We start from the raw sequence: 121,896 nt of genomic DNA, 5'->3' as shown, positions 1-121,896 counted from the left end.
GTCTAGTTTGAATTCTGATGGGTGTGACTCCTGTTTTTCCTCTAAGAGGCATATTTTTCTTTGCTGACCTCAACAACGAGAGAAAAAGAAGTAGAAAGATAATCCAAAAAATGGAGTGACTGCTCACTTAAGAGGCTGTAACAAGACTGGAGCTTGGTGGCTACTGCTGGAATCTCCAGAACAGGGTCCTTAGGAAGATTCCTAAATTGCTGACCAAGACTCATTCAGTCCTTTCTGTTGCCTGATTTATCATCTGACCCCAGGGCTGTGCTGTCAGTTTGGGATTTTAAAGAAAGCAAAGCTAAGAATCCATGCAGTGCTCACACCTCCCATCTAATGCCTTGATGCCTGAAATCTTTATACACAATAGGGGAAATACATGTGAGGAAATTTGCATTCAGTGATTCAACAGCTCTCCAAATACAGCTTCCTACTCGAGCCAGGATAGATTAATTCCTGTCGACTCAGAGGAGCCTCAGGGACAGGTTTTTGGAAAACTAGACCTTGGGGCTTCTGGAAACTTGGCACTCATGCTACAGAGCATTCCTGTTCCTGCCTCCTTTTTCCTCTGGAAAGACTCCCAGGATTGCTGGTGTTGGGGTCAAATGAGGAGGTCAGTGGTAACACAGGTGACGACATAACCCTTCCACCGCCTAGAGAGCCTCCTTAGCCTTTTCCCAGATGTAGTCACTAGTAAAGAACTTCCACTTGAGCCTGACTGGAGTCCACAGATTTTAAATGAAGATTTTCATGCCACCCTGTCTAAACCCTAGGTTAGGGTTTGTTGCAGACTTGGAGAGCTGGCAGCAGCTCTTCAGAGCAAGAATAGGTAGGATTCCTTGAAAATCTGCAGCATGGAAAGCTCAAAAATGCTTTTGAGATTCAACTTCATCTCTGAGCTCTGAAAGCAACTGCATGATGATGGGGGCTTCTGCTCTCTTTGCAGAACCCAGGCTCCCTTTGAGAATTTGTAAATGTGAATTGAGACAGCTTTTCGATAAGCTGTTACTTCCTCCTCTCTATTGTTTGGGTCAAAGAATTTTCTAATTTCATTCCAGTTCTTTTCACTTTTTATGTTGTGAAAAATAGTCATACCAAGAAAGACTTGACAAATGCACTCTTCATATCACATATTCTCAAAGTATTTTTTTCTGAGAGGAATGAAAGTAATTTTACTTGTTGGGTTTTGGTCAAGTACTTACATATGACATGCTTTTTCTATTAAATACATATTTTCGGACCTACCTGATTACAGTACTTAAAATGTCACGCATCCAGTGGCATCCTGTCTAAAGTAAGATTCATTGTTACTGCTAAAGATGACTTTATAAATATCCCTTCAAGAATTATGCATGGTATTGACAACAGAAAGCACACATAAATTGATTTTTGTTAATTAGAATTTTGTTAGCCTTATGTTTTGGATTAAGAATGAGATGTGGTCAATTAATGGTTTAATTCCATTTTTATTGCAAACAAGAATGAAAAAAGGAACAAATATTTCAACACTGGATTCCTCTTGAATGAATTCATTACTAGTGGTTTTGCATCTGGTGAAGGTGTGAAATTGTGCCCAGAGTGGCATTGATCTGCTCCACTCAAGGGCCCAGTCCTTTAGTGGACAGTGCTGGCCTGAGAGAAGTGATCTCTGCATGTCTGTTAAGTCTCAGGGGCTTCTGGGGTTTGGTGAGAAGCTAGTGCTAAAAATGATTTTTTTCCACCAGATTCTAGGTGGAGAAGATATGTCATCCAGTGTAAATGATGGCTGGATCGTTTCACTCTGACAGTATGAGCCAGGTCTTAGGACTGTGCAGTTTTTCATGACGTTTCCATCCGTGAACAATTTCACACACTTGTGTTTGCCCTTCAGTGTTATTCACACACAGGACCTGCCAACAGTTTTAGCAGTCCTTGCGATTCTATTGACCCTTCACCTCCCCAGGCTCCCGTTTCCTCCCTTGCAAAAGAGGAAAATGGTCTATAACTTCTTCCAACCTCTTCTTCCATCTTTAGAATATTCAATACATTCAGGGAAGGAAAAGGTTAAGAATCATTGCCTTGAAGAAAACTCTCAAGTTTCTACTATCTAAGGGCAAAGATGGCCTGCAAATCATTTTTATTGTCTCAAAAACTTAAGACCTTTTGAAACACACACCTACCATATGACCCAGCCATTCTACTCCTAGCTGCTTACTCAAGAGAAATAAAAGCATGTCCACAGAAGAGTGTTGTATCAGCAACTTTATTCCCAATAACCCCAAGCTGGAAACAACCCAATGCCCATTAACAGGTAAATGAATAAATGAAGAGTTTTCTATCCATACAATGAATTATTATTGACCAATGAAAAGGAACAAACTGGTGCATGTGGTAACATGTATTAAGCTGAATCAAAGAAGCCAGACACAAGATTACATACGATGTATTCTGAAGAACGCAAACGAATCCATTACTGTTACAGAGGGAGGTCAGTGGTTGCTTGTGGACCGTGGAAGGAAGTGTTGTTCTGTAGTTTCACAGGCGGATGCAACTGTCAACGTTAATCAAAATGTACACTTTAAATGACTGCTGCTGCTAAGTCGCTTCAGTCGTGTCCGACTCTGTGCGACCCCATAGACGGCAGCCCATCAGGCTCCTCTGTCCACAGGATCCTCTAGGCAAGAACACTGGAGTGGGTTGCCATTTCCTTCTCCGTTAAATGACTACAACTTATGTAAATTGTTTCTCAAAGTTATCAGGGAAAATTGTTTTGTAAGCTCTTGACTGTTCAACCTGAGACTTAAAACACATAATGGGCACAGATTCGTTTTACATGGCCATATCGTCAAAAAAGGGTCAATGAACCCAAAATTGTTCTTAAACATTCTGGAAAGCCCTTGAGTTACCGAGCAGCATATGTGAATTTGTAGGAAAAGAATTTATCTTCTGTTTTCAGGTAAAGCCCGAAGCAAAGAACTGCCTTAGGAGTGATGCCAGGTGTGCAGGGCCATTGAGCTCTGCTTATTCCCAGCCCTTCTGCAGCCCTCTGAGTCCTGAGAACCAGCTGGTTCCGCAAAGGCAAGTACATGGTGGGGAACCGCTTTTTGTCTTTTTAGCAACACCGATTTCTTCCTTTACTCTGTCCAAGGTGGTGTGTGTCTACTCAGAGGTGGATTCCTTTCTATATTTTGAATGTACACTCAGAAACTAAGAGGGCTTTCCCAGGTAGTGCTAGAGTGGTAAGGAACCCACCTGCCAATGCAGGAGACGTAAGAGCGGTGGGTTCAGTCCCTGCGTCAGGAAGATCCCCTGGAGAATGGCATGGCAACGCACTCCAGTCTTCTTGCTTGGAGACTCCCATGAACAGGGGAGCCTGGTGGGCTACAGTCCATGGGGTCGCAAAGAATTGGACACTGCTGAAGTGACTTAGCACTCGGAAAGCAGAAAGCTGTAGGGCACCTTCTTTATAGGCTACATGGAGTGACCAGTTTTAGTTGGCACCACTTACAGCATCACAAGCTGTGAGATTTGGAAGGAACTTCAGAAATTCTGTCCAAATTCCCAGAGGAGGAAGCTGAGGCCCAGAGAGGGTAAGGGACTGGTCCAAGCACACACAGCACAAGCAGGACTAAAAATCACCGCTCTCCAGGAGTCTCTCCAGTGTAATGCACTGAAAAAAAGTGAAGCCTCAAATCTCTAGCCAGATCCTAAGTCTAAGCTTAATTAGCCTGTTGCACTTTTTTTTTTTTTTTTTTTAATGAAAGCTGTAAAATTGCTGCATTCCAACTGAGAGAAAGACCACAAATTCTCAGCTGTGGCCTACTGTGAGGAAACGTAAGGATCAAACCTCAGCATGGGAGTGAATGCGAGGCATTTAGGATTATTGTGGAACTTGGCCACAATAACAAAAGCCTGTTCCGTGGTGGAAAGGACCATGTTAAATTTCCATTCTTATTGGCATTTGAAAAAAATAGAACAGAAATTATTTCTTGGGTAGAAGCAGTTTCTGTGACTGGGAAAGATTTCTTGCTCATTACTCCTCCCTTTAGTGTTCATATATTTCCCCTTGATGGCTACTGAAACAGCAGATGCTTCATACAGAGAACATTTATCACAGCAGATTCTTGATTAAAGGTTCTTCCAGTGAAGCAGTCACGGCCAAGGGAGTAAATTAGGCTTTTTCCGGAAGCTCCACGAACACTCAGTCTAACATGGCTCTAATTTCCAAACTAGAGTTTGGCAGGCCCAGGTCTCAGCAACGTCCCCAGCTGCCTCCTGTCACACCTGACCTCTTGGTGCCTGGACAGGGGCGGGGTTTCACGGGGCTGAGACCCCTCAGGGGTTGTCACACTGCTTCCCAGTGGCGCCTGGACGGCACCTGGGATGCCCCTGCTGGTTCGGGGAGATGAGCTGTGTGATTTCGCAGGGGCCTTGGCCCTGTGATTGCCTGGTGTGCTGGTAACATGCTCTTCATGTAGATTCCCCAGAAGGTCAGTTGTAGAGTTTGGTAGAATGAGGACGGTAACTTCCACAGGAAGCCTTTGGATTGTTAGAAGCTGAAGAAGCAACATCAGCGGCCCCCACTTCTGGGGCGGGGGCTCCTGGATCACCAAGCAACAGCGCTTTCTGGAACTGTTGGCAGTCGTGGGCCCCACCCTTCTGCATGGTATCGTTTTCTGGGTCCCTTTGTCTCGTCCTGAGGGCCATGTGTACCCTGGCTGCAGCGAACAAATTTTGTGTGTGGGCTTGGAGCTCGGGGTGGTGGGGGGGTTAGGGAGGTGGCAGGGGGGCAGGGGGTGGTGGGCAAAACACTGTGCCCAGCCAGCCCCTCCTCTGAGCACTGTGACATATCGCAGACACCCGTGCATCCACAGGGCATGTTGTCAGCACGCTGAAGGGTTAAATTACTTGTTGAGCGAGTGGACGGCACAAGGACTGACCTTAAATGTGGACTAATCAAACCCGTGTAATAGTGACGCAAGACATCATTGAAAAACTATGGGAGAAGAGTTGGAACTTTCTCTAGAAAAGTTCATTAATGACCATTGACAGGAAAGCCCGGCAGGCTGCATGCAGTCCAGGGAGTCGCAAGGAGTCAGACACGACTGAGCAACTGAACATCATCAATGACGAGAATAGATCATATACAATAGATTATAGATCATATATAATCTATATACAGTCATGGAGAACTGAGATGGATACTTGAGAAAAAAAAAAACAAAAAAGCTTGTTCTCCCCTCGAATTGAAATCACTCCCATCATTGAAGTCAAAGGTGAAGTAGAGAATTAATTTTCTTCTCCATTTTCCATTGATTTATTAATTGTAAAGGTAGGCTTGTGCTTACCTGAACAGGCAAGAATACAATTGGTATTTCAAGTCACTTTTACTCTTTTCATGCCCTAGTCTCTCTCACCTTAAAATATACCCTCTCTCCCCCAGTGTTTAGGACTTGACAGTTCCACTGCCATGGCCCGGGGTTCAAAATCTGTTGGGGGAACTACCCACAAGCCACTTGGCGCAGCCAAAAAATAAAAATAAACATCTACCCTTAATCCTTAGAACTGTCAGTTGATTTATCCCCTTCTCATTGAAAAACCTGTGAAAGAATTGTGGGCTCATGAATTATCTCCATTGCCTAGTTTTGTGTTTGTCCTTCAGATTTCTCCACTGTGGCTTCTATTCCCACGGCTCTGCAAAAAGTGCTCCCTCCACGATAGCCGGTAATCTCCACAGCGTCCACCCCGCGGAGTATTTCTGGGTCCTTGTCTTCCTGGAATGTTCCTTGGAGGACCATCTGAGAATCATTCTATTGCACATGAAAGAAAAACCCACTCAAATTGTGGCAGACAAAACTGTAAGTTTCTTGTATGGTTTCTTTAGTAATTTTCTCCCCTGCACTTCTCTCTTCTAGCATTAATCAGATATTGTTGTTCAGGTGCTAAGTCGTGTCTGACTCTTTGCAACCCCATGGAATTAATCCTCTAACTTTTCTATCTCCCTCTCTATTTATTCAGCTCTGAGAGTTCCTTGCCTCTCTTTTAAACCTGGTATTGCTTTTGTAACGTCTCCTATCATAGTTTTTCTGTCATTTCTTGTTCTCAGATGATTCCTTTCTATTGCAACACATTCTTGTTTCATGGATGCGGTATTTTGCCTTATTTTTTTCTGGCAAAATTAATTAAAATTTTTCCTCCTACTTCCTGAATTCTGTTTTCTGAGTAACGTTGTTTGTTGTGGTCTCTGTCCATTGTGTGGAGACATTCTGAAAATGTCCGTGACTCAAAGCCGTCTGTTCACATTCTATAGGCAGATCCTGGCAGCTCTAAAGGGATAAAGAGGCTGCAGCTGGTGGATTGGTGGCTTTGGGGCTAGGTTGACTGGGTGGGAGGCCAGCTTTGGTCATTTGATAAATCTCCATCTTTCCTCACACCCAAATATCACCACGTGCTGGTCTTTTCCCTGGGGTGATTCTGTTTCTCCAGAAAGGGATCTTCCAGACTCCTCTGGGGAGGGTGGGTGTAGATGCCTAGCTGAGGGCTGTCTCAGGACCAGGTTGAAGAAGGCACCCAGGGGCTTTGTAGTTCTGAATGTAGGTTGTAACTGCCTCCTTCAGTGCTCAGCATTACCTCTGCCCTCCTCTTGGACCTGCTATTTGAGACCACATCTTCTCTGGCTCAGTTTATCCAGGGGATGAGCCTCTAGACTCTTGCTGTGGGGGAGGAGGGCCTCGGAGGTAGGAGGGCTATTTGAGACTCCCACCATGCTCCCCCTTGTCACCTTACACTTCATCCATACCTTTCAGATTGCACAGTGCCTCCCAGTGATGCTGGCCCGTCGGGTGCTGCCAGGCCCCCAGCGTCTCCCCGCACACGTCCAGGTCAGCTTCCTCCACCCCGCTGGTCATTTACCTTCCGTACATCTGTCAAACCCTTACTGACTTTCCTTGTCCATAACTTTCTCCTCTTTTGTTTACTCCTTTGGAACTGCCATGTTAGGGCTTTAGGAGTATCAATAAACACATTTCAAGCCACCATATTTAACTAGAAGTATGTTGGCCTTCTTTATAATTTTGGATTATATTTTGATTCTTTAGGTCTGCCTTTCCACAGAAAGTTGGGAAATAGAAATTCTGACTTTTTCAGCTGCATTACAAAGCATAAACATGAAGGTAAGGATTTTGTTAATTTAAAATGTTGCCTGTTATATAACATTTTGTGTCATGTAAGTGAAATTATGTTCTCTGGAAGAAGGAAATGTATGTGGTTATGGCTGCTGTCTCAGATTATCCAGGAGCATCTGTTCTGCTCTCAGATGTCCTTGCTTCTAAACTACTCCAATCTTTGTAGTTCTTTGTGAAGTGTTTTTGTATCAGATATTCCAAATAATAATAGCCAACATGCATATATGTCAAGCATTCTTCTCTGCACTCATTTGACCCGTACAACAAGCACATGAAGTTCACATCGTTATTGTCTGTTTTGGAGATGAACAAATGGAAGCATAGAATGTAATCTGTCCAGATTCACACATCTAGCAAGTATCTCAGGAATCCTTGCTCTTAACCACGATGCTATGCTCTGTTGCAAAATCTTTTTCTTCTTTTTGATGAAGTTTCAAAAGATTTTCCCCACCTACTTCCCCAGAGGAACCTTACAATACGAAAATACCTAGAGAGATTAAAGGAAAAGCCAATTAAAAGAAGCTGTGTAGATAAGAAGTCTGAGATAAACTGGTTTTTCCACTGGAATACTACATTTGGCTCTGATTTCCTGTCAACTAATGGAAAAAAGTGAAATGTTGGATTATATAGTTCTCATTGTTTTGTAGAGCAAGCATGCAAATTATTTTGCAGAGAGAAGTTTTTGGCAACTGAATTCTAAAAGCAATTTCTAGAATTCTAAGAAAAGAACTCTACACTAGGGTTTTTTAAAACCTTTATTGGAAATATAATACATAATCAGAAAAATACAAAACATAAATGCACAGCTACTGAATTATTATAAAGTGAACCCCCCCCTCACCACTGCTCTGGCCGAAAAGAAAAGCTCAGCCCCTCAGCAGTACTTGTGCTCCTTTCTAGCCACGGAGCTCTCCTCTCCCCCACACACACGGCTCTCATGACCTTTGTGCCAGTCGCCTTTGCTTTTTGGGTTATTGTTTTACCACCTGAATAACATCCTAGACACTATGGTGTTGCTTATTTCTAAAAAACTTTTGATTGGAATCATATACTAGATAGTGTTGCTTTTAGCTCAACTTTTTGTCAGTGAGATTCGTCCAAACTGTTCTGTGAAGCTACCTTCATTTTTCCTCTACAGTACTCCATCGTATGACCATACTACATTTTAGGGGTGTATCCGTCTGTCCATTCATCAGCTGATGAACATTTGGGTTCTTGGCTATTAGGAACAATGCATCCTATAAACATCCTTGCATATGTCCCCTCCCCTGATCCAAGGATACACGCATTTCAACTGGGTCAAAGAGGGACCATCTCTTCCTTACATCCCTTCACATCAAGTTCCCTATATATGTGTCTATGTCTAAATTTCCCCACTTCATAAAGATACCTGTCACAGTGGAATAAGGCCCACCTTAAAGACCTTATTTTTAAGGTCTCCAAAAATGGACACATACTGTAAATCAGGACATAAGAATTTTGAGGGACATAAAGAAGTTGGCCTTACTAAGACAAGGAACATCCTAGGCAGAGGAGAGTTTGGGCATAGGCCCCAAGGTGATGAACAGTGATACACAGTGCTGGAGCTGAGTAAGTCACGAGGCTGATAGGAAGGACCGAATCACATTCGGCCTTGTGTCCATAGGAAGGAGAGTTGAGGTTTTATTCTAAGTCCAATGGAAGGAACAGAGGGTTTGATACAGTGGAGACACATGTCCTCAGCACTTCTGGGTAGAGAACAAGTTGGAAGGAGTAGCCTGGTTGAGAGAGGTGTATGGTCTCGACCAGGAGGGTAAGGGACAGAGAACGCAGTGGGTGAATGCCAGAGTCAGGGTGGCTGGGACTCCAACGTTGGATAAGGAGGCTGAAGGTGAGAAAGGCAGCAAGAGTACCTACAGGTTCTGGATCGCAGAACTGGATGAAGTGTAAAAACAAAAAAAAGGTAAAGCTGGGAAGACTTGTGTACAGCTGATCCTGTTCGTGCCCCCAGTTGTCTTGCTGTATCTGGTGCACAGTGTTCTCTGAACCCAAGGGAGGCAAGGCGCCAGCCAAGAGGCTGCAGGAAAACTCAAGGAGCCGTGGGAGCTGCAGAGGCGCTTCTTCCCTCCTGGTTGGCACAGCAGCCGCAGCAGCAGGCTCACTCTCTCCTCGCTTCTCGTGGCTGAGCCAGCAGGAATGCCACTGCTTTTTAGGTGAGCTCGTACAGGCCTACAGCACAAAGCAGCCATGATGAAGTGAGCCCTGTGACACACACGTGCAGTGCTGTGTGTGAGCTCAGCTGTTACATAATCATGACTTACAAAACGCGGGGCAAGACTGAGAGGCCGTGGGGCAAGAAAACCTGACCACGCCATCTTGGCTAATTTGCTCTTTCCCTACAAGTTGGGTCCAGGTTTTAACAGAGTGGGGGTCACAGGAACCATTTTGGACATGTTATATTTGAAATGTATGAAGCATCCAAGTCAAGAGATCACTGGGCAGTTGAATACACGCAGATCTAGTATTCTGAGAAGAGATGTGGTGGTGGTTGTGGTTTAGTCACTGGTCGTGTCCCGACTCTCACAACCCTCTGGACTGTAGCCCACCAGGCTCCTGTCCATGGGATTTCCCAAGCAAGAATACTGGAGTGGGTTGCCATTCCCTTCTACAGGGGATCTTCCCGACCCAAGGATCAAACACAAATCTCCTGCATTGCAGGTGGATTCTTTACAGCTGAGCAGCCAGGGAAGCCCGAGAAGAGGTATACGGGACAGATAAAATTGGGAATCATTGAGACAAATATCATTTAGAACCATAAGGAAAGGTGAGAATAAGAAGACAGAGAAAGTACTAAGACAATGAATAAAGTCTAGCAATACTGACTCATTGCTTCATCTCAACCATCTGTGAAAACCAAAACATAAAATCAGCCTGCTTATATATAGTGCAGTGAAGGCACTGCTGGAGTTGGGGAGGTAATGCTCTAGGCGTTACCTTCTGATGACTCACCTTACTGTGACACCAAAGCTTAGAATCTCTTTGAAATTCCTAATTGAAATGGAAAAACCTTTTAGCAAGTGCTGCGTCACAGTGAAATTACTGCTGCATCTTCTTATGGCTGTTGGAAGAGTTAATCTTCTGCTTCACAAACTTGGCACTGACCCACACACTTGTAGGGGCAGGCCATCCTATTTTTGAAAAGAAATGGGTCACAAAGTGGCCTATAAGTGAGACCAAAGAATTTTTAAATTGAGATTTGACCCCCTGGAACTCTTCAACATTCACTTAAAGAAGATTCCAGAGCTTTGGGTCTTTAAAGCATGAAAAAGATAATCTTGGCCTAAAACATTTATGGGCTGTTGTTGCCAACTGGACTGCTTCCAGTAGAACCATAGTGTGGCTTCTGCATAATGTAATTTTGAATATGATTGTATCGCGAAATGCCCATGTTGGCTACTTTCCCTCATCTTACTCCTCCCCCAAGTCAATAAGGTTAACTTATTATTCTAGCTTAAATATATACTTACACACTATAGAATATCTGCAAAAAAATTCAGAGGAAGGCTTCTTATTCTAAATCTTTCATAAGAAGTTTTAGGAATAACTGTATGATTGATTCCTGCTAGACTTCATTTTCTCTCCATTGGAAAATGGTTACAAACAATATTTCTTTGTAGTTTGCAAATTTATCATCTTCAATTACACAAAACATCCGTTGGTGGAAGAAGTTCAGTGCCCTTGGGGATAAATAACTTTTTAATTGTTCTTGATAATAAACTATTCTGACAGAAATTGGACAGTAGGTTTAATTGCTTAAGGCTTTTCCTCAAAAACCAGTATTATAGACTTGCAATGACTTGATAAAAGAACTCTGAAATATTATTTCAATATAAAAGGGCTCCAGATGACCATATAAATAGACTAAGACATTTACTCAGGATTGAAACCACTCAAACTGGCTGCAGTCACTGGGAATTTTCTAGCTGTAACAGCACGTTAAGACAGGTAAGTTGCTGAGGCTGAGTCTGAGTTGCTATAGACCAAAGCGTCTACAACTTGGAGACCTCATGGGAACTGAGACATACAGTGGTCTAGGAGTTTTATATATAACCATGTGTGTGTCCCCAGGATGCTCCTCGTGGGAACTACATTCCAGGTAATGAAGTTCCTAAATCCACACAGCGTATTAGCCCTGTGTTGTGCTCAAAGCACTTCAAAGGAATCTGCTCTATAACTCATTTATGTCTTAAAGTAAGTTGCCTCTCAAGAGGTTTGAACTTAATGGTTTTTTTCTGGACTGACTTTATTTGAAGTCACATCTTAATGTCTTTGATACTGTTTTTTTTTTTTTTTTGATACTCTGTTTTTATCCTTGAAATTTTTTAGTGATCAAGAGTTTCTCTAGCGCATCTTGACACAGGGAGACTCAGACCTGGTTTTAACCTAAAATGAAGTACTCTTCTCAGTCTGAACTGAATCCTGAGCACACTGGCACCTAACAGGGTTAGGGTGGAGAGGAAGTTGAAGATGCTGTAGGGAATAACTGAGGGAGTGGGGTTAAAGGAAAGCTCCCTGACACTTAGTAGCTGTCACCCAGACAATACCTAAATCCCTTTGTTATGCCTCAAATGACTTGTGAAGATTAGATTCTGTAGATTAGATTCCTTTTGCATCTTTGCTTTCCAAAAGAACATTTCAGACATGTGTGCAGGTGGAAAGGCATGAGCTGAGCATAAAAATGTAGATACTAGGGGTAGGCTTAGGAGACCTACAGAAAACCTTGCAGCATTGGTAAAGGATTTCCTTAACCAGCATGGAGGCAGTAGGCAAGTCCTGGCCATTGGAATGACAGGGTGGAGATGCTTCCTGGCCTGAGTACATGATGATGAAGTAGTTATCCATAGCAACAGCAAGAGCAGGTGGAAGAGGCAGGAATGAGGGAAAGGAGGAAGTGACCATGACTAGAGACAGACCCGTCTGAACTGTAGAAGAATGAGGGGGGTCAGCCGTCTGTCAGAGGTTAAGAAGTTGACAAATAGCGGAGTTTGGAGAATGAGAGTGTAAAACTGGTGAACTCTTGTGAACAACCAAGATTATTAGTTAAGATCACGAGATGTCAGCAGTGAGGAAGAACTAAGTTCCTGGTGAGCAGCCAAGTTGTGGGTGTCTGTGGAAAGAGTATCCACTTGGCAGAAGGACAGAGTGTTTGGGAAACATGATTAAATCTTCAGTAACTGTCAGAATGTGATGGAATGTCGGTGGTTTTGCATCAAAGAATTTTAAACCTCTTCCACACAGCTTCCTGCAGCAAAGAATTAATGAAGTTTCAACCAGTTTATAGAACTCAGCAAGGTCAGGATGAATGACAGCATTACAAAGGACTAAGGAATTCTATAGGGCCTAGATTTCCAGGAGAGGTTTCCAGCTGTCCAGGTAGGTCACCCAGTAAGCCCATTCCAAACCAGCCACAGCATGATTTTCACAAGGATGGACTGCCATATACTGTGTTGAGACTTGAATTAAGTCCATTCATTTGAGGCTGAATGTGATATTCTATCATTTTGGCTAAAGCACTTCTATTAACTGCATTCTCTAAACTCTCATAGAAAAACCATCTAGTAATCAAAGCCCTCTATTTCGTACACATTTATGGAGGGAATACAAAGGAGTGAGGTCCTTCCTTGGGAGAAATGGCTCCCTTAACCCTAGAGACCGGAAAAAGTGCCATTTCCTACTTGGCCCATCATTTTATAAATGAGGGCTTGGGGAAGGGAGAAGGGAAGGAAAAAAGGATGTAATACAAGAATGTGGATCTTCTCAAGCAGAGACAAGCCCTGATTAAAAATAAACAAAAACAGCCATCTACAAAAAGTCAATTATCCAAGGAGATGAAACTGACTTGGGCTATGTGGGGTAGAGAGAGGGACTGGAGCCCTTACTCAGGCCCTGGGTGGAATCTGAGACCCAAGTCCATTAATGAAGGACCATTTAGACTCGTGCCTCTTGTGTCATGGCTGCAGCAAGGCAGCATCAGCTCAGGGAACCTACTAGGCTCTAGTTCAGAGTCCTGTTACTAAATGTGAAGACAACAATCTTCCCCAACTTCAGTTCAGTCGTGTCCAACTCTGTGCGACCCCATGAATTGCAGCACACCAGGCATCCTTGTCCATCATCAACTCCCAGAGTTCACTCAAACTCACGTCCATCAAGTCAGTGATGCCATCCAGCCATCTCATCCTCTGTCATCCCCTTCTCCTCCTGCCCCTAATCCCTCCCAGCATCAGAGTCTTTTCCATTGAGTCAACTCTTCACATGAGGTGGCCAAAGTATTGGAGTTTCAGCTTTAGCATCATTCCTTCCAAAGAACACCCAGGGCTGATCTCCTTCAGAATGGACTGGTTGGATCTCCTTGCAGTCCAAGGGACTCTCAAGAGTCTTCTCCAACACCACAGTTCAAGAGCATCAATTCTTCGGCACTCAGCTTTCTTCACAGTCCAACTCTCACATCCATACATGACCACTGGAAAAACCATAGCCTTGACTAGACGGACCTTTGTTGGCAAAGTAATGTCTCTGCTTTTCAATATGCTATCTAGGTTGGTCATTAACTTTCCTTCCAAGGAGTAAGCGTCTTTTAATTTCATCCCCAACTTAGATGATCACAAACTGACTGCTAAAAACATTCCTAAACTGTATTTTCTTACAAATAGTGGTCAGGAAGAGGCAGAGATACAGAGGTGGAGAGTCTGAACCCTGCTCATCATGTAAAAACAAATGTATAGCTTGCTCCTTCTTACTAGAAAGGAAGTGACATTATATACCACCACTGTAATTTTAAACAAACAAAATGAGCTTAACTCAATAAATATCTTTTATTAAAGAAAAAAAGAATATTGTTAAGCACCAAAACTGTATGTTGTTACATTGCATGTACAAGAAGAGAAAGGTGATTGCAATACTTGGTGTACAAGTACTTAACTCTGAAGTCATGAGTGTAAAAAACATGAAATACAAAGCAACACAGTCATTACAATGCAGAAAGTTGCACTAAAGAGCAAAAGGCAACAGTCAGAGCATTATCAAAGACCTCGTAGTATTGCTGTAAATGCTTAGTTTTTTCCTCTGTGCTTTTAATACTTTAGAATGTTAACTGAGCATACTTAAGTCCTGTCAATCTGCAGCAGCTGCCATTTACAATACGTTTTGCACAGTGTCCACCTTAGTGTAACGGTGTTAAAGCCGTCCTGAAAGCCAAGCACAAGGTGCTAGTGTTCTGCCTCTGCCGTTGTAATGTTGCACAAAGCTAGTAAGTGGTGAACTGGTTTGCCACTAAAATTTTCATTTAACCGGAATGGCTAAAAGACATGTCAGTTTCATGAGCCCAAATGGGCTTTTTATTCATGCAAAAGGATTGGTAGCCTTCAGTTCTTCATAAATTATATATTATGGTTTCACACTTGGCAAGACATACAGTACAGTAAGAAATTCAATGGCGCAGTGGGGATCCTGTCCAAGTTGAGGAAGTAGCAAGTCACCTGCATGGGTTGTACTGTCTACCCTTCTTTGGTCACAAATGAAGGGATAACGTCATCTTGTGATTATGGACAATTCTTAAAACCAATATTATTAGTATTGGGAAAAGCTAGAATAACTTGTTGATAGTTAACCATAGAACATGCAAGTTTAAAAAACAAAACTTCCCTTCTTAAAACTGAACTCTTTAACCAACACCCATACCTTTTCTATACATCTCAAATCACTTTCCAGAGACTTTCCTGAACTCACCAATTGGAGCCTCTCTTAGTCACACCTGACCAGAAAACCCCAAACTTCCTCCTTACTCTCACAACAAGCTGCTTCAAGAGTCAGTATAGCGTTGGTAACATGTTTAGTGCGTCAGCCCCAGAAGCGCTTTATGCACACGCACCTCACAGTGGTGCGCTTCGTGTGTTTGGACACTTACGGATTTGGAATTCAGTCAATTAAATCCCTCCACTATCAAGCTGTACATTTACTGTGGGTAAAACAGAAATGTTTAGAATGAACATATCTCTGAAATAATTCAATGAACAAACATTAAACACACACACACACACACACTCTCACAATCCAGACTCCCTCTCTCGCCTTTTAAAAAATCCTTTGTTTACATAGATGATAGTTTAGGCGGCAATATAAACTCATTTTGTAGGAAAAACTTTTAAATTAGACTATATTTATAGGATAAAAAATACCATTGCTTCACTTTACAAAGCAATTAAGCAGAGACTCTTTTTATGTGCTTTAAATAAAGAGCACTTTGCAGCAAAGTTCAGAAATCACTACTGAATTGTTCAGTAGCACTAAATGAATGCAACATGCTCCCCAGTAAGGTGCTTCTGCTTTCTTACCGTCTTCCTTCTAAAACCAATCTTGTGATCAACTCTCTAACACTAAGCATTGTTCTATGCTAACCAATAAATGAGAAATAAATTCTGTTTAAAATGCACATTTAACTTAACTTTATATTATTTAAATTCAGTGCAAGAATTAGGTAAAACTTGTTGGGTTTCTGCTTTCACTATCAAGTGGATGTGTGATAACTGCATCTGCCACAGTTTTTAAACATTTTATAGCTGTTCAAAAAGACTTTTTACAAATAATTTGGTATTATGTATATAAATTTCAACTCCCTGATAAGGCCTGTAACCCATGAGCACTTTACAGGTTGATGTCATAGAGGTTTAAAAAAAAATTATAAAGGTTTAAAAAGAAAACCTTGTATTTAGTGAAAGAAAAGGCTTTTCTTATATACACAATGAATGCAATTTAAAAACAGTCTTAGGGAATGTATAAATTTGAATGTATTAACTGTATACTGGTCCCATTTCAAACAGAGAAAGTGCTGCCCATTCATTTTTGTTCCACTGACAGAAGAGTTTTAATTCTTAGTGTCTGCTATGGCCAAAGTATGCTTTTCAAATCTAACACATTTTATGACAGAGAGAGGTCATGCCTTGAGTTAACAAATACTGCTACATATTTCAGCTTTGTAGAAACAAGGCTTCTTTTCCCTCCCTCATTATACAGAGTAATAAATTTTCTGTGTGTCCATATAGTAAGAGAAGCCCCCGTATTTTTCACTGTGGAAATACTCCTCCATACTTACTCCTGATCAACAGTTACAGCTGTGCGTTTATAGAAATGTCTCAGTTCTGCAGTGAAGAACTAAAGAATGATTGTTTCTATGCTGCTCACAGACTCAGTAAGCCTGTAAAATATACATTAAGTGAGCAATTCTCATCTTTTAAAATTCTTTAGCCAAATATTTCTTCCACATACTGCTGCTACACTACAGTACCCTTAGGGTTTTAAATCATTAGGAATACCTTTTCTATACAGGCCTCGTTGATTATATGTACATAATTTTAGTTGTATTAGTAAAAGAAATATTTAAAATTGACAGTCAAGTGAGCAGTAACATTAACCTCCAAACAACTAAGTCACCACCTACTTGTTTCCCTATTTTAAGTATACTGAGTTGAGACTAGATTGGTAAGTTAACTTATACATTGATTCAGTATAAGCAAGCAGCTGTCTGGGGATTTTTGATATGGAAATGATATATTAACAGCAATATAACTGTCAAATAAACCACATTAGTAGTATGGGCAAATTTGGAACTGGAAACATGATCATATATAAGCACCGTCCTACCTAAATATATACAAATTTAATACTAAGGGCAGAGATGTTCATTTTTTTAGGGGCAAAGATAAAAAGGAAACCATACTTGCATTGATATAAATTTTGGGGGGCTCTGAAACTGACTTTTAATTAACATGAGGATTCAACTGGACAAACGGACTGCAGTTATCTGAAACTCTATTATTGGTGAGAACTCCGAAGGTTGATGACCTCCAGTAACATGGAATTTTGTGGAAGGAGGAACCTGAATCTGGAGGAGGGGAAGTAGATGTGTTGGAGAAAGTTGTTACCAGAGAATGGCCATTGGGGGCTGCTAGTGAGATTCTGCTTTAACCTCCTATCTTCAGGTATGAGGACAACCTTCGCAGAGTGCCAGGGTGGCTTGTGCTTACAGCCATGGATTCATTCCTCAAGGATTCACATGGATCTGAACACCCTGCATCATCTGCTAGAGATTTATTACAACATGGCTCAGGAAAACAGGTTACAGGACCCTTTTAAAAGGGAGTACTGCCTCTTGATGGAACCCCAGCTGTAACACTAAGTGGGTAGCAATTCCCTCTAGACATATTAAAGTTCCAGAGCTTCTGCTGTTAATATGACACCAGATCCTTCTGTATTTTTCTAAATGTCAATAAATGAAACAACCCCCCCCCAAACATGATATGAACAAGCATTCAAAGGCATAAAATTGATACATGATTTAAGATTTGCAAATGTGCTAAAATATTTTTTTTTCAAATATATCCATCCAATCAATCATTAGGTTAAAAGGCATGTTTCAATGCATTGCTGAAGGTTTGTTACAAAAATCTATAACCCACCTCCACTGTAATCAGGAGACTGAGTTAACTATATTAAGTCTGTATTTCTAATATTCTCAGACAAGGTGTGAGAATGATGCTAGAATAAAGCCAATATATTGTGACAATGCTCATAGTCTCATCAATAAATATATTTTCAACATTTAAACAGATTTTTTTTTAATATAACCTGTTGACAGAAAATTATCTCCATAATTATTTTAAAAGAAATAGCATTTTCAAGTGACAAAGGTGTGAGTGTAATTTTTCTTCAGGATCACCAACACAGATACGTTGGAGGACTTTTACTCCAGGACTGCTTTCTGGGTCTAGGCTAGAGAACTGCCTCAAAGTTCATTTTGGTACATTAGCCATTCACGTACCAGTGAAGACCTGTCTTATACAGAATCACACTTACAGAGTACTGTAAACTGGGATCCAACATATCTACCTTCATTCAAGCCCACAGCAGTCCTGCTGAGAATTCATGTCGGCTCCATGCATTCTTCAGGACTCCATTACAGCAAAATCGGCACCTAGAGCTACATACATATGTTTAAAATTTTATTGACAATAACGAAGGCTGTCTCCGGAAATTCAACTCAAAGCATGTGAAGAGTGAAATGCCAGTCAAAGAGGCTTTTCTGCCTGTCTACTTTCTGCACATTTGTAGAGCATGTTTTTCTCCCACTGTGGAACATAAAAATAAAAACTTTAATGGTCTGTGTTAGCAGGACTTAAGATCTGCATCCCTACTATTGAATCCTAATTTTTGATTCTCAATAGGAAAGTCATGTTGAGTTACAGTAATCAAGCAATAGTTCAAACGAAAAGGCTAAAAATAATTTGAAATATTATCAAATTACAAAGTATTGCTTCTCATAAACAAAGCTGCACATAAAATTCAAACTATTATAAATTCACAATTATGAAGAGCTATTTAAAAGCATGGAAATTTTTACTTTGAAACTTTACAAACTGTTACATGTGTGGGCTTCTAAAAATATGCCATGTTAAATGTATCACGTTGTGGTAAACACAGTTATAGGTGTATCTCCATGGTCGTGTATCTTTTCAGATGTTGCTAAGCATCTTTATGAAAATCCCTTGGAGATGAATAATGTGGGAACTGTCAGTGCATTTCCATCTGATTCTTCCAATTCCTACCCTATAGCTATCACAATTAACTTCTTTTTCAGAGGGTCACACTATTTAAGCTGATACAGAACAAGCTCTGTATCTTGGGCAGGTGACTATTCAGTGCACTGAACGATAGATTTTAAAGCAGTCTCAACACAGCTCACAGTAGATCCGTCAACCCAGTGTTTCTTCCAACTCACAGCGACCCCGAGCTTTACTGGCCACTACAGGGATGTAAACGGGTGGACAGGTGGGGAAGGTGCTTAAAAACAGGAATCTTCAGAAGGCCGTTTCTTCGTTGCAGTCAGGAACATTGCACATCTAAAACTCATGTTAACCACCATCTACTGGAATGACTGGAAAAGTGGTAACTTGCCCGTTGTGCTTCCTTTTTCACACCACTGAGCCAATGCATTTTGGATCTAATAGAATCCAATCGTGGAACCAAATGTTTACAATTTTTCAAGAGCCAATGTTCAACTGTAGGTGTTTTTTCGTTGAGTTACCTGTGTACAGAGTAATACAGTATATTAAAAAACAATGGCCTACGAAAGACATTGTGTATTATGTTCCCTTGTATCTTTGCAAAACCCAGCATGAACAATGATGGGTTTTTTCTTTTAAATGGCCTTTTTATACCATTTGGCCATTATAAATGACCATTTATACCAGATGATGCATAGAAAACATCAAATAAAAATGAGAAACAAAATAACAGATCTTAATCACTGTTAGAAGGTTGCACATCAAGATTACTATAGTTAACACTGCTGTAATATATAGGCAAGTTGTTAAAAGGGTTCTTATCACAAGGAGAATACTTTTCTTTTTCTTTTAAGATGGAGGTTAGCTAAACTAACTGTGGTAATCATTTCACAATATACGTACATCAAACCATTATGCTGTGTACCTTTAACTTACACAGTGATGTATGCCAGTTACTCTCAATAAAGCTGGGGAACGAGTATTTTTTAAAGACTGTATGTTAGGTTCACTTTCACTTTTCTTCCTTTTACTCTTAACATTTTATGTCAAACTTATACACAAAAAAGAAAAACAAAATTTAACATCTTTACCTCATAAACTGACAGTATAATAAGAACTATCAAAAGCCATCTTTAAGTACATCAGAGAGAGTTTTCATTATGAGATTTAGAAGACAGCGTTAGTATTGGTCTTTAAATGGATGCTTTTAGCAGGACTTTTTGGAGAAGGCAATGGCACCCACTACAGTACTCTTGCCTGGCAAATCCCATGGATGGAGGAGCCTGGTAGGCTGCAGTCCATGGGGTCGCTAGGAGTTGGACACGACTGAGCGACTTCACTTTCACTTTTCACTTTCATGCATTGGAGAAGGAAACGGCAACCCACTCCAGTGTTCTTGCCTGGAGAATCCCAGGGACAGGGGAGCCTGGTGGGCTGCTGTCTCTGGGGTCACACAGAGTCAGACACGACTGAAGCGACTTAGCAGCAGCAGCAGCACTTTTAAAAATTCGAAATAGTTGTGTTTGAAACTCATGCACTGATCCACGACACATGAGAAATATATATATGACCTGTTTGTCAAATAAAAGCTGACACTTTGCTTTTGAGCACTTGAAATGTGTCTAGTATGACTGAGAAACTGATTTTAATTTGGTTTAAATGAAAATCTTGTATAAAATATTTTTCCATTAAGCAAAATGTGGTTGTTTTGGTATGGCAATTTAATTTAACCAATGAATACTTGGCAACCAAACTGAGATGGTGCTATTATTAAAGATGCCATACCAAAAAAAAAAAAGAAAAATCTAAACTACACTGTGGAATTTTATACTGAATATATCATGTAAAATACTACTAAAATCAATTTTGCCCATCATCTTTAACTTTTTAAATCTGACTCACATATTTCTATTGGACAACATTGCTATAGTTATTTCCTAAGTTTAAGAAGGGCCCTACAGGAAACAAAACAAATAATAAAAAATCTATTCACATACATATATTTCCTTATGTTTAGAAATTCCTTTCAAGGATACTATTACCTATGGCTAGAAAGATCTAAGATGAGCTTTTAGAGGAGGCTGAAGCTAAGCATGTCCAGGACCTTAAGTTTTTACTTAATGAAGTTTTAAGAAATTAGTTCTTCAAAAACAAGTACATAATTATATTATTGTAAATCTACAGGAAAGAAACCAATTAATAGGAAATACAAATTACAACCTTTTAGCCATATGTAGAAAAGTACCTAAAAATTCAGAGCCTTTAAAAATGACTAAGACCACCCACAGGCAGTAACACATAGCCCTTTATCAATGGCTGCTCAACTGGAAGGGATTACAACTAGTCTATAGTTTGCTTCTGGCGCAGGATACATTTAGTCTTTAGCTGTTCCAGCTCATGCATTTTCTGGCAGTATTTCAGTGTTCCTCTCAACATTATACTATGTATCAGTCATGAACAATCAACCAAAACAGGAAGATTCTAGGCAACTTTCAAAGGATTATTTACTATTGACAGAAACTTAAGGACCTAGCAGAAGCAGAAGAGATTAAGAAGTGCAAGAATACACAGAAGAACTATTCAACAAAATGGCTTCATGACCTGGATACCACGATGGCGTGGTCACTCACCTAGAGCCAGACATCCTGGAGGTGAAGTCAAGTGGGCCTTAGGAAGCATTACTACGCACAAAGCTAGTGGAGATGGAATTCCAGCTGAGCTATTTAACATCCTAAAAGATGAAGTGCTGCATTCTCAATATGTCAGCAAATTTAGAAAGCTCAGCAGTGGCCACAGGGCTGCAAAAGGTCAGTTTTCATTCCAATCCCAAAAGAAGAGCAGTGCCAAAGAATGTTCAAACTATTGTACAACTGTGCTCATTTCACATGCTAGCAAGGTAATGCTCAAAATCCTTCAAGCCAGGCTGCAAGAGTACATGAACCAAGAACTTTCAGATGTACAAGTTGGATTTACAAAGGCAGAGAAACCAGAGCTCAAATTGCCAACAAGCTAGACAGCCTATTAAAAAAAAGAGACATCACTCTGACGACAAAGGTCTGTAGCCAAAGCTATGTTTTTCCAACAGTCACACAGATGTGAGAGTTGGCCCATAAAGAAGCCTGAGTACTGCAGAACTGATGCTTTCAAATTGTGGTGTTGGAGAAGACTCTTGAGAGTCCCTTGGACTGCAAGATCAAACCAGTCAATCCTAAAGGAAATCAGTCCTGAATATTCATTGGAAGGACTGATGCTGAAGCACCAATACTTTGGCCACCTGATGCAAAGAGCCGACTCATTGGGAAAGACCCTGATGCTGGGAAAGGACTGAAGGCAGAAGGACAAGGGGACGACAAGGATGAGGATGGTTATTAGGTTGGTGTAAAAGTAATTGCAATTTTGCACTGCTGAAGTTTACCATTTGGTATTGGAATACATTCTTAAATGTGGTTATGTTATATATCATTTTAATGTACATTTCTCGGTTTATGTTTTTTGCTAATGACATTACTTGTTGTTTTAAACTAGGGAAATGATGTTAGACAAAAAGCAAATTCAAGTGATTTTCTTATTCAAGTTCAAAATGGGTCATAAAGAAGTGGAGACAACTCGCAACATCAACACCTTTGGCTCAGGAACTGCTAACGAACATACAGTGCAGTGGCGCTTCAACAAGTTTTACAGAGAGGATCGAAGCTGATCCTCTTACAACTGCGTGAGAAGTTGCTGAAGAACTCAACATTAACCATTTTATAGTCATTTGGCATTTGAAGCAAATTGAAGAGGTGAAAGAACTCAAGAAGTGGGTGCCTCGTGAGCTGACCAAAAAAAAACCAAAAAACATTTTGAAGTATTATCTTCTCTTATTCTACACAATAACAACGAACCACTTCTCAGTTGGATTGAGAGTGTAAAGGAAAGTGGATTTTATATGACAACTGGTGACAACCAGCTCAGTGGTTAGACTGACAGGACGCTCCAAAGCACTTTGCGAAGTCATACTTGCACCAAAAAATGTATTTGGTGGTCTGCTGCCTGTCTGGTCCACTACAGCTTTCTGAATCCCACTGAAACCAGTACATCTGAGAAGTGTGCTCAGCAAATCGAAGAGATACACCGAAGACTGCAATACCTGCAGCCAGCAAGGGTCAACAGAAAGGGCCCGATTCTTCTGCACGACACCACCTGGCTGCACATCGCACAACTGACACTTCAGAAGTTAAACGGATTGGGCTACAAAGCCTTGCCTCATCCGCCATATTCACCTGACCTCTCGCGGACCTACTACCACTTCTTCAAGCATCTCAACAACTTTTTGCAGGGAAAAGGCTCCCATAACCAGCAGGAGGCAGAAAATGCTTTCCAAGAGTTCATCGAATCCCAAAGCAAGGATTTTTACACTTTAGGAATAAACAAACGTATTTCTCATTGCCAAAAATGTATTGATTGTAATGGTTCCTATTTTGATTAATAATGTGTCTAAGCCTAGTTATGATTTAAAATTTACAGTCTGAAACCACAATCATGTTTGCACCAGCCTAACAGATAGCATCACTATCTCAATGGATCTGAATCTGAGCAAACTCTGGGAGATAGTGGAGGACAGAGGAGCCTGGTGTGCTGCAGTCTACAGAGTCATAAAGAGTTGGACATGACTTAGCAGCTGAACAACAAATTCATTATGGACATATTCTTAACACCTGATATAAGGTAATTAGCAGCCCAAAGCTGTAAATAACATCCAAGCCACTTGAATATGTGAAATGCGTGCTTATGTGAAGTTCTAACTGTGGGATTATGTCATCAGTGCACCAACACGGTAGTTTCTGGACAGGTTTAGCAGCTTATTGAGAGAGGCTACATGCTAAAAGGGACAAGGGAATGGGTAGCAAGCATTGTGAAGTGGGACACAATTTGTAATCACCCAGTGTGGGGATGGTTCCCAATCAGGCACATATGAGTCTCTAGACACACTCACACAATGAGTGGACATGTTCACATTCCTTTACAAAGCACAGCATACAAGCACAAAGAGCTTAAAATCATTTGGGGATCCAAAAACAGTACATGACTAATAATTAAGGCCTCCACACCTAACAGGGAAAAAAGGATGCCACCAGTCCCAAGACTCATGGCCACAGCAGGACAGTGTTGCTGTCAAATGCTGGTTAGAACACACTCAGATTACACACGGCCACTTGTCAGAGTCTTCATGCTTTTGTCAAGCTGCTGAGTGGGGCAGGTGCTTGTAGGGAGGGCCAGAGTTGGGAGTGGAGAAGCAGAACATTTTTCTGACAGCACAAAAGGATAAAACTGCTTTTAGTAATATTCTGACATATTCAAAATAGTATCTTCCAACATCTAATCAATATATTTTTTAAAGAACTAATGACAGTTTCTGTTTTTTGGGGGTTTCTTTTTTTTTTTGGAGTAAATCTTTAAAATCCAGATGTATGACTACGTATGTACCAGTACTACTCTGACAGGATGTTTGGGAATGAAGGCCATGAATCTACATTTTTAATAAACTCTCTTGGTAATTCTTAGGATTTGGCACCGGGATTTGTAAAATAACTGTGCTACGGATAAGTTTCTCATTCCTCTACCTCACCTACTTCCCCCTTTTTAGTGAAGACTATAGAAACATTCCATCAAGATAACATAATGATTAATAGAATATACGTGCATATTTCATATCTGTACAGGCATTTCAGTTTTGGTCATACCAATTCAATATACTATTTGATTTATAGCATGTGTTATCTTTGTGTGTGTGTACTCAGTCACTCAGTCGTGTCCAACTCTGCGATCCTCTGTCCATGGATTTTTCCAGGCAAGAAATACTGGAGCGTGTTGCCATTTCCTACTCCAGGGGATCTTTCCGACCTGGGGATTGAACCCATGTCTCCTGCATTTCCTGCATGGCAGGTAGATTCTTTGCCACTGTGCCGCCTGGGAAACCCCTGTGTTATCTTTACCAATTCTATATATTTAGCATAATTTGTGCTAAATAACTATACAAATTAGCTTATTAAAATGTACTGGGGAAAACTCTATCACCTTGGGAGAATACCAACAGCCACAGGGGTAGCTCAATAAGATATTCATACAATTTTATATAGATAATGCAGTAATTATGATGTCATAAATGATAAACTTTAAAGGCTTGAAAGTTAAATAATTAGACAATGCAATTAGATTCCTTTGTGGGAAACCAACAAAATATCAAGATTCAATATGCATAACAGTTTGCAACTGAAACATCTAAGTCAGAAAAAGCTTTTCCTATTTTTTTTTTGAAGCTAGAGTAAAACTATCACTTTACTAGAGTAAGACTATCCTTTTTATACTTGCATTATAGCTTATACTGAAAAAATGTTTTAATGAACAGGATATAAAAAAACACAGCATTTACAAAGCAACATCTTTGTAAAGCATTTTTTCTTGTTATGTTTCCGGAAACTACAGAAGTAAAGCCTAAAGTTTACAAATTTATGATCCAGACCTATATAGTAAAAAATGACCCTCAGATGCAATGAAATTTGACAGAGCTCATCATCCAATATAAAAGCTGTATACTGAACACTACTGAAGAAAAGTAAGGCCATTTACTTGTTAGTTTTCCCAGTCTGTGCAAGGCAAAGCCTCCTCTTCGTCCTCTGATTCAGGGGATGCTTCTTTGATTCTTCTAAGAGCTTCATGGATGCTCCGTGTTAGAGGGTCTGTGTCAGGCAGAAGTGTGAAGGATTCTCTCAAGACTTCCTTCTGTACCTTCTTCAATTTTACGCCCTTTCTTATTTGTGCCAAGATGTTATTACTATCATCTTCATCAGGAAAAGGAGGCAGAGTTCGCTGTTCAACCTTTTTCAGATGGAAACTACCACGCTTCAAGGAAGCTAGTACCTCATCCATAGGTGAGCTCACTTTAGAAAATGGAAGAGAACAAACAGCTAGTTAGGACTGCGCTTAAGACTGGCAACTGTACAACTTTTAAGCCTTTAGGACTGTGACAGCCCAGGAAGCTGAAAGCACATCAACAGAAGGGACCACTGAGCATGGACAGAACTTTGTCAGAACACAGGGGACACTATCTAAGTTTGTTTAAAAAAAAGTTCCAAGACTCAAATTCCATGTCAAGCATTACTAGTACTTCTATTGTTTCCTGTGTGAGAGGAGAGAGCCGACGGGGAGCTGTGAGCAGGGTGATCTTTAGTAATATTATGGTTGAGACTCCTAAAGGGTTTCCATAATACAAAAATCCAATCTAAATTCAGACAGTGACTGGACTGTACATTTAATTAAAGAAACTTAAATTCTGGCTCATTATGGTGATTAATTTCTTTTTTTAAATAACTTTCACATATGATATTCTACTTGGGTTATGATAAGAAATATCCTACAGGATGGTCTCTTAGATTAAAATTTAATACACAGATAAAGTAATCTCTCCATGAAAGTTAAAGCTCCTTAAGGGTCAAAATTATTCACTGTTTCAAAAACAGCTTTATGAAGCATATCTGAAATGCCCTTTTCTTCTTTGCTTCTTCATACAACAACATGCCAGGGTCCTCAATAAATATGTAGCCAAATGAATCTTCCAATGTTATTCTGACCAGACAGCTTCCATTTTCTTATTATTTCTGAGATTTAAAATCAGATTCTAACATAAAAGGAACCACCTAAAATATGTTACCAAAGAGATCAAGTCAAAAGATAAAATTTTAAAAACATGCCTAAGAGCTCAAGCAGGCCCACATTTATTCGTGTCTGCACCCATCTGCACACATGGTTTGGTAAGAATTCTGCCAAGGTGAGACCTTGAGAACCTGTTTGCTATCAAATAATGTTCAAAAATGTAATGTTTAAAGCTTTGTAATGTCTGAGGACAATAATGGTCTTTAACTATATGCCTCAGTCAACAGATGAACTGTTTTTAACTCACCTCTCCTCCTCTGCAAGCCTTCAGCCGTCTTTCTGAGCTTCTTCCTGGCACTGACGAGCTGGCTGCTGTCGAAGAGGTGTGCTGAAGGGGCACTGGCTGACTTTGGGATCCTCTTCTCGCTCCCCTCCATCTGGGGCAGGCCTTTCTCCAGGGTCTCGGGGGCGCTGTCCTGACCCACAGGCAAAGGCGGCGGAGGGGGGGCGGGGGGGGTGGGGGAGGCGTGGGAGGCAGAGGAGGTGGGAGCGGCCCCGCTGGGACGGAGCCTGCTTTGCAGTCAACAGTGTTTAACAGTGGACAAGACACAGGGGGAGGCAGGTCAGCGGTAAAGCCGCTGGGAAGTGATGAGGTGGCTTCAAGTTGTGCTGATGGATGACCTTCAGGTAGGGTGAGGCTCTGGGCGTCTGCTGCCTGTGATGACCCGAGCTTGGCCTTTCCTTCGTCCAGTCCCTCCCTTTTCTCTTCGACCTGTAGCACTCCTGGCAGGCTGTCACACTGGTCTTCACAGGACACGGGGCTGGCTGTACTTCTTCTTCTTGCGTGAGCCAGTCGCAATCGAGTCGATTTAAGTATGACCTGGCCTGGGTATCTCTAAGAAATCAGAAGTTATAACTCGTCAGATTAGAATTTATGAACAAATGACTGTTTATTTTCTCCATCTAATGCAAGGTGTTATTTTAGAGCTTTTGTGATTTTTCAGGGAAAAATATACAGAAAAACAAACATCAAAATGTAATACCTTACAAAAAATTATCACTAAACTCTTATTTGCTTATCAAATCCCTATAAAAAGACCTTTAGTAATAAAAGTACTACTTTAATTGGAAAAATATTAGCAATGTAAAATCCAAAACAAATGATGTCAAACATATATATGCTATTTTATTGCTAAAAAACTATTCTTAGTTTCTTACATGTATTTTCCAAATGCTCAGACAAAAATTAAAACATTAATGTTCTTAAATGGTTAAGTGGTATTTTTTTTTAAAGCTCTGAAAACAATATATGCATTTTATGATAAAATTCTGTAAAGCCATTATTCTTCAATAAAATTTAAAAAAATGACAAGAGAATCAGCCTACTAAAAAAAAAAGAAAATGATAAAATTTGTTAGGAGTACTGGTACACAGAGCTCCAATCTTTTTACTATGTAAAACATAGCCATAATGCATTTGGTAAACAACATTTTCTTAATACAAGGCTTATCCCTTTGTTAAGGACCCCATTCCCACCTGACTCTTTCACTTGATCAAAAGCCTCCTTCTCCTGCAAGGAGATCCTTCAGAATAAAGAGGAGAAGTAAGGCTCTTGAGTAGCTGCTAAGAACTAAAACTACTGAGTTTAAGCACATTCCTAGGAAATGCTTGGCTGCGGTAGTGTCCGTGTCTGGAGTCACAGTTAGCTTGGCAACAGAGCTCTAAAGCATTTCTCATGTATGCTGATCCATCTTCTAATTCTCCCACTGGTCAGATTATTACCACAGGCTGATGTGCACAGAATTAATAACAAGTTGATGCTTGAAATGGATGGTTAGTTACTAGCTAACTTTTATTAAACTCAAGAGGAATCCAGACTATTCCTCTTATACCACTGAAATGGTAACCAAGACTGCCATGACTGTAATTGTTTTCTAAATAACAAAAGGAAAATCAAGTTTTTCTCATAAAAGAGACGTTACAATAGGAGTATATATGTAGCTGTTTAAAAAGCAATGAACAATAATAAACTGACCACACTTTTACTACCTGTTTAAAATTTCGAAGTCTATCCAGTGTTTTCTGTCTTTCTTGGCTAACCCAGGCACTTTTTCTTTCTTCTTCATCATGTAATTTATCTCTTTTCTGGTTAAAAAAAAAATAGTAATTCCATTATGATGTGTCCCACTGTATTTTACCATTAATAGAAAAAAAAGGAGAGTTCTCTCAATATAAATGCTGTATTACTCCAAAGAATGCTATGTTAAGCAATGTTTTGTGGCATGAAACACTGTTAGCTTTAATAGAAATGAAACTGTTTCACTTTCTGCATGTAATACCAATTAAAAGATGTTTACTCTGCAAAGTAAAATAATATTTTCTCTGAACTGAAAAATATTTCACATTTGCGGTTCTAGCTTTAGCTGCTATGTTCTGCTAACTCCAATATTAATAGTTGACGTTAAAAATAAAAAATAACTACTTAGTAATTTAGATGTTATATATAGGTTAAGCCTGGTGTTCTGCAGATAATGTCTACTATTACTGAACCTGTTCCTCCTGCTACAAATCTGTGTCTTAGTATCTCATTCATTTTTCCCCCTTCCCATTCCCTAATCCCAAACTGGGGATACACTATCATCCACCCAATGTTGGTCAAGTTAAACATGAATTCCTCTTCCTAGAGGAAAGAAAGTGGAATTCTTGGCAGGAGGTTAAAGACTAGAAGGAGTGTTTCTGACAGCCTCACTACTGAAGGTCAAGTAAGTGACAGATACGTGGCTCTCACTGATGGAATGCACTGAAGAGCGCTACTACAGCCAACCACTTCCCCAGAGGGGCGCATTATCACACATGACAGAGACTGCTTTTATCTCCTGCTTAGGTGGCTTGGATCCTTTGTATAGAAATCAGCCTCTGGACTCATGATTAGGGTGGGGCAAGGGTGAGTAAAGATGAACATTCTTCCATCTCTTCTTATGGCAGGTCAAGAAGACCCTTTCCCTTTAGAGGGCTCTCACTGGGAGAGTTCGCAAAAGCCATTTATTGGTAGGTTAAGTCAGGCAGTCCAGATTGCCATATATAATGCTTAAGGTTTCCAGATTGGAAAATTTGAAAAGATATGACTTGAGTTTATTAAAAGAAATAAAGATCCCATGCAGATTCTCTTCTTTAGAGAGGAAAGCCCAAAGTGACTCAGGGACACAGTGAGACAAGAACTTATTCCAACTCCTCACCCCTACTCTGTATTCAGTTCCATTTACAAACCTAAGCCAGCAGAAGGAAGGAATGAAAAACTCTAATATGCACATGTGGTAACCACCTGGAATGGGAGTGGGCATGTACCTTCCTACACTGGGATACAGGCCACAGAACTCTTGGGGACAAAGGGTCTTCTAAGGCCTTGTCTCAGTGATGAACAGAGTTTTCTGTACTTAGAGGGTACGATCTAATGCATACAGCGCTTAGTACTTGAGAGGTTATCTAAAAGATACTCAGCATTTCAAACTGTGAATCTGCATCTCTAAACATAATAAACAAATAGTTGGAGTTTCAGAAATAGTTGAAATTCAGAAATAATACTGGTCAATCATATTGCTGGTCTGTTAGCAGATATATCGAGTCAGATTTTACTATTATCTAAAAGACCCCAAATGCAAAGTTTCAGACATGTTCAGGTATGAACTAATGGGTTTATATGGACTTTTCATAGAGCACAGTATTACTGCGACTGAAACCAACAGGCCTGGGTTGAATATCACCCCCTATTTCCACCCCTTGCTAGCTACTGGCAAGTCATTTAATGAAGATAATCTACCCTTTGGGCGGGAAGTGGTGTGTATTAATCACTCAGTTGACCCTTTTGGGGGTAGGTAGAGGATACTTATTAGATAGTGACACAAGGAGCTCTGAGTTTCTGTTAACACTGTGTCAACCTGGGTGCTGGTTGCATGCATATGTTCATCTCATGAAAGTTAAAACTTATGAGCTATACACGTGTGTGTGTATGCCTCTGTAGATTGACAAAGGTGGTTTAAAATTAGATTTGATCTAAGCCAACTTTCATTATCCTCTAGCTTTGCATGTTAAAGAAAGGTGGATTCTTTCTCCTACAATGAGGTATTCCACCCAAAGTCAGTAGTAGGCAAAATTACTAACATGAGGCAGATGACATTTATCTTTGAGATTTCCCCAAATATCAATTTCCTCGTTTTTACTCATCTTTGCCACATAAAATTATTTGAGAAAGGATCGGACACTCATTCATTCTAAGAAGCTAATTAGCTACTCCATTCACAGAAGTATTGGCATTTTATCAGAATCCACAATCTTCATGTAATAAGAAACCCATTCTGAGTGTGGAATCTAATAATAAGCAGACAGTGTAGGTGCCAATAGTGATAACAGGAGGCATTCTTATTCACTGAATTCTTTAGCTGGCCCATAGTCTGACTTTCCTTACAAAGCAGCTCTTGACCCATGAAAACAGTAATGAAAAATAAAAATACAATAAATTTTCTGTTAATTTAAGATTATTTTACAGCTTATGGGTAGTTTGGTTACTTTTTATGTTTTAAACTCAAGAGTTTTAGCTGTGTGCCATAATGAGCTTGAGGGATAACATCAAAACCCTACAGCAGCAGCTAACATCATTCAATCACAACAAATTAGAAGCTTTCTTGTTAACAGAGCAGGAAAAGACAAATCTCTCACCACTCCTTTCAATACCACACTGGAAATCCTAGTGAATGCAACAAGAAAAATAAATAAAAGGTATACGGATTGCACTCAAAAGAACTAAATTGCCTTTATTTGCATATGACATGACTGTATATATAGAAAATCTGAAAGAAGAACCAAAAAAAATGTGACTAGAAATAAAAATAGGAAAATTGTAGGATATAGGGTCGACATATTGGGTTGACCACAAATTAGGCTGCTGCTGCTGCTAAGTCACTTCAGTTGTATCCGACTCTGCACGACCCCATAGACGGCAGCCCACCAGGCCCCCCCGTCCCTGGGATTCTCCAGGCAAGAACACTGGAGTGGGTTGCCATTTCCTTCTCCAATGCATGAAAGTAAGTGAAGTCGCTCAGTTATGTCCAATTCTTTGTGACCCCATAGACTGCAGCCTACCAAGCTCCTCCGTCCATGGGATTTTCCAGGCAAGAGTACTGGAGTGGGGTGCCATTGCCTTCTCCACAAATCAGGCTAACCTAGTATAAAAGCCAATTAGCCAACTGCTTTCTAATAAAACAGTAATGAACTGCTGGAATAAAAAACCTTTTCTATTATACCTACAGCACTATTTACATTCAGTTCAGTCGCTCAGTTGTGTCCAACTCTTTGCGACCCCATGGACTGCAGCACGCCAGGCTTCCCCGACCATCACCAACTCCCAGAGCCTACTCAAACTCATGTCCATCGCGTCGGTGATGCCATCCAACCATCTCATCCTCTGTCATCCCTCTCTCCTCCCCACTTCAATCTTTCGCGTATCAGGGTCTTTTCCAATGAGTCAGTTCTTCCCAACAGGTGGCCAAAGTATTGGAGCTTCAGCATGAATCCTTCCAATGAATGTTCAGGACTGATTTCCTTTAGAAATGAATGGTTTGATCTCCTTACAGTCCGAGGGACTCTCAACAGTCTTTTTCAACACCTCAAGGAACTCTCAGGTGTTTTCTCCAACACCTCAGTTTGAAAGGATCAATTCTTTGGCATTCAGCCTTCTTTATGGTCCAGCTCTCACATCCATACATGACTCCTGGGAAAACCATAGCTTTGGCTATATGGACCTTTGTCAGCAAAGTAATGTCTCTGCTTTTTAATATGCTGTCTAGGTTGGTCATAGCTTTTTGTCTAAGGAGCAAGTGTCTTTTAATTACATGGCTACAGTCACCATCTGCAGTGATTTTGGAGCCCAAGAAAATAAAATCTGTCACTGTTTCCATTGTTTTCACATCTATTTGCCATGAAGTGATGGGACTGGATGCCATGATCTTAGTTTTCTGAATGCTGAGTTTTAAGCCAGCTTTTCACTCTCCTCCTTCACTTTCATCAGGAGGCTCTTCAGTTCCTCTTCACTTTCTGCCATAAGGGTGGTGTCATATGCATATCTGAGGTTATTGATATTTCTCCCGGCAATCTTGAGTCCAGCTTACGCTTTATCCAGCCTGGCATTTTGCATGATGTACTCTGCATACAAGTTAAATAAACAGAGTGACAATATACAGCCTTGACGTACTCCTTGTCTAATTTTGAACCAGTCCGTTGTTCCATGTGTTTCTAACTGGTGCTTCTTGACCTGCATACAGGTTTCCCTGGAGGCAGGTAAGGTGGTCTCGTATTCCCATCCCTTTAAGAATTTTCCAGTTTGTTGTGATCCACACAGTCAAAGGCTTTGGTGTAATCAATAAAACAGAAGTAGATGTTTTTCCTGGAACTCTCTCACTTTTTCAATAATCCAATGGATGCTGGCAATTTGATCTCTGATTCCTCTGCCTCTTCTAAATCCACCTGGAACATCTGGAAGTTCACAGTTCACATACTGTTGAAGACTGGCTGGCAGAATTTTGACCATTACTTTGCTAGCATGTGAGATGAGTGTAATTGTGCAGTAGTCTGAACATTCTTTGGCATTGCCTTTCTTTGGAATTGGAATGAAAACTGACCTATCTTTTCCAGTTCTGTGGCCACTGCTGAGTTTTCCAAATTTGCTGGCATATTGAGTGCAGCATCATCTTTAAGGATTTGAAATGGCTCAACTGGAATTCCATCACCTCCACTAGCTTTGTTTGTAGTGATGCTTCCTAAGGCCCACTTGACTTCAGACTCTAGGATGTCTGGCTCTAGGTGAATGATCACACCATCGTGATTATCTGGGTCATGAAGATATTTTTTTGTATAGTTCTTCTGTGCATTCTTGCTACCTCTTCTTAATATCTTCTGCTTCTGTTAGGTCCATACCATTTCTGTTCTTTATTGTGCCCATTTTTGCATGAAATGTTGCCTTGGTATCTCTAATTTTCTTGAAGAGATCTCTGTCTTTCCCATTCTATTGTTTTCTTCTTATTTCTTTGCATTGATCAGGGAGGAAGGCTTTCTTATCTCTCCTTGCTATTCCTTGGAACTCTGCATTCAAATGGGTATATCTTTCTTTTCTTCTTTGCCTTTCGTTTCTCTTCTTTTCTCAGCTATTTGTAAGGCTTCGTCAGACAACCATTTTGCCTTTTTACATTTCTTTTTCTTGGGGACAGTCTTGATCACTGCCTCCTGTACAATGTCACCAACCTCCATCCATAGTGTCTATCAGATCTAATCCCTTGAATCTATTTGTCACTTCCACTGTATAATCGTAAGGGATTTGATTTACATCATACCTGAATAGTCTAGTGGTTTTCCCTACTAGTGATTTTCCTTTCTTTAAGCCCATATATATGTAGTTATATAACTATAACTCTTATAAAAGAAATCAAAGAAAAACTAAATAAAAAGATTCTCTGTTCATGTATAGGAAGACTCTCTACTGTTAATATTTCAACTATTCCCATCTTGAGCTATACATTCAGTGCTATCTTAATCAAAATCTCAGCTCTTAAAGTCTGTTTGGAGGCAAAAAAATCTAGATCAATGGAACAGAATAGAGAGCACAAATAAATATAATCAACATATCCTTAAAGGAGCAAAGAAAATTCCATGGAATAACTGCAGTCTTATCAGCAAATGGTGCTAGAGCAACTAACCATCCACATTTAAAAAAGAAGAAAATGGGGAGGGGGGAGACAATTTAGCCCTACACTCTTCACAAATATTAACTAAAGTATTTTCAATAGATATATCTGAAAGGGGATATTATCCTGAAGAAAACAAATAACCTAATTAAAAATGAAAAAGTAACACTTACTAAAGAAGAGGTACAGATGGCAGATAAGCCATGTGAGAACATGCCCAATATCATACAATTAGGGAAATTCGAACTAAAAGCAGCTATGAGGTATCACTACATAGTCACTACAATGGCTAAAATCCAAAACACTGACAACACTAAATGCTGGTGGGGATGTGGAGTAAAAGGAACTCTATTCACTGCTAGTGAGAATGTAAAATGGGATAGGCACTTTGGAAGACCGTTTGGCAGTTCACTACAAGGTAAGCATACTTTTCCTGTAAGATCCCATCATACTCTTTACGATTTACTCAAAAGAGCTGAAAATTTAATGTACACACATAACCATTCCCCCGTTATCAGCTTTACTCCTGACTGTCAAAATGTGGAAGGAAGGCGTCTTCAGTAGGTGAATGGACAAATACACTGTGGTACATGCAGGCAATGGAGTATTATTCAGTGCTAAGAGATAAGCTGCAGTGCCCTGCAAATAACACAGAGGGACCTTAAGTGCGAATTACAAGTTAAATAAGCAAATATGAAAAGCTACATAAGTGTGTGGTTCCAATTAAATGTTCTGGCAAAAGGCAAAACAAAAAGATCAGTGGTTGCCAGGAGTTTGTGGAAAGAGGGGTATGAAGAGGTGGAGCACAGGGAATTTTTAGGGCAGTGAACACATTCAGTGAATACGTTATTCAATACTGTAATGGTGGATTCATATCATATATTTGGCAAAACCAACAGAATGGACAAGCACTAAGGATAAAGTATGGACTCTGGGTGGTAATGATGTCAATGTTGATTCAGACTGTAACAAATGTAACATTCTTGTGTGGGATTTTACTGGTAGGGGAAACTGTGCTATAATGAAGTATATACATAATTGGCCCTCTGAATCTGTGGGTTCCACATCCTTGGATTCAAACATCCTTGGATTGAAAATATGCAGGCAGGTAAAAAAAAAAAACACACACAGAAGGTTCCAAAAAGCAGATTTCAAAGAATTTGCCCACTGGCAACTAGTTACATCACATTTACACTGTATAAGGTATTATAAGTTATCTAGAGATGAAGAATAGGGGAGGATGTGTGCAGGTTACATGTAACTACTATGCTATCTTAAATAAAGGACTGGAGCATCTAGAGATCTGGGGGACTGAGGGATGCGGGCAGGGCAGGTATCCTGGAACCAATTTTCCCACTAATGCTCCCATCTACCTGTAATATTTTCTTAATCTCTATAGATTTTATTCACTTTGAGATATATAAAATTCAAAGTTTTATTCTAAGTTTTCCAGAATGCAAACTTACTAGTTGTACTGTGTGGTGGGTTCTATATTCATCTTCACTCCGAAGGCGCTGTTGGAATTTTTCATTGTGTTTTGCAATACAAATTTCCTGAAAATACATGAAATGTGTTTTTTAATACAAGTGAATAAATTAAAATTTAATCTTAACATATACCTACACAATAAAATATCAAGTAAGCCACCTCTGGTTTCTCACCTGGAATAATGAAGCAGCATAAACCAGCATAAATTAGTATCTTAAAAGACGTGTTTATTAAACTACAGAATTCCTGATTTCTCCTTTTTTTTTGGAAGAGGAGGAATGGCCATGGTAGAGTGGAAGGGTATGTAGGAATCTTAAAAGCCTCTTTCAAATATGAAGATTTAGGCCATAAGATTCTAAGTATTATTATACTCTTTAAAATAGTCCGAACAAAAATGGATATATAACTCTTAAACTGTTTCTTAAGTGCTCTCTGATGAATTAAATAACATGATTTTGCTTGGATTGGTTTAAACACTATCATGAAATCTGAATCTTCTGGGCATAGGTAGATTTCAAAGCTAAAAAGAGACCTTAAAGATAAGAAAGTATAATACAGATATGCTAAATCTAATCACATGAAAATATATTAAATAAGAGATACGTGCTCTTTACAAAATAATGCACTATCCTATTATCTGGCATCTTTCCAGTAGTACCAGGCTGTCTTCATTTTCTCTGGTCCTATAGAGATACAAAGGTTAACATTAATTTCCAACACTTTCAAAGTTATACCAAAAGATCACTCTTCTAACCTCATTAAGTCATATATGAGTAATCTTTCAAGCCAGGAAGCTATATTTTAAAGCAATTGTTTTATCACTTTCCTATCTTCAACCCACACTGGGTTAACTATATTGCCTAAAAAGTATTGATCATGAAATGAACCTCTCCAAGGCAATCTCCACAGGGGAAAGTGACATGACGTAGTGATACAATGGCTCAGGCTTCCAAGTCACACAGACCTTGGATAGAATTCTATCTCTGAGCCATACTAGCCACTTTCCTTGGGCAGACTTAGTTCCCTTGGTTATAACGAGGATACAAGTCTATAATTCCTTATCTAGAACAGAGCTCAGGTGTGTTTCAAAATTATTTATTTTTATTTTAGAAAGGTGATATGTTGCATATGCCATCGTTTGCCCAGTAACTCCGGCAGGATCCAAAGCAATACCTCATAGTAAGTATCACTAACATTTTTGCAGTGAAATAAATAGTTACAGCAAATAGGATAAGGGAATGTTCAAGTATGAGAATGCTTTTTGGCTACCGGGAGAATTAAGATATAAAAGAACAATGTTGTTTCTATTTATTCTTCCTGAAAAGTTCAATCACAAAGGACAGACCTCAAGTCCTCATGGGACAGCCAGAGATCATCTTTGTTCTTTTAAGAGGACAGGCAGGGTGTGATTTACTTGTAGCAAAAGAACTACCCCTGGGTGTGGAATTCTATCATGGATGCCAGATTGACCGGGGAGCCTGTGACCCTGGGAATGCTGATATGCAGGCAAGGAATGTGGGGTGTTGCTACATAGAGAGTCATCTTGATCTGTTGTACAGTATGTGTGGTTCATCTTTCTTTTCAAAACAGTGTTTCTAATTTCCTCTTTTGCCAGCCTTCTGTCACTCCTCCTTTCCCCTGCAGTTCTGTCACCTCAGCTGTTGAACTTGGGGGTCTGGGGGCAAGGAAAGGGGAGGGCAGGGAACAAGACCGTTTGGAGACCTCTGACTATATGGTGTGATCACTCACAGCAGATAAGAGACTAAGTTTAAATGTGCAGAATCTATACGGCTAAGTTTCCCTACCTCAGATTTAGTTAATATAAGAATGAAAACTATACATTAAATTGGTACACACTTTTATCAGTTCAGTTCAGTCACTTAGTTGTGTCCAACTCTTTGCAACCCCATGGACTGCAGTATGCTATGCTTCCCTGTCCATCACCAACTCCTGGGGCTTATTCAAACTCAAGTTCATAGAGTAGGTGATGCTATCCAACCATCTTATCCTCTGTCATCCCCTTCTCCTCCTGCCTTCAATCTTTCCCAGCATCAGGGTCTTTTCAGATCAGTCAGTTTTTCCCATCAGGTGACCAAAGTGTTGGAGTTTCAGCTTCAGCATCAGTCCTTCCAATGAATATTCAGGACTGATTTCCTTTAGGATGGACTGGTTGGATCTCCTTGCAGTCCCAGGAACTCTCAAGAGTCTTCTCCAACACCACAGCGCAAAAGGATCAATTCTTTGATGCTCAGCTTTCTTTATAGTCCAACTCTCACATCCATACATGACTACTGGAAAAACCACAGCTGTGACTAGATGGACTTTTGTTGGCAAAGTAATATCTCTGCTTTTTAATATGCTGTTTAGGTTGGTCATAGCTTTTCTTTCAAGGAAAAAGCATCTTTTAATTTCATGGCTACAGTCACCATCTGCAGTGATTTTGGAGCCCCAAAAAATAAAGTATGACACTGTTTCTACTGTTTCCCCATCTATTTCCCATGAGGTGATGGGACCAGATGCCATGATCTTGGTTTTCTGAATGCTGAGTTTTAAGCCAACTTTTCCACTCTCCTCTTTCACTCTCATCAAAAGGCTCTTTAGTTCTTCTTCACTTTCTGCCATAAGAGTGGTGTCATATGCATATCTGCGGTTATTGATATTTCTCCCGGCAATCTTGATTCCAGCTTGCACTTCATCCAGCCTGGCATTTCACATGATGTACTCTGCATATAAGTTAAATAAGCAGGGTGACAATATACAGCCTTGATGTACTCCTTTCCCAATTTGGAACCAGTCTGTTGTTCCATGTCCAGTTCTAACTGCTGCTTCTTGACCTGCATACAGGTTTCTCAGGAGGCAGGTAAGGTGGTCTGGTATTTCCCATCTCTTGAAGAATTTTCCAGTTTGTTGTAATCCACACAGTCAAAGGCTTTGGCATAGTCAATAAAGCAGATGTTTTTCTGGAACTCTCTTGCTTTTATGATGATCCAACAGATGTTGGTAATTTATCTCTGGTTCCTCTGCCTTTTCTAAATCCAGCTTGAACATGTGGAATTTCATGGTTCACATACTGTTGAAGACTGGCTTCCAGAACTTTGAGCATTACTTTGCTAGCGTGTGAGATGAGTGTAATTGTGCAGTAGTCTGAACATTCTTCGGCATTGCCTTTCTTTGGAACTGGAATGAAAACTGACCTTTTCCAGTCCTGTGGCCACTGCTGAGTTTTTCAAATTTGCTGGTATATTGAGTGCACCACTTTCACAGCATCATCTTTTAGTATTTGAAATAGCTCCACTGGAATTCCATCACCTCCACTAGCTTTGTTCGTAGTGATGCTTCCTAAGGCCCACTTGACTTCGCATTCCAGGATGTGTGGTTCTAGGTGAGTGATCACACCATCGTGGTTATCTGGGTCATGAAGATCTTTTTTGTATAGTTCTTCTGTGTACTCCTGCCACCTCTTCTTAATATCTTCTGCTTCTGTTAGGTCCATACCATTTCCATTCATTACTGTGCCCATCTTTGCATGAAATGTTCCCTTGTATCTCTAATTTTCTTGAAGAGATCTCTAGTCTTTACTATTCTATTGTTTTCCTCTATTTCTTTGCATTGATCAGGGAGGAAGGCTTTCTTATCTCTCCTTGCTATTCTTTTCTCAGCTATTTGTAAGGCCTCCTCAGACAACCATTTTGCCTTTTTGAATTTCTTTTTTTTTTTTTTTTATTTATTTTTCTCTAATTTTATTTTTAAACTTTACATAATTGTATTAGTTTTGCCAAATATCAAAATGAATCCGCCACAGGTATACATGTGTTCCCCATCCCGAACCCTCCTCCCTCCTCCCTCCCCATACCATCCCTCTGGGCCGTCCCAGTGCACCAGCCCCAAGCATCCAGCATCATGCATCGAACCTGGACTGGCAACTCGTTTCCTACATGATATTTTACATGTTTCATTGCCATTCTCCCAAATCTTCCCACCCTCTCCCTCTCCCACAGAGTCCATAAGACTGTTCTATACATCAGTGTCTCTTTTGCTGTCTCGTACACCGGGTTATTGTTACCATCTTTCTAAATTCCATATATATGCGTTAGTATACTGTATTTATGTTTTTCCTTCTGGCTTACTTCACTCTGTATAATAGGCTCCAGTTTCATCCACCTCATTAGAACTGATTCAAATGTATTCTTTTTAATGGCTGAGTAATACTCCATTGTGTATATGTACCACAGCTTTCTTATCCATTCATCTGCTGATGGACATCTAGGTTGCTTCCATGTCTTGGCTATTATAAACAGTGCTGCGATGAACATTGGGGTACACGTGTCTCTTTCCCTTCTGGTTTTCTCAGTGTGTATGCCCAGCAGTGGGATTGCTGGATCATAAGGCAGTTCTATTTCCAGTTTTTTAAGGAATCTCCACACTGTTCTCCATAGTGGCTGTACTAGTTTGCATTCCCACCAACAGTGTAAGAGGGTTCCCTTTTCTCCACACCCTCTCCAGCATTTATTATTTGTAGACTTTTGGATCGCAGCCATTCTGACTGGTGTGAAATGGTACCTCATAGTGGTTTTGATTTGCATTTCTCTGATAATGAGTGATGTTGAGCATCTTTTCATGTGTTTGTTAGCCATCTGTATGTCTTTTTTGGAGAAATGTCTATTTAGTTCTTTGGCCCATTTTTTGATTGGGTCGTTTACTTTTCTGGAGTTGAGCTGTAGGAGTTGCTTGTATATTTTTGAGATTAGTTGTTTGTCGGTTGCTTCATTTGCTATTATTTTCTCCCATTCTGAAGGCTGTCTTTTCACCTTGCTAATAGTTTCCTTTGATGTGCAGAAGCTTTTAAGGTTAATTAGGTCCCATTTGTTTATTTTTGCTTTTATTTCCAATATTCTGGGAGGTGGGTCATAGAGGATCCTGCTGTGATGTATGTCGGAGAGTGTTTTGCCTATGTTCTCCTCTAGGAGTTTTATAGTTTCTGGTCTTACGTTTAGATCTTTAATCCATTTTGAGTTTATTTTTGTGTATGGTGTTAGAAAGTGGTCCAGTTTCATTCTTTTACAAGTGGTTGACCAGATTTCCCAGCACCACTTGTTAAAGAGATTGTCTTTAATCCATTGTATATTCTTGCCTCCTTTGTCGAAGATAAGGTGTCCATATGTGCGTGGATTTATCTCTGGGCTTTCTATTTTATTCCATTGATCAATATTTCTGTCTTTGTGCCAGTACCATACTGTCTTGATAACTGTGGCTTTGTAGTAGAGCCTGAAGTCAGGTAGGTTGATTCCTCCAGTTCCATTCTTCTTTCTCAAGATCGCTTTGGCTATTCGAGGTTTTTTGTATTTCCATATAAATTGTGAAATTATTTGTTCTAGCTCTGTGAAGAATACTGTTGGTAGCTTGATAGGGATTGCGTTGAATCTATAAATTGCTTTGGGTAGTATACTCATTTTCACTATATTGATTCTTCCAATCCATGAACATGGTATATTTCTCCATCTATTAGTGTCCTCTTTGATTTCTTTCACCAGTGTTTTATAGTTTTCTATATATAGGTCTTTAGTTTCTTTAGGTAGATATATTCCTAAGTATTTTATTCTTTCCGTTGCAATGGTGAATGGAATTGTTTCCTTAATTTCTCTTTCTGTTTTCTCATTATTAGTGTATAGGAATGCAAGGGATTTCTGTGTGTTGATTTTATATCCTGCAACTTTACTGTAGTCATTGATTATTTCTAGTAATTTTCTGATGGACTCTTTAGGGTTTTCTATGTAGAGGATCATGTCATCTGCAAATAGTCAGAGTTTTACTTCTTCTTTTCCAATTTGGATTCCTTTTATTTCTTTTTCTGCTCTGATTGCTGTGGCCAAAACTTCCAATACTATGTTGAATAGTAATGGTGAAAGTGGGCACCCTTGTCTTGTTCCTGACTTTAGAGGAAATGCTTTCAATTTTTCACCATTGAGGATAATGTTCGCTGTGGGTTTGTCATATATAGCTTTTATTATGTTGAGGTATGTTCCTTCTATTCCTGCTTTCTGGAGAGTTTTTATCATAAATGGATGTTGAATTTTGTCAAAGGCTTTCTCTGCATCTATTGAGATAATCATATGGTTTTTATTTTTCAATTTGTTAATGTGGTGTATTACATTGACTGATTTGCGGATATTGAAGAATCCTTGCATCCCTGGGATAAAGCCCACTTGATCATGGTGTATGATCTTTTTAATGTGTTGTTGGATTCTGATTGCTAGAATTTTGTTAAGGATTTTTGCATCTATGTTCATCAGTGATATTGGCCTGTAGTTTTCTTTTTTTGTGGGATCTTTGTCAGGTTTTGGTATTAGGGTGATGGTGGCCTCATAGAATGAGTTTGGAAGTTTACCTTCCTCTGCAATTTTCTGGAAGAGTTTGAGCAGGATAGGTGTTAGCTCTTCTCTAAATTTTTGGTAGAATTCAGCTGTGAAGCCGTCTGGACCGGGGCTTTTGTTTGCTGGAAGATTTTTGATTACAGTTTCAATTTCCATGGTTGTGATGGGTCTGTTAAGATTTTCTATTTCTTCCTGGTCCAGTTTTGGAAAGTTGTACTTTTCTAAGAATTTGTCCATTTCTTCCACGTTGTCCATTTTATTGGCATATAATTGTTGATAGTAGTCTCTTATGATCCTTTGTATTCCTGTGTTGTCTGTTGTGATCTCTCCATTTTCGTTTCTAATTTTGTTGATTTGATTTTTCTCCCTTTGTTTCTTGATGAGTCTGGCTAATGGTTTGTCAATTTTATTTATCCTTTCAAAGAATCAGCTTTTGGTTTTGTTGATTTTTGCTATGGTCTCTTTTGTTTCTTTTGCATTTATTTCTGCTCTAATTTTTAAGATTTCTTTCCTTCTACTAACCCTGGGGTTCTTCATTTCTTCCTTTTCTAGTTGCTTTAGGTGTAGAGTTAGGTTATTTATTTGACTTTTTTCTTGTTTCTTGAGGTGTGCCTGTATTGCTATGAACTTTCCCCTTAGGACTGCTTTTACCGTGTCCCACAGGTTTTGGGTTGTTGTGTTTTCATTTTCATTCGTTTCTATGCAAATTTTGATTTCTTTTTTGATTTCTTCTGTGATTTGTTGGTTATTCAGCAACGTGTTGTTCAGCCTCCATATGTTGGAATTTTTAATAGTTTTTCTCCTGTAATTGAGATCTAATCTTACTGCATTGTGGTCAGAAAAAATGCTTGGAATGATTTCTATTTTTTTGAATTTACCAAGGCTAGCTTTATGGCCCAGGATGTGATCTATCCTGGAGAAGGTTCCATGTGCGCTTGAGAAAAAGGTGAAATTCATTGTTTTGGGATGAAATGACCTATAGATATCAATTAGGTCTAACTGGTCTATTGTATCGTTTAAAGTTTGTGTTTCCTTGTTAATTTTCTGTTTAGTTGATCTATCCATAGGTGTAAGTGGGGTATTAAAGTCTCCCACTATTATTGTGTTATTGTTAATTTCTCCTTTCATACTTGTTAGCATTTGTCTTACGTACTGTGGTGCTCCCGTGTTGGGTGCATATATATTTATAATTGTTATATCTTCTTCTTGGATTGATCCTTTGATCATTATGTAGTGACCTTCTTTGTCTCTTTTCACAGCCTTTGTTTTAAAGTCTGTTTTATCTGATATGAGTATTGCTACTCCTGCTTTCTTTTGGTCCCTATTTGCATGGAAATTGAATTTCTTTTATACATAAATAAAAATTTCCTTGAAGAGTGAGGTTAGAACCAGTCAACTTAATTATAGAGCACCCCTGGCCTCCTTAAATAAAAAGGAGCCAGGATTTGCATTACATAGAGTCCTGTAGTCATGCCCAAGCAGAATCACCTTTGGGTGGCTGAGGCAAACAGCACATCACCACTGGTTGTTCTAACATGTTTAAGAGGGTAATTCTCTAACAACCATATGTCAATATAATGGCTCGAGTATTGAGAAGACATTATTCTTACTCAGTTTTAAAATATATGCAAGTATTAGTGACAAATCAGGTTAGAATTATTAGATATGGGTCAAGGATTAAGTAGTGAATAAAAGCAAGATGTAAATTAAGGTTACAGTCAAGCAATTATACCTTTTTATTTCTGAGGTATGCTTTCTTGGCCGAAACCCGTCCACGTCTTGCCTCCAGCTGGCGTGCTTTCTGCTGAAGTTTCTGTAGTTCTTCTCTCTGAAAATGCATAGACGCTGCCATCTCTTCCTTCTCCAGCATGGCCTCCATGCTTTCATAAGTGTCATAGTATACTACTTCATCTCTCTTTTCTGTTACAAAACAGAAACAAGAGGCAATGGTTAAGAGCATGGGCTATGGAGCCAGACAGAGGAACTCTGATCCACTCACTAATTCTGTAACCTCAAGCAAAGCCATTACCTCTTGACTTTCTCTGTAAAACTGTGATTATTGGGAAATACATCTCAGAGGGGGGATGTGTGTGCCACTATCTGGCACACAGTTAAGTGTTCAATGTAAGAAGCTATGAACCTTGTCTACCAAATTAAAAATTTGAGAGTACAGATTCTGGCTGAAGCAACAAAGCAAGTTAGAAAGTACTTTACAAAGGTAAGATCATAGTTGAACTGCTACCTCTACTAAATCATTGTTTGACTTTGCATTAAGTTTTTTTAGCCTCAACAGAAGAAATAAAGCTAGTATCCATGTACATTTTTCCTAAGCAAGCAAACAAATACATGGGGAAATTCCATCATTCGTTCAGAAGTATTTTTGTGGACTTGTGTTGTTAGATACACATCATACCTGATATAAGTCTTTTGATGCTTTCCAGTTGTGCTGTCAACAGTAACTCTTCACACTTCAAGATTTCAAATTGCACTTCATACAACTGAAGTTGCAGATCATAATAATCACCTTCTAACTGATCCAATCGAGCTATGGCTTCTGTACCACCCTGTAGACTCTGCATCTGCATTGAAAATAAAAATAAGGACATATCTAGTTGGAGAGAACAAAAAATCAAGTTATGTTTGGAAATATATTCTAACTGATCAGACAGGGTAAATCCATGAAGCAACTGAACACCAGCAGACAATCTGGGGTCAATGGCTCAGGTACAGATGACTTAGAAGTGAAGTTGCTCAGTCGTGTCCGACTCTTTGCGACCCCATGGACTGTAGCCTACCAGGCTCTTCCCTCCATGGGATTCTCCAGGCGAGAGTACTGGAGTGGGTTGCCATTTCTTTCTTCAGGGGATCTTCCTGACCCAGGGATCGAACCCAGGTCTCCCACATTCCAGGCAGACGCTTTAACCTCTGAGCCACCAGGGAAGTGACTGGTGACCTAAGTCATCTTAAGTTACAGATGACTTGACAACCTACTAAATTTGTGTACAAAGCTGTGTGTACATGTATTTTTTTCCTCTGAGTACAGTGTTTCTAGCTTTCAAATTTACAAGCAGAAGAGTCTGTGACCTAAAAAGAGGTTATAATCAAGACTCAGTTAAAAAGAAGATAAATTAAAAAGAATAGTACTTATTCTAAAGTGTAGTTAAAATCTTAATCAAATAGGATTTTGCTTCCCCGGGTGATATTTAATATTTCAAAGTTAATTTAAAAGTTATTCGAAGTTCAGCTTTGTATCATGGAATGTACCACTGTCACATTTGGAAGAAGTATTTGTTTTTAAAATAACCTAAGGAGATGTAACATATCAACATTTTTAAAAACATCTCCCCATAATTTATCAGGGCTTCCCTGATAGCTCAGTTGATAAAGAATCTGTCTGCAATGTAGGAGACCCCGGTTCGATTCCTGGGTTGGGAAGATCTACTGGAGAAGGGATAGGCTACCCATTGCAGTATTCTTGGGCTGGTAAAGAATCCGCCTGCAATGTGGGAGACCTGGGTTCGATCCCTGGGTTGGGAAGATCCCCTAGAGAGGCTAAAGTCTACCCACTCCAGTATTCTGGCCTGAATTCCATGGACTGTATTAAGTCCAGTTCAGTTCAGTTCAGTTCAGTCATTCAGTCGTGTCTGACTCTTTGTGACCCCATGAATTGCAGCGCGCCAGGCCTCCCTGTCCATCACCAACTCCCGGGGTTCACTCAAACCCATGTCCATCGAGTCGGTGATGCTATCCAGCCATCTCATCCTCTGTCGTCCCCTTCTCCTCCTGCCCCCAATCCCTCTCAGCATCAGAGTCTCTTCCAATGAGTTAACTCTTCGCACGAGATGGCCAAAGTATTGGAGTTTCAGCATCAGCATCAGTCCTTCCAATGAATATTCAGGAGTGATTTCCTTTAGGATGGACTGATTGGATCTCCTTGCAGGCAATGGACTCTCAAGAGTCTTCTGCAATACCACAGTTCAAAAGCATCAACTCTTTGGCGCTCAGCTTTCTTCACAGTCCAACTCTCACATCCATACATGACCACTGGAAAAACCAAAGCCTTGACTAGACGGACGTTTGTTGGCAAAGTAACATCTCTGCTTTTCAATATGCTATCTAGGTTGGTCATAACCTTTCAAGGAGTAAAAGTTTGGCTGCAATCACCATCTGCAGTGATTCTGGAGCCCCAAAAATAAAGTCTGACACTGTTTCCACTGTTTCCCCATCTATCTGCCATGAAGTGATGGGACCAGATGCCATGATCTTAGTTTTCTGAATGCTAAGCTTTAAGCCAACTTTTTCAGTCTCCTCTTTCACTTTCATGAAGAGGCTTTTTAGTTCCTCTTCACTTTCTGCCATAAGGGTGGTGTCATCTGCATATCTGAGGTTATTGATATTTCTCCTGGCAATCTTGATTCCAGCTTGTGCTTCTTCCAGCCCAGCATTTCTCATGATGTACTCTGCATATAAGTTAAATGCAGGATGACAGGATAAGTTAAAAGCAGGATGACAATATACAACCTTGATGTACTCCTTTTCCTATTTGGAACCAGTCTGTTGTTCCATGTCCAGTTACTGTTGCTTTCTGACCTGCATATAGGTTTCTCAAGAGGCAGGTCAGGTGGTCTGGTATTCCCATCTCTTTCAGAATTTTCCACAGTTTATTGTGATCCACACAGTCCAAGGCTTTGGCATAGTCAATAAAGCAGAAATAGATGTTTTTCTGGAACTCTTTTGGTAAAAACAGTTTTACCAAATCCTTTGAAGAACTCAAACATAATCCAGAACATTCAAAACAGACTATTATGGTACTGGGATGACCCCAGGGAAAATGACCCCACTGATAAATGCCAAACTCCCTGGCCCATTTCAGCCTCGCCCTTCGTCTACCACAAGAGACCAATTCCAGTAAGAAATGTTCTTGCAATGGCAAACAGTTATAAACCTAACTCTCTGCAGCTCTTTTAGGCACCCTATGTTGTTAGTACTATTCATCCTGGTTAGAATAAAGCTAGTCAGTGTGATAAAGAGTAGCACTCTATTTCAGAGTCAATAAAATGCTAGTATTTCAAGTTTTAAAGTTCTAGAACTTGAGAAACATCTAGAAACATAAAGGAGAAAGCTAAATAGAAAAGAAGGTTAGAGTGGAAATGCCTCAGATGAAGAAGAGATGGAGCTAAAATCTGTAAGAGATTCTGAATAGTGTGAAAAAGTTCAGAACAAGTTCTAACTTTTCCTTTAACAATAGTAGCAAAAAAGAAGAGGGAAAAATAAATCCATTAACAAAAGTTCTTTCTAGATCAGAGCCATAATATATTATAGATTACCTCATACAGTCTTTTTTAAACAAGAGTTAGACATGCATAGGCACATTCATAAAGCAATGTGTTTTACATAAAGCTATATTAATAAAAACAGTGATGACATTTTGTTCTTCTCTAGAGTAGAATGTACAACTTTCACAGATACATACTAGAAGCCAATCCAGTCAAGCCACGGAATGGGAGCAAATACTTACAAATCATGTATTTGATAAAAGACTTGTCTCTGGAATATGTAAAGAAATTATGAAGCTTCTTAGCTTTCCAGTAGATCCACAGGCCATGAAAAAAAAAGTTAAATGGGCAAATGATCTGAATCAAAATTTCTCCAAAGATGACATATAAGTGGCCAATTTAGCACACAAAAAGATACTAGACATAAATGCCATCAGAGAAATGCAAATCAAAACCCCAAGACACCACTTCACACCCACCAGGATGGCTAAAACAAAAAAGACAGTATTAGTGATAATGTAAAGAAAGATGTGGAGAAATTCTATCATTTTGTACACTGCTAATGAGGATGGAAATGGTACAGCTGTTTGGAAAACAGTCTGGCAGTTCCTCAATAGGTTAAATAGCATTTCACACCAAGATAAAGGAAAACCTTGTCTAAAATGTTCATAACAGCTTTATTCATAGAGCTCTAAAAATAGAAAGAACCCAAAAGTTCATCAACTGATGAACACATAAAGTGTGGTGTAACTATAGAGTGGTGTATCATTTGAAAAAGAAGTAGACTGAGCAATGAAATATGCCACAATATGGATGAAGTTTGAAAACATTATATTATGTGGGGTGAAAAGCATTAAAAAAAAAATCACATGTCTTATGATTTCATTTACATAAAATGTCCAGAATAGCAAATCTAAAGAGAGAAAATAGTTGCCAAGGTGTGGTGAGAGTTGAAGGGGAGATAGGAAATGAGTGCCCCTTTTTCTTTTAACAATTGTTAACAATTGCTGCCTACAGTCACGCTCAGATGCTGTGAAAATGCAAAAACTCGAATTCTATCATAGGCCCCAATGTGAAAGTTATCATCACCTCATGAAGACAGTGCTGCCAGGAGGGTCAGAAAAATTTAAGTCTTGTACCAAATACAGCACATCTAAATTAAAAATAATTTTAAATATATCTTTCTTATGGTTTTTGTTACCTCTTCTTTTAGAGCATGTTTCTTCTGTTCCAAACAGATCTCTTTAGCTCTCATCATCTGCAAAGTCTCCTTAGAAACTGCATACTGAAGTTTTTCCATACGTTCAGCGGCTGCTGCCCATGACGCTTTACCAAATTTCTTCTGATCTGCTCGCATTCGATCATACACAGCTATTGATAATTTTAAAAAGGACATTGAGACATTAAGACATGAAACAACTTGATACTCAAGAATTTGGAAGTCTTAAGATCACACTGATCACCCACTCAAAGATAAGCACATAAATCCTACCCTCATGATAAATTACCTATACCGGTTCATGACAGATTACCTATAACATGATAAAATACGTATAACCTATATAAATCAATACTATCTTAGATTTTCTCTAATGTCTCCAATAAGAATTTTAAATAATCATCCCGAGAAATAACTTTCTCAAGATGAAACTTAAGTTTTCAGGTTAATTTTAAAACTTACTTAAAAATATTCTTTTCACATTTTCCAGTATTATTAAATTTCACAATTTCTATAAAACTTTATTCTGTGAAGGTTCATACCTTTTCTGAGGTATGTTACTTGAAATCAGAACCATAACTATTAAAGGTTATTTAAAAATTATTTAAATTCATGTACCTTTTTGAGTTCTTCAAATGTATTTCAATGATATGATATAGGGTGAAATAAGTGTCTAGACATTATCATGACACTTATGCCACTAAGGTTACTGTTGGAGTACAGTTAAGCCCCAAGGAAGACACCCAATTTCTGGCCACCATACAAAAAAAGAAAAACTTCCAGTTTGCCACAACAGAGGCCTCATCCAGGAAACATTTCTTGACACTCAAACAGATAATATCTTCCAGTTAAATAAGTTTTAACTGATATCAGTTAACTGTTTAACTGATAACAGTGTGGTGCTGGCTCATCTTGGGTCCTTATACAATGAATCCAACCATTCTATGTCCCTTCTGATTAACAGGTCAGAAACATGTTTTAAGTAACATAAAAGAGGCAGGCAATCTGATTATGAAGTATCTAATATACTCTTTAGGTCAATATACATTCTCTAGTAGTTTCTTATGCTCAGAGGTTAAGTGATTAATACTTTTGTATTTCAATACATCATAACTCTCTTTGCAAAAAGTATCTCAATAACATCTGCCTCAGAAAATTTTTTACAGTAATACTGCTGCTGCTGCGTCACTTCAGTCGTGTCCGACTCTGTGCGACCCCAGAGACAGCAGCCCACCAGGCTCCCCTGTCCCTGGGATTCTCCAGGCAAGACCACTGGAGTGGGTTGCCATTTCCTTCTCCAATGCAGGAAAGTGAAAAGTGAAAGTGAAGTCACTCAGTCGTGTCCGACCCTCAGCGACCCCATGGACTGCAGTCTTCCAGGCTCCTCCGTCCATGGGATTTTCTAGGCAAGATACTAGAACATACTTAAAAATTAAAATTGTACAGAGAAGCTGAAAGTGGAAAGAATAATTTCTTGGGCTCAACTCCCTCCCTCCACCCTTAGTCCCAATGACCAGATGCAACCAACTTGGAACCTGTTCGTGGTAATTATCTGCATTCAAGAACATTACTATTTCTTGACTTAATCTTAAAAATCTATTGAGTTCTTATGACAAATGAGCAATCTACTTACTCAGAATCGTCTCTCAATATAGTTCTTTTGGTTTCTTTTTCTGTGGCCTTTAACTGCTAACATATTTGAACATTAATCTGATCCTTAATTTTAGGGTTTAACAAATAACATCTACTTATGTTGCCTACATATCAAATGATTCTGCCATTTTAAATCTCTGCCTATCTCTTTAAAAAAATGTATGACAATATTTATGCAACCGTAGTATCAATACAGCAGTGCAATGTAGGGGCAAAAACAGCAGCAGTGGGTTAGGAGACAGCTTGGAGTTAAATTCTCACTTGTACCCATCAACATGTAACTTAAGGCAGAAACTTACCTGCTCTTGGGCTAAATTCCCTTGAATGATAAACATAAGGAAATACAGTACCTCCTTGGAAGACTTGTGGAAATTAAATGAGAGGATAATATGTACTCAAGTGTTTCTCTCACTTTACATAGCAATATTAACCAAATACGTGGTCTGTTTTGTTTCTTCTCTCCCTCATGCACACAACCACAATCACTCAGATTAACACAATGCTATGTTTATTTCAAAGTACTTTTTCCATATATTCTATTTATCTGCCTAGCAATCCTACAGAATAGGCATGGTGGCATTATCAACACCTTCAACACAGATATATGAAACTGAAGAGTTTTGGTGACTTAAAAATCAAGGAGAGTTAAACTAGTTACTTAAATACCTAGTCTGCTACTCCCCTGATTTTCACCGGAATCTGTAATCACAACTTAATAAAGCTAAACATTCTGTAAAAGCAAAAATAGTCTGGAGCCTTTTCTCTGCTTTCCACTTAAGGGCTATGTATATAGAGCAGTTTCTGTCCTAATTCAGTCTCATGTTGTTACCTACTATAAGAGCTAGTCAATACTTTGTCTACCAACATCTCTTGACAGATGTATTTTTCCACCTAACTGCTGCTCACTTCACTGGAAATTATTTTCCAACAGCTCAGGAATATGAAGGTAATGCAGAAAATTATGAATGTAGAATGCTCTATATGAATATGAATAATTCAAACTGCTTCTCAGAGAGTGGTGGAGAGTTCTGTGGCCTCCTATGGAAAGGAGTTGGAAGAAATGGACCTAGACAGACAGACCTTGTCATATGTATCTCTTCATTTGGCTTGATTTCTATCTTTTTAAAAGAAGTTTCCTCGTTTATTTTTGGCTATGCTGGGTCTTCGCTGCTGTGCGGGCCTTTCTCCAGCTGCACGAGCAGGCGCTGCTCTCCTGTGTGGTGCACTAGAGGTGCACTCGCTGAGGTGGCTTCTCTTACTGTGGAGCACAGGCTCTCGGGTGTGCGGCCTTCAGTGGCTGCAGCACCCGGGCTCTAGAGCTCAGGCTCGACAGTCATGGCACACGGGGCTAGCTGCTCTGCAGTGTGCAAGATCTTCAAAAATTAGGGATAGAACCTGTGTCCCCTGCATTGGCAGGCGGATTCTTTACCACTGAGTCACAGGGAAACCCTTGATTTCTATCTTTTATAAATTGTAATGGGAACTATGTTTTCCTGAGTTCTCTGAGTCACTGTAGTGAATTTTTCAAACTTAAAAGGGCTGTAGCAGAACCACTAAATTTGTAGTCTACTGTTTAGAAGTACAGATGGCCTGTGGACATCCCAAATTTGCAAGTAGTGTCTGAAGGGAAGGCAGTCTTCTTGGGAATTTTGCCTTTAAGCTGTGAACCCTATAACTGTAAACATTTACTGTCAGAATTGTCATCTGTTATACAAATACCCATTATTTTTAATTATTTTACAGGTGAGTATATGTTAACACATAATGCCTAGAAAAAGACTGGAAGGATATACCTTAACTTAATAGTGATCTTCTTTAACTGCTAGGATTGAAGGGTCTTTATATTCTTTTCTATAACTATTGTGAACAAAAAACATTTAAACGACTCATTAAGAAAAAAAACCTCCACTCACTTTTAAAAATACCTAACAAGGATAACTGTACTGGGAAACTCACCTTTTTGAGCTTTAGCTGTTATTTCAAAGTATTTGACGGTAAGATCCTGAATGGACAGCACGGCCATGTGGGCTTTCCGCTGCCAGTCAGCATCCTCTTTCTGTAGACTTTCAATTCTTCGGGGGCCCAGGTAGTCATTTTCCATAGAAATCTTTACAGAGAAAAAAGAAAAACTGAAAAAATAATTTCTTTCTCTATTCATTCCTTAAACATCTACTGAACTTTGTGTGTCAGGTACTCTTGGTACTAAAAGAATATTTACTTTTCTCTGCTCTTGAGGAAATGCTATCAATTTACAAAACAATTAAATTAACAAGAATGTTGAAGACAGTTAATACAGAAACCTGTTTCCCTTTTCCTCCTCTATTGGATTCTTTAGCCTTCTCTCTTCTATATATATATAAATGAAGAACACAGAACAAAATGTTTGACTAATTATTTTGGGGTGCTGGAAAATTTTTATTTCCTCCTTTATGATAATTATATTTTTAGGTTAAGAATTATTTGTGCCAATAAAGTACTTATTTAATCATCAACATAAATAAATAAGGTTGACAGTATATAAAAAATAAGCCTATCTGCCTACTGAAGGACTCTGCAATAAGTAAGTAACAGAGAAAAACTGGCTACATATTATTTATAAGAGCCACAGCTAAAATGAAAGGACAAAGGAAAAGTTGAAAATCAGGTAATGGACAGAGATATGCCAGGTGAATGTCACAGAAGTAACAATATTAATATCAAAGTACAGAAAAGCACTACACAGGTATGTTAATATGGAGTAAAGGTACAGTTCAGGAAACAGCCACAGACCCTCTGTATACTCTGTAGTGTTTTACCACATACCGAGAAAGAGATTAAAAATTAAACAGTTAAGTTAGTAACACCAATATTAGGATGATCGGGAAAAACTTTATAGTGAAAAATGTTAGTCCATCCCTGGTGCACTTAAAAACTGATCAAGTAAGCAAATTTCTAAAGTAGAAATAATGAGGGTCATACTCTTTAAACAGTACAACTAAAGGAACAGAAATCAAAAGAACAGTCTATAAGATTTCATTTAGTCTTGAAGCAACAATATAGTATATAATATAATACTATATAATATAGTATATAATATACTGCTCCTTAAAGAAACAGTCTTCCAAATAGAGGGAAAAATGATTCCAGGATTACCAAGAAAAAATATGTACATGGAATTGTCAAGAATTTCATTTTATATATGTTAAGTTTAATTCTAAGTACCCTTGGATACCCTTGCTAGGTGCGCCAGTGGTAAAATACCCACCTGCCAATTCAGGGGGCATAAGAACTGTGGGTTTGATCCCTGGGTTGGGACGATCCCCTGGAGGAGGGCATGGCAACCCACTCCAGTATTCTCACCTGGAGAATCCCATGGACAGAGGAGCCTGAAGGGCTCCAGTCCATGGGGTCGCAAAGAGTTGGACACGACTGAAGCGACTTAGCATACACACACCCTTGACACAGTAGAAGACATTTAAAGCAATGACAGTGAATCAGTTCATGTAAGAAATCACAACACATAAGTCGGAAGACTCAATGGAGGAGAAACCAACTCTATCAAGCACTGCTTAGGGGTCAAGTAGATACAACACCAGTATTCATGGACCTAACAGCATGAACTTGGCAACAACAGTTCTGGAGTACAGGCAAACTCCTTCTGCCTATGAATTCCCACCATATCTTCAGATCTCAGCTCAATTACTGGTTCATGGATGTCTTCCCTGGCTCAATGTTATAGCCAGTATAAGCTCTTCAGTGTAACAAATACCTTTTCTTCTTACCTCTTCAGATCAATTCAGTTCAGTTGCTCAGTCGTGTCCGACTCTTTGCCACCCCATGAATCACAGCACATCAGGCTCCCTGTCCATCACCAACTCCTGGAGTTCACCCAAACTCATGTGCATTGAGTCGGTGATGCCATCCAGCCATCTCATCCTCTGTCGTCCCTTTTCCTCCTGCCCCCAATCCCTCCCAGCATCAGAGTCTTTTCCAATGAGTCAACTCTTCGCATGAGGTGGCTCAAGTATTGGAGTTTTGCTTCACCACCAGTCCTTCCAAAGAAATCCCAGGGCTGATCTCCTTCAGAATGGACTGGTTGGATCTCCTTGCAGTCCAAGGAACTCTCAAGAGTCTTCTTCAACACCACAGTTCAAAAGCATCAATTCTTCGGCGCTCAGCCTTCTTCACAGTCCAACTCTCACATCCATACATGACCACTGGAAAAACCATAGCCTTGACTAGACGGACCTTTGTTGGCAAAGTAATGTCTCTGCTTTTGAATATGCTATCTAGGTTGGTCATAACTTTCCTTCCAAGGAGTAAGCATCTTTTAATTTCATGGCTGCAGTCACCATCTGCAGTGATTTTGGAGCCCCCAAAAATAAAGTCTGACACTGTTTCCACTGTTTCCCCATCTATTTCCCATGAAGTGATGGGACCAGATGCCATAATCTTAGTTTTCTGAATGCTGAGCTTTAAGCCAACTTTTTCACTCTATCATCAAGAGGCTTTTTAGTTCCTCTTCACTTTCTGCCATAAGGGTGGTGTTATCTGCATATCTGAGGTTACTGATATTTCTCCTGGCAATCTTGATTCCAGCTTGTGCTTCTTCCAGCCCAGCGTTTCTTTATGATGTACTCTGCATATAAGTTAAACAAGTAGGGTGACAATATATAGCCTTGACGTACTCCTTTTCCTTATTTGGAACCAGTCTGTTGTTCCATGTCCAGTTCTAACTTTTGCTTCCTGACCTGCATATAGGTTTCTCAAGAGGCAGGTCAGGTGGTCTGGTATTTCCATCTCTTTCAGAATTTTCCACAGTTTATGGTGATCCACACAGTCCAAGGCTTTGGCAGAGTCAATAAAGCAGAAATAGATGTTTTTCTGGAACTCTCTTGCTTTTTCCATGATCCAGCGGATGTTGGCAATTTGATCTCTGGTTCCTCTGCCTTTTCTAAAACCAGCTTGAACATCTGGAAGTTCATGGTTCACATATTGCTGAAGCCTGGCTTGGAGAATTTTGAGCATTACTTTACTAGCATATGAGATGAGTGCAATTGTGCAGTAGTTTGAGCATTCTTTGGCATTGCCTTTCTTTGGGATTGGAATGAAAACTGACCTTTTCCTGTCCTGTGGCCACTGCTGAGTTTTCCAAATTTGCTGGCATATTGAGTGCACCACTTTCACAGCATCATCTTTCAGGATTTGAAATAGCTCAACTGGAATTCCATCACCTCCACTAGCTTTGTTTATAGTGATGCTTCCTAAGGCCCACTTGACTTCACATTCCAGGATGTCTGGCTCTAGGTGAGTGATCACACCATCGTGATTATCTGGGTCGTGAAGCTCTTTTTTGTACAGTTCTTCTGTGTATTCTTGCCACCTCTTAATATCTTCTGCTTCTGTTAGGTCCATACCATTTCTGTCCTTTATCAAGCCTATCTTTGCATGAAATGTTCCCTTGGTATTTCTAATTTTCTTGAAGAGATCTCTAGTCTTTCCCATTCTGTTGTTTTCCTCTATTTCTTTGCATTGTTCATTGAGGAAAGCTTTCTTATCTCTCCTTGCTATTCTTTGGAACTCTGCATTCAGATGCTTATATCTTTCCTTTTCGCTTCTCTTCTTTTCAGAGCTATTTGTAAGGCCTCCTCAGACAGCCATTTTACTTTTTTGCATTTCTTTTCCATGGGTATGGTCTTGATCGCTGTCTCCTGTACAATGTCACGAACCTCCATCCATAGTTCATCAGGCACTCTATCTATCAGATCTAGTCCCTTGAATCTATTTGTCACTTTCCACTGTATAATCATGAGGGATTTGATTTAGGTCATACCTGAATGGTCTAGTGGTTTCCCCTCCTTTCTTCAATTTAAGTCTGAATTTGGCAATAAAGAGTTCATGATCTGAGCCACAGTCAGCTCCGGGTCTTGTTTTTGCTGACTGTATAGAGCTTCTCCATCTTTGGCTGCAAAGAATATAATCAATCTGATTTCAGTGTTGACTAGTGATGACCATGTGTAGAGTCTTCTCTTGTGTTGTTGGAAGAGGGTGTTTGCTATGACCAGTGTGTTCTCTTGGCAGAACTCTATTAGCCTTTGCCCTGCTTCATTCCGTATTCCAAGGCCAAATTTGCCTGTTACTCCAGGTGTTTCTTGACTTCCTACTTTTGCATTCCAGTCCCCTATAATGAAAAGGACATCTTTTTTGGGTATTAGTTCTAAAAGGTCTTGTAGGTCTTCATAGAACCATTCAACTTCAGCTTCTTCAGTGTTACTGGTTGGGGTGTAGGCTGGATTACCATGATATTGAATGGTTTGCCTTGGAAACGAACAGAGATCATTCTGTCGTTTTTGAGATTGCATCCAAGTACTGCATTTTGGACTCTTTTGTTGACCATGATGGCTACTCCATTTCTTCTAAGGGATTCTTGCCCACAGTAGTAGATATAATGGTCATCTGAGTTAAATTCACCCATTTCAGTTCATTTTAGTTCGCTGATTCCTAGAATGTCAACATTCACTCTTGCCATCTCCTGTTTGACCACTTCCAATTTGCCTTGATTCATGGATCTGACATTCCAGGTTCCTATGCAATATTGCTCTTTACAGCATCAGACCTTGCTATCACCAGTAACATCCACAACTGGGTACTGTTTTTGCTTTGGCTCCATCCCTTCATTCTTTCTGGAGTTATTTCTCCACTGATCTCCAGTAGCATGTTGGGTACCTACCAACGTGGGGAGTTCCCCTTTCAGGATCCTATCATTTTGCCTTTTCATACTGTTCATGGGGTTCTCAAGGCAAGAATACTGAAGTGGTCTGCCATTCCCTTCTTCAGTGGACCACAATCTGTGAGACCTCTCCACTATGACCCTCCCATCTTGGGTGGCCCTACACAGCATGGCTTAGTTTCACTGAGTTAGACAAGGCTGTGGTCCGTGTGATCAGATTGGCTCTTACCTCTTATCACACTCGTATTTTATTTTATATCACCTGCTTCCCACTCTGAATGTTCCGTGAGGGCAAAGAATGCACAGTATCTCTGCTTGCTTGCTCTTCACTAGCATGCTGCCTGGCATGAACTAGGTAATCTAAAATATTTCCTGAAAGAGTGAATAAAATTCCACTTCCATACATGTTTTTAAGGAGGACAGAGATACAGAAACGTGTAAATACTCTCTTTTCAGAAATCTGTGTAAGTGAATAGGAGAAGGGAATAAGGCTTATTAAGGGTAGGCACTACGCTTTATTTGAATGGGAGGCCATGGAGCAGGTTAGAGGGAGAACCTATGTTTTCTCCTGTGAAGAAAGAACCCAGTTATAAAAAGCATCTGAGAAAGAACAGATATATGTATTATGTACAACTGAATCACTCTGCTGTACATCTGAGAGTAACACAACTTTGTAAAGCACCTATACTCCAATATAAAATAACAAGTAAAAAAGAAAGAACCCAGTTAAAAATAAATTGGTAGAGAAGAGGGGAGGAACAGCTGTCTTTAGATGAAAAGTGGAGTTGCTCTGTTGTGTCTGACTCTTTGCAACCCCACAGACTAGCCCACCAGGCTCCTCTGTCCATGGGATTCTCCAGGCAAGAACACTGGAGTGGGCTGCCATTTCCTTCTCCAGGGGATCTTCCCAAGCCAGGGATCAAACCTGGGTCTCCTGCATTGCAGACAGGCGCTTTACCATCTGAGCCACCAGGGAAGCCCCTAAAAAAAGCCACTCTGACCCCAACGTGACATGAACACACAACCTTCTGATTGTTTTTAGATGGTAGGATGACAAACCATTTAGAAAAATTACTAAGCAAAAATTAAAAACAAGACTAACTAGGGTTAGTGAGGTCACGGTGAGACAAGAGACACATAATATACTGCTGGTGGAACTATAAATTGACTAAAACCTTTTCTGAAAAGTAATTTATGATACTACCCTTATGGCAGAAAGTGAAGAGGAACTAAAAAGCTTTTGAACTGTGGTGTTGGAGAAGACTCTTGAGAGTCCCTTGGACTGCAAGATCCAACCAGTCCATTCTAAAGGAGATCAGTCCTGGGTGTTCTTTGGAAGGAACGATGCTAAAGGTGAAACTCCAGTACTTTGGCCACCTCATGCGAAGAGTTGACTCATTGGAAAAGACTCTGATGCTGGGAGGAATTGGGGGCAGGAGGAGAAGGGGACAACAGAGGATGAGATGGCTGGATGGCATTACCGACTCGATGCACATGAGTTTGAGTAGACTCTGGGAGTTGGTGATGGACAGGGAGGCCTGGCGTGCTGCAATTCATGGGGTTGCAAGGAGTCGGACACGACTGAGTGAATGAACTGAACTGAATTTATGATACCATAATCTTTGAACACATTTAGCTGTTTAGATCAGGACAAACAAACTTTACTGAAGTCCATAAATTGCAGAAGGATTTGAAGGAGGGGTCAGATTTTGACAGTTACATGGGGAGGATATGGGAAAAGAGAATCACCCAAAATGCGTGCTGTAGATAAGAATTAACCTGAGAAAAGCCTTGAGGCAAGTTAAGTTCAATGTATGGTAAAGGACAGAGAGCAGTCCAGCCTACCTGGAGTTCAGGTAAAACAGATGAAGGTAGAGGAAGATAAGCCTAGACAAGTAGGCTATGATCACCATGAGGAGGCTCTGGAGCTTGTGCTGCACGTGACAAGCAACTGGAAGCCACTGTGGCATTCTCAGCAGTAGGTGGCATATTTAGACTTTTTGCATGTAAGAGTCTAGAAAACTTGTTTTCTGTAATAAAACCATCAAGGTTTTGTGCTTTCATTTGTTGCAATTTAAAACAAGTTAAAAAGCAAAAGATTCACAAATATGAAAAAAGGATTTAATAAATTGATCACTGCAGCAAAACTTAAATTCTTATTCAGCATGTTATGACAGAAGTCCCTTTCAATGACATGACTAAACTCCGTCTGGTTATTATACCTAAGACTGTAATTTAGGTTAGCTACAGTTTTTCACTGACTTTGAAAGTCAAAATGTATTTGGATTCTATCACCTCCAAGTTCAGCCTTCTGCCTTGTGATGCTAGGATTCGGGCTCTGAAAACCACATTTATCCTTTGCCAGGAGGAAGGGCTGGAGGAGATTTCAGAGTTGAAGGAAAGAGACACCTTGCGTCTTCCTATCTTTGTCACTTGACTTTCTTGTTTGCTGTTCTGTGATCATCATTCCAGTCTCGCTTTTTAATCTCAGCATCTAGTACCTTCTTCAAGAAGTTAACAGAAACGAGTCTGCAGTTTTTAAGCTCTGCAGAACCGGCCTCACTGTGTGTGCCCAAGACAAAGCAGCACCAGTCCATCAGTGCTTTATCCCCAGGGGTCTGGTTCTCTCAAACAGCAGTCTTCTTCCTCAGAGGTCAGCTTCATAGGGCCTATCCTCACCTTTTCCCTTTGTAACCCCCAATCCTAGGAGTGGTGGCCGTTTCTGCAATTAACTCTGGTACCTGAGAGCTGCCTTATGGTTCTCTGTTGAAATAACTGGTTTGATCTTCCAGTTAGATCCCAACAAACCCAACTGTGGTACAGAAAATGTAATAAACAGAATGAGCAGTGCTCGTAATTCAAAAATCTTAACTCAGATCATGAAGATAGAAACTTTTACTTGCATAGTTAAACACTGTACAGAAATGAGAAATAAAAAAATATAAAAAATCTGGTATTTGGAGATAACCTGTACTTTGTTGTTGGATTATCTTTACCTTCATCGCACATATATACCCAAATACACAGAAGAGAAACATGCTATGCTTTTTAAATGCTGTGTTTTCACTGACTTCTAAAACTCAGTAGCTAATGCTACAGCCTACTGTTTAAAAATGTGATTATAGTTTATTGTACTGAAGACGTTAAGCTAGGATACTGAGTTCTTTTCCTAACTTGGCGAATCCAAAGATGCACAGCACTGGTCAGCTGGGTCATGTGCTAAAAACAGTGACTCCTCTGTTGTCAATTTCAGGGCCAGAAAGAAAACAGTGTCTGTTTTTAACATGGAAAAAAGTATGTGTCAGTTTAGGTAGCTAGGATAGTGAGACTAGTTTATAAACACAGATTTCTTGGCAAGGAATTACTTATTATAAAGTACATTACTAGCTTGGATACTGGGTTTTATATGAGATGCTTAAGTGTTACTTCTATTGTTGAGATAGTACTTTTTTAAAAAGCACTCTGATTCTTGGGTAAAACAAATGCAAAGATAAACTTGTCAGTATACTGATGTAGTGGTGATCTTAATGTGAATTTTCCAGGCCTAGGAGTTATATGACTCTTGATTAACAGGATGACATAATTAGATTCGGCATCATGTATTTCATGCATTTTTACATTCAAAGTAAATGTAAAATGTAATATCCTCAGGAAAGAGTATGAAATGATGCATTTTTGAAGGTAAAAGGCATCTAAAGATAAGGAAATCAATAAATAGTTCAGGTGAGAGATAAGTATCTTAATGTACAGTGGTAAGCACTATATGTATAGTGCTTACATATAATGTATAGTGGGGCTCAGTGGTAAGGAACCCTCCTGACAAGCAGGAGATGTGGATTCGATCCCTGGGTAGGGAAGATACCCTGGAGAAGAAATGGCGACCTACTCCAGTATTCTTGCCTGAGAATCCCATGGACAGATTCTAGTGGGCTCAAAGGGGCTCCATGAGGTCACAAACAGTTGGACACAACTTACCAACTGAACAACAAAACAAGCAAGCACTATATATTTCACAATGTACACAGTAGAGTATATAGTGGTCCAATGACGTAAAAATTGCACGCTGCACAAAACCAGGAGGTTGGCCAAGCCATCTGTACTGCTGCATATGCCCACTTGTCTGTTGGAATAGTGTGGAGATGGGTGTCTTTTTCTATTTCACACAAAGACACCTACAGATTTCCCTGGGGGAGGGGAAGGGTAGAGGAAGAAGAGTATATTCAAATTACAACCAGAAAATAGTCAAATTGCTAAATGATATGACAGGATGCAAAGGGGAGGGAAAAGCTGAGGATGCCTTCTAGTTTTTAACTTATGTGCTTTCAGCAAGTTATTAAAAATAAGTTGGACAATGTGTTTGAAGTGCTTATGGTTAATCCAGGAAGACTATCAGTAGGTGAACTCACTGTGACTCATTAAGACACTGGGTGTCTTTAAAAATCTAGAGAGGATCTAGTTTATTTACTTTTACTTATTTATTTAAGCTTCTCTCTCCTTTGGCGGGGGTGGGGGGCGGGGGGCGGCATGCTGTACGGCTTGTGTGATCTTAGCTCCCCAACCAGGGATCAAACCCTGGCCCCCAGCAGTGAAAAGTCCTAGTCACTGGACCCCCAGGTAACTCCCCAAGGATCATCTAGTTTAATTTTTGTTTTACGGATGAGAAAGCTGAGGCCCAGAGTGAAGGTATCTCAGAATTCAGTGTGCTCCAAGCCTCAGCTGTTTCAGGTTTTATTAGACATGCGGCTCTCAACTGCACAGTGTGTCCTACTTACCAGGAAGACTTGTTAAAACAAAGATGGCTGAGCTCTTCCCTGGAGTTTCGGTTAAGGGTATCTGAGGTAAGGCCTAAGAATCTGTATTTCTAACAATACTGACGCTCCCTGTCTGGGGCTCACATTTTTCACATGTTAAAGAACCAGTACATTAAAGTCTGGGAGCTTCTGAAAGGGATGAGGCTAAAGAGTAAAGGTCAAACTCCATGGGATGATACAGCTTTCTAGGTCCTGACCATACCTTCTCTCCTACAAATCCTTAGACCTGAGGCATACCAAACAATTCACACCCAGTGGAAAAACTAATAGAACAGGCTTTGCAGTCAAATGTGCTCCAGTCCCAGCCATGACACTTATTGGCCTCCACACATGGTGCTGGGCTGGTGATTCAATAAGGTTTGAATAATTTACTGGGTCTAAAAACCCAAGTACTATGCCTGTTTATTATATCATTCCTATTCTTATATATATATGGAATAGTCTCAATTTCAATCTCTAATACAAACATGTATACTCACTTCCTACTGACTTCTTATTCTTCAATAGTGAAGCTCACTAATCCCTCTTTTACTGTATGTCTTCAGGCTATGTTGATCGCCTCATTTTGTGTCTCTACATAAACTTGTACATTTTGCTCATTCCTCTTTTAAAAAATTACCTGAGTTATAATTTATATACAACAAAATGTACCCATGTTTTAAACATAAATTTTGTCAAAGTTTTATACTCATGTTAACAGCCACCATAATCAAGATTTAAAATACATCAATCTCTCCAAAGGACTGTTACATCTGCTCCTCTCAGAGAATCTCCCCGGCCCCACCACAGGCAACAACTCCTCAGAACAATTTTCTAGAATTCCATGTAAATGGAGGTGTAGTTTATACTTTGTGTCTGGCATCTTTCGCTCAGCACAACTTTTTGTAAGCTGTTTAATCAGGATTTAATTAATTTACATATAATCAAGTGAATCAATCTGTCTAAAGTACGTGATTTGATGAGTTTTGATTGCCATAAACCCAAGAAACAACCACTACAATCATGATACAAAACATTTCTGTCACCTCCAAAATATTCCAGTACCACCTTGCCATTCATCCCTTCACACAGTATATATTCTCTTGTATCTGGCTTCTTCAACTTAGCATGACTTTGAGGTGTGTCTCTGTTGCTGTGTCTTATGTTGTTGTTTAGCTGTTAAGTCATGTCTGACTGCGAACCCATGAACTGTAACCCGCCAGGCTCCTCTGTCCATGGAATTTTCCAGGTAAGAATACTGGAGTGGGTTGCCATTTCCTTCTCCAGGTGACCTTCCGGACCCAAGGATTTAACCTGCGTCTCCTACATTGGCAGGTGGATTCTTCACCACTGAGCCATCAGGGAAGACCACCTTTGCATTGTCGAATATTATTCTATCATATGGAAATACCGCATTTTATTTACTCATTCACCTATTGATGGTTATTTGAGCTGTTCCAGTTTGGGGCTACCAGGAATCCAGTTGGCACAAACACTGGCAAGTTTTTTCTTTTGTGAACAGATGTTTTCATTTCTCTTGTATAGGTAACTAGGAGACAAACAGCTGAGTTGTAAGATACGTACAGTTGACTCTTGAACAACATAGGTTTGAACTGCATGAGTCCACTTCTATGCAGATTTTTTTCCCTGACAAATATTACAGTGCTGTAAGATCTGCTGTTGCTGAATCCACAGATGGGGAACCATGATCTGGAAAGCTATTTTGCCATTAAACATCTGAGAATTCTGGTATAAATGGCAGGTACTGGAACCACACCCAAGGGCTGTTCAAAGATTAACTGTATATGTTTAATTTTTGAAGAAATTGTCAAGCTGTTTGCCCAAGTGGCTGTACCACTTTAAAATCCTATTAGCAATGTATGAATATTCCAGTTACTCTACATCCTCATTACTATTTGGGAGGGCCAAAATATTTCCATTACACTCACCTGAATAATCAGTGTGTACAGTGTCACACTCTGGTATCAATCTGTATTTCCTAGGTGAGTATGTACAGTGTTGCACTCTGGTATCAATTTGTATTTCCTAGGTGAGTGTGTACAGTGTCCTACTCTGGTATCAATCTGTATTTCCTTGGTGAGTGTGTTGGGCATCTCTGCATGTGATTATTGGCCATTTCTTTGTGTCCTTTTAAATATTTAGCTCATATTGAAAATTTGGGGGTTTTATCTTACTGAGTTGCATAGTTCCTTTCTCAGATATATTGATATTACAAGTTATTTTGTCTCAGTGTATGGCCTGCCTTCTCATTTCCTTAATCTTTCAAATAGCAAAATATTTAATTTTAGTGAAGTCCAATTTATCATTCTTTTTATTAGTTTTCGGCCCAAGTTTTCTGCATTGTATCTAAAAAAACATTTGCCTTTCCTTCCCAAAGACTGTAAAACCTTTCGCAGTTTGCTTATAAAAGTTTTATATTATAAGATTTATGTTTTAGTCTAAGATGTATTCAAATTAATTTTTGTGTATGGTGTAACATAAGGAAGACTAGGGTTCATTTTTTCTATATAGATATCCACTTCTGGCAGCATTTGTTGATAAGACTATTCTTTCCCCCTACTGAACTGCCTTGGTACCTTTTTGAAAAACTAACTGAATATGTAACCACAGGTCTATTTTAAATTCCACCCTACTGGAATTTTAATTTGCATCTACAGATCCACTGAGAGCTGACATGTGAATATAACTGACTACTGTTAATAGATTTTCTTCCAATCTATTACCATGGTCTATCTCCCATTTATTTAGGTATGCTTTAATTTCTCTCAGCAAAATTTTATAATTTTTCAGTATACAGTCCTTTAATAGATTTTATAAAATTTATCTTTAAACATTTCAAGCATTTTTAAAAGTTTCTGTTTCAGTTTCATTTCTGGAAGACAGAAAATACAACTGAATTTCTAAGTCCTGACCTTGTAACTAAACTTAGATTATTTCCAGTGGTTTTTTTAGATTCTTATTCTTCACATGTGTGATCACATAATCTATGAATTACAAAAAGCTTTACTTTTTTCCCCAATGCCTGAGAAATAGTGAACACAAGTTGTGAGAGCAGACAATTCTGTCTAGTTACCCATCTTAGTGGGGGAAGAACTCAATCACTCATATCACACACGATGTTAAATGAGCTCCACGTAATACCCTTTATCAGGTGGAGGATGGGCTTCCCTAGGGGCTCAGACAGTACAATCTGCTGCAATGCAAGAGACAGGTCAGGAAGATCCATCCCCTAGAGGAGGGAATGGCTAGCCACTCCAGTCGTCTTGCCTGGAGAATCCCATGGACAGAGCAGCCTGGCCGGCTGCAGTCCATGGGGCTGCAAAGAGTCGGACACAACTGACTGACTAACACTTTCACTTTTGTCAGGTCAAGGAAGTTCCCTTCTCTGCCTACTTTGCTGAAATTTTACCATGGATGGGCAATGAACTTTATCAAATGCATTTATGCACCCACAGACACTGATTTTTTTTCTTTGATAATATTGTGAGTTACATTGATTACTTTTTGTAATGTTAAACCAATCTTGTCTTTCTGAGATAAACCCTGGTCATGGTATATTACTGAATCCTATTTTTCAATATTACATTAAGGATTATTACATCTACATTCATAAAGGATATTCATCTGTAGTTTTCTTTTTCTCTGTAATGTCATTTGATTTGGATAATGCTTACCTCAAGGTTTTAAATTATGAATTCAACTTTGTTAATATCGAGCTACCAAATTTTTTCTATTTTCCTTTGAACCTATTTTGACAATTTGTATTTCTATAAGAAATGTGTCCATATCTAAGTAGTTGAATTTTTGGCACAAATTTGTTCCTGTTCTCTTTCTAGCTCATCATTATAGTTGAGAGGCATCAGAGGACCAATGCAGTAAAATACCATATTTACCTCTGAAAATATTATCAGTTTAAAAAATACATTGTCTTGTCCACCTCACCCATATTCTGCTTCCCAGGAGAAAAAAATGGAGTAGTAAGTGATGCTAGTGGACAACAGAGTCTGACATGGCAGTTCAATCAATTTGCTAATGTTAATACTCAATATAAATCATGCTGCTGCTGCTAAATTGCTTCAGTCGTGTCCGACTCTGTGACCCCATAGACGGCAGCCCACCAGGCTCTCCCGTCCCTGGGATTCTCCAGGCAATAACACTGGAGTGGGTTGCCATTACCTTCTCCAATGCATGAAAGTGGAAGTGAAGTTGCTCGGTCATCTCCGACTCTTAGTGGCCCCATGTACTGCAGCCCACCAGGGCCCTCTGTCTACGGGATTTTCCAGGGAAGAGTACTGGAGTAGGTTGCCATTTCCTTCTCCTATACAAATCATGATATATTAATAATATGAAGGCAAAAATTCACATAGACTCTGATAGTCAATGTTCAGCTGTGTAGAGTATGACTGCTCTGCACTGCAACTTAGTTTAGAAGAAGATGGGGCCTCCATGTCTTCTAGTTCATCCCTGGCCTTCCAGTCAAGTTTTCAATGGGCAAAAATTCTACAGTTCATTTTTAAAAATTGAAGGAAACTGTAGTGCCTAAAAAGTCTTAGTTACTATTTATCACTTAACCAAAATGCCAAGTTTATGATAAAACTGCCATTTTTTTCCAAAATGCCCATATTTTTCAAAATTATTAATAAAGGCGAACAACATCAACTATGTGATGGTCTGTATGGCTCCATGTTGATTCATTAAAGGGAATAAGAAACACAGACATGCTTTACTTTGTTATATTTTTTCAAATACACACTCATTCTTGCCCCCAAGCATAAGGTTCTCAGAATAATTAATAATTTCTCACATATAAATTTATTAAATAATGCTCCAAATTAACCCATTATGCAAAAAAATTTTAATATCCTAGTTCAGCAATATTTTCATGTGAATTAAACAGCAACATTGATTTGAAGTCAGCTATAAAACCAAACCCTTAACACTCACCTCAAAAAATGTAGTATTACTTTACACACAAAAATCAAATGTCATGTAGTTTAAAGCTCTACCATTAAAGCCTTGTAACTTTTAAAAAGGTCCTCCCAAAACATATGTTCCCAAAACTCCTGCTAAAGAAGTCTAAGAGTAGACTAGACAAGGTCCTCTCAACCCTGCCCACTCAGCACAGTCACCTTTCCAGATGGTTTTAAAATGAGGTATTCAGGCTCTGTGTAACACAAAACTACCAAACTAGCATCTTTGGGAACAATGGACCAGATATCTACATTTATAAAAGCTCCTCTAATAATTAAAATGCATAGCCAGCCAGACTGAGAACTACGAAATAGGTACGTAACATTTTAGGTTTTAAGAAAAATACCTTGATCTGCTGTCTTCGTAGCATAGCAAGTTCCCGCATGTCTCGGAACGGCTGCAGTAAATACTGATAGAGTTCAGTTGTGGCTTCTGCAAGGCTGCTGTAGGCTTCGTCCTCCATCTGATACAAGTCCAGAAGCTCTACCATGCTCTCCGTATTCTTGTGCTTATCCAAGAGCTGTGGAACAAGAAAATTTCACTGCAAAGAAATCCAACTGGAATAGCCTGTAAACATTTGCAAACTGGCTATCATCTCAGGACTTTGGGACTCTGAAATGTGGAATTAAGAGAGAATGAGAAGCACTGATTGCTTGCATCACTCATCTCCATGACTCATGTGTTTTACTACAAGACCACTGCCTGACACATCCTTTTCTAACTATGTCTCTAGGTTATTCCAGTTCTCTGCATATTCTGGTATTCTGGAATTCCATACTATCTGCCTACTCTTAACTCTAAAAAAAATTTTTCCAGTATCTAGTAGCTTTCTCCATATTTATATAAATTTTTTTTCCATCATTTATCTAAGGCCTCCTCAGACAACCATTTTGCCTTGCTGCATTTCTTTTTCTTGGGGATGGCCTTGGTCACCATGCAAAGAAATAGAGGAAAACAGTAGAAAGGGAAAGACTACAGGTCTCTTCAAGAAAATACCTACAAAACAATACCGATAAAGTGAGGAGACTGACACTCTCCATTCAACTTCACCAGTTACTAAACCTAGAGCCTATTATACAGAGTGAAGTAAGTCAGAATGAGAAATATAAATATGGTATACTGACACATGTATATGGAATCTAGAAAAACGGTACTGATGAATTTATTTTTAGGGCAGCAATGGAGAAACAAAGGTGGAGAACAGACCGAAGGACATGGGGGCAGGGAAGGAGGGTGAGGGTGAGATGTATGGGGAGTAACATGGAAATTTACATTACCATATGTAAAACAGACAGCCAATGGGAATTTGTTGTATGAATCAGGGAACTCATCAGGGGCTCTGTGACGATCTAGAAGGGTGGGGTGGGGAGGGAAGTTCAGGAGGGAGAGGACATGGGTGTACCTATGGCTGATTCTTTTTTTTTTTCTTTTTCTTTTTTTTTTTTAATTTTATTTTTAAACTTTACATAATTGTATTAGTTTTGCCAAATATCAAAATGAATCTGCCACAGGTATACATGTGTTCCCCATCCTGAACCCTCCTCCCTCCCCCCTCCCCATACCATCCCTCTGGGTCGTCCCAGTGCACTAGCCCCAAGCATCCAGTATCATGCATCGAACCTGGACTGGCAACTCGTTTCTTACATGATATTTTACATGTTTCAATGTCATTCTCCCAAATCTTCCCACCCTCTCCCTCTCCCACAAAGTCCATAAGACTGTTCTATACATCAGTGTCTCTTTTGCTGTCTCGTACACCGGGTTATTGTTACCATCTTTCTAAATTCCATATATATGCGTTAGTATACTGTATTTATGTTTTTCCTTCTGGCTTACTTCACTCTGTATAATAGGCTCCAATTTCATCCACCTCATTAGAACTGATTCAAATGTATTCTTTTTAATGGCTGAGTAATACTCCATTGTGTATATGTACCATAGCTTTCTTATCCATTCATCTGCTGATGGACATCTAGGTTGCTTCCATGTCCTGGCTATTATAAACACTGCTGCGATGAACATTGGGGTACACGTGTCTCTTTCCCTTCTGGTTTCCTCAGTGTGTATGCCCAGCAGTGGGATTGCTGGATCATAAGGCAGTTCTATTTCCAGTTTTTTAAGGAATCTCCACACTGTTCTCCATAGTGGCTGTACTAGTTTGCATTCCCACCAACAGTGTAAGAGGGTTCCCTTTTCTCCACACCCTCTCCAGCATTTATTATTTGTAGACTTTTGGATTGCAGCCATTCTGACTGGTGTGAAATGGTACCTATGGCTGATTCTTGTTGATGTCTGACAGGAAACCACAAAATTCTGTAAAGCAATTATCCTTCAATTAAAAAAAGTGCCCCCCCACCAAAAAAAAGATACAGTAATCAAGACAGTATAATACTGGTAAAAGAATAGATCATTGGAAGAATGTAAAAGCAAACCCACACACAAATAGTCAAGCAGTCTTTTGACAAAAGAGCAAAGACAATTCAATGAAGAGATCAGTGTTTTCAACAAATGGTATCGAAACAAATGGATATCCATGTATGAAAGAAAGAAAAAGAAATCTACAGACCTTAAACTTTTCACAAAAATTCATTTAAAATGGACCACAGAAATGCAAGATACAAAGTTATAAAACTCTTAGAAAATAACACAGGACAAAATCTAGGTAACCTTAGGTTTGATGACTTATTAGATATAAAAACACATTACTTTTCTGTAAACCTGAAGGTGATAAAACAAAGTCTACTACTACTAAGTCGCTTCAGTCGTGTCCGACTCTGTGCGACCTCATGGACTGCAGCCCACCAGGCTCCCCCGTCCCTTGGATTCTCCAGGCAAGAACACTGGAGTGGGTTGCCATTTCCTATTCCAATGCATGAAAGTGGAAAGTTAAAGTGAAGTCGCTTAGTCGTGTCCGACTCTTCGAGACCCCATGGACTGCAGCCTACCAGGCTCCTCCATCCATGGGATTTTCCGGACAACAGTACTGGAGTGGGGTGCCATTGCCTTCTTCAAACAAAGTCTATTAACTTTTAAATGATGATAACAAACCTATTTAAAGACATAGTTTTATATTTCACTGTATGCATGCTTTTATTTTTTAAATAAACAAAAAATCATTAAAAATAAATCCATAATATCCAATTAACACTGATTTTCACCCCTATTAAGTCCTAGTGTTTTAAAGTGATTGGACCAATCAATGTCTTTCTGCTTTGTTAACAAGTAGTTTTGGTAGGCTGGTTTTGTTTGCTGTGTTTTTAATAGAGGCCTACTAAAACAAAAAGAATTAATTCAAACATCAGTGATTTTAACAACTGATAACACACAAACGATTAACAGATATAGACAGAAGGCCAGACCAAGTGCCGATCTTGCTTTATGCTGAAAGCAAAGAGATGCCGTCAAAGGTTTGTTCATTTGCTTTGTTTTTCCTTCAAAAATCTCTCTGGTTCCAGGGAAGCATCAAGGAATACTTTCCCAAGTGAAGGAATCTTGACTTGTTATTCTGAAGGGTAAAAAGGGACTAACTAAGCAAAGTGGGCTTTCCTGGTGGCTCAGCTGGTAAAGAATCCACCTCCAATGCAGGAGACCCGGGTTTGATTCCTAGGTTGGGAAGATCCCTTGGAGAAGGGAACAGATACCCATTCCAGTATTCTGGCCTGGAGAAGTCCATAGACTGTACAGTCCACGGGGTCTGAGAGTCTCACTTTCACTTTCTTTCAGGCAAAGTGTAAAGGGAACACTCAGTCAGAAAAACATAGTGACTCGTCCCTGGATAAAATAAGGTTTATAAATTGGAGTAGACAAAGAAAGGCAGCATATGAAAGACAATTCTGGAGACACTAGCATACATGATGGACTGGAGTTATACTACAGTGGTGAGAACGGACTGGAAGGGGCAACAGAGTGGACACAGACAGGTTAGTTCATAGCCTCCTAGGTTGGTCTGTGAAAGCTGCTGGTAAGCTTAGACTGGAGGAAGAGAAAAGCACGGATTCATGAAATGCTTTGGAGATAAAGGCAACTGGACTTACTAAAAGACTGGATTTCCCCTTGACTCTAAGATCTTTGGTCTTCACTGATACAAAGAACACAGGAATAGAAACAGGTTTTTAGAGCAAAGTTTACAAATTCAGAGACAGTGTCCAAACTGTTTCTTAGATATCATGAAAAGAGGTCATAAAGGGAAGGCACAATGTCCCCAAGCTAGGCCTTTACCTTTAGTTGGTCTACAATCTAACTAGGGAAGCAAACCAAGAGACAGAAGTAAAACACTGATTGTAAAAGACAGTAAAAGGTTAGAGAAAAGATGGTTCAGAGTGGGCTAAAGCAGCTGAAACAGATGTCCGAAAACTAGGATCTGAAGTGGATCTTGAAAGATGGGAAGTGAAGACAGGTGAAGAACAACACCTACGCAGGTGAAGAACCACCACCCAGTCTTAAGAAATTACATGAATTGAAGTGTCACAGATTTGAAATTTGGATGGGAGGAAGAGGGTGGCAGAGTGTCATCGTGCTCCTTGAGGTAGGGCGTATGCACTAGTAACAGGACACCACACTGAGTCAGTAAATGCAGCATTTCTAATAAGCAGGGAAACCATCTATGGAATAGAAAAAAAAAGAATGATACATTTGATCAATGGGATCTGTTTAATGTTTAGTTTACATAGTTCAACTTATCTAAAAACCATATCAAAGTGATGGTCATTTAGTACCTGGTTACTTGAAGCATGGTCTGGGACCAGCATCATCTGAGAACTGGTTAGAAATAAAGAACCTCAGGGCCCACTCCAGACCCACAGAATCAGAATGAGCGATGAGAATGCACAGCAAAGTTTGAGAAGCACTGCTTCAGTAAACACCTTTTATGCCCACATTCATGCCCACCAAGCACTCGCTCAGTCGTGTCTCTGCGACCCCATGGACTGTAGCCCACCAGGCTCCTCTGTCCATGGGGATTTTCCAGGCAAGAATACTGCAGTGGGTTGCCATGCCCTCCTCCAGGGGATCTTCCCAACCCAACAATGGAAACCAGGTCTCCGGCATTGCAGGCAGATTCTTTGCTGTCTGAGCCACCAGGGAAGCCCCCACGTTAACTATAATGTGAGACAAAAGTCTCAATAAAGTACACAAATTATGTAGCGCATCTTCAAATTGAAACTTGTTAGAATTACGATATTAACATTTTTTCTTGTACCTAAAATCATTTTTCCCTCACTCTTTCTCTCACTATTTAACTATTATTTTATTTTAGCTCAATTAGCACTATTCAGACCAAAATTAAGGCAAAATTCCCATTTCTCATGGTTCAGTTCCATATTAAAGCATTTTTAGCTATTCTAAAAAAAAAGTTACTACTGAAGCCAACCATAGAATGATCTTCACCTTTAGAAGACAGGTCCAAAGAGACAGAGTCAGTCTGGCATTATCTCCAGCACTGGCCAGATCTTATCATGGGCCATTCAATGAAACTGAATGTTTAAAAGCAATCCCCCCACTTCCCACAAATACATTAAGTAAGAATAAACAAAAAATATTGAACAAATAAAAAATAAAAGTGATGGCCATTAAAATAATCTAATTGTTTTCATTCTGATATGTTTGCTTGTTTTTTAAAAATTATAATTTGGCCTTTTACTACTGCAAAGAAATGATGAAATTATAATGAAGATATTCCAGTTCTTCTGACAGAATTCTATTAATTTACAAAATGGCAATTTACAATCCAATTTAGAATAACCTGAAAAATCACAATAGAAATAGAATTCAATAAGCTGTTATAATTTATATGCAGAAACCAACAGCCCTTTCATATTAAATACAAAACAATCAGCAAGGATTCCATCTGTAATAAAACAGAAAAATACCTAGGAATAAACTTAAATCTATTAAGAGCCATGTAAATAAAATGTTATGGTACCAAAAGACTATGTAAATAAATGGAAGACTGAATCTATAAATTTCATATGGTAACAAAACACCTCGATACTTCTATGGCACAGAAAAAGCCCAATTTTAAAGTTCAAGTGGAAAAATAAGAGGACAAAATAGCACACAAAAAAATTTTTTTTTCTTATAAAGAGTAAATGTGGAGAAAGGTAATGGCCTACCCAGGTATTATAAATATATGATATAAGTATTGAGTACAATGAAGTAATAAAGAGTTCAGATATATGAAAGTTTACTGCATGATAAGCAAGAATCATTCAAGAAATATTTGTGACAACTGTCATTTCCCCAGAAAAAAAGAAGAGTTGGACCCCATCTTATTTCTGAGTGAAGTAGCTCAGTCATGCCCGACTCTTTGCAATCCCATGGACTGTAGTCTGCCAGGCTCCTCCAACCATGGGATTCTCCAGGCAAGAGTACTGGAGTAGGTTGCCATGTCCTTCTCCAGGGGATCTTCCCGATCCAGGGATTGAACCCAGGTCTCCTGCATTGCAGGCAGATGCTTTACCATCTGAGCCAGCAGGGAAGCCAAAATAAATTCTTGCAGGGTCAACAATTTAAATGCAAAGAGCAAAATCAACTGGCTACAGACATAAATAACTAAATCAAGAAATAAATGACAAAGGGAAAAATATTTGCAACACAATTTCCAAGATCAAAACAAACAACAAACAGGTAAAGAAATTACTCTTGAACAAATGAAGATTCATTCATACTGCAAAATAAATCACAAATTAAAACTTTTCATGGGAGACAGGGTGCTCAGGGCTGGTGCACTGGGATGACCCTGAGGGATGGGTTGGGGAGGGAGGTGGAAGGAGGGTTCAGGATGGGGAACACATGTACACCCATGGCTGATTCATGTCAATGTATGGCAAAAACCACCACAATATTGTAAAATAATTAGCCTCCAACTAAATTAATTTTAAAAAATAAAACTTTCATGGATAAGATAAAAAAGTTTTGAAAATAAGTCTTGGGTTTAAAAGGATATATTAGGTTGGTACAAAAGTAATTACAGTTTTGCATTGTTGAACTTTGCCATTTGATACTGGAATACATTCTTAAATAAATGTTATGTTATACATCATTTTAATATGCATTTCTCACTTTATGCTTTTTCCTAATGAATTATTACTAGCTGTTTATATGCATTTTAGACTATGGAAATGATGTTAGACAAAAAATATATTTGAGCAGTTTTCCTGTTTGAGTTCAAAATGGGTCATAAAGCAGCAGAGACAACTCACAACATCAACAATAGCATTTGGTCAAGACTGCTAATGAATGTACAGTGCAGTGGTGGCTCAAGAAGTTCTGCAAAGGAGACAAGAGCCTTGAAGATGAGGAGTGAGATGGCCGGCCACTACAAGTTGACAACAACCCACTGAGAGCATCATCGAAGCTGATGCTCTTACAACTACACAGGAAGCTGCGCAAGAACTCGATGTCAACCTCAGTACAGTCATTTGGCATTTAAAGCAAACTGGAAAGGTGAAAAAGCTCAGTGAGTGAGTGCCTCATGAGCTGACTACAAAGTAAAAAAAAAAACAAAAACACATTTTTGAAGTGTCATCTTCTCTTATTCTTTTCTTAAAATTTTAATTGGAGGTACAATATTATGATGGTTTCTGCCATACATCAATACGAACTGGCCATAAACATACATTTGTCCCTTCCATCCTGTACCCCTCTCTCACCTCCTTTCCCACCCCATCCCTCCACATTGTCACAGAGCACCAGCTCTGGGTGCCCTGCATCATACAGCAGGAAAAAAAGACACATGTATCCCAATGTTCACTGCAGCACTATTTATGACAGCTTGGACACGGAAGCAACCTAGATCTTCATTGGCAGATGAATGGATAAAGAAGCTGTGGTATATATACACAGTGGAATATTACTCAGCCATAAAAAGGAACACATTTGGGTCAGTTCTGATGAGGTGGATGAACCTAGAGCCTATTACATAGAGTGAAGTAGGCCAGAAAGACAAATATCACATATTAACGCATATATATGGAAACTGGAAAGATGGTACTGATGATCCTACATGCAGGGCAGCAAAGGAGACACCGACATAATGAACAGACTTTTGGACTCAGTGGGAGAAGGAGAGGGTGGGATGATCTGACAGAATAGCACTGAAACCTATACATTACTGTATGTAAAACAGTCTTCTGTTATTCTATGCGACAACAATGAATCATTTCTCAATCGGATTGTGACATGAGACGAAAAGTGGACTGTATACGACAAGTGTGATGACCAGCTCAGTGGTGGGACTGAAAAGAAGCACCAAAGCACTTTCCAAAGCCAAACATGTACCCAAAGAAGGGTCATGGTCACTGGTGGTCTGCTGCCTGTCTGATCCACTACAGCTTTCTGAATCCTGGCGAAACCATTACATCTGAGAAGTATGGTAAGCAAATCGATGAGATGCACCCCAAACTGCCTTGCCTAAACCCAACGTTGGTCAACAGATAGGGCCCAATTCTTCTCTGCAACAACGCCCAACCACACGTCACACAACCAACACTTCAAAAGTTGAACAAACTGGGCTACAACGTTGTGCCTCATTTGCCATATTCACCTGACCTCTCACCAACTGACGATCACTTCTTCAAGCATCTCGACAACTTTTTGCAGGGAAAATGCTTCCACAACCAGCAGGATGCAGAAAACGCTTTCCAAGAGTTCATGGAATTCTAAACCGTGGATTTTTAGGCTATAGGAATAAACAGACTTATTTCTCATTGGCAGAAGCGTGCTCACTGCAATGGCTCCTGTTCTAATGAACACAGACGTGCTTGAGCCGAGGTACAATGATCCACGATTCAGGGTCCCAAACCACACTCACTTTTGCACCAACAGGAACAAACAGCAACCACCTTCTTTTGTTTCAAACAGTGTGAACTGATACATCCTCTACAGAAAGCAATTTAAGCAAAATACATGTTTCTCTTTGACCCAGCAATTTCTCTTATAGAATTTTATCCTATAGATACATATGCACATGTGGGAAAAGATACACTATTTCAACAGCAAAAGACCAGGAAAAAACCTATATATCAAACCAAATCCATTCAATGGAGCATTGTTTAGCCATTAGAAGAAACTGTTACAGGAAAAAGAAAACTAAGATGTTAATAACATGCTACCATCTGAGTTGCTTAAAAGTGGAAAATAGGACACATCTCTATGTATTGTCTGTGTCCTTATGCATGAAACTGAATCTGTAAGGCACACAAGAAACTCTTACGGGTGGCTCCTCTGAGGGGATGAGAAGATCAGGGAAGGAGTTGGGTTTATACTCCAGCTTTCAATCATGATCTATGGAGTAAATATACTTTTTTTAAAAAGGAAAGTCTTATAGCCTATTTCTTTTCCACCCCGAAAGTATCTTGGCTTACACATGAAAAGAGGAAAATTAAATTATACCCTTTGCCACAATATCTAAAACTGCACATACAACTTTTGCTAAAGTATGAGAAATATGAAAATGATACATGCTTCTCTTCCTTTGCTCACCTACAAAAGTACCTAAGTCATGTGTTAAACCATCTATTTTAAGCTACAGCTGAAAAGGAAGATTATGAAAGTAATAGCAGCAGTGTGAAAATCAATTTCTAATCAAAACACTCTTATCAAGTCCCAGAAATCAGTTCTAATTAGTGGCAAAGATGCTCCTAGGCTTAACACCAAGGCTGCAACATATCTGAAATAAAATAACCAGATTAAGGAAGGACAGGACAATAAAATGGGAGGGGAGTGTTGTCACATGAGTGTGTAATAGCAACAAAGCAGTGGCTAACTATACAATGAGTCATAAACTATCCTTTTTTTTGGCCCCACCTCACAGCTTGTGGTATCTTAGTTCCCTGACCAGGGATTGAACCCGGGCCCTCAGCAAAGAAAGCACGGAGTCCTGACTACTGGACTACCAGAGAATTCCCTAAACAATCTTTTTATTGTTTTAATAAAGGCAATAATTCTCTCCTTGCAAGAAAATGTACATTGAAAGAAGCCCCTTCTCTATTATTCCACTTGAAAATAGAACACTTACGTTGACTTTTCTACCAAGTCCTAGGAATAGCAGAACTGTTAAAAAAGATGGTTCAATAATAAAAGTTCTCCAAGCCATTTACAAGCAATCGAACGAGAGGACTCAACAGTAAGACAATCCTCAGATGCTGGGCTTCTCTGAGCTCTTCTTACAGACACTAAAGTACATGAAGGCACCAAACTGTTTAGATACTATTCAGCACCGACACAAAAACACTGTCACCATATGCTTGTTAATTAGATCACAATCGGATTCTACACAGGTATGCGACCACAAGAAAATCAGTTATTCTACTCAAATATTAACAGTTAGATATTTCCCAAATGCCTCTGATCAACAAACAGAGCGGTACTTTACAAAGCTATTATGCACCAACTAATACTCCTGCAGAGAAGCCCAAGGCGTCTCACCTAACACTGCTAATTTATTAATTTGTCTTCTTAGCTATAAAGTTTCACGTTTTTCCAACATTAGATTACCTAAAAACCAATTATAGCTTCAATCAGCAATTTATTTTAATTTAAGTATCTGAAAATAATCTTAAAGGAAATGAATTTTAAAATGTCAAAAGAGGCAACTTACTAAGCATTAGACTGTTTATAGTCTAAACCATTTCCTATAATCCATGATAAAAGACTTCAACTGTACAAGATAATCACAACCTGTTACAATAACGCATTTAATTTTCTATTTTGCTAACCAAAACTGACTAAATACAGGGATTAAATAAACTGAACTGTGGATATTTGCAGGTTATTAATTGTGAAATGTAAAAGGTGCTATAAATAACATGCACAAAAAGAGAAAGAAATTGGAAAGAGTTAGCTTACTTAGGATTAAGAATATCTGAGATAGATGTATAGAGAAGGCCTGAATTTAAAATGGAGAGAATACTGTTTGCTAAACTTGAGAAGATTCACTGACGGATACAAACTGAGTCAGAATACAGATGGACCTATGAGAATACAACATGCCTACAAAGGGTGATTTTGGAAGGGCTCAAGTGCACCCAATACAAAACAGAGATACTCATTACAGGATGCAGTGGAAAGGAGGGCAGACAGGAACAGGGCTTAGAAAGTAAAAAACTGATTACTTGTTTCAAAATCTGACACATCGCTCATGCAATTTATTTAGAATGTCATTTTGCTCTATTGAGTCACTTAAAAGAAACGAAGCAGAATTGTATACAGCATTAATTAAACACATTAGCCTAATAGGTAGAACACTTCTTTTCCCTTCCTTCCAGCTTCCCTAACAGACACCTTTTTTGTTTCCCCCAGTCTAATTCTGATAACAACTAAGCTCCTAACCTACTCTGATATTTGAAACAAAGCTCAGCTTATTGCAAAGTTTCTCTAGGGCAAGGACCCCACAACTTGCATCAGGTTCTTAAAGGAGTCAGTGACAACAGCTTTTAAAAAATTTCTTTCAAGACTCCCTATAACCATTGTAACAGAGAAAGTACAAAATAAACTTGTGCCCTTTACTCCCTTCTTTAGTCCTATTCAACTCTGGCTTTTTAACCCTGTGAAAAGTTACAAATATAGGGGAAAGGAAGAAAGCACCTCCTGTGCTTAACTGAGTCCCCCTCCTGCAGGGTGCCAATCAGTTATAGAGCCTGCTCTCTGACTTCAGGATTACAGTGAAAGTCACTCAGTCATGTCTTACTCTGTGCAACCGCACGGACTGTAGCCTGCCAGGCTCCTCTGTCCATGGAATTCTCCAGACCAGAATACCGGAGTGGGTAGCTGTTCCCTCCTCCAAGGGATAGGACTGCCACTATCCTTGAAGACCCTCAGATAATTTGTCAAGTCCTGGGTATAAAATTTAGAAGCTAAACTCTCTCCTGCCCTGAGTCTCAGAACTTTCTTCCTACTTTAATGTGTCAAACCCAAGAATGCCTCATTTTTTAAATTAAAATATTTAAGAAGCAACATAAAATCTACAAATAATACAGCATTAATTAAACACATTAGCCTAATAAGTAGAACACTCCTTTAAATTATTATTAAGACATGCAAATAATTATCTGCTTGTGGAAAAGGGTAACGCAAAACTAGCAATGAGGTGCTAAGATGGAGAGGGAGGCCTGCCCCAGCAATCCACCTGGATCTGTGGTCCTGGGCATTTCCCTTAGGCCTAGGGCACTGGTTTTCCCAATGACAAGGAAGGACCAACACCACATACATTTTCACACAGAGCACACTGCTCAACTCTGTTCTTGGTTTGCACAAGTGTTGAATCATTTTTATTACTATGGTAATCACTGATTATTTATTAGGGACTATTAATGCTGAAATCCAATTTTGGAAAGTATAAAGGGCTACTATTTTGAAAATTGGTTTTCAGATTATTTCATAGATGAGTGGCAAATTTAATTCCATTTTACTTCTGGGGAGGAAGTAAATTTTTTTAATTAAAAATGTTAGGTACATGTATACATGTCATATACAGAAACCAACTTTATAACATATCAAAAAACACCCACTGAGTACAGAAACACGGGGGAATTGAGGCATTAGAAAAGAATAACAGCAAACCCACCTTTGTCTCCTGGGCCTTACAATGCATTTTAAGGGGTAGGAGGGAATCCATAAAGAGAAAAACCAGAAAAGCAGTCATGAATGATGTGAACCATATGTAATATAATGCGTCTTTGATCTCTGGATTTCTGACAGAAAGTCCTGGTTTCTGAAAGTGGTCATAAATGACTTTCTTCAGGAGGGGTACCTGACCTGGCTCTGGAAAGAAGGAACTTAAAACAAAAAAGGACAACATGAGCAGGGGAGGAAGGTGTCCTTCCTGTTATACAATACATGGTGTACGGTAAGTTCAGTGAACAATGTGTAAAGGAGCTTGACTAGAATAATTAAAGGTTCATGTAGAGAAAAGAAAGAGATTAACTGGCGGGTTAACCAGAAAACAGATGATACTGAAGACCAGGATTTGGGCTCTGTTACAGGACAATGGTTAGCAATACAAGAGGTTGGCTTGATGTGTATATATTACAGCTAAGAGTTGGGTATGAAGATGTGCAAAGTAATGCTTGGGAGCAAGTATTACAAAGGCTACTTTGCAAGGAAGACACTGAAGGAGAGCTAAAATAAGTCCAGGGATGAAATTGTGAGATTAAACTAAAGTAGGTGTAGGAGCAACATGAGAAAGCAGAAACTAATGCATAAATGATTCCATAGTTCTAAAGTTCTAAAATTGATATTTAACATTTCTGAATCAGTATGCATTTACAAATCAGTGATGCAGGTATAACTATTATGGCCACTTACAGAAATAAGAACCAGAGGCACAGGCTCAGTAACCTGCCTAAAGTTAGGGAGCTGGTGAAAGGTTGAGGTAAAGTGTGAATCCTTGCGGCCTAACTCAAGCCGTTAACCACTGCCCAACTTGTCGCTATGCATAACCAGTCTACTACCTTTCCCTTACCTGAATGATACCAATCTTCTGGGTCTAGGAAGACTGAAAACATGATGAAATACATATACGATGGAATACTACTCAGTCACTTTAAAAAAATGAAACTTCACTATTTGCAACAACATGGATGGACTTGGAGGATAATATGCTTGACTCAGAGAAGAAGACAAATATATATGATTTCATTTATATACGGAGTCTAAAAAATACATGAATGAACATAACAACAACAAAAACGAAACAGACTCACATATACAGAGAACAAACTAGTGGTTACCAATGAGCAAAGGGAAAGGGGGATGGGCAAGATAGAATTAAGGGGATTAAAAAGTACAAATTTATTGTCTATAAAATAAATAAGCTACAAGGATATACTGTACAGCAAGGAGGGAATATAGGCAATATTTTATAGTAACTTTTAATGGAATATACCCACCACTTCATGGGAAACAGATGGGGAAACAGTGGAAACAGTGTCAGACTTTATTTTTGGGGGCTCCAAAATCACTGCAGATGGTGACTGCAGCCATGAAATTAAAAGACGCTTACTCCTTGGAAGGAAAGTTATGACCAACCTAGATAGTATATTCAAAAGCAGAGACATTACTTTGCCAACAAAGGTCCGTCTAGTCAAGGCTATGGTTTTTCCAGTGGTCATGTATGGATGTGAGAGTTGGACTGTGAAGAAGGCTGAGCGCCGAAGAATTGATGCTTTTGAACTGTGGTGTTGGAGAAGACTCTTGAGAGTCCCTTGGACCGCAAGGAGATCCAACCAGTCCATTCTGAAGGAGATCAGCCCTGGGATTTCTTTGGAAGGAATGATGCTAAAGCTGAAACTCCAGTACTTTGGCCACCTCATGAGAAGAGTTGATTCATTGGAAAAGACCCTGATGCTGGGAGGGACTGGGGGCAGGAGGAGAAGGGGATGACAGAGGATGAGATGGCTGGATGGCATCACTGACTCGATGGACGTGAGTCTGGGTGAACTCCGGGAGTTGATGATGGACAGGGAGGCCTGGCGTGCTGCGATTCATGGGGTCGCAAAGAGTTGGAAACGACTGAGCGACTGATCTGATCTGATCTGATCTGAATACACAAAAATTTTGAATCCCTTTTATATACCTGAAACTAATATTGAAAATCAATTATACCTCAATAAAAATAAATAAATAAATACTTTTCCCCCCAAGTCTTAGGTCTCATAAGACTCAACATATAAAGTAAAACCTGCTCAAGACCTAACTCCAAGGCTCTCCAGGGAGCCAGAGATCTTTTATTAACACTTTACAAAATCAAGTACTCTGACAGGCTTCACTGTGAACTGGCACATAATTTCCTTTTCTTAAAGTAATGCATGTTTTTCAAGTTTAGATATTGCTAAAGTAATTCTTGCTCCCTTCTCTCTTAATCCTCCATTTCTTTTTATTATTTTATACCGGAGTATAGTTAATTAACTATGCTGTATCAGTTTGAGGTGTACAGCAAAGGGATTCAGTGACATAATACATGTGTCTATTCTTTTTCAAATTCTTTCCCCATTTAGGTCATTACACAGTATTGAGTACAGATCCCTGTGCTATAACAGTAGATCTCTGTTTGTTATCTATTTTAAATATAGCAGTGTGTACATGTCAATCCCAAACTCCCTCTAACCCTCTTGTCACCACCTTTCATTTTCAGTTAGCAAGTCCAACACCCAAATTCACAACACTTAATAAAAAAGGGGCAGGGGGAGAATTTCCAACTAAAAATAAATCAAGAGAGTTAACATACTTAATTGCCCTCCTTCCCTGCATAGCCAGAAAAATTAGTATAACTATGACAGAAAAGGGAGTTCAACTATTCAAAGTTATGCACTACTTGTTTGAAATGGTAATAAACAGCAAGAGAAAGGAGGTAGATTTCAGGTCTTACCTTATAATACACCAAATTCCCTATTACTTCTGTGGAAGGAAAAAGTATTAGGAAATGTTTCGAGGAGAAAATAAACTTTCTTAGAAGTATTATCATACCATCTAAACCAAGTCACCCTTAGCTAGCTTAATACAGAACAGAATTTGTAATAGATTAAATATCAGTATAACATTTATTCTTCTTGTGGTTACAGGAAAATTATTTTTATGAGTCTGTATGAGACATATGCATTCTGTCTCACATTAAAGTTTTATGTATAATACATGTACAAATTTAAATTCACTTCCTTTGGGATTACAATGTTCTCCAATGATAGACAACACAGTATATATACATAGCCAAGGTTTTGCAGAAACACTCATCAGCCAGACACTGTTGCAATATTTTTGTCCAATGATGAAGACACTGACCATGTATTCCAACTTGACAAAGGCTAAGTTTATCAGTTAGCCTCATTCCCTTTCTACAGGAATGAAGAGAGTCCAGTGGTTAAGAAAACTGGCTAGAATCAGGTATGCAATTGAACCTGGTTTTCATATATGCATATGTTGTCTTAGACAAGTTTATCTAATTTCTTTGAACCTGTTTGCTCTATTGTAAAATCCCTGCCTCTTAGGTTGATATGAAGATTAATACTAACAAGAGTTAACATTAAGTGTTTATTGAGTAAATGACACTAAGTACTTTACAGAAAAGCTACTTTTCAGTCACTCTATGAGGCAGTAGTATTATTCTCCTCACTTTACAGATGATGAGGCTAAGGCATTTAAGAGAATTAAGTGGGCCCAAATTCATAAAGCTATTAAGTGGAGGAGCCAGGACTCAAACTCACTTGAACCCTACCTCTTAACTCCTATCAACATGCTGAGTTAATGTATTTAAAGACCTCTGCACAGTGCCCAACCCATAGAAAGCATTTAGTAAAGGTTAGCTACTGTGATCACTAGGAATGGCAACCCACTCCAATATTCTTGCCTGGAGAATCCCATGGACAGAGGAACCTGGTGAGGTATAGTCAACGGGGTCACAAAGAGTCGGACACAACTGAGTGACTTTCACTTCACTCACGGTGATCATCAAAAACTAGGGCCTCACACAAGTCTCGACACATCGGTCATTCCAGTTATGACCTTGTTAACAGTCAGTAAAGAAAACAACAACAAAAAGTCAGCAAAGAGGTGACAGACCCACCTAGATAGGACGGTGAAGGGGAAGAAAGACTTTCAGGTAGTAATCAGACATTGGTTTTGTAAATGTAACTTTAGCAAGTTATCAAAACACTGATGGGAAAGCAATTTTAATAATAAAGTCTGTAGGGAAAAGCACTCACATCAAAATCCACCTTAAAGACAGGTAACAAAGTGAGGAAAAGAAAATAAACAGAAAAAACGGAAACACCACTCCTGCCTGCTTTAATGCCCCCATGTACTAAAAAATGAATTAGACCTTTTTCAAAGCCTAAAGAAAGAAAAAGTAAAGAGACGGAGCCAAAGCAAAAACAACACCGAGTTGTAGATGTGACTGGTGATGGAAGTAAAGTCCGATGCCGTAAAGAGCAATACTGCGTAGGAACCTGGAATGTCAGGTCCATGAATCAAGGCAAATTGGAAGTGGTCAAACAGGAGATGGCAAGAGTGAACATCGACATTTTAGGAATCAGCGAACTGAAATGGACTGGAATGGGTGATTTTAACTCAGATGACCATTATATCTACTACTGTGGGCAAGATCCCTTTGAAGAAATGGAGTAGCCATCATAGTAAACGAAAGTCCGAAATGCAGTACATGGATGCAATCTCAAAAACGACAGAATGATCTCTATTTCCAAGGCAAACCATTCAATATCACAGTAATCCAAGTCTATGCCCTGACCAGTAATGCTGAAGAAGCTGAAGTTGAATGGTTATGAAGACGTACAAGATCTTCTAGAATTTACACCCAAAAAAGATGTCCTTTTCATCATAGGGGACTGGAATGCAAAAGTAGGAAGTCAAGAAATACCTGGAGTAACAGGAAGATTTGGCCTTGGAGTACAGAATGAAGGAAACAGAATGGAGTACAGAAATAGAGGAAAACAACAGAATTAGAAAGACTAGAGATCTCTTCAAAAAAATTAGAGATACCAAGGAAATATTTCATGCAAAGATGGCTAAGAGAGTTTTGCCAAAAGAACACACTGGTCATGGCAAACACCCTCTTCCAACAACAGAAGAGAAGACTCTACACATGGACATCACCAGATGCTCAACACGGAAATCAGATTGATTATATTCTTTGCAGCCAAAGATGAAGAGACTCTATACAGTTAGCAAAAACAAGACCGGGAGCTAACTATGGCTCAGATCATGAACTCCTTATTGCCACATTCCAGATTTAAACTGAAGAAAGTAGGGAAAACCACTAGACCATTCAGGTATGACCTAAACCAAATCCCTTACGATTATACGGTGGAAGTGACAAATAGATTCAAGAGATTAGATCTAATAGACAGAGTGCCTGATGAACTAAGGACGGGGGTTCCTGACATTGTACAGGAGGCAGTGATCAAGACCATCCCCAAGAAAAAGAAATGAAAAAAGGCAAAATGGTTGTCTGATGAGGCCTTACAGATAGCTGAGAAGAGAACTGAAAGGCAAAGGAGAAAAGGAAAGATATACCCACTTGAATGCAGAGTTCCAAAGAACAGCAGAGAGAGATAAGAAAGCCTTCCTCAGTGATCAATGCAAGAAAATAGAGAAAAATAATACAATGGAAAAGACTAGAGGTCTCTTCAAGAAAATTAGAGATATCAAGAGAACATTTCATGCAAAGATGGGCTCAATAAAGGACAGAAATTGTATGGACCTAACAGAAGCAGAAGATATTAAGAGGTGGCAAGAATACTCAAAAGAACTATACAAGAAAGATCTTCACAGCCCAGATAATCACGATGGTGTGATCACTGACCTAGAGCCAGACATCCTGGAACGTGAAGTCAAGTGGGCCTTAGGAAGCGTCACTATGAACAAAGCTAGTGGAGGTGATGGAATTCCAGTGGAGCTATTTCAAATCCTGAAAGATGATGCTGTGAAAGTGGTGCACTCAATATGCCAGCAAATTTGGAAAACTCAGCAGTGGCCACAGGACTGGAAAAAGTCAATTTTCATTCCAATCCCAGAGAAAGGCAATGCCAAAGAATGCTCAAACGACCGCACAATTGCACTCATCTCACATGCTAGTAAAGTCATGCTCAAAATTCTCCAAGCCAACCTTCAGCAATATGTGAACCGTGAACTTCCAGATGTTCAAGCTGGTTTTAGAAAAGGCAGAGGAACCAGAGATCAAATTGCCAATATCCGTTGGATCATCGAAAAAGCAAGAGAGTTCCAGAAAAACATCTACTCTGCTTTATTGACTATGCCAAAGCCTTTGACTGTGTGGATCACCATAAACTGTGGAAAATTCTGAAAGAGATGGGAATACCTGACCACTTGACCCGCCTCCTGAGAGATCTGTATGCAGGTCAACAAGCAACAGTTAGAATTGGACATGGAACAACAGACTGATTCCAAATCGGGAAAGGAGTACATCAAGGCTGTATATTTTCACCCTGTTTATGTAACTTAAATGCAGAGTACATCATGACAAATGCCAGGCTGGATGAAGCACAAGATAGAATCAAGATTGCTGGGAAAAGTATCAATAACTTCAGATATGCAGATGACACCACCCTTATGGCAGAAAGTGAAGAAGAATTAAAGAGCCTCTTGATGAAAAAGTCAAAGAGGAGTGAAAAGTTGGCTTAAAACTCAACATTCAGAAAACTAAGATCATGGCACCCAGTCCCATTCAGTTCAGTTCAGTTCAGTCTCTCAGTCGTGTCCAACTCTTTGTGACCCCATGAATCACACCACGCCAGGTCTCCCTGTCCATCACCAACTCCCAGAGATTACTTGCTCGCAAATACATGGGGAAACAATGGAAACAGTGACAGACTATCTTTGGAGGCTGCAAAATCACTGCAGATGGTGACTGCAGCCTTGGTATTAAAAGACACTTGCTCCTTGGAAGAAAAGTTATGACCAAACTAGACAGCATATTAAAAAGCAGAGACATTATTGCCAACAAAGGTCCCTCTAGTGAAAGCTATGGTTTTTCCAGTAGTTATATATGGATGTGAGAGTTGGACTATAAAGAAAGCTAAGCAGCAAAGAGTTGATGGTTTTTGAACTGTGGTGTTGGAGAGGACTTGAGAGTCCCTTGGACTGCAAGGAGATCCAACCAGTCCATTCTGAAGGAGATCAGTCCTGAATATTCACTGGATGCTGAATATTCATTCAGCTTCACTGATGCTGAAGCTGAAACTCCAAAACTTTGGACTTCAGCCACCTTATGGAAGAACTGACTCCTGTGAAAAGACCCTGATGCTGGGAAAGACTGACGGCAGGAGAAGGGGATGACAGAGGATGAGATAGTTGGATGGTATTCACTGACTCAATTGGACACGTGTTTGAGTAAACTCCAGGAGTTGATGATGGACAGGGAGGCCTGGAGTGCTGCAGTCCATGGAGTCGCAAAGAGTCAGACACGAATGAGCAACGGAACTGAGCTGTACTGAAAGAAACTATTAGCATCATTAAAAGTGCTATGTCTTAGTCACCCTGCTGCAGAGAAACCCAAACCTGGAGACAAGTACATCAAACAGGTGGACCAGGTCCCAGCTCTTGCCATACTGTGCTTGTAAACTGCCCTGGATCCTTAAGGAAAAGAACAATGTATTTTCATTTTCCAAACATGAAATTAAGGCCCAAATAGAGTAAGTGACAGCATAAGGTCAAGCCACTAGTATCAGGACTAGGACAAAAACACAGATTCTCCTGAGCCATGTTCAGTAAATTTTCTTCCCACTAAGCACTAATTAAGATAGTGTAGTGAGACATTCCTTTAAAAGTATACCCTGCCTCAACTAATTGTTAGCAGCAGCAAGTTGGTGACCAATTTTAATTAAAACATTTTTCTTGAGGAAAACGACCATTCCTGTTTATCACTGTATTCTCCCTGTGCTATATTATATGAATGCACTAATACTGGTTGAATAAACTAAGTCCCAAGCCATCACCCTCACTATAATCTTAAACGCTACAATAAATCATTAAATGAACTTCCTTTTTCCTTAAGACCATTCTCTAAAAATGTCTAGCCCACAAGGTTGATATTTCTTTCACAGCCTATTACACAAAAGCATCACTATAATTTGAAGTTATATATTATACCTAATTATAACTAAAATTTAAAATTCAAGGACAAGGATAAAGGCAGTTCCCGATATTTAGGAAAAACAACTCACAAAATTTTCTAGCCTTTTGCTGAATGAATCCTTCTCTGCCCCACACAGTTTTAATAACTTAGACACTCTGTGTTAAGCCTAGTTGGCATTAACAGTCCCCTATAAGAAGCCTGAAAAGCCAAATGAACTTCACCACCTATACCAAAAAGCAATTAGCACCAAGAACTACTGTCTTCACTGCCTGTCTTTTACCCTTAAAACTTAATTTTTCTCCTATGACAGCTAAGGAAACTGGGCAGCTTCAAAGGGAGCAAATGCTGGCCTGTTAATGAGTAATAAAAAGAGCCATAGGGAAATTTCCCATTACAAAAAAAATAAGCACACATAAATCTAAACATCAATGGAAAGTCACCCTGCGCTTTCAAGTACCACTTCCAACAATACCCTACAGTCAATAAAAGGCCAAATAAAGCAGCAATGGAGAACAGTGAGACTAAAGTTAAATGTGAAGATCTGGGGAATGAAGATTGCTAATTTAACCATAACAACTGTTATGTTTGACAAACCAAACCTCCCACTCACCTTCTCCCTTCAACACGCACGCACACACACATGCACACACACACCCTTGTACTCACGTTACAGAAGTATTATATTTGTCCAAGCTGGCCTTGTTCTTGCAAGGAGGAAACATGTCTGTGAAATATCTGGTGGGCCAGGCATCATGTGATGTCAAATAGCAAGCAGAGAAACCACCACATCAATTATTTATTGGGAAGGCTTCCATCCTGCCACCAGCCTCCATTTTTCTGTTTTACAGAAAGACTAACACAGAAGCACATATTCAACTTTTTTCCCACACCTATCTTTTTTTTTTTTCCAGTTATATGAAAAATGGCCAAAAGTTTATTAGGGCATAGGATTGACGAAAATGATAAATATCTAAGTCATTATTTTAACACTTCCAGCTTTTAAGTCTTTCATCATAATTTTCAGGAATCCCACAAAACTCATTTAACTTCATTATCCCATAACTGTGTTTTATAGTAAAAGAGCAGTTTGCACTATGTAACTATCCAGGCGGAATGGCTCTCTCTCCACTGCAACCGAGTACATTATGTCCCTCCCCAGCCTGCTTCTACTACGTATACATAATCATGGGTCGTGGCTCACTGGCCCAAAGACTAGCATCCTAGGGCTCCTAAAAGACTGTCATTTCTCTAGTGACATATTAGATATATGTATATATATATAACAAGTATACAGCAAGTATAACAGATCTTCCTTGACTTGCACTGGGGTCACTGCCCAATAAACGCATCATAAGTTGAAAATACTCTAAGTCAGAACTGTATTCAGTATACCTCACCCACTGAACATTATAGCTTAGCCTAGCCTAAGTATGCTCAGAACACTCACGTTACTCTATACTTGAGCAAAACTCATCTAAAACAAAGTCTGCTTTATAATAAAGTGCTGAATATCTCAAGTGCTTGATTTTAATACTGTACTGACGTGACAACAGAAGGGTTGTATAGCACAGAATGGTTGTTTACCCTTGTGATCGCATGGCTGACTGGGAGTGACCACTCGCTGCCCAGTGTTAAAAAAGAGTATGGAACCCAGGAGAGGAAGTCCAGTTCCTACTGAATGGGTATCTCACTCATATCATCTTAAAGCTGAATGACCTTAAGTCAAGGACTGTCTGTAGTTGGGATTTTAGCAGTGCTCCAGTTCTATAGCTAATCTTAGTTTTCCTGGGAAAATCAGTAAAGTCATAAATGGGAGGAGGGAAATGATAAGTAAACAATCTTCACAGAGCTCCTTGACCTTCTGCTGAACAACTCCAGTCAGGAGTTGTTTATAGACGAGTCATTTTAAAACACAAAGGAAAACAGTGATTGGGCACTCTGGTCTAACATAAACCCATCCTGGCATCCTAGGCAACCTGCTTCTAAAACATAACGTGAGGACTATGCCCTACAGCCTGTCACGATTAACTGGAAATAAAACAAATTCATTACCTTAAAAGCGCATTACCGAACCAATTAGATTTTAAAATACTGACGCCACGCTCCCATTCTCAGGAGTGGAGACTGACATCCCTTCTAATATCATCACGGAAAAAAAGCAGAAAAGGCATGCAGAAACATGCAGAAAAGGCATATGTTTGGATGAGGACAAATCGAAGTTGAATCTGAGTTTAGTCACTCCTTAGCTGGTTCAGTTCAGTCGCTCAGTCGTGTCCGACTCTTTGCGACCCCATGAATTGCAGCACACCAGGCCTCCCTGTCCATCACCAACTCCTGGAGTCTACTCAGACTCATGTGCCTCGAGTCGGTGATGCCATCCAGCCATCTCATCCTCTGTCGACCCCTTCTCCTCCTGCCCGGAATCCCTCCCAGTATCAGGGTCTTTTCCAATGAGTCAACTCTTCGCATGAGGTGGCCAAAGTACTGGAGTTTCAGCTTTAGCATCAGTCCTTCCAAAGAACACCCAGGACTGATCTCCTTTAGGATGGACTGGTTAGATCTCCTTGCAGTCCAAGGGACTCTCAAGAGTCTTCTCCAACATCACAGTTCAAAAGCATCAATTCTTCGGCGCTCAGCTTTCTTCACAGTCCAACTCTCACATCTATACATGACCACTGGAAAAACCACAGCCTTGACTAGACGGACCTTTGTTGGCAAAGTAATGTCTCTGCTTTTTAATATGGTATCCAGGTTGGTCATAACTTTCCTTCCAAGGAGTAAGACTCTCTTAATTTCATGGTTGCAGTCACCATCTGCAGTGATTTTGGAGCCCCAAAAAAACTGGTTAAAGTTGGCCAAATCAACTTCTCCTTCAGTAAAACAGGTGTAAAACATCACTTGCCTCAAAAAATAGTATCGAGGATGAAGACAGGTAATGTGAAGTACCCAACACCTAAAATAGTGCCAATAAATATTTACATTCCCTTGAAACAACACTTTCTGGACGCCACACACTTTGTTAGGCACTTTTTCATAATGTCTTAAATCTTCAGTAATCCTTTAAGTATTTCCCCCATTTCTCTGTTTTAAAGAGGTTAAATAACTAAACAGGTCACAGAAATGATGAGCACTCACCTAAACCCACATCCTTCTGACCCCAAACACAAGGTAGTCTCTGTCTACTGTGTGCCTTACGTGGCTACTTTTGAAAACACATGCTTCTCTCAGTGGTTTCAACTGGAAAAGTTAGAATTGAGCAATTCTATAAACATAATAAATTTCAAAGTGAGCACTGATTTTTAGATTTTAATCAACTCTATCATCATAGTTAAGGTTTACTATTTAAAGGACCACAATGATTTCAATAGTTGTCCTTATACTGAAACTTTTATTTCAAATCATCAAAGGGTAAACCATACTATGGCTTATAATACAATACTCAACTTTTAACCAACAACCAAAGCTACTGTTGAAACCATTCCAAGAGGTCCTGATGACACTTGATTCATTCAGGGATTGAGTGCTTGCTATATAAATAGCACTACTTACAGTAAATCCTTGTTAAAGTTCAAGACAAGCCTACCATGGAATAAATTTTACATTTCATTTTTACTCAAGATTAAAGGCCGAAGTAGTATACGATCTACAATTCTTAATTCATCTAAAAATAATTTCATTCGTATTGTATAAAGTACCTCCTTACAAACTAGTCAGTTGACCAAATTTGTGAACTATTAACAAAAACTTTTGGCAGAAAATGTAAGGTTTAGTAAATACTTCAATACTCCACAAGACAGATATAGGAGTACTTCTTACAACCCCATATAAACCATAAACATAATCCCAAAACTAAACTCCAAAAGAGGTTATGTCCTAAGTTTACGAAGTAGATACTTTATAATTGTGATTTTAAGGCTCTTTTTGAAGAATACCTTTCAGTCTTTCTCTCCAAAACTACAAATATGCCTATGCATATAAACTCTGCACACCACTTTAGGTATTCCATTAAAGTCCATCAATAGCTCCGCTCAATTCACAGGAAATTCACCAACCCCAGATAACCACTCCTTATTTAGGAGGTTATGTTTTTATAGTTTAAACAGATTTTTCTCCTAGTTTATAAATAGCAGAGTTCCTTGAGGAATTAACATTTATCAACTTAAAAATTTACTTACAACTTTATATTAAAATAACACTTCTTCCACATCTTTTAAAAAAACTGGTGTCTTTTGTTCACTATTATTAAGAGTGCTCACAAGATTTGTGGCCCTGAACTAGGGGTGGCAAAGAAGAGAATTCCAAGATACTGTCAAGGCCAGTGACCTTGAGAAGTTTACAATCTCACTGTACAGTCTGTCCTATCAAAAAAGTAAATAAAACAAACCTCTCCTTCAACAATTTACTGACATTTTGAACACAAATTGGTGTGGTCTTTAAATATATTGGAAAAGGAAGACTGTAGATAAAGAACTGGAAAATAGACTCAGAGAAATTTAAAAAGGAAAAAACACGACCAAAGGATCGCGCAACGCATACCTGATTCACCACATATTACCTATGTCTGATTCACCACATATTACTTAGCTTCAAAAAACCTATGGTTAATTCGACAATTGTGAGACTGAGAATTAAAAACAAAAACCAACACTGATTTAGACATAATTACTAACTCAAGAGAACTGATAACAAAAAATGACACAACTTCTGGAAAGATTCTACCTGAAAGAATGTTGCTGCAAGCTATTCAATCGGCAAAATTTTAAGCAGATGGGGTAGAAAAAATATATGGCAGTTATACCATACACTCGCACTGTCACACTCATGGTAGACATCACTGATTAATCATGCAACCCTTTCCTCCTACTGAGCCTAATTTCCTCCAAAATAGCCTACCAGCAGATATCAGGGTGGGCATCATAATTGAACCTATCTGTTGTCCTTTCCTGATAGCTATTTTTCAAATACTATTCAGTCAACTATGTGAAGAACCCAGAATTTATGTATTTAATGTTCAATGAACTTAAAATAAACCCCATTTATTGAGTTGCTCCCCCTCCTCCAAAATAACTCTACAAAAAATTTAAATATCCTGTTAAAGAGAATAAAACATATAGTCAATATAACCTTAATTAGGAAAAATAATCTTTCTAACAAAATGTACGAGTTCTAGAAAACTATTTCTCAGCAGTCCTCATTTTTGACCCAATTTGAATAAAAAAAAAACTATAATTACTTTTTCTGAGTATCAAAAAAATTAAAACCAAACATATCTTCAACATTTAGGGATTAAAAAATAGAACAGTAAAAAGAAAAAAATAATAATATATACCTGTAGAACAAGCAAAAGAAGCACGAACTTTGTCCTTGCAGTTTAAAGGAAACACAGGTCACCATGAAAACTCTAAAGAGAACATGACCATTTAAGATTTGTCACTTCCTTCCAAAAATGATTTAAGGTATTAATAGAACAAAGACTCCAGAAGTAAGATGATAAAAATGGAAATAAAAACAGATCTCTAGAACTATGGGATCACATCATGATGGGTGATGTTTACCATCAAGTAATCTAACAGGAAGAAGTGAAAACCTGGAGTCACCAGGTTTTAAGAAAGCACTGTGGAGTAAGTGAGGAAGAATTATTTCCTAAATCCCGAATAGAGAATATTCTACGAAGAAATCAGGAGGTTCCTGCTTCCCGGCACATACTACAAGATTCCAGTAGTATGTAAACACAGTCAAAGAATATAAACACGACAAAAAGAGGCATTTCCCCAACCCAACTCCAACCTCAATTGGTACCAATAATAAAAATAATTGCTTTGAGAACGAGAATACTTTTTTTAGTAGTTTTCCGGCAGAGGCTCTTAAGTACACATGACCTCCAATTATACATCCTACACATCGTAGAGCTCCCTATGTATAACCATTCAGACCTTTTCCCATTATTTCCTGGAATTTTAAGGATTCGTTTGAAAATAAGCGCCTGCACTACTTTTAGTCAAGTCCAAAAGTACAATAAACATTCCTGCCCAAGACCTTTTTCCTCCCTAAAACAAGTGAAACACGAGCCCTCCTTAAAGGCTTGAGGTATTCCTAATGTATGTATAAAAGTCCATGGACAGGCCACTCATCTGGAGGAAAATGATTTAAAATTTGCCAAAGTTGCCAAATCACATTTGGAGACAAAAAACGGACCAATTTTACTTCATAAGACAAATCATTTTCAATAAACGAACGTGACACCAGTAAAGTAAGTTTAATGATCCGGGCAATTATTGCTGGAAAGAACTTTAGGGACAAAGAGAATCACTCATTTAGCTTATATTTATGGGACGTCTTTCGTCTGAGTGGCTTTAATTTTACTACCATTACTTAGCAGTAAACAGAGCACTTTATAGAACTTACATTATACGTAGGAGGCGTAAATCTAAAGGTTTACCCAAGTTCCTTCAGAGGCCAAATTAAGGAAAGCCATGGTTTTTCCCACCTCTGAGAGGAATGAAGGGGAAGAAAGGTCAGGACCCCCTCCTGTCCCCTTGTTTAGCTAGGAAAACAAGTGTCCCAAATGCGCACAACCTGGACCGAAGCTCCAGTCTGCGGCAGCGTGGAGGAGCCAAAAGCGATGCGTGGAGCCTAGTCTGGGTCCTTACCTCCTGGATGCGCTTCCTGGCCCGCTGGAGCACTTCTTCGTAGCCCTTCTGCCGCAGCTCGCTCAGGCTTTCGTAATACTCCTCCGGGTCGTCGGTCTCGGTGAACAGTACCTGGGACAGGATCTTCCAGCCGCAGGTGTCCAGGCCGTGGCCCAGGTAAATCTGGAGCTGGTAACACAGCGTGTCGATTTCCTGCTCGGACATCTCCGGGGCGCCCCCGAACAGCACCGTCCACATGCCCGACGGCTCCTCCGGAAACACCGGCAGGCACGGCTCCAGCTGCGAGTTCACAGAGCACAGCTGCTGGTGCACGGCGCGCAGATCCTGGAAGGAGAAGAGCCCGGCCCAGCTGCACTCCTCGGCCGGGGACTCCAGTTCGGCGGCCGCTGGCGGCTGCTCCGCGGCCGAGAGCGCCAGCGCCGCCGGGTCCACCTCATCTTCCCTCACCATTTCCAGCACCTCGATCTCCTCGGTGACCGTCCCGCAGGCGCTCACTACCCGCACTGACATCGGGGCCTCCTTGGCCGCCGGCGGGGCTGCCGCAGCGGCGGACCCCGCCACATCTCTGCCTCCGGATGCCCTCCGGACCGGGCTGGGGTTGGCCCTCACTGGGCTCCGGAGAGGACTCTCCGCCCCTTTGCCGGCCGGACTCCGCAGCGGCGGGTCCCCTCGAAGGCTGCACGCGCTCCGCGGAGAGCTGCCCTCTGGCCAGGCTGGGCGCCTCCGGGACCCGGGGCTCCTGCCCAGAGTCGCGGAGGCAGTGGCCTCGGGCCGACCCTTGCCCGCCGGGCTGCCCGGCCCGCGAGTCCCGTCGGATGCGAGCGCGCCTGACTCCGCGCCGCCTCGCGCCCCCGCCTGATCCCGGGTGCCGCTCCTCTGCCTCTGGGCCGTCCGATTGTGGCAGGTTATGGCAAACTTGCCCTCAATCTCGTTCCAGGCTACGATGAAAACGAACTTGTGCTTCTCGCGCTCGTCGAATACGTGGGGCCGCACGGCCACCCAGTCCGACTCGACCGTCTCCTCCAGCGCGAACGACATGGTGGCTCCGGTGCCAGGCCGCGGGGAAGGCGCCGCTGGCCCTGCCCGCGCGAGGACTCGCCGGCTGGCTGCGCCGCGCCCCCCACTCACCCTCGCCGGGCGCCTTCAGCCATCTTAGCGCGCCGGCCGGCTCTCCCCGCTCGCTCGCCTGTCTCTCCGAGCTGGGACTCGTCGCGCTCCTTTGTGGCGCGGCTCGCGGGAAAGACAATGCGCGTCCCCAGAGCAGGTAGTTCACATGGTCACGTGCGGCTGGGTCTGTTTACAAGAACCGCGCCCGCCCGGGCCGCCCCCCGAGCGAGGCCGCGGGGCTGAGTCTGCGGCGCTCCGGAGGTGAGGCGCGGGTGGCGCGGGGCCGGGCGGGCGGGTGGGTGGTCGGGGCCCTGGGCTTGCGAGCCTCCGCCGCTCGCCCTGGCGGATCTCCGCGCCCCTCCTCCTCTTCTCGACAGCCTGGAGCCGGCCTGACGAAGGGACGCGTCTCCTGAGCGCGGAGCCTCAGTATCGCCACAATGTTGCCATTCGGCTGCTGACGTAGCGGCTCCACGAGGGACGTAAACACGGGCACGTGCCGCACGCTGGTGACGCGGCGGCGGCGGCGCGCACACCTCGCTCGCGCGCGTCGGCCCCGCCCCTCCGCGTCTCCCGCCCCCGCCCGCTCGCGGCCGCGCGCGCGAGTCTTCTGTTCCTCAGGCTCGGGTCCGGAGCCGGTGAGCCGCGCAGCGAGAGTGGCAGGTGTGACCTGCGGGACAGGTGGCCTCCAAACCCAGGGAGAGAAGGACAAAGGCTAAGGAACTGAGCATTTTTGAACTCCAGTCATTCAGAGGGACCCTCAAGTGTACATTTTCTTCCATTTCGGGGGGATAACTCCCATATTCAGAAAGAAGTACGCCGTGACGTTACGTGAGCTGTGTGCTGAACTTTGTCGGGATCCCCTAGACTGTTGGGTTCTCCCCTTAACACTCTTGCGATACACTGTCAGATACAACCCAGTAGAACTCCAAAACAAAATAAGTGAAAATTCAGTCATGTCCTACCAGTATGCTTATGTCTCCGTTCATCAGTGTTTTATTGTTTCTGGCTACCTCGTTGTGTATTGTTCTGTGAACCTCGTTTTGACGTCACCGACTTGAGCCCTTTTGAAATTGTATTCAATTATCAGAGTTCCCAGAATCCACATACAAAAAAAAAAAAACAAAAAACACGTAAATCTGAAGAATTACGCTATTCATACTGAACTATGATGAAACATTCTCAAAATTGCCTCATTGGTCTTATAATCTAGTTTAAATTATTCACATACTCTTTCCTACTACTATCCAATCCATATTGCAGGTATTCTGCATCCACAGTAAAGCACAATGGGAATTATTTGTTACTTTTATCCATATTTCTAAAATATATGCGAGACCATTTGGCTTAACCTTACATTGTTAGCCATACTTATTTCAGTTTTGTCCTGACATCTGAATAAACAGCCGAAAGCTTTAGCCCTGTCAGTCAATTGGACATTTTAGACCTATAGATCTGCTCTGACCATAGAAAAGGGGAAGGATGAGCTAAAAGGGAAAAGGGCTGGTTCTTTAACCTTTTTACAGTTCTATATAAAAACCATGTTTTCAAAGCTTGTAACAATTTATGGTAATTCTCAAATGCAAATCAGAAATACACCTTTTGAAAGGCAGTAAGAAACAGAGAAAATCCATTTCACATCTGCTCACCAGCTAAGCAAACAATAGCACATTATAGAAAAATTTCCACTTTTCTGAAGAAAAGATACTGCTAACAGTTTTTCTGATAAAAAATGATAGATCATAGCTCTTCTTATAATACATTATAGATAAGTATGAATACTAAGAATAAACTTCGAAAGTATGTTTATGAGAAGTATTTTTATTTACATGTATATTAACATTGCAATATTTATCCACAACATTATGTCTTATCACAATAGTGCTAGAGAAAATTGGTTTGTGGTCACACAGGTGTTATTGTTTCTCCACAATACTCTAGCTACTGTGTTTTTTCAAAAGAGTTGTTTCAATGTTTCTCATTTTGTTATAGTAATTGTTATCCTACAAATAAACAGGAACAAACAGAAATTCCCATGGCACATTACTGTGGTACTTTACAATTCTTTATTTAGTTCTGTATATGATTTTAAGATCTCTGAGTATATAAATACTCTCTGGGAATAAGTAAAGTTACAGAAGGCCACATTTTGACCTTGGTGCTAACCCCAGGAGCCTGGGTTGTGATTCTTCCTCTGAGACTTGGCTGAAAGTTTTACACTGTATCTTTTACTACTAACATCTTCAGTCCTATAGGGTGTGCTGGGATTTTTATTCTAAGCAGCAGTGCTGCTTGTTTGGCAGTGAGGACTGCTGGACAGCCAGTCTCCCAGCCCAACTTAAATTTGGCATCTTCCATATCACCTGATATATGAGCTATAGCAGTTTTCCTGGGTATGGAATGTGTTATATCCAAAGCCCAAGGAAGCTTAACAGTCATTGTGTTTCTTTTATTGTAGAGTGGCTGCATCCTGCACAAATACGTCTTTTGCTTTAAATGGAATGTCCTGACATACCTGACCATGGGATGTGCAGAAACTTCACTGACTTGGCCAGGGCCTGAATTTTTGTGGAGTTTGTCTCCATCCCTCTGAAATGCATATGTCTTACCAAGGTTGCCAGCAGTGCCAGCACCCTATCCTGCCAGATCAGCATGATGTCATTAATGTAATGTATCTATATGATTTTCTGCACTATGTCCAGGTGGTCGAGATGTCTATAGATTGTGACAGATGGTAGGAGAGTTAATGTGGCCTTGGAGCCAAGTGTTTCTGATCTTTTTTGCCTGGCTGGAATAGAAAAGCACACATTCACCAAATCAGTGGTTGCATATTGAGATGTTGTTGTTCTGTCTTGTGTCTGACTCTTTGTGACCCCATGGACTGCAGCACACCAGGCTTCCCTGTCCTTCACTATTTCCCAGAGTTTGCTCAAACTCATATCCGTTGAGTCCATAATGCCATCCAACCATCTCATCCTCTGCTGTCCCCTTCTCCTCCTGCATTTGGTCTTTCCCAGCATCAGGATCTTTTCCAGTAAGTCGGCTCTTTGCATCAGGTGGCCAAAGTATTGGAGTTTCAGCTTCAGCGTCAGTCCTTCCAATGAATATTTAGGGTTGATTTCCTTTTGGATTGACTAGTTTGATCTCCTTGCTGTCCAAGGGGTCTCAAGAGTCTTCTCCAGCACCACAGTTTGAAGGCATATTGAGTACTGGAGACCATATTATCTGCTCTAGCAAAGAGACTACACCTAGCTGGGGAACTGTGATCAGGACTATATTTTGGTTGAGTTAGCAGTAGTCTTCAGAATCCATCTGGTTTCTGTTAAGGACCAGACCAGCAAATTAACAGAGATATTCTAGGGATTTCTGTGACTACATCTTAAAGAGTGGCACTAATCTCTGCTATCCCTCTCCAGGGTTATACTGCTTTTACTTCACTATCTTGGTGGGAGATGAGCTGTTTCAGAAGCTTCCACTTGATCTTCCCTACTATGATAGCTTTCATCAACAAGCTCAGTGTATGGATTATTCCAACTGCCACATACATCAATCCCAAGATATATTTGGGGACCAGAGAAATGAGTACCAGGTGAATTCACAGACCTGGTGGACCTAGACTTTGGTCAAGACTCCATTAATTACCTGACCCCTGGGCTCCAGAGCTCATGATGAAGTTTCTGGTTGTTGGGTATCGGCGTCAGCTTGGACCCTGTCTTCAACAGTCCTTGAAAACTTGGTGAGAGACTAAGTACTTCCCTCAACCTCCCCCTTGTCCATTCTGGCTCTGTTTTGACAATGTATTGAATATATTAAGCAGTGTCTACTGGCTGCTCAGCTATTTTGACTCAGCTGGTAAAGAAACTGCCTGCAATGTGGGACGCTTGGGTTCAGTCCCTGGGGTGGGAAGATCCCCTGGAGAAGGGAAAGGCTACCCACTCCAGTATCCTAGCCTGGAGAATTCCATGGACTGTATAGTTCATGGGGTTGCAAAGAGTTGGACATGACTGAGTGACTTTCAGTCAATCAATTGGCTGCTCAGCTATTTTTCCCCTTGGGATGCTTTGTTTTATTAACCATCCCATAACTGTGGACCCTGTCACCCTCTGACTTCTGATGGTGAAATGTTGACAGTAGCCTCTATTGCTCCAGGGCCTTCTCATCTCTTGCTATCAGTGAATCAGATTCTGTGACCACTTGTCCTGCTTTTAACCTTGGCCTGCAGAAGAGAGCCACAGTGAACTTCATGGGGGTGCTGGGGTCCCTCTCACCAGCACATTTCTAACGAACACCCTTAGTGAATGGTGTATCCTTGGGACCTTCCTGGGAAACATATTTGTTCTGGCCTCACGTTGCGTATCCCTTCCAGCATTCCCACTTCCCTGCGTCTTTAATTCCTTCCTCTTTTGTATACCTTGGCAATTCAAGCATTTCACATTGGGCTCTGTGAGGCCTGTTGCTTTTTCCAGGTTTCTAGGAGTCACCCTCATGGCAAGTTTTCAACATACACTAGGGTCTTAGCTTGGATGTTAAATTCTTTTGTCCTGAGAGAGTGACCTTCAAGTCTGTAAATGATGTTAGTTACCACAGCTTCTTATTATTAGTCTTAGTCTCAGCCCGATCTTATAACAACCCTCCAATTCCATTATCCTTAGATTTATCATTCCTCTAACATTTCAAATGCCTGAGTTTTCACATCTCCATGAGTACATTGTTCCAACTCATGCCCAGTGAAAATTTTAGGAAAAGGACTCTCACCTTTTGGCAGGGCCTCTCAGGGGCAAAAAGAAGGAAGGGAAGTTAAGGGGAAGTGAGAAGGTGATCACAATGTACATCAGATACAAATCTGCTTCTACTATCTGACAGTACCTAAGAGTAGCCATGCTTCATCAAGACCCCCCAAGAAGCAGATAGCATGATGGAATTAGATGTGGAAGAGAATTTAGAGGGAAACACCTGTAAGGGAAAATGGGGAGGGAGCCAGAGCAAAGGGGAGAGCTTGTGACTGTGAAGGAGTGAGGAAGAAAGGAAGTTTTAATGAAGAGCGTCTTGGAGGGCAGCACAGTCTAGTGTTTTCTCTAGGTCAGTGGGGATCCCCAAGCCAAAGTTACCTGTCAGAGGAGTTTCATGTCTCACAGCCAACAGGCCTGCCATGTTCCCCGTCTCCTCAGACAGTGGCTGGGAGCAACCTGGAGGAAATGTGGTGGATGCATAATGGAGCGGCCCAGGCTGTCAGTATTCAGCTCAGGGAGCTGAGACACACATTCTCATAGTGGTCACAGACACCAGCTGTGCTTTACAAAAACTTGGTTCTATTCATTAACTGATCTGTGACACACCAAGGGCACAAACATGAGTACAGCGTGGTGCTCACATTGTAGTAATTGGCTTCAGTTTGACTGGATCATCACAAATAATTTTTTTTTTTTAATTAGAAACAGAAGATGATAGTTTTTCAGACTCTCTGGAGGAAGATCTTGAGGGTGTGGCTTCATTATCTTGTTTGAGATGATTTTCCAGGTTCTAAGGTAAATTCTGAGCTAAATACTAAATGGGGTTTGAGCTTGTCCTTACTGTGTAGATCCAGGCCTGTTTTCATCTCACATGATGCAGAAAACCTGGGTGAGAAGTCTAGAACCTGAAACAGTAGTTGCCATTTCTAAAAAAATGTTTGAGAGGGAGAGTAACATACCACTCCCAAACACACTTACTTTCCTGCATCACTTACTTACTTTCCTTATACTGCTTCTTTTATATCTATATGGTTGGTGTTCATTTTCTTTGGCTGCTGCAACAAATTACCACCAATTTAGTGACTTAAAACAACTCAGATTTACTATCTTTAAGTTTTAGGGGTCACAAGTCTAAAGTGAGGCTCACTGAGCTAAAGTCAAGTTGTCTGTGAGGCTGCAAAGTTTATTCTAGAAGCTCTGGGGCACAATCCGTCTGCTAGCCCTTTTCAGCTTCTGGGGCTGCCCACATTCACGGGCATGTAGCTTCTCCCTCCATCTTCTAAGCCAGCAATAGTGGGCCAAATTCTTCCCACAGCACATGACGTTTGTTCTGAGACAGATCGTGTTTCTCTTGTCATGTCTCCTTCTTTGACTCTTTGTTTTAAAATAAATATTTATTTATGTATTTGGTTGCACCGAGTCTTTGTTGTGGCATATGGTACCTTCCGTCTTTAATTGCTTTATGAGGGATCTGGTTCCCTGACCAGGGTTCGAACTTGGGTGCCTGATGTCGGGGTCATGGAGTCTTAGCCAGTAGACCGCTAGAGAGGTCCCTCCTTTGACTCTTGGCTTCCACTTCCCTCTTCCACTTTTAAGGATCCTTGTGATTTTATCAGGCCATGAGGATCAGTTCAGTTCAGTCGCTCAGTCGTGTCCAATTCTTTGCAACCCCATGAATTGCAGCACGCCAGGCCTCCCTGTCCATCACCATCTCCCAGAGTTCACTCAGACTCACGTCCATCAAGTCAGTGATGCCATCCAGCCATCTCATCCTCTGTCGTCCCCTTCTCCTCCTGCCCCCAATCCCTCCCAGCAACAGAGTCTTTTCTAATGAGTCAACTCTTCTCATCAGGTGGCCAAAGTACTGGAGTTTCAGCTTTAGCATCACTCCTTCCAAAGAAATCCCAGGGCTGATCTCCTTCAGAATGGACTGGTTGGATCTCCTTGCAGTCCAAGGGACTCTCAAGAGTCTTCTCCAACACCACAGTTCAAAAGCATCAATTCTTCGGCGCTCAGCCTTCTTCACAGTCCAACTGTCACATCCATACGTGACCACAGGAAAAACCATAGCCTTAACTAGACGAACTTTGTTGGCAAAGTAATGTCTCTGCTTTTGAATATGCTATCTAGGTTGGTCATAACTTTCCTTCCAAGGGGTAAGCGTCTTTTAATTTCATGGCTGCAGTCACCATCTGCAGTGATTTTGGAGCCCAGAAAAATAAAGTCTGACACTGTTTCCACTGTTTCCCCATCTATTTCCCATGAAGTGATGGGCCATGAGGATAATTCAGGATAATTTTTGTGTCTGCTGATTAGATGGAATCTTAATTCCATCAGCAACCTCAATTCTTTTTTGCCAAGTAACCTCACAAAGTCACAGGTTTTGAAGATTAGTTTATGGATATCTTTGAGGGGACGTTATTCTGCCAATCATAGTTCTCATAGCCAAGTCCTCTGAAGCAGTATCTGTTGGTGTTTATTAATCTTTTGGATGTTCATAGGAATGAATCTAAAGATTTGTCATTCTTAGGATTTTTTCCTAGTTTTTGTTAGTTCTGCATTATCATGTAAAGTTATCATCTATTGCTATAGTTTCTTTACATGTTGCTGCTAAGTCACTTCAGTCGTGTCTGACTCTGTGCAACCCCAGAGACGACGGCCCACCAGGCTCCCCGATCCCTGGGATTCTCCAGGCAAGAACACTGGAGTGGGTTGCCATTTCCTTCTCCAATGCATGAAAGTGAAAAGCGAAAGTGAAGTCGCTCAGTCATGTCCGACTCCTAGCAACCCCATGCACTACAAGCCCACCAGGCTCCTCCGTCCATGGGATTTTCCAGGCAAGTCTTTTTATGTTACTTTGTAATAAACCACCCCCAAATATAACGATTTAAAACAATCTACTATTATCTCTCATGTCACTACAGGTTGATGGATCTTAGCTGGCTGGGTCTCCCTTGAGGCTTGAGCAAGCTTGGTGTCCAATATGGTTACTTCCCTCATATGTGCTTTTGTGCTTCTCCATGGGGACCCTTTCCCACATGCTTGTCCCGTGTATTGAGATAATCATATTTCTTCTTTAATCTGTTAATGTTGGCAGAGTTCAACATGCAGGTTGTTTACTAAGCATGCCCTTGGGATCAAGGCTTGAAAAGAAAGACGAGGGAGCTGGAGTGGGGAAATGGAGGTCTCAAGCTGTGATGGGGGCCTGACACCCCTGAGGCCATGGGGATCTTCTTAGCTGAGTTGCTTCCACAGTGGATCAGGTGTTTATGCATTCATCCAGTCATTAGTTGTGGGTTGTCCCTGGAAGAGAAGATAACCTTGGATGAAGCTGATGTGATTTCCGAAAGGAGAAGCCTGAAGGAAGGTTGTGCAGTAGCAGCTCTCTCAGCAGGTGAGTCAATGAGCCCCTCTTTGGAAGAGGATCTGGCTTGTGTCTCTCCTTGTCTCTTCCATAATGTTCCTGGTAGTAGTAGGTATAATAGTAAACAAACAAACAAACAAAAAAACAAACGCTGGAAACAACCTAAATCTCTATCATTCAATAGTCAATAAACATATGTAGTATAGTCATATGATGAAAAAAATATACAGCAATGGCAAGAAATAACTAATACCACATCTGTCAAGAACTGGAATCACCATCTGTCAGCATGCTTAAAGCCCAGAAACGTGATGTTAGTGAAAAAAGCAAGTGCAGAGAATAACATGTCTGTTATCTCTGCAAAAGTTGAAACCACTTAAAATACAGCTATACCCTGTTTATGGATCATTAATATATATGTATATGGAAAGTAATAAAATATTCATCAGAATCATATCCACTAACTTCATACTGTCTAGACAGGGAGGGTGGGAACTAGGATTAAGGAAAGGGGTTCAGAGGCCACAAATGTATTTGGAAGTTTTGTTTCTTTCTTTTTTAAAAATTTATTTATTTATTTTAATTGGAGGCTAATTCCTTTACAATATTGTAGTGGTTTTTGCCATACATTGACATGAATCAGCCATGGGTGTACATGTATCCCCATCCTGAACTCCCCTCCCAACTCCCTCCCCATCCCATCCCTCAGGGTCATCCCAGTGCACCAGCCCTGAGCACTCTGTCTCATGCATCAAACCTGGACTGGTGCTCTGTTTCACATATGGTAATATACAGGTTTCAGTGCTATTCTCTCAAATCATCCCACCCTCGTCTTCTCTCACAGAGTCCAAAAGTCTGCTCTTTATATGTGTCTCTTTTGGTGTCTTGCATATAGGGTCATCATTACCATCTTTCTAAATTCCATATATGTGTTAATATACTGTATTGGTGTTTTTCTTTCTGACTTACTTCACTCTGTATAATAGGCTACAGTTTCATGCAGCTCATTAGAACTGATTCAAATGCATTCTTTTTAATAGCTGAGTAATATCCCATTGTGTATATGTACCACAGCTTTCTTATCCATTCATCTGCCGATGGACAGATGCTTCCATGTCCTAGCTATTGTGAACAGTGCTGCAATGAACATTGGGGTACATGTGTCTCTTTCAATTCTGGTTTCCTAAGTGTGTATACCCCCTTGGTGTGTAATCCCACCAGTGGGATTGGTGGGTTGTATGGCAGTCCTATTTCCAGTTTTTTGAGGAATCCGCACACTGTTCTCCATAGTGGCTGTATAGTTTCCATTCCCACCAACAGTGTAAGAGGGCTCCCTTTTCTCTGCACCCTCTCCAGAATTTACTGCTTGTAGACTTTTTGACAATAGCCATTCTGACCGGTGTGAGATGGTACCTCATTGTGGTTTTGATTTGCATTTCTCTGATAATGAGTGATGTTGAGCATCTTTTCACGTGTTTGTTAGCCAACTGTATGTCTTCTTTGAAGAAATGTCTGTTTAGTTCTTCGGCCCATTTTTTGATTGGGTCGCTTATTTTACTGGTATTGAGCTGCATGAGCTGCTTGTATATTTTTGAGATTAATTCTTTGTCATTTGCTTCGTTTGCTATTATTTTCTCCCATTCTGAAGGCTATCTTTTCACCTTGCTTATAGTTTCCTTCACTGGGCAAAAGCTTTTAAGTTAAATTAGGTCCCATTTGTTTATTTTTGCTTTTATTTCCATTACTCTGGGAGGTGGGTCATAGAGGATCCTGCTGTGATTTATGTCAGAGTGTGTTTTGCCTATGTTTTCCTCTAGGAGTTTTATAGCTTCTGGTCTTACATTTAGATCTTTAATCCATTTTGAGTTCATTTTTGTGTATGGTGTTAGAAAATGTTCTAGTTTCATTCTTTTACAAGTGGTTGACTAGTTTTCCCAGCACCACTTGTTAAAGAGATTGTCTTTTCTTCATTGTATATTCTTTCCTCCTTTGTCAAAGATAAGGTGTCCATGCTGCTGCTGCTGCTGCTAAGTCGCTTCAGTCATGTCTGACTCTGTGCGACCCCATAGACAGCAGCCTACCAGGCTCCCCCCTCCCTGGGATTCTCCAGACAAGAACACTGGAGTGGGTTGCCATTTCCTTCTCCAATGCATGAAAGTGAAAAATGAGAGTGAAGTCGCTCAGTTGTGTCTGACTCTTTGCGACCCCATGGACTGCAGCCTACCAGGCTCCTCCGCCCATGGGATTTTCCAGGCAAGAGTACTGGAGTGGGTTGCCAGTGCCTTCTCTGAAGTTGTCCATAGGTGTGTGGATTTATCTCTGGGCTTTCTATTTTGTTCCACTGATTTATATGTCTGTTTTTGTGCCAGTACCATACTGTCTTGATGACTGTAGCTTTGTAGTATAGTCTGAAGTCAGGCAGGCTGATTCCTCCATTTCCATGGAAGTTTTATTTCTTTAAAAAATATCATAAAAAAGATTGAAACTAACATATCTCAGTGCTAATATATGATGAAATTTGGTCTTGAGTACATGAATGTTTATTAAATTTATTTTTTCTGACTTAAAAAAACTTTATTATAAAATTAATACTTTTAAAAATACCATGCAGTCATTAAAACAAAATTAATTATACCTATATTTCAAAAGCAATGTTAAATGAAGAAAAGAATTTGCAGCAGGGTATATATACATTATGATGCCATTTCAATTTTTTTGTGTGTGTTTTTTCTTTTTTAGTTTGTTTCTTCTTTTTTTATATTTTTGCCATTTTAGTTTTTAAGTAAGTAAAATGACATTCTATATTATTGATAGATGTGGTACAAGTATTTTAAAATGTAAGGGCAGGACACACACCAATGTTATCTGAATAGTTTTACCTTTGAGGAGACGTGATGAATAGTATTGCAGATACAAAGATTCCTGGACAGTCACATTGGCTCAGTCTTGGTGTTGAGTACATGGCTATTTATTGTATGACTCTCTGTATTTCTTGGTATGTTTCAGATAGTTCATATTTTTAAAAATTAATTTATTTTTAATTGGAGGATAATTGCTTTATGAAGTTGTGTTGGTTTCTGCCACACATCAACATGAATCAGTCCCAGGTAGACATATGTTGGACACAGCTTAGCAACTAAACAACAACAGATACATTTGTCCCCTCCCTCTTGAACTTCCCTCCCACCTCTCAGCCCATCCCACCCCTCTAGGTTATCACAGACCACTGGGTTGAGCTCCCTGTGTCACACAGCAAGTTCCCATTGTCTATCTGTTTTGCATATGGTAATGTTTATGTTTCAGGTTCATATTTTTAATAAAGTAAACATTCTATTCTGATTGGTCTTTCCCTTTGATTATAATGAAAGTAACCACATAATTATATGCCATCACTTGACTGGCTTGAAAAGGAAAGGAAAAGAATGTCTATAACCTCCAGTTGCCATATCTTTCTGGTACATTCTTTATTGCACCCGTATTTTCAAAACACTGACCATATCCTTGATTAAAAACAACAACCCCAGTGTTTATATACTCAGTTATTTTTGTGGCTGTTAAATTGCATTGCTGCAGGGGGACAAAAACACTGATGCCAGCACCAGAAGTTAAGAGAAGAATCATGGTAGTTAAGAGAAGAATCATGGTAGGCAAGTCCTGGGTCATGTATCTCTCCCATTAAAAAAAAAAAAATGCAGATTTTATGGTTCAGATGAACCTAGTTCCAGGACAGGAATGGGCTCGTGGTGGGGGTGGAGAGAGTAGAGTGGGGTAAATTTAGGATTGATATATATACACTACTATGTGTAAAGTAGATAACTAGTCAGATCAGATCAGATCAGTTGCTCAGTCGTGTCCGACTCTTTGTGACCCCATGAACTGCAGCACCCCAGGCCTCCCTGTCTATCACCAACTCCCAGAGTTCACTGAGACTCATGTCCATCGAGTCAGTGATGCCATCCAGCCATCTCATCCTCTGTCGTCCCCTTCTCCTCCTGCCCTCAATCCCTCCCAGCATCAGAGTCTTTTCTAATGAGTCAGATCTTCACATGAGGTGGCCAAAGTGCTGGGGTTTCAGCTTTAGCATCATTCCTTCCAAAGAAATCCCAGGGCTGATCTCCTTCAGAATGGACTGGTTGGATCTCCTTGCGGTCCAAGGGACTCTCAAGAGTCTTCTCCAACACTACAGTTCAAAAGCATCAATTCTTCGGCGCTCAGCCTTCTTCACAGTCCAACTCTCACATCCATACATGACCACAGGAAAAACCATAGCCTTGACTAGATGAACCTTTGTTGGCAAAGTAATGTCTCTGCTTTTGAATATGCTATCTAGGTTGGTCATAACTTTCCTTCCAAGGGGTAAGCGTCTTTTAATTTTATGGCTGCAGTCACTATCTGTAGTGATTTTGGAGCCCAGAAAAATAAAGTCTGACACTATTTCCACTGTTTCCCCATCTATTTCCCATGAAGTGGTGGGACCAGATGCCATGATATTTGTTTTCTGAATGTTGAGCTTTAAGCCAACTTTTTCACTCTCCACTTTCACTTTCATTAAGAGGCTTTTTAGTTCCTCTTCACTTTCTGCCATAAGGGTGGTATCATCTGCATATCTGAGGTTATTGATATTTCTCCCGGCAATCTTGATTCCAGCTTGTGTTTCTTCCAGTCCAGCATTTCTCATGATGTACTCTGCATAGAAGTTAAATAAACAGGGTGACAATATACAGCCTTGACGAACTCCCTTTCCTATTTGGAACCAGTCTGTTGTTCCATGTCCAGTTCTAACTGTTGCTTCCTGATCTGCTACACATTTCTCAAGAGGCAGATCAGATGGTCTGGTATTCCCATCTCTTTCAGAATTTCCCACAGTTTGTTGTGATCCACACAGTCAAAGGCTTTGGCATAGTCAATAAAGCAGAAATAGATGTTTTTCTGGAACTCTCCTGCTTTTTCTATGATCCAGCGGATGTTGGCAATTTGATCTCTGGTTCCTCTGCCTTTTCTAAAACCAGCTTGAACATCAGGAAGTTCACGGTTCACATATTGCTGAAGCCTGGCTTGGAGAATTTTGAGCATTACTTTACTAGCGTGTGAGATGAGTGCAATTGTGTGGTAGTTTGAGCATTCTTTGGCATTGCCTTTGTTTGGAATTGGAATGAAAACTGACCTTTTCCAGTCCTGTGGCCACTGGTGAGTTTTCCAAATTTGCTGGCATATTGAGTGCAGCACTTTCACAGCATCATCTTTCAGGATTTGGAATAGCTCAACTGGAATTCCATCACCTCCACTAGCTTTGTTCGTAGTGATGCTTTCTAAGGCCCACTTGACTTCACATTCCAGGATGTCTGGCTCTAGGTGAGTGATCACACCATCATGATTATCTGGGTCGTGAAGCTCTTTCTTGTACAGTTATTCTTGCCGTCTCTTCTTAATATCTTCTCCTTCTGTTAGGTCCATACCATTTCTGGCCTTTATTGAGCTCATCTTTGCATGAAGTGTTCCTTTGGTATCTCTGATTTTCTTGAAGAGATCCCTAGTCTTTCCCATTCTGTTGTTTTCCTCTATTTCTTTGCATTGATTGCTGAAGAAGGCTTTCTTATCTCTTCTTGCTATTCTTTGGAAATCTGCATTCAGATGTTTATATCTTTCCTTTTCTCCTTTGCTTTTCACTTCTCTTCTTTTCACAGCTATTTGTAAGGCCTCCCCAGACAGCCATTTTGCTTTTTTGCATTTCTTTTCTATGGGAATGGTCTTGATCCCTGTCTCCTGTACAATGTCACGAACCTCATTCCATAGTTCATCAGGCACTCTATCTATCAGATCTAGGCCCTTAAATCTATTTCTCACTTCCACTGTATAATCATAAGGGATTTGATTTAGGTCATACCTGAATGGTCTAGTGGTTTTCCCTACTTTCTTTAATTTAAATCTGAATTTGGCAATAAGGAGTTCATGGTCTGAGCCACAGTCAGCTCCTGGTCTTGTTTTTGCTGACTGTACAGAGCTTCTCCATCTTTGGCTGCAAAGAATGTAATCAATCTGATTTCGGTGTTGACCATCTGGTGATGTCCATGTATAGAGTCTTCTCTTGTGTTGTTGGAAGAGGGTGTTTGTTATGACCAGTGCATTTTCTTGGCAAAACTCTATTAGTCTTTGCCCTGCAAAGCCACAGCTCCTTGGGAGCTCATCTTGGTGATGATCTAGTGGGGTGAGATGGGGAAGGAGGAGAGAGAAGTCGAAGAGGGAGGGGATATATGTATACATACAGCTGAGTCACTTCATAGTACAGCAGGAACTAACACAACATTGTAAAGCAATTATACTCCAATAAATAAGAAAAACAAAAAATTTACAAACAGCTCATGAGGATTAAAAAATCCAGATTTTATATAATTTTATGGAGAAAGGATATTAAGTCATCTGTTTGCACCCCTCCATGTTATCCTCTGATCCCTACAAAGGGATTCTGGTGTTGTCTTTTTATTTAGCATCAGTTACCATTTCCGTATATTCACCTAGTCCACACACTAGTCAGTGTTCCATAGTTTTCCATCTTGATCATGCACAACAGTTTACTTAGCCTTGTCACTATTGTTGAACTTTTGAGATTTTTCCAACTTTCCAGTATTATAAATAGCATTTCTATGACCATCTTTGTGCAGGCTACCTCTTTTCTTTCTGGTCATTTCCTTAAGGTATAATCCTAAAGTGGAATTAGGCCAAAAGGTATGAATAGTTTTGTGACTCTAAGTTCATATTCTAATATTATATCCACTTACCTTAGATCCAAATATTATTATATCTAATATTATTATTATTATCTAATATTATATCCACTTACCTTAGATCCAAAATATTAGACTTATACATTTTAATATACTTTAAAATTTTAATAGATATGGAGTGATTGTTAAAAGGTGATTAATGAAAAGTTCTCTCAGCTTCTTTTTGAATACTGTGTGTGTATTTATGTCTAGTTAGTAAAAGTCATACTCTCATTGTGAAAAAATAAAATCAGGTAAGTGAAAGTACACTATAAACCCTGCTCTTAAAAGAGTCCATGTTCCAATTTGACTTACACTCTTTCATATGATTCTATATGCAAGCAACAGTTTCATTCTTGAGACTTCAGGCAACATTTAGAAGTTCTTTAGAAACCCATTCAATTACTACATCCTGTGTGCTTGGGTCTTTTCTCTCTTGACTTTGCAATTCTTTCATTACTCCCTTTCTCTTCCAATCTGCAGCCCTACTTTCTTCACCAGCTCTTTTTTCCTGAAACTTCCAACATAATCCAAAATCTTTATTTGCCGTGTTAAACCTTTCAACTGCAAGTTTATTTTTATTCTTTACAATCTGTTCCAAGCCACAGCAGCATCTCAGAACAATATCCTTGACCCACCCTAGATTAGTGAAATCAGGATTTTAAAAGGTGGGGCCCAGGAATCTGCTTTTTCCAAAGTTCCCCAGCTGATTTTTAAAATAAGCAGGATGAAAACCACTGTGTTACTCTAATTTCTGGAATCATTTCTCTGTGTCTGCTTGTTTTTACTTTTTTACTAATCGCTTTCTCCTTAATTTTCTATAAACTGGACTCTTGAGTCTTTTGGTTTGCTGAAACCAATAACTTAAAAAAAAAAAAAATCAAATTCAATGCCATTCAGTCCTGAGAGTAGGTGATAGGTCTAGAAGTTGCCTTTTCTGCCCTTGATATGCCTTTTTGTTACTTTGCAAGTTTCATATTGGTTTCAAAGTTTCATGTTTGTTAATGTATGTTTACCTACTGCTACACTATAAACTACTCCAAAGCCTCCTGGCTTAAAACAACAGACCATTCCTTTGTTCCAATTCTGTGATGTGGGCAGGGCTGGATGGGGACTGCTGGTGTCTGCTCCTAGCGGTGTTGGCTGGGAATGCGTAACTCGGGGCTTGAGAGCTCGTGAGGCTTGACTTGCATGTCTAGTGCCTCAGTTGCCTCTTTCTCCAACAGGGAGAAAAAGGGAGGCTGGACTTTTTTTTTACTGGACTTTTTTTTACTTCTTGGGGCCCTCAAGAAACCAAAAGCTGAGGTCGTCAGATTTCTGAAGGCCCAACCCTGAGGTCAGCAGGGTGTCACTTTTGCCACATTCTGTAGGTTAGAGCAAGTCACAGGCCAGCAAGATTCAAGGAGAGAGGAAATAGATTCCACTCTGGCTGGAGAGGAATGGCGTGTATGAACAGGGACAGCAGGTTTCAAGCAGGAGAATATATGCATGTGCCAGACAAAGAGTATCAGTTGCAATTATTGAGTGATTGAATGAACAAACAAATGAATAGAGTAGCAAAAAGCATAGGACAGAAAATATTTTAAAATATACAGACAGTACACAGACAACAAAAATATCCTTTTATATAAAGGAAATGTATTTAATGGTAGAGACTGACTGCCTTCAGTTTTGTATCAAAAAGGAAACCGAGGGAAACAGGAGATATTTTACATTGAGACAGACTGTGTCAGGCAAGGCCAGACTGTGCGAGGTGAGGGACGCTTCAGCTAAACCAGGAGCAATCTCTATGGCGCCCAAGAGACTTAGGTGCCTAAGGCAGGCAGGACAGAGGTCAGATGCACAGAAGTCAGTTCTGGGTGTGGAACCAGAGCAAGAGAGAGATGTGAGAGAGATTCTGAGATCAGGGCAGCAAGTCCAGATCAGCCATGTCAGACTCTGCCACTAGAAACTCAGGACAGGAACATGAAAGATAAAATAGAGACCCAGGCCAACAGGAGACCAGATACCAGGCATGAACATCAAGCATGGCCCTTGACCCTGTGCATGCTGCTCAGCCGGCCTGATCGGTGGGGTGGGGTCTAGGTCGACTGGGGCTGACCTGGTGCTGGATTTGTCAGGACCTCTTTTCTGTTTCCTTACTGGATCGTCTGTTCTATCTGAATTTCAGAAAGAAGTAGCTCTTAGTCACTTTTGCCAGGATTACCCAAAATGTAGTGTGGCCATAGCCTTCAAGATGGCCCCTGGTGACCTCCACTTCTTGGTATTCATACCTATGTCTAGTCCCATCTGACTTTATGAGTATGAGTCTGTGTGACACGTAGGATATGGCAAAAGTAATGATATGTCACTTCCAAAATCAGGCTATTAAATACTGAGAGCTCCATCCTGGCTGTCTCTGTCTTTCTGACCACTCTGTGGGAAGGATGTTGCCGGGTTGTGAGCAGCTCTATGGCGAGGCCCACGTGGCAGGTGGGAAGTGGGAACTGAGGCCTCTAGCTGACAACCATGTGAGTGAACTTGAAAGTCAGATTCTCCAACCTAGTTGAGCCTTGAGATGACTGTAGCCTCTGCTAACGATTTAACTTCAACCTTATGAGAGACCTCAAGGCAGTAACATCCAGTTAAGTTCCTGCAGAATTCATGACCCTCCGAAACTATGTGAGATAATAAATGTGGAGTTTCAAGTTGCCAAGTTTGGGTAATCTATTATGTAGTAATAAATACCTAATACATGTGGTCTGTATCAGAATTTTCTGGAGAGCTTATTGAACAGGTAACTCTCCAGTTGAAAAAACACTATCAGATGAAGAAACTATCTTGGAGTAGGGGCCAGTGATCTATACTTTTAGCAAGCTTCTGAACTGATTCCTGTGAGCTAAGTCCCCTGACTCTTTGCAACCCTATGGACTGCCAGTCTCCTCTGTCCATGGGATTCCCCAGGCAAGAATACTGGAGTGGGTTGCCATGCTGTCCTCCCGGGGATCTTCCCAACATAGGGATCAAACCTGTGTCTCTTATGTCTCCTGGATTGGAAGACGGGTTCTTTACCAGAACTGCCACCTGATTCTGTGTACTTTCAAATTTGAGAATGTCTTATGCATTTAATCCCTTAGAATTACTTCTTCCAAATGAATTTGCATTTTAATCCTAATTTCTATGACCTTAAGCAATAAGTATTACTGAAGGCTTAAACACTAAACCCAGAGATTCTGATGTTTTGGGGTTCAGGACACTATTTCAAATATTGCAAGTTTTCTTGATATGTTTGAAATAACTAAAAGACAAAATGAGTGCTAAGCAAGCCAACGATGGTTATAACCAATCACTGCTGTTGTACAGACTTGTCCTTAAAGTGTCTGTGTTAAATATGCTTTTCCCTGGTAACCCTTCAGCCTTGAGGATGAATTTATTGCTCTGTGTGTGCTCGCTCATAAACTCAAGAGGCCAAGTTTTTCCACATTCCAACAGGAGTATGTCAGGCTTTGTCCTAGGCATGCATTAGGCCTCACCCTTATTTTTGCCATCTCTTCTATGCCCTATTATATATCCAACTCACCACAATGTCCCACTGGTAAAAGATTCTACCTGGTTGGGTACCGTAGCTTAAACTCTTGCTAATACTCAGCAACAGAGATAGTTGTTCTATTAGTTAGGGTTCTGACATGAAAAATATTACATCTTCAAATTGTGATCATTCGAGAAGAGTTTAATGAAAGGAGGGTGAGCAAAGGTGTAAGGTGGGAGTAGGGAAACAGACATAGACGCTAGTGGCACAGCCATCCTAGTGCAAGAGGAGGGGTCGGCTGCTAGAATGGAAGGGGAGAGGGCTGTGTGCAGAGGACCACTTGTCAGGAGCCAAGAGCTTTGGCGGGAGGAGGCCCTCAGTCTCCAGGGAACCCTGTGTGGGGAAAGTAGGAGAATAATACCCAGACCATACTTTCTGCCCTTCCTCTTATCTCTTCCCAGTGCTTCACATTGGTCAAACCCAACCAGAAGCCAGAGGTAAGACAGTTCATGGAGGTAGTTCTTAAAGGTCAGCCTCTTAGAGAAGGGTGGGCGGTGGATCTGGGGTTACAGAGATGGGAGAGATATAGAAGATGTCTGACACAGATATCCATCTTTGCATAAAGCTGTCCTGAGAATTTTTCAGACCTAAAATGAACTACTTCAAGTTCAATGAGACATAGCTTATTTAATAATGTGAAATTTGAGGCATGCTTGTTTGTTTCCAAAGCCTCATGACCACAAACACGGCAGTCATATCCTCTTTAAGCCTTCATCTTTCTTAGCCGCATCTTACCATTTTATTCTATTTCAATCTGTGAACCTACCTTTGTGGTGATTTTACTTAAAAGTTGTCGAGGAAATGGGCTATCAGAAATTGAATTGGACTTCCCTGGTGTTACAGTGGACAAGAATCTGCCAGCCAGTACAGGGGACATGGGCCGGCTCCCCGGTTTGGGAAGATCCCACATGCCATGGAGCAGCTAAGCCTGTGTGTCACGACTGCTGAGCCCACACGCTGCAACTCCTGAAACCTGAGCACCCTATAGCCCGGGCTCCAAAAAAAGAGAAGCCGTGACAATGAGAACCCTGGGCCCTGTAACGGGCAGCAGATCCTGCTCACAGAAACTCGAGAAAGCCTGTACAGCAGCCAAGATCCAGTGCAGCCAAAAAAAAAAAAAAAAAAAGGTTAATCTGTGATTGGATGTCAAAGTTAGAGAAAGATAAAAGTGTCTTGACTTTCAGTAGAATGTTGAAGGTTCAGAGATAGAAATGGATACAGGGACATATAGGCCTGAAGTGAATGGAAGGAAAGAATGGACTGGGAGGAAAGAGTTAAATAGTTTGAGGAGCACTTCTGGATATTTTTTTGAACATAAGAAACAAATGGTTAGATTGACTCCACAAACTCTTGCTAATTGGTAAGAGTGGTCTGTAGATGGTCCTCTTCTCCCCATTTGGGAGTTAAGCAGGGGCTTTGCCAGTAAAAATTCAGTGCCCAGTAATTCTTCACTTTTATGGGCTTTGGACCTCTGAAATGTGGTACAGGTAGAGAGGAGGTACTTTGTGATACTAGATCATAAAACCCAAGATCTGGAAGGGATGAATCTACTTTACAACTTTCTTGCTATGCTACTTTTCAGTCATTTACATGTGGCTAGTGTTAAGGAGCTCAGTATTTTAATAAGCAGATTTCCCACTCTTTGCCTGTGTGCGTGTGAGTGTGTGTGCACGCATGCCCAGTCACTCAGTCACCTCCGACTCTTTGCAACCCCATGGACTGTAACCCACAAAGCTCCCCTGTCTACCGAATCTTCCAGGCAAGAAGACTGGATAAGGTTGCCGTTTCCTCCTCCAGGGGAATCTTCCCAATCCAGGGATCGAAGCCATATCTCTTGTTCCTCCTGCATTGGCAGACAGGTTCTTTACCACTGTGCCACCTGGGAATCACTCTTTGCCTATGTGTTGGGGGTGGGGTGGGGTGGGGTAGGGTGAGCTGGGTTAGTCACTCAGTCGTGTCCGACTCTATGCGACTCTATGAACTGTAGCTCTCTTGGCTCCTCTGTCTATGGAATTCTCCAGGCCTACTCGATCATAAAACACTTTTCCCTAAGGGCAGAGATATGTTTTCTCATAACTTCTGCCTGTTAATTTTTTTTTTTTCCGCCCATTGATTCTTTTTCTGCAAATAGACTATTTTAGATAGGTTTAGAATAGTCTATTCCTTCTGCTATATGAAAAACTCTCTAAATGCTATCCTTCCTTTTTTTTCCTTCCAATTTTCTTTTATCCTGGTAAAATAACTAACAATAAACAAATATACATCATTTTTTTCCCCTTTTTGCTGTGCCATGTGGCTTGCAGGATCTTAGTTCCCAACCAGGGACTGAACCTGGGGCCCCAGCAGTGAACATGCTGAGTCTTAACCACTGGACTACCAGGGAATTCCTAGGTATGTGTGATATTTTATTGCCCACCATGACCCAGACACTGGCCTAGAGGTTTTCTGGTAGGGGAGTTGGCCATGCTGCTGTCATGTGGGATCTAATTATCAGTCGTTTCTGTTGTGTCTGACTCTTTGTGACCCTATGGACTGTAGCCTGCCAGGCTCCTCTGTCCATGGGATTCTCCAGGCAAGAATACTGGAGTGGGTTGCCATTTCCTCTTCCAGGGGATCTTCCCAACCCAGGAATAGAACCTGTGTCTCCTGTGGTTCCTGCATTGCAGATGGGTTCTTTACAGCTGGACCACCAGGGAAGCTCTCGAGTTCCCTGACTGGTCATCAAACCTGTAGTGGAAGGATGGAGTCTTCAGCAGTGGGCCATCAGGGAATTCTATGGCCTAGAGGTTTTGTACACTGTATTGTTAATCTTTATAAAAAGTTGAGGTCAGCATTTTCATGCTTATTTTACAGGTGAAAAAGTCATACAAGTTCTATGTGGCTGAACTCGGAGTGGAAAGCAAGATGTGTGAGTCCAAGTTTCAACTTTCCCTAGTTCCAGTTCCTTCATTTCCTGAGTTTCTCAGCATCCTGGTCACTCTCTGGATTAGTACTTCCCAAAGCAATATTTTTCAAAATCTGGTTGAGCTGAATAGTCATTCTTCTTACAACCAAAGGAAAAGAAAAAAAATTTTTTTTTGGAAGACATTGTGCTAAACAAAATGAAGAAGTTCTATATTTTAGGGCTTCTCAGAGCCTTGAGTAACCTAGGTGCATTGTGAAGCTCTAGGAAGAATAAAGAATATTCAGGGTTTTCTTTCTTCCTTTTCTTTTCTTTCTCCTCCCACCCCACCCCCACCCCCCAAGGTTTTCTAATCTTATTTGAGACTGGGACTCTTTGGGGCATGGGATTTTTTACAGAGTGATGTTTACCAGTCTTCACTTTGGTGGGTGTGAGTTACTTCAGTTGCGTCTGACTCTTTACGACTCTCTGGACTGTAGCCCACCAGGCTTCTCTGTCCATGGGATTCTCCAGGCAAGAATATTGGAGTGGATTGCCATGCCCTCCTCCAGGAGATTTTCCCGACCCAGAGATAGAACCTGTGTCTCTTACATCTCCTGCCTTGGCAGGAGATGGGTTCTTTATCGCTAGCACCACCTGGGAAGGCCATTCACGTTGGTGCATTTTTTAAAATTAGTATTATTTTGAAGATGTGGCCATACCAAAGTGAGGATGATAATCTTTCGGGTAACTGGCCAGTAAAAAAAAAAATCCTGTTACAAGTGTAATTTTAGCTTTACTGAAACAAAATCTTCTTTCAACACACTGATAACCGAGATGATTCCTTAATTCAATTGAGTAGAATTGAATTGTTTTTTGGTACCAGGACACTCTATATGTAGCCAGTCTCCATTCTAACAGTGGGAAAAAAATCCCACATGCTATAATAGGCACTAGCATTTTTTGAGCAGCAAAAGTTTTTAGGAAAATGTCTTGAAAAAAAAATAACATTCATTTAAAAAAAGCATGCTTTATAAAAATAATACTTGATATTAAGCATACTTGATAAAAATAATAATGGTGTGGAGATTGATTTTTAAAATGCTGAATCAAGTGTTTGTGGCATGATGTCAGGAAATTCTCTCTCCCTTTGTTTTAACTCTGAACAAAGTTGCAAGATTTTATCACTTAGCTTCCCACTGGTTTAAATTCAGTTTGTTTAGGTTTCACAAAGCCCGTCTCTGTGTTTAGATTTAACATAATAGACTACAACTCTCAACTTCCTGAAAGCTGTGCTCTTTTATTCATATGTATTCTCTTTTTTATTACTCATTTCTTGATATTGAAGTGTTAGTTGTTCAGTTGTGTCCGACTTATTGCAATCCCGTAGACTGTAGTCCACAAGGCTCCTTTGTCCATGAAATTCTCCAGGTAAGAATACTAGAGTAGGTTGCCATTTACTTCTCCAGGGGATCTTCTTGACCCAGGGGTCAAACATGGGTCTTCTACATTGCAGGCAGATTCTTTACCATCTGAGCCACCAGGGGAGTCTTGTATTTAAATCTTTGAATATTGGTTAAAAACAAAAACAAACAAAAAAACCTTACTTTGAGACATTTTAAAAATGTCTAGCACAAAACTGAATCTTGGGGTTCAGAATTTTTTAGTATTAAATGTTTCTGAAGGAAGAATTTGCTGCACTCAATATGCCAGAAAATTTGGAAAACTCAGCAGTGGCCACAGGACTGGAAAAGGTCAGTTTTCATTCCGATCCCAAAGAAAGGCAATGCCAAAGAATGCTCAAACTACCGCACAATTGCACTCATCTCACATGCTAGTAAAGTCATGCTCAAAATTCTCCAAGCCAGGCTTCAGCAATATGTGAACCGTGAACTTCCAGATGTTCAAGCTGGTTTTAGAAAAGGCAGAGGAACCAGAGATCAAATTGCCAACATCCGCTGGATCATCAAAAAAGCAAGAGAGTTCCAGAAAAACATGTATTTCTGTTTTATTGACTATGCCAAAGCCTTTGACTGTGTGGATCACAATAAACTGTGGGAAATTCTTCAAGAGGTGGGAATACCAGACTACCTGACTTGCTTCTTGAGAAACCTGTATGCAGGTCAGGAAGCAACAGTTAGAACTGGGCATGGAACAACAGACTGGTTCCAAATAGGAAAAGGAGTATGTCAAGGCTGTATATTGTCACTCTGCTTATTTAACTTCTATGCAGAGTACATCATGAGAAACGCTGGGCTGGAAGAAGCACAAGCTGGAATCAAGATTGCCGGGAGAAATATCAATAACCTCAGATATGCAGATGATACCACCCTTATGGCAGAAAGTGAAGAGGAACTAAAAAGCCTCTTGATGAAAGTGGAAGAGGAGAGTGAAAAAGTTGGCTTAAAGCTCAACATTCAGAAAACGAAGATCATGGCATCTGGTCCCATCACTTCATGGGAAATAGATGGGGAAACAGTGGGAACAGTGTCAGACTTTATTTTTCTGGGCTCCAAAATCACTGCAGATGGTGACTGCAGCCATGAAATTAAAAGACGCTTACTCCTTGGAAGGAAAGTTATGACCAACCTAGATAGCATATTCAAAAGCAGAGACATTACTTTGCCAACAAAGTTCTGGCTAGTCAAGGCTATGGTTTTTCCTGTGGTCATGTATGGATGTGAGAGTTGGACTGTAAAGAAGGCTGAGCGCCGAAGAATTGATGCTTTTGGACTGTGGTGTTGGAGAAGACTCTTGAGAGTCCCTTGGACTGCAAGGAGATCAGCCCTGGGATTTCTTTGGAAGGAATGATGCTAAAGCTGAAACTCCAGTACTTTGGCCACCTCATGCAAAGAGTTGACTCATTGGAAAAGACTCTGATGCTGGGAGGGATTGGGGGCAGGAGGAGAAGGGGACGCCAGAGGCTGAGATGGCTGGATGGCATCACTGACTCGATGGACGTGAGTCTGAGTGAACTCCGGGAGTTGGTGATGGAGAGGGAGGCCTGGCGTGCTTCAATTCATGGGGTCACAAAGAGTCGGACACGACTGAGTGACTGAACTGAACTGAAGGAAGAATGATAGACTTTTCATTTCTAAATCTATTATATAAGAGAAGTTAGAGTAAACCTGTAATATAACTGATGACAGTAAGTTTATCTCCCATAACCAAAGACTCAATTCTTAGAAGAAATGGTGTGTTGTAACTTCCCCAGCTTATTCCTTCTTTCTCATGTAGAAACTACATTGAAGGCACTTACTGTGAGATAATAGAAAATATACATTCAAGTCCCTGCCCCTGGTTTCTTGCACAAAGCTCCCAAGACTCTTGTAATTTCCTAAGTGAAAAGACCACTTGGATGGAACATCTCTTGTTTTGATATTTGTACTTGACTCCATCCCTGTCACAGAGCTCCTGAGACACTTGTGGATTCCTGAGTAGTAAGAGCATAAGGGCCATCTTTTGCTCTTTTAGGGCAACTCTAGTGGGCTCCTGAAAGGGGGCTGTTCACCAGAAAAACCAAGCCATGATTAGAAGCCTGGAGTTTCCAATGCTACCCCTCATCCTCCAGGCAGGAGAGAGGGCTGGAAGTGGAGTTAATAATGAATCGTGCCTGCTTGAGAAAGCCTCCATCAAATTACAATAGTAGAGGACTCAGGGAGTCCAAACTGACACGCATCCGCAACAGAAGGGTGGCACACCCCAACTCCTGTGCTTGGACCCTCCCAGACCTCTTCCGAATATCTGTTCATCTGTATCCTTTATCATATCCTGTAATAACCTGGTAAATGTGTTTCCCTGAGTTCTCTGAGCCACTCTAGCCTGTTAATGGAACCTGAGGAGGAGGTCACAGGAACCCTCAATTTGTAGCCAGACTGGACTGAAGTTGTGAGTAACCTGAGGATCAGCTGATTGCGATTGACATCCAAAGTGGGGTGGAAGTGTCTTGTGGGATTGAGCCCTTAACTTATGGGACTTGACATTAGTATTAGCATTGGGTTAACTTGTAGGATACTCAGCTGGTGTTACAGAGAAGTGTTTGGTGTGGGGCAAACCCTACCCCACCCCCCACATTTGGTCATCAGAAGTATTAGAAATGAAGTGTCCTGAGTGAGTAGTAAAGGAGACGCATTGGGCAGAAAGATAGGAGGGGAAATTCAGGTTTTTCCAAAAACACTTGCCATCAATCTTTTATTTGGAGCATAAAAAAAATATCACAGCCCCCTCTTTTAAGATGCCTGATCCTAAAAAAACTGACCTTTACCATGCCCTCTTATTAGATGGTTCAACTCATTTTGTAGGAACAACACCAAAAAGAGTCTTCAGATTTCTTATATCCTGATTTATCCAATCAGGAGATTTATGATCTCTTTGAATGGTTGCACAAAAGAAAAAAAAAAAAGTCATTTTGAACCTCATGGAGGATTAACAATATTTAATTTTACTTAAACATTCTGGAGAAGGCAATGGCAACCCACTCCAGTACTCTTGCCTGGAAAATCCCAAGGACGGAGGAGCCTGGTAGGCTGCAGTCCATGGGGTCGCACAGAGTCGGACACGACTGAAGCGACTTAGCAGCAAAGATTCTGGAAAACAGGTTAAGGTTAAAAAATCCCCAAACTCATTCTGTTCTGGAAATTGACTTATTACAAAGAACTACTCTTCCCCATGTGATGTGCATGAAACTCATGGATGCTCCATTTATTAAAGCCAGACATAGATCCTCTAAATTTCCATTCTCTGTCTCATAAGTGGAATTGGAAGGAATTGGGATTGGAAAGAAACTGCTTGTTAACTGGTTAATTTAGCTGGTAAAGATCCGTCTGCAATGCTGGAGACCTGGGTTTGATCCCTGGGTTGGGAAGATCCCCTGGAGGAGGGAATGGATACTCACTCCAGTATTCTGGCCTGGAGAATTCCATGGACAGAAGATCCTGGCAACCTTCAGTTCATGGGGTTGCAAAGAGTCAGACACGACTGAGCAACTTTCACTTTCACTCCCAGGCTGAGCTGGCATAGCTCGGCCTTAAAGGTTTCTGCTGAAAATAGGTTGACCTCAGGGCAAAACATTCTCTGAACTACTATCAGATCAGCGACCTCACACTTTCATCCCTCCTCACACTCTCTCTAGCCTAGTATACTCTTCTCTGTAAAAGAAAAGCCGTTTATGCCTGTGCCTACATTCGCGCTAAGTTGCTTCAGTCGTGTCTGACTCTTTGAGAGCCTATGGACTGTAGCCTGCCAGGCTCTTCAATCCACGGGATTCTTTAAACAAGAACTCTGGAGTGAGTTGCTGTGTCCTCCTCCAGGGGATCTTCCTGACCCAGGGATTGAACCAATATCTCCTGCATTGGCAGGCGGATTCTTTACCACTAGCATCACCTGATGTCTCTAATTAGAGATACCAAGGGAGCATATCATGCAAAGAGGCACACAATAAAGGACAGAAACGCTATGGACCTAACAGAAGCAGAAGATGTTAAGAAGAGGTGGCCAGAATACACAGAAGAACTGTACAAAAAAGATCCTAATGACCCAGATAACCACAATGGTGTGATCACTCACCTAGAACCAGACATCTTGGAGTGTGAAGTTAAGTGGGCCTTAGAAAGCATCACT

At 40.3% G+C, this 121,896-nt stretch overlaps 1 protein-coding gene, 1 long non-coding RNA gene and 1 other non-coding gene across 3 annotated transcripts; 1 reads left to right on the top strand and 2 right to left on the bottom strand.

Annotated features, from left to right (window-relative positions):
• Positions 1 to 4,730: 4,730 nt before the first annotated feature.
• On the top strand, positions 4,731 to 14,161 carry LOC132346326 (uncharacterized). The gene is made up of 3 exons (XR_009496117.1): positions 4,731 to 5,837; positions 6,786 to 6,860; positions 7,077 to 14,161. It is a non-coding gene; the product is annotated as an uncharacterized lncRNA (long non-coding RNA).
• On the bottom strand, positions 13,996 to 95,433 carry JMY (junction mediating and regulatory protein, p53 cofactor). The gene is given in 12 exon segments (XM_002690458.6): positions 13,996 to 19,278; positions 25,367 to 25,677; positions 26,697 to 26,897; positions 26,900 to 27,284; positions 28,439 to 28,534; positions 35,586 to 35,672; positions 43,711 to 43,898; positions 44,392 to 44,557; positions 48,456 to 48,625; positions 52,083 to 52,233; positions 66,964 to 67,137; positions 93,870 to 95,433. Coding segments are annotated over 11 exon segments (2,964 nt in total). The 5' UTR covers positions 94,908 to 95,433; the 3' UTR covers positions 13,996 to 19,278; positions 25,367 to 25,369.
• On the bottom strand, positions 57,740 to 57,811 carry TRNAC-GCA (transfer RNA cysteine (anticodon GCA)). The gene has a single exon. It is a non-coding gene; the product is annotated as a tRNA-Cys (tRNA).
• Positions 95,434 to 121,896: the final 26,463 nt, after the last annotated feature.

Source organism: Bos taurus, chromosome 10, assembly GCF_002263795.3.
Source record: "Bos taurus isolate L1 Dominette 01449 registration number 42190680 breed Hereford chromosome 10, ARS-UCD2.0, whole genome shotgun sequence".
NCBI lineage: Eukaryota > Metazoa > Chordata > Mammalia > Artiodactyla > Bovidae > Bos > Bos taurus.
The sequence above is the reverse complement of the archived record's forward strand: the minus strand, read 5'-3'. Positions and strand labels throughout refer to the sequence as shown.